The 129,230-nt window shown below is 41.9% G+C and overlaps 2 protein-coding genes across 6 annotated transcripts; one reads left to right on the top strand and one right to left on the bottom strand.

Annotated features, from left to right (window-relative positions):
• Positions 1–8,835: 8,835 nt before the first annotated feature.
• Positions 8,836–37,967, bottom strand: Sar1b (secretion associated Ras related GTPase 1B). 3 transcript variants are annotated; one of them, XM_087194954.1, is made up of 8 exons: positions 37,812–37,952; positions 34,403–34,481; positions 27,212–27,287; positions 25,078–25,197; positions 19,298–19,363; positions 17,780–17,883; positions 16,553–16,684; positions 8,836–13,451 (listed from the first exon to the last, which is right to left on the bottom strand). In XM_087194954.1, exons 3-8 carry the CDS (start codon positions 27,267–27,269, stop codon positions 13,335–13,337), a joined length of 597 nt encoding a protein of 198 aa, XP_087051080.1. In that variant the 5' UTR covers positions 27,270–27,287; positions 34,403–34,481; positions 37,812–37,952; the 3' UTR covers positions 8,836–13,334. The 3 variants fall into 3 exon arrangements, with proteins under 3 accessions (XP_087051080.1, XP_004836615.1, XP_004836614.1); XM_004836558.3 differs by lacking the exon at positions 34,403–34,481 and adding an exon at positions 37,387–37,489 and having other exon boundaries at positions 37,812–37,948; XM_004836557.3 differs by lacking the exon at positions 34,403–34,481 and having other exon boundaries at positions 37,812–37,967.
• A 10,959-nt stretch (positions 37,968–48,926) lies between these two features.
• Positions 48,927–120,018, top strand: Sec24a (SEC24 homolog A, COPII component). Of its 3 annotated transcripts, none has more exons than XM_004836554.4 (23): positions 48,927–49,324; positions 66,184–66,651; positions 74,432–74,602; positions 76,756–76,833; positions 77,522–77,685; positions 78,473–78,645; positions 80,020–80,122; positions 82,248–82,374; positions 87,937–88,046; positions 90,545–90,657; positions 91,326–91,444; positions 96,340–96,395; positions 97,456–97,662; positions 99,236–99,356; positions 100,078–100,236; positions 103,183–103,356; positions 106,327–106,437; positions 107,815–107,990; positions 112,436–112,573; positions 113,954–114,058; positions 114,391–114,483; positions 116,214–116,317; positions 117,108–120,018. In XM_004836554.4, the coding sequence occupies exons 1-23, from the start codon at positions 49,237–49,239 to the stop codon at positions 117,220–117,222; spliced, it is 3,273 nt and encodes a 1,090-aa protein (XP_004836611.2). In that variant the 5' UTR covers positions 48,927–49,236; the 3' UTR covers positions 117,223–120,018. The 3 variants fall into 3 exon arrangements, with proteins under 3 accessions (XP_004836611.2, XP_021096678.2, XP_021096676.2); XM_021241017.2 differs by lacking the exon at positions 48,927–49,324 and adding an exon at positions 49,660–49,791; XM_021241019.2 differs by lacking the exon at positions 76,756–76,833 and having other exon boundaries at positions 48,951–49,324.
• The last annotated feature ends 9,212 nt before the right edge of the window (positions 120,019–129,230 follow it).

Below are 129,230 nucleotides of genomic sequence, written 5' to 3'. Positions count from 1 at the left end.
GTCCCTGGGGATTTTTCCCTGGGTTTGTTTTTCATTCATTGTCACTCGGCACCTACTCCGTGTCAGGTGCTCTGGGAAGAGTGGGGACTGGAACGTCTGTCCCTGCTCTGAGTCTGCTCACAACCCAGTAAGGTCACAGCTCAAAGAAAGTGACACCATCCATCCCTTTACTCATTCACCCAGCTCGCGCCTCTCCGCCAGCGTGGTGCTGGTGGGCTGTGCTCACAGACCGCGGGGCAACAGATCTAAGGCCTCAACAGCTGGGGACCCAAGGGGACTGCAGGGAGGCCAGGGCTGTGTTCCTGGCAGAGGGCTTGGCACAGGCAAACACTGGCCAGGAGGTGTCATTCACAGAACAGGGCCCAAGGGAAGGCTATGTGGAAAAGGTTGTGGGTGTATTAGTCACTTTCCATTCACCGGGACAAAATACCTGACACAATTTAAGGAGAAGAGATTTTAGCTCAAGGTTTCTGAAGTTTGAGTCCATGGTAGGCTGGATCCAAGGGGACAAAAGGCCTGGTGGAGGAAAGGGGCTCAACCTATGGCAGCCGGGAAGGGGAGCCAGCAGAGAGAAGCATCCACCCTCCAGAGGCGCACCCTGGGGACCCACTCACGCTAACATGTTCAGCTGTGAAGAAATCACTAGACTCATCCACGGGTGAGCAGGCACCCTGGTGATCCACTTACCTGAAAGCCACACCGCTGACACATGAGCCTTTGGGGACATTTCACATCCAAACCGTAACACTAGGACTCCAAGAATCTAGCTAGGATGCTGTCGGCCCCACTCCAAGACCTACACCTCCAAGCCTGGCCCCGCTGATGAACCTGGGGAAGGAGGGCCCAGGCCACCTCTGGTGGAGGCAGCACTGCAATAGAGACAGTGTTAAGTCACATGTCACCACGTAACCACATTTTAGGAAAATAAGCCAATCAAATGACTTGTAATAATACAATTTATTTAACCCATTATATTTGAAGTATGATCATTTAAACATTGGATAATCAATACAAAATAACTTTTTGTGTCTGTGCTGGGGCTGGAGCCTCAGGCCTCACCCGCATGCTAAGCAAGCACCCTACCTCTGAGCTACATCTCCAGTCTGTAGCTTCCAATCTTCCACCTCATCTTCTCAAGTGCTGGGATCATAGGCGTGTGCCACCATGCCCAGTTTAAAATAACATTTTGCCGGATGTGGTGCCATACACCTGTGATCCCCAGCACTCAGGAGGCTGAGGCAGGTGGATCACCAAGAGTTGGAAGCCTGCCTGGGCTACATAGAGAGTTCAATGCCATCCTAAACTGCATATTGTGGCAAAAACAAACAAATGAAAAACAAAGTAACTTTTTATTTTATTTATTTAGTTAGTTATTTTTGGTACCGGGGATCAAACGCGGGACCTTGTGCTTTCGAGGCAGGAGGTGGAACCACTGAGCTAAATCCCTGGCCCCCAAAGTAACTATTCAGGATTGGGGATCGAACCTGGGGCACCCAGCTACAAGACCAACCCTTTCTTCTTTTTTATTTTGAGACAATGTCTCACTAAGTCCTTCAGTTGTCCAGACTGAACAACCCTTCTTCCTCAGCCTCCCAGAGTGCTGGGATTGCAGGTGTGTGCTACTAGGCTTGGCTTTAAGATAACTCCGAATGAGAAATTTTACATTCTTTCTTTTTTTAAAAAAAAAAATTCCAACACTTGTCTCTCTTTTTTTTTTTTTTTTTTGGTACCAGGGATTGAACTCGGGCTCTTGAGCTTGCGCAGCCGGCAGCGAAACCATTGAGCTAAATCCCTGGCCCTACATTTTTTCTTTATGGGCTGCCTGGGACTCACCCGAGCTCCCACAGAACCTGACCCAACAACCTCAAGGAGTCCTTGAGCCACTTCCACAGCAGAAGTCAGGAGGCCCGGCCCTGCCTTCCCACCCAAGTCCCTGGGGGACCCCTCCCCTCCTGCACCTCTAACTCCACAAGGCCCTGTGGCGGCTGCCTGCGCCGTCTCTGCCCCTGAGACCCCCCAGGACCGAGGCACCAGCCCCCCTCGGCGGCCAGGAGCGTTCCAGCGATGGCACAGGCGTCTGAGGAGGGTTGGTGGGGCGCGTCTGGGAGCAGGTGCCCCTCATCCCCTTTCCTTCAGGCAGGCATGGACTGAGCACCTGTGGCAGAGCCCTGCGGACACGGTGGGGACACAAACCTCTCCAGAGAGACCAGGCCAGCGTGGGAGGCGGACTTCACCCAGGCAACCCCAGATTGCAGAACCCGGGGAGGGGAGGAAGTTGCCGGGGGTGCTCCCCATTTCCCTTATTCAGGCTCCACTCCTGCAAGGCAGGGTGTGTGGCGCCACCTACTGCCTGCCAGCCCCGGCCCAGGTGGCGTCACCTCACTCTAAGGGCTGACGCTCCATCCCCAGTCGAGAGCCGCAGCCTCCTCTGTCCCTCTCCTTGCCCTCTCCCCGTCGGCCTTTGGGAGCAGGGAGGCAGGGAGGGGAGAACAAGCGGCGGAGGCCTGTGGGTGCCCGGCCCCGAGTGGCGAGGAGGCGCCGGAGAGCTGGCATTGACGGGCAGCGCCGGGTCCTTCCGGGCTGGCCTCCGCCCGGCTGGGGAGGGGCAAAGGGGGCCCCTTCGAGGAGATGAAGGTTTCAGGACGCAGGCACACAGGGCAGTGAAGCGCAGGAGGCTCCACTCCAGGATTGCCGGTGAAATCCAGTGTGCAGTGTTGGATGATACTTACACTTAAAGAACAATTCGGGGCTGGGAGTGTGGCTGGGTGGTAGAGCAGCTCTGGGTTCCATTCCCAGCACCACACACACAAAACAAAAACAAAAACAAAACTATGCATTGTTATCTTAGATTCTAATTTACGCGTCCTGTATTTTTGTCTGTTGAACCGTAGGGTCCTCTCCCGAATGACAACTGCACAGCCCCAAGTCCCTCTGCCTGAGACTCTCTTCTGGGCCAGACTCGCGGGGCCTTCGCAGTGGGAGGAGTTGGCCTCGGGGTTGCCCCAAAGCCTGGCCACAGGAGTCTGACAGGGGCTCCTGGGAAAGGGGGCAATGGTGGCGAAACGGGAACGCGACACGGAGGCTGGGAGGAAGGGGATGCGGCTGGCCAGGCCTTGGGACAGCCCACGCCTCTCCGGTAGATCTGGGACTTGTCTTCTTGGCCACAGCAGTCCTGGGTCTAGAAATCTGGATTCAGTGGACAACTCCCCTCACTCTCCCCTCCCCTCCGTCCTCAGCCAACATTGAGCTACCTGTGGCCGTCCGAGTCTAGAGAGTTCACTCCCAAATGGCCAGAAGGAAGGAAGTGACTTGAAATACAGTTGTGTGGGCCTTGGACTCAGAGCATTAGGGATCTGCACACTGGTCCCTTCCGGGCCTCACTTTCTTCATCCGGGAAATAAAGACGAGGTCCCTGCTGGGTCCGCCCTTTCTGAGTTCCTCGGGCCCCTCCTTGGCTGTGCTCGCCCTGTGCACCAGATGCCTCACAACCTGAGCGCCCCGGGTAGTTGAACCAGGAGTCTCCCCACACACCCCCTTAGCAAAGAAGGAATGTTCCCCTGCCCCAGATTGAACGTTGCGATCAACGTGAGACTGAGGAGCAGCCCAGGGTGTGCAGGGGAGGCCAAGGGACAAGACAGAGCAGAGCACACGCAGCAGAACACACCTCCACCTGCAGGTGCTCCGAACTGCTATTCTGAGCCCTAGGGACCGACTCTGGGGTCAGGTGCTGGATATACTGGGTGTGTGATGACCCCCCCTTTCCAGCCCTGATGTTTGCGCTGTTTTTTACTGCAGCAAAGTCCTAGGAGGCTGGGGAAGGGGTGCTGATTTGTGGGCCAGACCCCTGCCCTAACCCAAGTGTGAGGCCCTGGGGCCTGGGGTGGGGTGCTGTACTAGTCAGCTTTCTCGTTGCTGGGACAAAACACCTGCTACTCACAACTTCAAGCCATTCAGAAAATGCCTGCTGAGTGACTACCCAAGGGAAGGCAGATGGAAAGTGAGGCCAAACGTCCACGCCTGAATCCAGCACTGAGCACACACTTGGTTAAATGCCTGCCAAAACTATTCATTTCCCTTATATAAAGTGGTTTGTTTTGTTTTGTTTTGTTTTGTTTTTATTTTGAGATGGGGTCTCACTATGTAGTCCAGGCTGGCCTCAAACTCAGGGTGATCCTCCTGCCTCAGCCTCTCTCTCGAGTGCTGGGGTCACAGACATGCACCACCACACCCGGCTCTATTGTTTTTTTCCCTTATACTGTATAAGGTTTTGTGTGAGAAAGAAAATAAGAGTCTAGTGTGTAGGGGCCCAGCACAAGGAATGATGGGTAAAAAGGCTGCCCTGACATGGAGTCATCAAGAAGGCAAAGCATTGCTTCTCCAGCGCAAAGGGCAGGTAGAGGCCCCTGGGAGTCTGAGAGCAGCTCCCTGGCCACTTGATTCTCAGGGGACTCAAGGGGCCCCAAATAGAAGCTGGGGTGGAGAAAAACTGAGACAGTTCTCTAAATAGCTTCCTGTCTGGGCCATCTCTGCCAGCAGTCAGGACAGAAAGCAGCCCTGTGTGGTTTTCTTCGGGAGCTGCCCCAGCTGTGTGTGTAACTGGAGCCCTAGCCCCAGAGAGACTCCCACCCGCAGACGCTCTGCCCTGCGGCCCTGGATGAGGCTGGAGCTCCTCATCTTTGCCCTTCGCCCAGAGGGACCCTGGTTCTCAAAATTCAGGACCACAGACTGGGGGAGGTCATCTTGTGTTCCAGGGGCCACAGATGCGCTGAAACCCGTGGGCTTCTGTGGGATGCGCCTGTGTCTGGCTTCCCAGGGGGGAGCTGCACTAGAGTCCTTTGAGCCCAGGAGTTTAAGCCGTCCTGGATAAACCAGACCTGTCTCAAAAGCAGAAGCAGGATGTAGGGGAATCCCTGAAAGGGTGTCGATACTTGGTAATGTTCCCTCAGCGTTATGTGTTGGGAAACAGAGCTATGATTCCATTGAAAGTCACATTAAATTTCCCTTAGCTCAAGAAAACAATAAAAAGTCTCCATTTTACTGCCATCAAGTACTTTTTCCCTGCCCATTGATACCTAACTTGCAATTATCTTTCCCCCTTCTGTTTTTTTGAGACAGGGTACCATCACTCTTTGAGTACTTCCTTGTTTTCTCTCTCTCTCTTCCAGTGTATTCCCTCCCCCCCACCCCGCCCAGTGTATTGAGTCAGGGTTTGTAGCCCAGGCTGGCCACAAACTCACGGTGACCCTCCTGCCTCAGCCTCCAGAGTGCTAGAATTGCTGTCATGTACCACCACTTCCTTTTCTTCCTTTTTTTTTTTGTACTGGGATTGAACCCAGGACCTTGCAGTTTCGAGGCAAGAGGCAGCACCACTGTGCTAAATCCCCAGCCCGCTTTCTTCCCTTTTGATAGCCATGTAACATGCCACATGCAAAGTGTGGCTGGAGAAATCTGTTATCCATTAACACAACCCCGACAAAACTTGAATCGAGCAAGGAAACTTGCTTCTTTTTGCTTCAACTTTTTTTTTTTTTCTTTTTCTTTTGGTACCGGGGATCGAACTCAGGTTCTTGCGCTTGCATAGCAGGCGGCGAAACCACTGAGCTAAATCGCCAGCTCTTTTTGCAACTTGTTTTTGTTGGCATATTGTCATCACTGAAGCCATAGTGACTTCAGTGAACATCTTAAATCATTCTGTATAGTGACCTCAAACTAAAAACCTATGGTCCAGGTAAGGCTTGTTTACTAAATAAGAACCACAAAATGACTGCCCTTGTGTGTGATTGTAAATTAATTAAGAGGTTTAGTAAACATAGGCTCTGCCAGTTGTTTCCTGTTTGTCTGGTACCACTGGGCATTAAACCCGGCCTTCCAAAGGCTGGGGCTAGGGCAGTGCTCTACTTCTGAGCTGCAGCCCCAGCCTGGGACCTTTTTTTGGCGGGGGGCTACTGGGGCTCAAACTCTGGACCTTGCACTTGTGAGGCAGGTGGCAAACCACTGAGCTAAATCCCCAGCTAGGACCTTTTGTTTCTAATCTTCGCATCATTTTCAGTTTGCTGTTCCCACCTTCAACTAGGGGCCTGGTGGCACCACCCACGGCTCCACTTACATTGATTTCCTGGGAAACTGCCCTGTTCCCAAAAAGATGCTCCTCACACCTGGCTGCGAGCTGTGGCCCTGCACGGATTGTGTTCCTAGCACAGGTGCTAGGGTTTGGGACTAGATGTCCCCCCCCCAAAGCCCATGCGGTCAGCGCAGCTGAATCTGGAATGTGTGATGCTGGGATTGAGGATGTGATTACTAAACCGTTACATGTGAGTGAGTGGGTTGGCACCGCCCTAATCCCGGCAGTCTGGGTGGGATAAAAGAGGCTGAAAGACAGGGTGAAGGTCTTTTGTTGGCTTTGCTGACTTGTGAATGCTGTGTTGCTTCTCCTTTTCGAGGCCTGTTTACCATCCCTGCCTTGTAGCCAGCCAATTGTGGACTGAAACCTCTATGAACTGTAAGCCAAATAAACCCCTTCCCCTCTAACTTTGGGTGTCAGGTATTTTGTCTCAGCAAAGAGAAAAAAGTAACCAACACAGCAGGTGTCCAAGAGTCTAGCTGAAGATTATGTTGCTGAATTCAAGAAAACAAGCAAGACAGGGCCGGGGATTTAGCTCAGTGGTTTCGCCGCCTGCTACGCAAGCACAAGGACCTGAGTTCGATCCCTGGTACCAAAAAAAAGAAAACAAGACCTTTTTTTTTTTGATACCGGGGATCGAACTTGGGTCCTTGAGCTTGAGCAGCAAGTGGCGAAACCACTGAGCTAAATCCCTAGCCCTAGACTTTATTTTCTTAGCACCCATCCCTTTGGTTCATTCACTGTTCCCATCTACGTGTTGGTTTCAATTCAACCAGTAACTGAAGAGTCCAGGTCAACCTCTCCTTTGATGGGCTCGATTGTACTAGAGCGGTGAGCCACGTTAAAAGAGCTAGTATAAAGCAGAGAAGGTTACAGGGATGGCTGCAGACAGGTCTTACATTTAAGACTCAGTTCTCAAAACTAGCTTGAGGGGCTGGGAATACAGCTCAGTAGTAGAGCATGTGCCTAGCAAGCGCAAGGCCCTGGGTTCAAGTGCCCGATTTCACAGTGAAAACAGAACAACAAAAGTCACCTGATAATCCTTACCCAAATAATTATTTTCTGCTTCACAGCCAATGATAATTTGTTATTATCAGTATTGTATTATCATACCGATGCTTCTCCTACATGAAAAATCCCGACTCCAGCATTAGAAAAACCTGAGAATTTGGTTAAAAAAATTCAGGTTTTTACCCCATTTATTGAGTCATTGTCTCTGGTGGAAATTTTGTTTTGTTTTTGTTTTTGTTACTGGGGATTGAATTTAGGACCTTGTGCTTTCGGGGCAGGTGCACTGGCACTGAGCTAAATCCCTGGCCCTTATTTTTTTATTTTTTAAAAAATGCTTCCCAGAAGTACCTTGGAAGACAAAATGAAACTGGCTATTGGGAAGCTTTTAAAAATGTCTTCTAGATCTTGATATTGTAACTTTAAAAATGTATAATTGATATTGTGTAATAGGAAGAAAAGGTCTAAAGGAGTAAAGGGAAGTGGGAGGGGTACGGGAAAGGAAAGAAGGGAAAAGAAAAAAATATGAGAAAAGGAAAAAAATGGAAACAAAGTCTTTGCAAATAGGGAGGGGTGGAGGGGGTGAAGGGAGGGCTTGGGTAAGGGGGAAAAAATAAGAACCAAGGTACATCACGTTAAAGGTACAAGCTCCCAATGATGAATGTAACTGTATTTTATACCTAAAATGTAGCAATAAACTTAATGGGACAAAATTTTAAAAATAGAAAAAAAAATTTTTAAAAAGAAGGAAAAGCCAAGGATTTAGCTTAGTGGTTCTGCCACCTGCCTCGCAAGTGCAAGGTCCTGAGTTTGATGCCTGGTACCAAAAAAAAAAAGCCCCAAACAAAAAAGGAAAAAAAATGTTTAAGCTTCCCAGGATACTCTGTGTATACCGAAGTTAACGAACTTTTATGTAGATAAGACCAACTAGCTGCCTTATTTTTCATACTTCTGCGAAGTCGCCACTGTGTATGTAAGTCCTACTGCGTTTTGCCTGTAGGTTGTTGGTGAACTGGGGCTCCTGCACTAAGGGAGTTTTCCTGGCTTAGTGATGTCCTTTCTTTCCTGAGGTGCTAGAAGTGGAACCCATGCCCTCAAGCATGCTAGGTAAGCACTCTACAATCCAGCTACAACTCCAGCCCTCTTTAAAGTTTGAGACCCGATCTTGTTCGGTTGCCCAGGCTGGCCTCCAGCTGGTGATCTTCCTGCCTCAGCCTTTTGAGGAACTAGGATTACAGGATTGCACAGCTATTCTGCTGTAGTTTTCAAAGTCCAAGAAATTTCATAAGAACAAAATGAAAATTAGAGGCAGATAAGAAAAACAGCCGGGCATGATGGCTCACAACTGTAATCCCAGCACTCAGGAGGCTGAGGCAGGAGGATCACTGAGTTCAAGGCCAGTTTAGGCTACATAGTGAATTCAAGACCAGCCTGAGCTACATAGTGAGATCTATCTCAAAAACAAACACACAAACAAAAGAAAACGGAACTGGGCCTCAAGGCACCTGCCTAGCATGTTCGGGGTTGTGGGTTCCACCCCCAGCACTGCAAACCAAACCAAACCTCAGACACAACAACAAAATAGAACTAGACACTAAAGTTCTTCAAAGATCAGGTTAGCATTTTATTTTTCTATTCCTGACACTCAAATTCATAGGGAGTGGAAAGATAATAGAACATAATCAAAATAACATACACACAACTCAAAAAATTTAACCATTTATTATAGCTGTTCTTTGTAAAACACACAAAGGCAAACAGAAACATGTTCATATAAATTACGCTTAACAATCTGTATATACCCTAAAACAACTGTTAAAATTCACACTAAGGTCCTAGTGCAAATGGTGGTGTGGGAAAGTGCAAACACGGTTAGTGATGAATGACTATCACTGCCTTGCCACTTAGACACACTGTGCATTCAGCCGAGCCCCTGTCACTTCTGGAGCACTGAGAGCATCGTCCCCCGAGGGCTCACGAGGTCAGGAGAAGCAGCGAATCTTTACACCTGATAATGGACACACTCCACCAAAGCCTTATGTCAGAAACAAAAAATTGTCACCCTCTTTTACCCCAAGATATTTAAAACTAAAATTAAACTTAATTCCTCACTGAAAGTACATGCTGAAGAATCCACATACTCCAGTATAGCTCTCCCCAAAATAATTCTGCACAAAATCAATTTTCTGTTTCTGCCCTAAAGTCTATTAGGGGTGGGAGTACCTAAAACAGTTTGCTTTGGATAACCTTGCTCACTTTCATTACTTTCGATTCAATTTTAAAGTGTGGTCACAGTCCTGAACAACCATCAGCGACAGTGAGTGTGTTAGCCAGTTACTGTCCTGAACGAAGAAGGAGCAGAAGCCCTTGGTTCAGAACTGCACCTTCAGCACTGTGCATTCCCTTCACACTGGGAGCTTTGGAATGCAAGCGTGAGGTGGGAATGCTCGTGGGCAGGGATGTGGGATTTTAACCGAATCCCAGTCTTCTACACTGAGGTCCAGCCACTCACTCCAAGAGCTTGCTTTTTTCCTTTTTTGTTAAGAAGCACCAACTTAATTTCAAAAGAAAAATGAGCAGAAGCAGCAACATGCAGTTTTGATAATTTAGTCCTTGATTGAAATAGTTTTTCTGAACAAGAAGATTATAGCAAAATCTGTTTTTTAAAATCTTAACATAAGCGATCTTTTATTCCCTATTCATTTTGCATTAAGGAATTTATATTTGCTAATATCCATTTTTTCATGCTTTCTTAAAGATTTTGTGAATCACCACCCAAATTTTTACCTATGTCTAGAATGACCCAAACAATACATTTTTAGTAACAGGGATTTTAAAGAGAATATAAGCCAATCTTGGTGTATTCTGATCAACTTTTATTTGGCAAACATTCTTACAAACTTCAGTTGTGTAAGTGATTAACAAGACTGAAACACCACACTGAGTTTCAGAAAAAAATGTAAACGTTTCCCCTGAAATGATAACTAGAAGTACACTGTTTTCAATGATGGAAGATGTAAAAATGATTTTTCTTTTTCTTTTGCTGTGCTGAGGATCAAACCCAGGGCTTCACACATGCTAGGCAAGTGCTCTACCACTGAGCTATGCACAGCCTAATACTAGGATTTGAATGTGGTTGACGAAATCATTTTCTAGAAGGCAAGAAACACTGTTAGCATAGCCATCATTCTATTTCAATGATTTATATAAGTAGTTTATATGCTAGAAAGCACTACAGGGACATACAGCCAGTTGAAAACCATGGAAAAGAAACAATATCCTACTTTTATGTTGTAGACCATAATAAACTTGTATATGGAAGCAGACACAAAAAACTAAAATTTAGATCTCTGCAGTCAATACCTGAATTCACACATCTTCGACACTTACATGAAGACACTGGGTCAACTAAGGCAATGGTTAAGAAGACTATTGTTTTGTTTTGTTTTGAGACAGGGTTCCACTATGTAGCCCAGGCTGGCCTTGAACTGCCAGCAATCTACCTGCCTCAGGCTCCCGAGTGCTGGGATTACAGGTGTGCGCCACCACACCCAGCTGGTTAAGAATACTTTAATACACTTTAGGAAATGCCTTATCCAATTTAAAAGTGATCTCCATTCTAAAAATTGACTGAGATAAACTGGAACCTATCCACTTAACCAGTTATGATCCAAAAGTATAATTAATAGCAAAGACTGAGACAGGTGTGAAATGAGAATCTCTTTAAAATCAAAGTGGGGGGCCAGGGATTTAGCTCAGTGGTTCTGCTGCCTGCCTCGCAAGCGCAAGGTCCCGAGTTCCATCGCCGGTACCAAAAAAAAGAGAAAAAAAGTGGGCTCGAGACATGATATTTTTAGTTTTGGACTTCAGATTTTAAAACGTCTTTTGCACAGCTGATTTGCATGGAGTCCAGTCTTGACTTTACACGAGTGTCAATGATTACATTTTAGTCTTTCGGCACAAAGTGAAGCTGTCCCAGACATGGATGGGGCAAGCGGGTCAGTTCGAATTGGCCTCCGGGAGACGCGAGGCAACCCCCTGGGATCCTGGCAGGGTGGATGCAGGTGTCTCAGCATGGGAGACACAGCGGGTCCTGAAGTGAGGACTGCGAAAGCAGAGCAGCGAGGCGTGGCTAAGGGCTTTCGGCGAGGCTGAGCTCTGCGCCAGAACTCTTTGCAGAAGAGCTGGCAGGCTGGGCGTTTTCAACTTTTCCCTTTGCACTAATGATGTCTCCAGGCGTGGAAGAAGCAAGCTATTTTCATTTAGAAAGAATGTGAAAGTGAAACAGAACAGCCAAGTTGCTAAAACCAAAAGTTAGAAAAGACCTTTTCGGCTTGGCACACCAGCTCCTTCCGGTCACCTGCTCAGCCTGCATGTGCTTTGTGGGGTTCATCACCACCCAGGACCACAGCTCTGACTGCACAGTGGCTCCAGGGGTATTCGTCGTGACCTTAAAATGATTCTTGATGAAACTGAACAAGTTCTTGGCATGGTCCAACTCAGTGGAATTGGTTAAACTACTACAAACACTTGCTTTAAGCTAGGTGTGGTGGCACACACCTATAATCTCAGCTACTTGGGAAGCTGAGGCAGGAGGATCACAAGTTCAAGGCCAGCCTCGGCAACTTAGACACGGCTTCAAAAAAAAAAAAAAGAGGGGCCAAGGATTTAGCTCAGTGGTTCCGCCACCTGCCTCACAAGCGCAAGGTCCCGAGTTTGGTCCCTGGTACCAAAAAAAAAAAAAAAGGGCTGAGATGTCCAGTAATTCAGTGGTAGAGTGCTTGTCTAGGATGTGCAAGGCCCTGGGTTTGATCCCCTCTACTGAAAAGAAAAAAATAAATAGCGTGGTTTATAATCAGAAGAGAAATCTTAAACTTGAGAATCTTTAAAAATACAGTTGAGAGGGCCGGGGATTTAGCTCAGTGGTTTTGCTGCCCGCTGCGCAGGCGCAAGGACCCAAGTTCGATCCCCGGTACCAAAAAAAATGCAGTTGAGAGCTGGATGTGGTGGCACATGCCTATAATCCCAGAACTTGGGAGGCTGAGGCAGGAGGATGACTGAGTTCGAGGCCAGCCTGGGCTACATAGTGGGTTCAAGACCAGCCTGGACTATACAGCAAGACCCTGTCTCGAAAACAACAGCAACAAACCCCAACAATGAAAAGCTGACATTTTACTAGTAAGGGCAGCAGTCAGGCTTGCAGACACTATTGCCCAGCAGGCATTCTACCCTAAAACAAGTCTAGCTGAGAGCAATTGAGGAAAGAAAACATTAAAAACAAGGATTCATTCTCTTTCTACCAGGAAAAAATGTGCCAAAGAATGCAAAGGAGCTACAGGATGGGAGCAAGACGCCCACGGGACAAGCTGGTCTCCACAGTAAAACTGCACGCGTTCACCTGCCGCTTGCCCTGCCCAGGAGCCTCAGAGAGAGACGGGGCTGGTGCCGGTCACTACTTCCGAGCTGGCCGCCAGTAAGACTGGATCACCTCACCGTGAGACAGCTGAGGGAGCAGCATGGCTCACCACGCACTGGAAACCACGGCCGGCTCCTGGGAAATGCGCAAGCCTCCAGGGTCACACACAATCCTGCGTCTTCGGAAGGTATCTCCTTTCCTAACAGCCTTCTCAAGGGGCTAATATTAAATACTTACGTCTTCAGAGATGCTAGCTAGACAAGACACATTCAAAGGAAATATTTGCCCAATAAGGATGCCACACATTGGAGTTTGTTTTATTGCATGACGTTTGCATAAGAAAAGCATTATTGCAAACTGTAAGGCATCATGCAATCATAGATAAGCTAATTATTAACTGTACACTTAAGACAGGTGGACATATAATCTAAAATTTAAAAACTAGTTCCAAAAAAGTACATAAAAAATTGAACATGAGCAGCTTTGAAACATGGTTTATATTTGTAGTTTCACATTGTTAAAAAGTGCTTCAAATGTACTGCTGGAAAGTTGCTCTTTATAAATGGTGCTGGGGTGATGTCGGATTATAAACTGTAAAAACTATCTGTATGGAATTAGAAACTAACATTGCAATATTCAGTTTTCAATTCTCAAATTATGTTGATGTAATATTAATAGTCTAAAAAATATCTATTTTAAAACCAACAAAAGTCTATTGAATTCAAGTTATGCATGTTGAGCAATCAAATCTCTGAGCAGGCCTGCGAGCCAAGCTGGCGTGGGCTGGTGTTAATTGATGTACTGCGCCATCCAGCGGAAGCCTTCCCCATAGCCTTGTCTCTTGAGCACACTGCACATGAAGACTTCTAAGGGCCGGGCATTCAGCTCTTTCAGTGATACACTGCCCTGGAAGAGAAGAAGACATTATGTTGGACCTTTATGAAGCAAAAGGTTCTTGCAGCGGGCGTGGTGCGCATCCTTGTATCCCGGCAGGATTACAAACTAGGCAGGAGGCCGAGGCAGGAGGATCAGTGATTTTGTGGCCAGCCTGGACCACATAGTGAGTTCAAGGCCAACCTGAACTACATAGCAAGACCCTGACTCAAAAACCAAAAAGGAAAAAGAAAAATAAAAAAAGAAAAAGAAATGAAAGGCCCATTCCCAACAGATTATCAATTCTGAACAAAGGGTCATTATGATAAAGCTATGACTGCTTGGCATCAAAGTCCTCAAAACACACGGAGGCCTCCTTTTCTCACTCTACATTAGCATGGGATGGTCACTCAGTGGGAAAGAGTGAGCTTGGTAGGTACACAAAAATAGTATCTGATTTATTTTTTATTTCATTTATTTTTATTTATTTATTTATTTAGGTCCCAGGGATCGAACTCGGGACCTTGAGGTTGCAAGGCAGGTGGCAGCACCACTGAGTTAAAGCCCTGGCCCCAGTATCTGATTTATTGATATTAAGGACAGCTGGGGATGGTGGTGCAAGCCTGTGATCCCAGCACTCAGGAGGCCAAGGCGGGAGGATCACTGTGAGTTCAAGGCCAACCTGAACTACATAGCAGGACCCTATCTCAAAAAACCAAAAAAGGACAAACATTCTAAGTAGGTTTATGACCAAACAAAGCATTTCCTAAAGTAAATGTGGAGTTCACTTACTGAAAAGACATAGAAGTTGGGTATAGTGTTATATGCTGGAAATCCCCACACTCTAGGAGGCTGAGGCCGGAGGATACAAGTTTGAGCCCAATTTGGGCAATTTAGGGTTTTTTTTTTTTGAGACAGGGTCTCACTATGTAGTTTGGCCTGGCTTTGAACTCGCAATGTACCCCAGGATAGCCTCAGGCTTGCGCCAATCCCTCTGCTGCGGCCTCCAATTTAGGGATTTAGCAAGACATTGTCTCAAATAAAAGGGGGGGGGCACAATATTTCTCTGTCTTGAAAGAATAGATCTAAACCAACAACATTCTGTTTATAAACTATGGAGTTCTTCCATTGTTTATTTGGGATTTTCCAGTACTAATGTTCCCCCACTTCTTAAATCATAGTATAAATGAACACAAAAATAAGGCGACTTGGAGGCTGGGGATGTAGCTCAGGTGTAGAGCACATGGTTAGCATAGTGAGGTTCCAGGTTCAATTCCCAACCTCAAAAACAAAATCCTCATCTTAAAGCTTACTATAAAGTTTATGTTCAGAGAAAAAGTAACAATCCTATGCCCAAGTTTCTGTCTTTCTTATCTCTGGTGAACTCGGGGTCTCACACAATACTGATGTACTCACACACTCACCTGTATAATTTTGTGGCCTTTTTTTGAGACAGTCTCACTTGTGGCCCAGGCTGGCCTGGAACTGGTGATGGTCCTGCCTCAGCTCCTGAGTGTTAAGACTGCAGGTGTGCGCCACGCCTAGCATCTTTCATTTTGTGTTTTCAGTGGTCTGGGGATTGAATCCAAGACATCCTCTACCACTGAACTCCATTCCCAGCCACGGTAGCTAATTCTGAAAATTTATGACACTCAAAATTCTGAAACCTTCACTGGGCCCTGACATTCTTGTTATCCCTAGGAAAAGGTTTCATTCAGTAGTAGAAGGAAATGAACACATTTAAAAGACTCATCAAGCCAGGTATAGTGATGCATGCCTGTCATCCCAGAACTCCAGGAGGCTGAGACAGGAAGATCACAGTTGGAGCCCAGCTTAGGCAACTTGGCAACTTAGATCCTGTCTCAAAAGTAACAAATTAATTAATTAATTAATTAATTAATTAAAAGGGCTGGGGATGTGCTCAGGGCAAAGGTCCTGAGTTCAATCCTCAGTACTGCATACATAAATACATAACAAAAATGATTCAAATGTATAAATGTTAGGTTTCTTTAGCTTTGGTTTTTATTTATTTATTTATTTTTGGTGGTACTAAGGATCAAACTTAGGGCCTTTGTACTGAGCTACATCCCCAGCCCTTTTCCAATTTTATTTTATTTTTTTTGGTACCAGGGATTAAACTCAGGTCCTTGTGCTTGCAGGGCAGGCAGTGGAACCACTGAGCTAAATCCCTGGCCCCCTTTTCCAGTTTTTGAGACAGGGTCTCACTAAATCCTTCAGGCTAGGCTCAACTAGTGATCCCCTTGTCTCAGTCTCCAGAGTGCTGGGATCACAGGTGTGTGCCACTGGGCCTCTGAATGTCCTTATCTGCTAATTCCATCCTCTTTGTCACTTCTGAGCCTGTTTCTTTCTGTGTGTGTGTGCGTGTGTGTGGTACTGGAGATTGACCCTAGGGCCTTTGCATTAAGCTATATCCCTACATCTCTTTCTTAATTTTTCTTTTTGGTACTGGAGCTTTCACATTAAGCTACATCCCCAACCCGTTTTCATTTTTTTACTTTGTGACAGGGTCTTGCTAAAACCTATTGTTGAGCTTGTCTTCAGCCGCCCAGATACCTGGGATTACAAGTGTGCATCAACAAGCCTAATGATAAAAAGTTCTTTTTTCACTTAGTATAAAGACTAAATGATAGTTTTTTAGGAAAAAAGAGTTGTATAATTGGACAAGCTCAATTAACAGTAATTTAAGCCAGGGATGGTGGTACACACTTATAATCCCAGCATTTGGGAGGCACAGGCAGGATTGCTGCGAGCTCGAGGCCAGCATAGGCTACATAGTGAGTTCAAAGCCAGTTTGAACTATAGAGAGACTCTGTCTCCAAAAAAAAAAGTAATTTAAGAAGACCTTTATACTGCAGGATTAGTATTCACACTTGTCAGGTTTTTTGGCAATACTGGGAAGTGAACCCAGGGTCTCAGTGGTCTACTACTGAGCTACATCCCTAGCCTTTAAAAAATAATTTTTTAAAGAATTTTGAGACAGGTTCTTTGCTCAACTGCCCATGCTGGCCTTCAACTTGCAATCCTCCTGCCTCAGCCTCCCAATTAGCTGGGATTACAGGTGTCCACCATGCTCATTATTTTTCCTTTGTTCATCTGTCTGTCTCTCTTTTTACCTTTCCTGTTGTCTGACCATACAATCCAAACACCTCTCGTAACCTCTCTTCACTGATGGCTTCAGGTCTGTCAATCTTATTCCCAAGAATCAGGATAGGTACATTAGCAATGGTCTCATCTGTCATTAGTGACTGAAAACAAAAGAAGACAAAGTGATTCGAAACCATCCAAAGGGCTTATTTTGACAAGACAGTCAAGGAATTGTTCTCTAATATCATGCCAGGGGCCAGGGATTTAGCTCAAAGGAGCTGCCGCCTGCCTCGCAAGCACAAGATCCCAAGTTCGATCCCTAGTACCAAAAAAAACCCAAACAAAACTGAAATCTAATATCATGCCATGCAGACTTTCTTTGGCAAACTTTCCCCACATCTTAAAATGCGCACAGTGAAACCCTCAGTCCAACTGGTATCTTCTAGGCTCATTCTGGAAATGCTCTCTGCTCCCTGCCTAAATCAGTGCAGGACAGTGGCCAGAGCCAACACCTTGGAGGTGGGCAGACCTGGTTTCATTTCTGGCTCTGCTGCCTCTGAGGCACGGTTGTTAGCACGAGGGAAGTGCACAGAGAGCAGGGCGAGCAGCACCTATCTCATGGAGGCAATCCGAGAACGGGGTGACGTGACTGCACTAGACCAGGGCCCGGCACGAAGCGGGCATCAGGACCTCGCTGACCCTGTCCCCCAACCTATGTGGTGCTTCCCACGTGAACAAGGATCTGTTTGCCCGCTCTGGGTAGTTACAGTCAGGCCACCCTTCGAATCAAGGCCACCTACTCTGTGCCCAGGTCTAGTTGCAGCCTTGCTTGTTGCTCCTGAGCCCCTTTAGGAGGGAAGCGGAGCTCAAGAACATGTGGAAGTGGTGACAAAGGCGGCACGCCACATCATTTCCAGATTCGGGCCTAGGCCCAAAGAAATGGCATCTTAGGGTGACCAGGGCCTGGGCTCACCCCGGCCAGGACGGCTGCAGACAAGAGATGCATAGAAGGCCGCCCTGTGGAGAGTGAGCGGCCCCAAGTCCAGGAAGACATCTGTGTCAGAGCCTCCAACAGAAGGAGCGACCATCCTGAAGACTTGCTCGCTCCGCATCCAAGCAGTCATCGCTGCTTACAGCAACTGCCAGGAGGTGCATCAGGGACTGCAGAAGAGCTGCCCCGGACAGCCCCATCTCTTACCTATTTCCTCAGGTTTATCAGGTTATTTACTGTGCTTAGTTTTAATTATTTCACTTACATCAAGTTCTTCTTTTGACTCTAACAGCCTTTCGTGGTCTGCACAATCCACCAGAAATACAATGCCATTAATAGCAGGAAGGTAGTTCTTCCAAACTCTTCGAGCTAACAAAAACAATCAGGAATTAGAATTTATTTGCTGGTCAAGCCTAGCAGATGGTTTGCCTGAAGAGTCCCTCAGAAGATCAAGAGTAGCTATTCTGCTGGACGTGGAGGTGCACACCTGTGATCCTAGCACTTGGCAGGCTGAGGCAGGAGGATCACCATGAGCTCGATGCCAGCCTGAACTACATAGCAGGACCCTGTTTAAAAAAAAAGAAAAAAGAGCAGCTATCCTATCCTTTAATTAGCTGCTGTGATTTCACTATATATTCACTATTATATTATATATTATATATTACCCAGTGCAGCCAAAATCTTTCCAGAATGCCAAAGAAGAAATTTTAGGTTTTCCATATTGTGGGTGAGTCAAATACTTTAGCCTTCCCCAATTTTCCCAGGTGAGGAGAATTAAGCCTGGCATGGTGGCGCATGCCTATAATCCTAGCCAGCCTGAGCTACACAGAGACACTCTGTTTCAAAAAGATAGATAAAAAAATTCTGCCAGGCACATGTAATCCCAACACTATGGGAGGCTAAGGCAGGAGGATTGAAAGTTCATTGCCAGTCTGGACAACTTGGTGAGACTCTGTCTCAAAATAAAAATTTAAAAAGGGCTGGGTCAAGGATTTAGCTCAGTGGCACCACACCTGCCTCGCAAGCACAAGGTCCTGAGTTTGATCCCCGCTACTGGAAAAAAAATAAATAAAAAGAGCTGAGGATGTACCTTAGGACAAAGGCTCTATATTCAATCCCCAGTACTGAAAAAAAAATCTACATTGGACCAGGAGGCAGGTTTAGTTCCCTGCAAGACTGCGGCTAAATAAATCTAAAATACAAGTGGTGGAAATGTGCACACACACATACGTGGGCCAAATTCACGCTCTGATGTCTCCAGTGACAGGGCTGAAGTCAGAGACACCGGACAGCAGTGCTGGGTAAGGTTCTCAGCTGGGACCAGCTTCCCAGGGAGCCCAAAAGCACTGGGCCCCAAGGGTGGCAGGCAGGGACAGGAGGGGTGGTGTGGCCAGAGCAGAGAGTGGGAAGGGGTGTGTCAGGGAAAGACAGGACACAGCAGAGACCAGAGCTGGATGAGCCTGGCTCCTGCACTGTAGGGAGTGCAGTTACCCACAGAAGGTGTCTGATCTGTGTGTCCGTGACGGGATGTGAGTGTGACAGCAGGGCTGGGTGGTGTGGAGGGAGAGATCGGAAGCTACATACCACAAGCACCTCACACTTACACTGACCAGTGCTGTCACGGAAACCACCTCTGCTTGGAAAGCATTTACCTGGGAGTAAGAACCCCTAAACTTTCGGTCCAATGTGGCCTCCCTTAAATGGAATGGCATTTCATGCATTAGAATATAATGGCCATATTTTTATTAAGTTAAGAGATTATAAGAATAATATAGAATGTTACCTTGAACATGTCCACCCAGATCAAAAGTTGTAAAAGTCATACCGGCAATAGTCAGTTCTTCTGAAGCTATATAAAAATACAAAATATTTTTACAGCATAAAAATCAGAAATCCATTCACAGCATACATTATAATTTTAAAATTTTTATTTATTTATTTATTTATTTGAGACAGGGTCTTGCTATGTAGTTCATCCCGGCCTTGAACTCACAGAGATCTTCCTGCCTCAGTCTCCCGAGTGCTGGGATTAGAGATGTGTAGGACTATGCCCGGCAGAGGATACATTATAATTTAATATTTGACTTACATTAGTTGCAAATAAGAGCAAATCAAACAGGAACTAGTAAAAGAATACTTTGCTGTTATTAAATATACTCCACACTATGTGACATGAATAATATTCAATTCTTCTCGTTTTTTGGACAGTTTAGTTTGTGGTTGTTTTTTTTTGTTTTGTTGTTTTGGTACTGGGGATCGAACTCGGGACCTTGCACTTACAAGGCAGGAGTTGGAACCACTGAGCTAAATCCTTGGGCCTGTTTGTTTTTTGAGACAAGGTCTTACTGTGTGGTTCAGGATGGGCTTGAACTCATAATGCTCCTATTCCAGCCTCCCAAGAGCTGGGAATACAAGCATAAGCCACCACACCTAGCTCAATCTAATAATTTTTCATGTAATTCTTCTTAAATGATACAGATGAAATAATTTTCTCTTACGGCTACCATGAAAATCTTTTTTTTGTGCTGGGGATTGAACCCAGGGTTTTCTTATAATCTACAACTGAGCTGCACTCCTAACCTGGAGATAATCTTTAATGACAAACATATAATAAAAAATTGGTGCTGGGGATATGGCTCAGTGGCATCGCATCTGCCTGGCAAATGCAAGGCCCTGTGTTCGATCCCCAGTACCAAAAAAAAGTGGGGGGGGCATTATTTATTCTTTTTTTTTTTTTGCCTCTTCTTTCCCCTTCTGGGACTTGAATTATAAGTTTCTTACTGCTTGGTATTCTCCCACCCTAAGGTTCTATTTATTTTTCTTTCAGTAATTTTTCTCTCTGCCTTTTGTACACTCATACTTCACTGACTTGAGTTAACTGCTTTTTCCTTCTGCAGGTCTGATCTGCTATTAATCCTCCAATGAAATTTTCATTTCAGATATTAGAGCTATTTTTAGATGTCCCATTTGCTTCTGTTTGATATCTTTCCCTTCCTTCCTTGCTAAGTACATGTTTTCCTTTCAATCCTTGGGCATATAACAGCTGTCTTTTGGAGGTGGGGAGGGTGCTGGGGACTGAACCCAGGGCCTTTGCATTCTGCTGCACTCCCAGCACCTTTTCTGATTTTTTAATTTTAAGACTGGGTCTTGCTAAGTTGCTTTGTCGCCCTGGCTGGGCTCAAACTTGTCATCCTGCCTCAGCCTCCCAGAGTGCTGGTATTCCGAGATGTGTGCCGCCGCCCCAGGCTGGGCTCGCTTCTTCTCACTGATTGTCCTCCTGGTTACGGACCACATTTTCCTACTTCTTTCCATGTCCAGTATTTTGGATTTTGTTGTATTCCTTTGAACTTCTCTCTGGCAAACAGTTGCCTACAGATCAGTTTTTAAGTTTTGTTAGGGCAGACCCAGAGAGGCCTCTACCTTAGGGCCAGTTTGGTCTCACTACTAAGGTGTGGTCCTCTGGGTTCTCTGTTGAATGCTCTGTGTATCCAGTCAGGACTTTCCATCCTGGGTGGTGGGAACCTAAGTACTCCCAGCCCTGTTGAGTTCTAACAACAGCTTCTTGCCTGGCCTTGCGGAGTTTTACCCCGTGCATGCACAGATCAGGAGTCAGATATGCTCTTGGGTTCCCTCCTCTCTCTCCAGTATTCTCCCCAGCAAATCCCGTCTACCTGGACCTTCCCTGATTCTCCTCAACTTAGAGAGACTACTGGGCTACTGCCCTCCCCCGCATCCTGAAGTACAGTACTACGAGAAGTGCTTTCTTCCTTCTCTCAGGAATTAAAGTCCTATGCTAGTTACTGCCCAGTGCTGGAGAACAGCTGTAATATATACAACTCTGTCTACTTGTTAACAGCAAGAGGGCAGTTCCGGAGTCTATGACTATTCCTGCATGGCACAGAGTTCCCCGCAGTTACAGTGAAACTTTCACTAGTTTGAGTCAGGGTTATTACACTCAAATGTTGTGAGGAAACTCTGCATGTAGAACAGCAAGTCAATCAAATATTTAATACGATCTGTTCAAAGTCACTATCCATAAGGCAAAGCCAATGCCTGGGCATGGCTGGAAATCTACTTCTATGATTACAATCCCTAATACACTCTGTGCTTTACAGAAGGCCCGACCTCATTAATTAAAATACAGAACATTATCATTCCCGAAAGTCCCCTCCTGCCCCTCTTCTCATCACTTGACACACCTACCCCAGAAGGAACCACTGACTGGAATTCTATCACTGCAGGTTAGTGTTGCCTGATCTAGAATATCATATAAATGATATCATACAGCAGGTAAGTTTTGGTGACCAGCTTCTTTCATGCAGAATATGACTGAATGTAGCTTATTTCTCTTTCTTGCTGAGTACAATTCTACTGTTTATCTTTTTTTTTTTTTGGTACTGGGGATCGAACTCAGGTCCTTGCACTTGCGCAGCAGGCGGCGAAACCAGTGAGCTAAATCCCCAGCCCTGTTTATCCTTTTTGATAGACACTAGAGGTGTTTTCAGTTTTGGGCCATTATAAATAAAGCTGGTATAAACATATCATACAATGCTGGGGTTTTAGCTCAGTGGCGCCCCACCACTCAGGTGCAAGGTCCTGAGTTCGAACCCTGGTGCCAGAAGAAAAACAAAAAGGTACCTGTACTAGGCTTTTGCTAACTCTATCTTTTCATTTTCCTGGATAAATACCTAGGAACAGAATTGCCAGATCATAGGATATATGTACTGTACCTTTTTCACAAATGCTTTTAGTTGAAAAATACAAATTGAAATAAATGTGAGCAGCAGAAAAGCTGAGACAGCATCAGTTTTGTGCTACTATTGTATCCTTAGTCTCTAGAAAAATGTCTGACATAGGGGCTGAACAAATATTTGTTGGATGAATAAAAGCAACATCAAAAAGTAAAGAACAACAAAAAAAGACATATCTAATGTAAGACTACTCTGTAGTCTCTTCCAATCTGTCTTTGCAGTTTTATACACGCCCAATTCTGCCATAATCACTTTGTCTTTGACAGCATTGTTCTTGTATGAGAATCTTATTTGTCAACCTCTACTCTCTTCTCCTAATATCAAAAACAGACATCAATTTTATGAAATCCTTTATCAACCTAACAGTTTTATAGAGGAAATAAACACTTGGCTTTCTTTTTTTTTGTTCTGTTCTCCGTCCTCAGCCTTTGAACACTGCTGGGCATGGTGGTGCACACCTGGGGAGGCGGCTGAGGCAGGAGGATCACCGTGAGTTTGAGGCCAGCCTGGGCTACATAGAGAGTTCGAGGCCAGGCCTGAACTACATACAAGATCCTTTCCCAAAAAACAAAACAAACAAACAAAAAAAATTAAAGACTTTGAACATTAATTGCACTGAATACAGTATTACCTAAGTTTTGGTCTAGCTTTCAACTTTCTTTCTTTCTTTTCTTTTTTTTTTCTACTGAGGAGGATCAATCTCAGGACCCTTTGCTTGTAAGGCAGGCCCAGTGCTACTGAGGTGAATCCCCGGCCCTTTTCTTTTTTTTTGGTACCGGGATCAAACTTGGGTCCTTGCGCTTGTGCAGCAGGCATCGAAACCACTGAGCTAAATCCCCAGCCCTCGGCACTTTTCTTTTTTGAGGGAGGGACAGCACTGGGGATTAAACCCAAGCCTTAAATTTGAGATCCTCCTGTCTCAGCCTCTTGGAGAGCTGGGTTTACAGGCATAAACAGTGGCATTCATTATCAAAGTTGCACCGCACTGAGGATGCAGGTCAGTGGTAGAGTGCTTGCCTGGCGTGCACAAGGTCCCAGGTTCAATCCCCAGAATGGCAACCAATCAATATTTTACAATTACTCCTGGGTTAACTTACCTTTAAATTCTGTGCCTACCAGATTTATAATCTTTTCACCAGTAAAAGGTCACAGGTATTACAAAGTAGACGTCTGTTTCTAATAACTTTGTCACTTTAACATTGACTTTACTTTCTGCAACAGTACCCCATTATATAACCTGACACACACAATGGTATAATATTAAGTAATTTTCAGAATCATCATTGTTTTTCAGGTAGTCTTTCTAAAAGAAAGCACAGCAAATTATTTTTAAATTGTTTTAAAATGTTCTGTAAGTGTATCAATACATGCTCTGCTTTTTGGATTAATTCTATGTTATTTATTATCTATTAATTTTTGCAGTACTGGAGACTGAACCCAGGGCCTTCCCACTGAGCTACTTCTCTAGTCCTTTGTTCTTTTTCTGTCATTTGGAAACAGGGTCTCACTGAATTCCAGTCCTCCTGCCTTAGCTTCCAAAGTGTCTGGGGTTACAGGTGTGCGCCACTGCATCTGGCATGTTGTTTACTTATTTTATATATATATATATATATATTTTTTTTTTTTTTTTTTTTTTTTTTTTTTTTTTGAGACAGGCTTTGCTATGTATTTCAGGTTGGCCTTGAACTCTAGGGACCCTCCTGGGTGCTGGGATTACAGGCATGCACCACCACATGCAGCACTGTACCTATTTATACTGTGGTGCTACGGACTAGACCCAGGGTTATGCATGCTGGCAAGCACCGTACCTGAGCTTCATCCCCAGCCCCTCATGACATTTACACTACATGTTGTTGAGATAGTTAGGAGTACAGAAATAGTGGTTAATAAAGTGAGAGTTAGCAGCAATTTATAAAACCATAACCTGTCTACTGAATTAATAATTAAAAGACTATGGTTTTAAAAATCTGAAAGAAATTCAGGTTACGCAAACAAGGTAATCATGACTACCGACCCTGTCACAATTTCTAAGATAATAATTTTTTGATTCCTCTAGCTAGACAAAGGAATACTAACTGATAAAAAGGTTTGAACATTATTTTTAACATCTAAATATACTCCCGGAGAGCCAGGTCTTTTATTGTTTACTATTTTAGGAACAGGTCAAATAACCGCATCATAAACTATCCATCAAAAAAAAAAATCTAAAAAAAATTTTGGGGGGGCTACATTGAAGTCTTGGCTCAGAGTCTGCAGCCTCAGTACCTTCGTGGATTTTTCTTTAGAATCTATCTGATAATTTTTCACATAAACCCCCACAATTTCGTGGAAACTGCAAATGTCCTCCGAAATTGTTTTTTGGTGGAGGTCTGCAAGTAGCCAATCGGAGAGTGTTATTCAGTTCTTGCTGCTGATTGGCTGCTGCCCTGTAACCCATCTCCCGCAGATGCAGCAGCACTGCTGCATCATAACAGTTGCTGTACCCATGTAGCTGTCTCCAGGGCTCTTGGTTTTGTTCTTCCTAAAGCATTAAGACCCCTAAGATGCTGCCAAAATGCCCTGCACCTTCTAAGGCTTCATTAACACAGTATTTTATTAAATTACGTAACTGTGGGAGACATAGCATATTTAGGGTTTAAACTAGAAAAATAGGCATTTATGGGCATTTTTCTGACCATATCTGAAATTTGCAATTTTTCACAATTTGTGGCTGCTCTAGGGACATGAGCCCTGTGAATTTGGGGGGTCTTTGTAGTGCCTAACTCAGCATCATGGGGACCAGGTATTATGTTGTATGGGAGACTGTACTTACTGGGATGCAATGTGGGGACATGTTGTCCAAGTCTGTCATCTTTTAGCATGTGTAGCAATGTTGTTTTTCCTGCATTATCCAGTCCAAGAAATACCAATTTACCAGTTTTCTTATATAATCCTGCAGAGTAAGAGCTCTGATTAATCAAAGTGATATCTGACACAGATTATCCAAATAATTTTAAATTTAGCCCAAAGAAGTTTGAATTCCTAACTTATGTTCAAGTTTTCTTTCTTTCCCCAGTATGGAGATGGAGCCCCGGGCCTTTGCAGAACTGTAGTACAACCCTGTTGCAATTTTCACACAGCATCTCACTGAGTTGGCCAGGCTGGGCTCCAACTTGTGCTCCTCCTGCCTCAGACCCCCAGGAAGCTGGGAGTTTAGGCCTGCACCACCATGCCTGCCTTTATTTTCAGTTTTAAAAGAGCTATTTAAAATCTATTAGTGATTTGGGATTTCAAATACTTATAAAACTAAACCTGACCCCCACAATGGAGTATTTGTGTTGCCAAAACATGTCTACATTGCCAAAAGGTTGCTTCCTTGACAATTTAGGGATGAATAGTGTGGCTGATTAATTAACTGTGCTTCAGCCTCCCGATACAGATTTGCATGGGACATTGCTGTGGGCTCCGAGCCCTCAACAGAGCCCTTCAGGTCTCCAGTGTGCAGACAGACATTCTGTACTCTTCTACATCTGACTCTAGTAAGTACTGACTGATACACGTATCTATGTTCTCTATGAAGAAAACATTCATAAAATACTAGATGTCATGTATTTATGAAGCTACCTGAAGGAAAAATTACAATAATTTTTTCATGGGTGGAAATTAAGTATTTTATTTTTTTGGTACCAGGGATTGAACTCAGTCCTTGTGTTTCCGCAGCAGGCTGCGAAACCACTGAACTAAATCCCCGGTCAGAAATTAAGTATTTTAACAAAAGAAACCATAGCCATAGTCAAAAAGTTAAGTTGTTCATTGTTGAATTTCCCTAAACATAAGGTCAAACTGGTGATCACCGAATTCCATAAAACTAAACAACAACAACAAAAACAAGTATAGTTGGGGGGGGGTGGCACATGCCTGTAATCCCAGCACTGGGGAGGCTAAGACAGAAAAATTGTCATGAGTTACAGGCCAACCTGAGCTACGTAGTGAATTCAAGGCCACAATGAACTACACAGCAAGACCCTGTTTCAAAAACAAAACAAAACAGGGCCAGGGATGTAGCTCAGTGACACCGCGCCTGCCTCTCAAGTGCAAGGTCCTGAGTTTGATCCCTAGTACCAAAAAAAAAAAAAAAAAGTACAGATGAGTGTGGTGGTGCACACTTACAATCCCAGCACTCTGGGAGGCTGAGGCAGAAAGATTACAAATTTTAGCCTAGCCCGAGCAATTTAGTGACTTAGCAAGACTGTCTCAGGATAACAAATAAAATAAGGACTGGGGATGTAATTCAGAGAGGTCCTGGGTTCAATCACCAATACCATACTCACAAGGTACACCAGATACATAAACAAGTATCAACCCAGCACTGATAAATTGTTAAATAGGAAGAAAAGGGCGACACTGACCAACCAATAACAGACTGGCATTTAACTGCTACATTTGACACTGAATTTTTTTTTTTCAGTAACAAAAGGATTTTTTTAGCCAGACATAGTGGTGCACATCTGTGATCCCAGGACTCTGGGAAACTAAGGCAGGAGGATCGCAAGTTTGAGCCCAGCCTGGGCAGCTTAGTGATACCCTGTCTCCAAATAAAAAATAAAAATTCTAGGATGTAGCTCGGTGCAAAGGGCTTGCGTTCAATCCCATGGTGGTGGGGGTTGAATGCAGTCCCTCACACACCCTAAACACACCCTGTACTACGGAGCTACATGCCCAGGCTTGAACTTTATTTTTTGTTTTGTAATTCTGGGACCGGGTCTCACTAAGTGGCTCATTAGCCCAGGTTAGGCTTGAATGTGCCAACCCTGCCTCGGCCTCCCAGAGGATAGGTGTGGCCCCACACCCCGCTCACTTGCATGCTCAACTGCCGGCTTCTTTGTAAACAGGCAGTGCATGACCGAGTGCATGTACATAAACAGGGTAAAGCAGGGTGAGTACAGAAAGTGCAAGGCCAGCATTACCTAAAAATTGTAGCACACTGCTGAAACCACTGTAGATCCAACTGAATATGAAGGACATATTCAAATTTTACAGGGTCTGAAAAACACAATTTTGGGTTTAGTAGAGTTACCATTATGCACCAACAGATATTAAATACCAACAGTGTTAAACATCAACTCTCAATAAATAATCCTACAAAAACTTTACACAGAGTTAAACATTGTTATCCAAGTCCTTCTAACCAAATTATACTGCTGGATGAAAACAAAATTCCATTAATATATCAAGTATAGCTGGGCACTGTGGCCCAGGCCTGTAATCCCAGCTACTCAAGAGGCTGAGGCAGGAAGATCTCCAATGTGAGGCGAGCCTGGGCAACTCAGCGAGACCTTGTCTCAAAATGAAAAACAAAAAGGGCTGGGGATTTAGCTCAGTGGTTCCGCCGCCTGCCTCACAACCACAAGGTCCTGAGTTTGACCCCCGGTACGAAAAAAAAAAAAGAAAAGAAAAACAAAAAAGGTTTTGAGAAGTAGTGACATAATGTCCCAGACTCAAACCCCAATGCTACAAAAAAGAAAAAATCAAATAGAGACCATTCTTAGTCCATTAAAGTGGCACAATGAAAAAGAATTACAACAGTAAGACTAGAAAAAAATGTGATTAAAAAGGGCACAATTGGGAGTCTGGTGTGGTGGCCCTCACCTGTAATTCCAGCTACCCCGGAAGCTAAGGCAGGAGGATCACAAATTCCAGGACACCCTGGGCCACTGAGTCTGACCCTGGCTCTAAAATTTAAAAAAGAGGTGTGCTGGGGACAGTATAAGCTGGTACAATCTTTTTTCAAAACTAAATCGGTAATAATACATCTGTTAATACCACTTGACCAGAGAATTCTACTTTTATGTTATCTTTTTTTTTTTTGGTACCGGGCATTGAACTCGGGATCTTGCACTTATGAGGCAGGCGGCAGAACCACTGAGCTAAATCACCAGCCCAATTCTACTTTTATGAATTGCCCTAAATATAGAACAGCTTTATGGATAAAGATATGCATCACAAGTGTTATTTAAGAAAACTACTGAAAATAATCTAGTATGTTCAACAATAAATACATTATAGTATTATGGCCCATAGGATATTTATCAAATTCTTGCTGTGGGTGTGGAGGGAGAAAGGAAGAAAAAGGAAGATTATATTAATGGAAATAAAATTTTTTCAAAAAAGTTGGTACATGCCTAAAACCTCAGTGTTCGAAGAGGCTGAGACAAGAGGATTCCAAGTTTGAGCCCAAACCGGGCAATTTAGCAACTTAAAAAAATAAACTAAGAATAGGGCTGGGGACATAGCACAGTGTGAAGGCCTTGGGTTCAATCTCCAGTACTGCAAACAAAGAAGCAGCCTGATTAAGCCTGTTTTCTCTTTTCTTTCTTTTTTCCTGAGCAAGATCCTTCCTTCTTTCTTTCCTCTTTCCTTTCTTCCTCCCTCCCTCTCTCAATCCCTCCCTTTCTTTTCTTTAATAGCCGTTGGTACCAGGCTTGGTGGCACACGCCTGTGATCCCAGCCCTCAGGAGCCTGTGCAAGAAGGTCACGGCGAATCTGAGGCTAGTTTGGGTTACACAGTGAGTTCAAGGTCAGCCTGAACCACACATCAAGACCTTGTCTCAAAAAAGATGCAACTGGTGCCAGACAGGACATTTCTGCTTTCTTAGATAATATTTTTAAATTTTTCACATTTTGATCATATTATTGAATACAGTATTAAAAACTCATAAATCATAGTAGAAAATACAGTACAATTCAATTCAGCGTGAACTGTATTTAATCCATACGTTGATAAGCAGGAGTAAGACAGAAAAGAAAAGACCTCTGTAGAGAAGAAAGAGCATACATACAAAAGGGACTTTCAGGGCAGGACATGGCAGAGCGGTATAGCACTTTGCCACCACCTGTGAAGCTCTGGGTTCGATCCCCAGCACGAGAACTCTTTAAAAATACACACACTTTGAGGTCAACAGAGTTCATCTTCTAAACAGGAACAGGCCTGAAGCTTGGGCCAAGTCCAAACAGTTTACAGGGCCACGCTATCTGACATTCTCTGGACAAAGTCTGACACACACACTGCTTTCCTTCGTCGCCTCACTCCAGTGGGTCAGCAGGCCGGAGCTGGAGCTCACTCAACTCAATCTAGAGTGAGAGTCTGAGCAATCACATCGCCCTGAACAGGGGAGAAAGGGCAGGCCCAGCTCCAGCTGTGCAAGGGCTCACAGCACTGCCTGTGAGAGCCTCTGGGGCCTGGCAATGGCCTCTTGCCTCTCCTTTCCCCTTGCTTCAACTCACACAAACAAAATTTTGTTCTTACAGCAGTCAATTCCTGATTGATTAATCAGCAAATTATGAAGAGTTCTGGATGTCAGCATTACAAGAATGACAAGAGGAACAGCAACAAACACACACATACATGAATGTAACAGCATGGGAGTTCCTATTTTACTCAGGTTAAAAATTACACCTCCTAAACTGGGCATGGTGGCACACATCTATAATACCAGCACTCGAGAGGCTGAGGCAGGAGGATCTCAGCCAGTTCTGGCAAGTTGAGACCAGCCTGGCCTACACAGCAAGTTCAAGGCCAGCCTGAACTACATAGTGAGGCCCTGTCTCAAAAAACAAACCAAAATAAAAAACAACAAAAAAGTTACACCTCTTTGGGTTGGGGAATGCTCTGAGGTAGACTGCTTGCCAAGCACTGGATTGGACCCCCAACACTAAGAAAAAAGCAAGCCAGTTACACCTCCTCTACCATTATCATTCTAGGTCACCTGAAAGTGAAACCTCTATGGCTGGGACTGTAGCTTAATAGTATATGCATGGCCCTGGGATCAATCCCCAGCACCAAACCCCAAAACAGAGCAAAGCAAAAAACAAAAAACTGACAATCATAGTCAGAAAAATATATGTGCGTTGTGTGTGATTTAGCTTTCCTAGAGGATTTTTTTGTTTTTTTTGTTTTGGTTTTTTGAGACAGGGTCTTGCTTTTGAGACAGGTCAAGGCTAGCCTTGAATTCACTATGTATCCATCCCAGGCTGGCCTCTAACTTGCTATGATCCTCCTGCCTCAGCCTCCTGAGTGCTAGGATCACAGGCGTGTGCCACTATGCCTGGCATAGGTTTCTAGAGATTTTACGATGTGGTAAGTTTTCCAAAGAGAATCATAATAACCTTTGGTGCAGAGAATCAAGCAGTAGTGTATGTTGATTTATTTCATTCAAGTCAACACATTTTATGAATTTATATCATGTCCAAGGTCCTGAGCTAGATCCATAGAGACTACAAAGAATGATGATCAACATGGTTCTTTCCCTCAAAAAGGTTATAATTCTAGACTGATAAGTTAGCTCCATAATGTGATTTAGGGCCGGGGATTTAGCTCAGTGGTTTTGCCCCCTGCTGCGCAAGCACAAGGACCCGAGTTTGATCCCTGGTATCCCCCCCAAAACATAATGTGATTTAACTGAAAATCATTAAAACTAAATAGTATTCTATCTGGGATGGTATTTATCAATTTACCCTATGGGGTTTCAAGATTTACACAAACACAGAACTGCCCAGATTGTAAATCATAAATTCCATATTAATTTTTTTAAAATATATAATTCAGGGCTGGGGATTTAGCTCAGTGGTGCCACATCTGTCTTGAAAGTGCAAGGTCCTGAGTTCAATCCCTGGTACCCCCCAAAAAGTATATAATGCAACAAAAAAAGTACAGATGAACTTTTATAGTCTGTATTAGAAAACAGAAGCGAGGCCTGCATTGTATGGCTCCCCCTAGTCCTATTTCCAGTTTTGGAGGAGGCAATGAGGTATGGTTAAGGAAGGGGTCCTGGGATGATGTTTACTCAGCCTAAGTCTGAAGGCTGAGTAGGAGTTCGCTAAGAAGGGTGTGAAGGCCATGGTGTTGAGAGGTGTGGAACTGAAAGGGTACAGCAGTTAGGTATTGGGTAACAGTGACTGGGGTGAGGAGGGTACAACCGGGAGCTGAAAATCCGTGGGTGCTAATTAGTGAGGCAGGACCCCGAATGGCAAGACATAGCTTAACTGTGGGCATATGGACACAGGGCTGGCATGGAGGTGCACACCTTAGTCCCAGCTATTGGGGAGGAAGAGGTGGGAGGATCACCTGAGCTCATGAGTTTGAGACCAGCCTGGCAGACATATGGAGACCCCACCCCCAGATATAAGTACCAATATAAATATACTGAATCAATTTCATATAACAAAGCAACACAAAAACATCACAGACATTTATTGAACCCCTGTGAACATTATGGTCAAGAACAGGTATATTCAACCTAATAATGTGCCCCCCCCATCGTACACTTAACGTTATCGTGTGATTTTTGGCTCTATCCCAGTATTTAGGAGGTTGAGGTAGGATAGTAAGTTCAAGGCCAGCCTCAGCAACTTAGTAAGAACCTACCTCAGAGAAAAAAAGGTCTGAGGGTGAAACTCAATGCTTCCTGGTTTCAATCCCTAGTACCAAAATGGGGAGGGGGAAAGTAGAAGAAAAGAGGGCCAGGAAATCTGAGGAAGAAGCAGGAATGTGACTGCAAAAGTGCAGAAGCATGTACAGAAATTGTAAGAAGCAAAACTAGGGTAGAGAATGGAACAAGTGAAATGACTGCTCTACAGGCTGAGGTGTAACTAAACAACATAGCAGCTGCCCAACATAAATGAGGCTCTTCAATCAAAATTCAGCACTGCAAACAACAACAACAAACAAAAGTGCTAGAGAGATCTCGGTTGGGATTAAAAAGCAAACCTTCACAGTCATGCCAGTCAGCACCGACTTCACACTCTTGATTCCCCAGCACCATCAGGAATGCTGAGCTTGAGAGAGGCCTGAATGACTGGAGGTTTGACTTCCAGAAGAGCAATGGGAGGACATGGGGAACAGTGACTGGAGGGCAGCAGTGAGAGGGAGGAGTGCTATAACTGGAAGTCCAGGCCTGGGGGATAGAGTATAAAGGCAAGCAGTAGGTGCATGAAGCGGGGGTGTGCGTGTGTGTGTGTGTGTGTGTGAGACAGAAGACGTGGGAAAACAGGGAACGTCTGTAAGCCGAGACACAGGTGTAGATGCGGCAAAAGGTGAGAAAGGTGAGAGAGGTGAGATACGCCAGAATTGTGTGAGCAAAATGGAGAACACAGAGTTCAAGAATTCAAGAGAAGTTCAGGTCTGGGTGTGACAAGCTCCAAGGTCTGGCTCTGGCCTGGACAGATAAAAAGAAGCAGAGGTGAAGGATGAGAAGAGGCAGGCTAGCGGGTACGCTGTTCACAGGGACAGGCAGGCACTGGAGTCACTAAGAGGACAACAGGGCACTGCTGTAGCAAGTAGGCTGAGTACAGAGGCAAAGTCCTCACCGGAGATAACGGCTGATAGGAGCCACGAGGGAGGAATGCCGTGGGTTAGAACAGGGTAAGCCTTAAGGAACAAAGGTGTTTTTGCATGAGAATGGTACTAGTTCCCGCTCATAAAATGTCGTAAGAGAAATAATATGAGAGAAACTACTCCAGAAAATGAGAGATATTTGTATTTCTTTTTTTTTAGGTATTTGTATTCTATAAAGTTATTTTAAAGAAATTTAAAAAGCTAGGAATTGTTAGAAACAAAATTAACTATTTCTGTTATTTTTTTAAACAGAGAAAAAAAATACTGGAGTATAAAACTTACTTAGCTAGAAGCCAATACCTGAGCCCCGAGAACAGGTTATACAACATCACGGACACATTATTAAGACATGTGAAGAGCAAAGGTCAAGAACAAGGAAATAAATACACGTCAGCAGATTTATTTATTGCACGAACATCAAACAGGAAAAGGCCCTGGGCAGATTAAAAAGTGATCTACTCAAGTAACATGAAAACGGGTGCAAAGGATGTAATGGAATAGAACTTCTCAGATTACAAGTAACTTCTGAAAACCATGTCCTATTAAACTTACGTGCACCTGCAGAACTCTGGACGAATGTTGGCAAACAGTTAAAGTAGCTCTGTGGCTGTCAGCCTGGGGGAGGGGAAGGTGGGGAGCAAACGCTAAGGGACACTGGCTTCCTTTCTGAGGTGGTGGAAACTTTCAGGAATGAGACAGTGGTGATGGTTGCACAACACTGTGACTATATTAAAAACACTGAACACTTTAAAGGGGTTTGTATTATGCCAACTATAGCTCATAAAGCTACTATAAAAAAAATAAAAGAAGCTGGGAACAGTGCCCCATGCCTATAGTTTCAGCTAGTCCGGAAGTTTAGGCACAGGATCCCAGTTTTGGCCTGGGCAACTTAGTGAGACCCTGTCTCAGCATAAAAAGTATAAAGGGCTGGGGATGCGTCTCAGTGGTATAGCACTTGCTTAGCATGTGTGAGGCCCTGGGTGCAATCCCCAGTATGGCAAAATAAAATAAAATTAAAAAATCACATAAGACGACCAAATACAAACACCCCAAACAGTAGTTCTGGGAAGCTTGACATGGTATTGGATGCCTGTAATCCCAGCACTCTGGGAGGCTGAGGCAGGATGATCTTGTTTGAGCCCAGCTTGGGCAATTTACTTAGTTAAGACCTGTCTCAAAATAAAAAATGAAAAAAGCTTAGTGTAAAGGTCCTGGGTTTAATCTTCAGTACCACACATATACAAAATATAGTTCTAGGACAAAATAAGAGATGTAAGATTGTATTCTGAAGAGGCAAATATAACATAAAAGTATGATGTTAGGACCAGTTCATTAATAACTTTGGGATGCAAATCATGGTAGAGCCACAGTGAAATCCACAGCAAATCTATTTCTTTTTTTGTGGGTGTGTGCAATACTAGTGATGGAACCGAGGGGGATTCTACCGTGGAGCTGTATTCCCAGTTCTTTTTATTTTTCATTTTGAGGCAGGTCTCCCTAAATTTCCAAGGCTAGCCTTAACTTGTAATCCTTTCCTACCTCAGTCTCCTGAGTAGGTAGAATTACAGCCATGTGCCACTGTGCCCAGCTAAAATATTTGGATTTTAAATGCATCTTTTAGGGCCGGGGATTTAGTTCAGTGGTTCCAGCGCCTGCCTCGCAAGTGCAAGGTCCCAAGTTCAAACCCCAGTACCAAAAAAAATTGAAAAATAAAAAATAAAAAAATAAAATGCACCTTTTGGAACCCAGGGGTGGTGGCACATACCTATGATCCCAGCACTCAGAAGGCTGAGGCAGGAGGATCGCCAAGACTTCAAGGCCAGCCTGGACTACATAGGGAGACCCTGTTTCAAACAAAACCAAAACATCACAAAAAATACAACAAAACAAATAAATGCATCTTTTGGGCCAGGTGTGGTTATGAATGCCTTTAATCTCAGGACTCAGGAGCCTGAGGCCAGAGAATCTTGAGTTTGAGGACAGCCTTGGTTACAGAATGAAATAGAAATTTTACTACAAGAAATTAACTTCAGGACAGGCATGCTAACGCATGCCTGTAATCCTAGCACTTAGTGGGCTGAGGCAGGAAAGATCGCTTCAAGTTTGAGGAGAGCCTGGGTTACATAATAAGTTCAAGGACAGCCTGGACTACATGGTGAAATTCTATCTCAAAACAAACAAAGAAACAAACAAAACAAAAAAAGAAATTAACTTCAGTTTTCTACCCAATTGTGTCAGGTTTATGATTAAAACATAAAAATTCTGTAAGAAAAAAAATTCTGTAAGATCTGTATATTGTCTGTAGTTGGGCACAATGACACATGCTTGTAATCCTAACATTCTGTGAGGTAGGAGGACTGCAGGTTAAACCCAGCTTGGGCAATTTAGTGTCTCAGTAAGACCCTGTCTCAAAATAAAAAAGGGCTGGGGATTTAGATCGATTCTCTGGGTTCAATCCCCGGTATCATTTAGGTGAGGGGCAGCACTGTATATAGCTCAGTGGTAGAGTACTTCACTAGCTTATATGAGGCTCTGGGTTCAATTCCTAGTATGGCAAAAAAAAAAAAAAAAAAAAAGCACTATCTTTTTTGAGACAGGGTCTCGCTATGTAGCTCAGGCTGGCTTTGAACTCAGCACAATCCTGCTTCAGCCTCCTGAGTGCTGGGTTTACAGGAGTGTACAACTATGCCTGGCTTGCAACTAAACTATCTGTAAGCTAATTTAGGAATCCCTTTGTAAATTCAAATAGTACTAAAAATACGCAGAAAGCCAAACTGTTTGACCATGTTTTGTGTTAAATGTTCCAAGACAGTGCTGCTTTACAAATTTTCTCCCCTGAAATTGTTAGATTTTTTTTCAACAGCCTTTAAAGTTTTAAAACTATGGTGTAAGTATCTTATTGTGGGTGGAAGCACCTCAAATATTTTGGGACTGGGTGTATACCAATTATAATTTGTTTTTGTTTTTTTGGTACCAGGGATCAAACTCAGGACCTTGTGCTTGTGAGGCAGGTGGCTGAACCACTGAGCTAAATCCCCAGCCCTACCAATTATAATTTGTGAGCTAGACTTTTTGGTTCTCATAGTCCACCAAAATACACGCTCAAGTTTCCTTTAGAGAAAAGTGACAAGTGAAAAGTTAAAACCATGACAAAATAAACCAGGCATGGTGGTGCAGGCCTGTAATTCCAGCACTCAGGAGGCTCAGGCAGGATTGCGGAGACTTTAAGGCTAGTTGGGGCTATATAGTGAGTTCAAGGCCAGCCTGAATTATGGAGTGAGACCTTGTCTCAATGCCCCCACAACCATGACAAATATAAATACCCTGAACTACTTGGTTAGACCCTGTCTCAAAAACAAAGAAACACACAAATCCTAGTTTTAGTTCCCAGTAAAGGGTGAGGGGAGGGTAAGGAAAAAAACCACAACAACTATATTAAAAGGTTGGTTGTAGACTGAGTACAACTTGCCAATATTGAACTAGGAAAATTAAACACACTTGATGACAAATTGAATCCTCATAACACTAACTGAAGTTCTAAAAACTATAAAAAGAAGAAGCTTCTCAACACTTATCTAAACATTACTTGCTTAGTCATATTTTGTAGAGAAATCATTTAAATGAGTTTCATCATTTAAATGTGGAGAAGGGTGCGGAGAAAGGATGAACCATTACTAAAGAATTCTAGTTTGTGGGCTGGGGATTTAGCTCAGTGGTTCCGCCTCCTGCCTCCAAAGCTCAAGGTCCTAAGTTCGAATGATTCTAGTTTGTAAGCCTGGAATGATGTGGCAGTGATTTTCATTTCTGATCGACTGATCTTTTTTTTTTTTTTCCAACTGATCTTTTAGGACAAGTCTTGCTTGAATTTCTACTCCAGCACAACAGTGCAAGGCAGAGGAAGATTAAAATGAACCTTCCACTGCTTGTCTTCCGAAGTACTGTGCAGCGCTTCTTCAACATCCCTAAAATGTGGACAGTCCTTTTCTACAGACTCAGATAGTGCCAATGAACTATGTTAAATTTTTATTTATTTATTTTCTCAAGGGAGGGGTGGGCCTTGCTATGAGCCCAGGCCGCCCGGAACTTCTGAACCCCAGTGATCTCCACCTCAGCCTCTGTAGTAGGTGGGGACTACATGTGCACACTGCCTGAAATCTCTGCTTGCTTGCTTGGTTTTGGTGTTTTGATACAGGGTCTCCCTATGCAGTTCAGGCTGGCCTTAAACTCACTATGGAGCCCAGGCTGGCCTGGAACTTACTGTGATCCTCCTGCCTCAGCCTCCCCTGTGCTGGGATTACAGGTGTGTGCCACCACGCCTGGCTAACTGGGTTAAAACTTTTAAAGTTCAAAATATTTTGGGGACAAACAGATCTTCCGAGAGGTACGACGGTAGATACACAACACTGCTGTATCAGAAATTGTAAATATGACGGTACAGTACTGCTTTCCTTAGTGAACTGATGTGTGCACAGGTAATACCTCTCACACAGCTTATAATCAATAAATGTCCCTTTCCCTGTCATCTACTTCAGTGCAACTTATTCTCGACCCAGTACTTTAGCACTGAACACGGATTTCTTCCGAGTCAGACATTGGTAACATTGTGCTTGACGTAAGAACGTGCAGGCAAGAGCAGGTTGAATTTCTTCACCCCATTTTGTCCAATATACCAAATACTGTAAATCCCTGACTAATTTGGTTCTTTCCGGTAACGACGTCAGTGTTCGCTGTTTTAAAACAAATTTCTACCTTGTTGGAAAATCTTGAACACTTCGTAGGTTGTGACAGTTTCTCCAAAACTCTTCTCTCCCCCTCAGCTGGGGCTCGGGCTGTGGCAAAACGCTAAGCACGGCTAGGAAGAAAGCTTAGTTTGTCTCCGCGCTCGCTAACTGGGAGCCGAAAATAACCTGTCGCTCACAGCCCCGCCAGCTGTCAGCGGTCCCTCTGCCTCCCCGTTCCCGGTGAGGAAACCGAGGACCGGGAAAGGAAAGAGCTCGGCTGCAGCCCCCGCGGTCTTCCCGAAGCTCAGCGTCCCGCGCCGGGGCCGTCGGGGCGGACAGCACCCGTCCTCCCGCGGGAGGGGCCCGGGCTCGCGCCCGCCCTCACGAGCCTTCCCCGGGGCCCCAGGGCCCCAGGGCAGCCCGCCGCGCCTCCGAGGAGGGCCCGCCACTCACCCGCACGGGACGCAAGCGAATGCGATTCCGCGCTTGACGTCGCTCAGCACGCTCGCTCGGAGATCCAGCCGCAGGGCGATAGCTGCCGCGGCCTCAGCTCCCTCCAGCTCCTTCCGGGCGGCTGTGCCTCCCTGGCGACGGTCCGCGGGCCGCAGAGCCGCGCGCGCTCAGTTCCGCCTCCCCGCGGTCCGCCCCGCCTCCCCGCAGCAGCCCGGCCAGCAGCATTCGCGGGCCTAGAAGAGAAGGGAACTCCGGCCCCCACTTGAGGAAGTTGGGTTTGTTACCGCTTCTTAAAACTGCCCTCCTCCCTCCATGCCCCCTCCAAGCCTCTCCTCCGTGCTGGGGCGCGAACCTAGGGCTTCTGGCATGCCACACAAGCTCTTTACCACTGAGTTACACAGGCAGCGTGGTGGTGCATGTCTGTAAGCCCAGACCTCAGGAGGCTGAGGCAGGAGCATCACCAGCTTAGGCCAGCCTGGGCTGCATACGTGAGTCCAGAGCCAGCCTGCACTATGTCGTGAAACCCTGTCTCAGAAAGACAAGGGCTAGGCGCCGCGTCGGGATTTAGCCTAGCAGTGCCGCTGCCTGCCTCGCAAGCACGAGGTCCTGAGTTCAATCCCCAGTACCAAAAAAAGTTATTTTTTTGTCTTGGGGGTTTTGAGACTGGGTCTCTCTATACAGTTCAGGTTGACCTCGAACTCACCACGTAGCCCCACCTCAGCATCCCGGGTGGTGAGATTAGAGACGTGCACCATCAAGTCCCGGTGACTAATTTTTTTGGGGGGGTACTAGGGATCGAACTCAGGACCTTGCGCTTGCAAAGCAGGCGGCAGAACCACTGAGCTAAATCCCTGGCCTAATTTTTAATTTTTGAGACAAGATGTCGCTGAGTCACTATCTTGCTGGGCTCGTAGTGGGATCCTCCTGCCTCAGCCTCCCAGACTGCTGGGGTTACAGGTATGAGTCACTGTGCCGGGTTTAAACAAGACTGCCCTGACTCTAGTGTTTCTTGCCTGTGCACACTTGGGTGCCTTGAATGGAAGTGTGGGCGGAGCTCCCAAGGCTGCTCTCAGGTAGGATTCTACTCGACAGGGCCAGAGGGCGAGGTGTTTGGAGACTGAAGCGCACGTTGTTCAGTGCGTCCCCAGCCAGGATCTCCTCTTCCTGCTCCCGGACTCAGCCAGTGTCCCTGCGCTCTTCCTTTGTGGGGTCTCTCCTCAAGCCCTTCACGCTCCCCTAGCCAACTTCTGCGCACGTGTGAGGGCTCGGCTCAGGCAGCGCTCTGTCACAACGCTCTCCTCCTGGACGGGGTAAGCTCTCTGAGGCTGGTTTCCCCAGCATCTAAACCATTTCCCTTATCTCTGAGCTTGTCTTGCTTATGATTTTACCCTTACATATGTGTGATTATTTTTTTAAAGTCCCCTCAGAGAGCATTCCCTACACTTCCTGAAGTTATGAGCTATAAGGTACCCTTTAGGCCACTGAACCCATTTGCAGTGTTTGGCACATAGTAAGTGCTTAATAAATATGAACAAGAATTCGTTTGTAACATAAGGACTCAGATGTATTTTATCCTCGGGGCGTTGAAGGGTTTCCTCTGGGTCCATGGGCCTGAGTTGGGGAAGCTGGCTGTTCCAGTCTGGGTTTTCTTCTCCTTCTCCGCTCACCTAGTCTTTTTTTCCTCCCCCAATTATAAAACAATAGGAACAAAACATTTTAAAATAATTTCAGTTATTTGGCAACTTGTTACATCATAGCAAGAGACAAATTTGACCTGAAGAAAAATTTAGCTTTATGAAAAACTTAAATTGGAGTGTTTATTCATATGAGTTAAAACATGTTTTAAAAAAAGAACCTACCAGAGCTCAGGAGGCTGAGACAGGAGGATCACTGTGAATTCAGGGCCAGCCTGGGCTACATAGTGAGTTCAAGGCCAGCCTGAACCATATAGGGAGACCCTGTCTCAAACAAACAAACAAAAAACCCACAACAAACAAAAACAAATAAGAAAGGAACCTGGCAATAAACCAGTTTTTTTTTTTGATACTGGATTGAACTCAGGATCTTGCACGTGCCAGGCACAGCTCCACTCAGCTACATCTCTGGCCCTAATAAAAGTTTTTATTCTGAAACAATTGTGTATAGAAACATAGCCAGATATGGTGGTGCACACCTGTAATCCTAGCACCCAGGAGGCTGAGGCAGGAGGATCTCCAGGAGTTCAAGGGCAGCCTGTGCTACATAGTGAATCAAGACTAGCCTGAACTGCATAGCAAGACCCTGTCTACAAACAAACAAACAACCCCCCCCCCACACACAAACCAACATAAAATCCTGCAGGCGAGTAGACAGGGGTGACCTTACTTCCATGCACTTCTCTTCACTGAAAAAGATGGCGAGGAGAAGCCTTGGTGGGAGAGCAATGGACCCTGACAGTGGATCCTGCTGCAGAACAGCTTAGGGAACCCGAGTCTCTAATGTCTCTGGGCTTGGTGCTAAAGTCACAAATGTGAGTGCGCATAGTGTAAAAACCAGTTACATTCTACACTTGATCTTACCCAAAAGGCCGAGAAGACCAGTTACATTCTTAAACCACAGTCACGGTTATAAATAGAGAACAGTGGAGACCCCTCTCCCCCTTTTAAGCTAAACTTCTCAGATTGGGGCGAGAGTCTGTATTTCCTGCTGGGTCCTATTCAGATAGTTACAGAGCAGGCAGAGTCCTACAAAAGTCTCTACTAATGACTGCATAGCACTTAAACCACTTTTCTTATTAAAAAAAAAAAGCATGTATAATAAAGTTCACAGAGAAATCTTCCTTGTAAAATAAAGTTTTCGTTGATTTCATCATACATAGAGTAAAATACAACTGTTTTTAGGTATTTATATCCTACACACGGGTGACCTGACAGGAACCTGGTGGCTGATGGGCTGGAAGGGTTAGTGATGTGTCACACTTGGAAATCCCAAATTCTTTTCTTTTTCTTTCTTTCTTTTTTTCTTCTTTTTTGAGACAGGGTCTTGCTGTGTAGTTTAGGCTGCCCTCACACTCACTATGTAGCCCAAGATGGCCTCGAGTTCATGGCGATCCTCTTGCCTCAGCCTCCAGAATGCTAGGATTACAGGCCTGAGGTCACCATGCCCTGCAGGGGAAATCCCAATTTTGAATATGAAAATAGACAACCATTGTGCTTTGAGTTCAGATACAAAGTAAACTTATTTTCCTTTATCTGAAGTAAATATACGCAATATCTTCTCTGAACAATAGATTATAAAGCTGTTTGAAACAGAACAGGAAAAAGCCTGTGCCAAGGAACCTGCAGCACATGCATAGCCATTTCTTGGTTTAAAAAAAATGGCCTCGGGCCGAGGATTTAGCTCAGTGGTTTCGCTGCCTGCTGTGAAAGCGCAAGGACCTGAGTTCGATCCTCGGTACCAAAAAAAGCCTAGGGCCCACGAGGCTGTCCCTTCTCTCTCTCCTGTGCCCCTCACACCTAGTCTTCAATCCAGTTTGGGTTGATGAATACTTTTAGGTGACCTGAAGCAATGTATTGAGCTCCTTGAAACCGATGTACTTTCCCCTTCTCTTTCCTCTCCCTTTTCTTCCCTTCAGTCTTTCCAGAACTGGGGATCAAACCTAGGGACATTCTCAGCCCTTTCCATTTCTGATTTTTGAACAGGCTCCCAATAAGTTACCCAGGCTGGCCTCAAACTTGTGATCCTCCTGAGTAGCTGAGGATCACTTGTGCCACCATGGTGGGCCTTATTTTAAAAGCACAGTTCCCACTGGGTGTGATGGTACAGACATGTAATCCAGGCACTCCAGGAGGCTGAGGCAGGGGGATCTCAAGGGTGAGCCCAGCCTGGCCAATTTAGTGACTTAGCAAGACCCCGTCTCAAAATAAAAAATACTAAAAAGGGCTGAGGACATAGCTCAGTGTGAAGGCCCTGGATTCAGTACCCAGTAACACACACAAAAAAGTACAGTTTAGTGGCACTAAATATATTCATAATGTTGTTCAATCATCACTACCATGTATTTCCATAGATCATTTGTAAAACTGAAACTCTATACCAATTAAATAGTAATTTCCTATTTCCTGCTCCAAGCATCTTGTAACCGCCATTCTATTTTCCATCTCTATAATTTTGAGCATTTTTAAGTACCTCATGGAAGTGAAATCATACAGTATTTTCTTGTGACATTTCATTTACACATATCTTCAAGGTTCATCTATGTTGCAGCATATGACAGAATTTCCTTCCATTTATTTATTTATTTATTTGGAAAAGGGTCTTGCTATGTAGTTCAGGCTGGCCTTGAACTTGACCCAGTGGTCCTGCCTCTGCCTCCCAACACGATGCAATTATTGGTGTGTGCCGCCACACCCTGACAAATTTTCTTCCTTTTAAGGCCAAATACCCCAATCTTTTTTTTTTTTTTCAATATTCACCAAAGTCTACAAAGGTATTTTACTTGGTATCAGTCAAAGCACAATCTTTTTTTTTTTTGGTAATGTGCTTGCGCAGCAGGCGGCGAAACCACTGAGTTAAATCCCTGGTCCTAATCTTTTTGATGATTGTTATTGTTGCTAAAAAAGCGATACATTGTAACCATAAAAACTTGTGAAGAAACAGAAAAATATAACAGGAATAAAAATCACCCTCAGTCAAAGCTTAGATATTAATACCAACACTCAGGAGGCTGAGGCAGGAGGATTACAAATCTGAGGCCAGCTTGGGCCACACAATGAGTTTGAGGATGGCCTGGGCAGTATAGGGAGATGTTGTCTCTAAAAACCAAAACCAAAACAAGGCAAAAAAAAAAAAAAAAAGCCAAACATAGGCAAGAGATAGCAAGTTTGAGGCTCACCTGGGCTATGTAGGGCGACTCTGTCTCAAAGAAAACAAAACAGTTTTGTAAAACGCTTAACATTAAAAACTTTAATCTAAAGCCGGGGATTTAGCTCAGTGATTCCACCGCCTGCTTTGCAAGTGCAAGGACCTGAGTTCGATCCCCGGTACCAAAAAAAAAAAAAACAAAAACAACTTTAATCTAGCTACACACTAGTTCAAAGATTGGTTGCAACATTATTACATTATGAGCCACTTCACATTTTATTTCCTAAATAAATGGGCACTAATATCCAGAAGGAATTGTATATTATAAAGAGAGAATTATATACAAAAAGGAATGGATGTGGGAAAAACATCAGGTAAATATTATAGTATAATTGGATAGAACTGGCCTGAACCAACTGGAAACTCAGCTCCCAAATTATAGAGCCTTCTTTTTTTTCCTTTTCTTTTCTTTCTGTCTTTCTTTTTTTGGTACTAGGAATTGAACCTAAGGCCTTTGCACTGAGCTATATCCACAGCCCTTTTTTATTTTTTATTTTGAGACAGTTTTGCTAAGTTGCCCAGGTTGGCCTCTAACTTGAGATCCTTCTGCCTCAGCCTCCTAGAGTGTTTGTTTTGTTACTGGCACTGAAACATAGTAGTGCAGGAATATAGTCAGAACTGTGTCTTTTAACATTTCCTGTACCAACAGTCTGTGGATTGTATTGAAACAAGTCAAGTCTGAGACCTGAGATCAGTTCAGTAACGAGGCTGCCGAGCTCAGTAGGAAAAGAGAAATCGGAAGTCACATATGAGAAACTAAGAACTGGAGTCTGTAGGACTTCATGATTTATCGCAGGTGGTTAGCAGAGGTAAAAGAGACAGCGAAGTCCAAAGTTTTAACCCAGATTAATTTTTTTTTTTTTTGGTACCAGGGATCAAACTCAGGACCTTGCTCTTGCGAGACAGGCAGCGGAACCACTGAGCTGCATCCCCGGCCCTAACCCGGTTTAATTAGTATACTTCTCCCTCTGTACTATAGCCAACTTACTGTGTCATCTTGGGTGCCCAGTTAGAGCAACGACTCCATTCCTTTTTTCCCCTCTAATCAATTATCCTCAAAGCGGCTGGATTCATCTTAATGGATGCACCTTAAAACATAAATTATATTGAGTTACTGCCCTGTTTACGATTCTGGAATCGCTTCCCAAAGTACCCTACCAAGGCTCCTATGCCTCCTTGTTCCCCATTTTCTCTATCAGGGATGGAACCCAGGCCCTTTGCACTGAGTTACAGCCCCAGCCCTTTATTCTCTGTATGTAGGATTGGGGATGGAACTTGGAGACATTTAATATTTTTTTTGTTTTAATTTTGACACAGGGTCTTGTTAAATTGCCCAGGCTGGGTTCAAACTTGTGATCCTCCTGCTTCAGCTTCCCAGAGTGCCAGGATCTCAGGTGTGCACCATCCTACCTACCTGGCTCCATCTTCTCTCTTTGTATAGCCAACTGTCTCCTCATTTGGATCACAGCTTCACTGTCACCTCCTGTCCTGCCATCCTGTCCAAACCTCCTGCTTGCTAGTCTGTCTTAGCACTGATTCCTTAACAGCACCTACCAAATTAAACACTTAAGAAAATATACTTATGTGCTGTGTATCTACACTTAAATTTTCTGTTTCCTCAAACTGTAACCTTCACTAAAGAAAGCTTGTCTGCCGTATTCTCTTTTACCTGGTGCATGGCACAGTGGCTGGTATATGGAAGGCATTTAAGTATGTTTTAGAATGAATTGAAGAATGAGTGAATGAAAGATCTGGTAAGACTATTCATCAGAAAGTATCATGAGGAGCTGGACTGGTGGCTCATGCTTGTGATCCATGCATTCTGGGAGGCCGAGGCAGAAGGACTGCAAGTTTGAGCCTAGCCCGGGCAACTTAGTGAGACGCTGTCTCAAAATAAAAAATAAAAAGGCCTGGGATGTAGCTCAGTTTGGGGATCTTGGGTTCAATCCCCAGCACTGGAAAAAAAAAAAGTATCACAAGGAAAAGGTAGGTTTAAAGGGGAAGCTTGTGTCCCACATCTCTATAACATGGTGTCAAGATGTGTGTAGAGGGAGATACTTGGAGTTAGAAAAGGAAAAAAAGAGTTGGTATTTGATATTGTACAGTACTTTTAGCCCTGCCCAGGGAAGATGGGGCAACTACACTATTAGGGCTGTATCACTTGGTACACAAACTTGGACGATAGTTAAGAACCTAAAAGAACTTATAGAACCTCATCAGTTCAGGAACAAGTGCTAGTGATACGTTTTAGCTACAAGTGCAATAGGACCTTAGAGGGAATTAATGAGGGCCAAAAGTGAGAACACACACACACACCCCAAAAAAGGTCCAAACTCTAGAAGAGATGACACTGCAAATGTATTCTAGGGCTGGCCCTGTAGCTCAGTTGTAGAAGGCTTGCCTAGCATGCCTTGGGTTTGATCCCCAGCACTGAAAAAAGAAATAGAAAATGTGTCTGGAGTGAGTGGGGTGAGAAGGACTTTCAAAGGACATGAAGACAGAGAGGGTGTTAGGGAGGTGGTATGGCGCTTTGAAGGCTGTGGGTAGGACTTCGGGTTCTACTCACTGTAGTGGATTAACTGATGTTCAACTGGGAACACCCAGCTGAACTGAGTTGGTGTGGTTGGACATGGAAGACTCACCTGAGGATTGTCGCGGGGATTTAGCTCAGTGGTTCCGGTGCCTGCCTCAAAAGCACAAGGTTCCAAGTTCAATCCCCAGTACCAAAAAAAAAAAAAAAGAAAAGAAAACTGGAGGGGAAGATCGGGGGATGTTGATTTTCTAGAAGCTTGCTGCGGATGGTTTTCCTGATGTAAACGTGGCTGTTCTCTCATTGGAGGAGAGGCTCGAGGCCTCACTGTCTCTGGGAATGGCTGCTGTTCTCACGGGAGCTCTGATCTTCACTGTGAGCATCACTTCCGTGCTCCAATCCCTCAGCCTGGTGGCGCAAATCCTTCACCCCACTGGCGCAGGTTTTCTGGCTTCCACCACTGGCCTTTGGGCCTTCTGGGTGCAGATCCTCAATATGGACAAGCATGAGACATTACTGTGGGCTGGAAGTGTGGAGTACACTGCCTTGGGCTCTAGGCTTTCAGCTGGACTTGTGTGGGACATTGCTGTGAGATCCAGGCCCTTCGCTGGATTCTTTGGGTTTTTAGAGTGTGGTTAGATCTCTTGTACTCCTTTGCATTTGACTTTTTGGGTGGATATTATAAAAATAATCCTATAAATTATGTGTCCTGTTTTAACTCTTATTTCCCTTGCAAACCCTGACTACAACACCCAGCAAGAGATGAGAAAAGAGGGCCAGGGATTTAGCTCAGTGGCACAGCACCTGCCTGGCAAGTGCTAGGTCCTGAGTTCGATCCCTAGTACCAAAAAAAAAAAAAAAAAAAGAGAGAGAGATGAGAAAAGATATGCAGGGCTGGAGATTTAGCTCAGTGGTTCCAGCGCCTGCCTCGAAAGCACAAGCTCCTGCGTTTGATCCCTGGTACCAAAAAAAAAAAAAAAAAGAGAAAAGATATGCAGAGGACTTTTGGCTTGTTGGCATAGGAGGGGTAGCAGTTACAGGTTTTGGGGTATAGGAAAATAAAAATGTAATCAGTATTTGGGGAGCTCAATTCAACATGTAGGGAGGATTGGAGAGAAGAGTCCAGAAGAACTATTCCCTTAGTTCGAGTGCATGATGATGAGAACTGGCCAGCACGGGCAGTGAGGGCAGTAAGAACTACATAAATGCAGAGTTTTCACAGAAAGCAGTGGACTTCCTGGGTTGGTGTGGGATGACTGCATTTGTGACGTGGCTTCACGGCAGGCAGCTTCAGACACAAGCTGATGTCCGTTAGAGGCAAATGAGGCCAAAGGAACAGTTTCTAAAATGGAGCCACAAGAGTTTCAGTGACTGAAACTGCTGTTTGGACAAACTAGTTTGTAACCGAAACTGCTTCTTTGTTTGAAATAGAAACAGAACAAATAAAATAATAATAAATAGTAAGATAAAATAAAATAATGAAATAAAAATAATTCAAAGACCTAAGATAATTTCCCCATTCCTGAAAAGTAACCAAGTCGATCCTGCTTATCAGTTACACTGCAGCAGTCATGAGCAGGTGGGCACAGGGGTCCTGCTGTGAGCCCAAGTCCAATTTGCAAACCAGTACATTTTTTAGGAATGTCTGTCTCCGTTTGGAGCAAAAATCACCAAATGTACTGGGTTTTCTTTGTATGATGCTTGTTTCCTTACTGAAACAGTTCCTTGTCACCTGTTTTTGTTTATAGTTTCCTTTCTGTCTTGATGGTACTTGGAATGGAACTCAGGGCTGCTCTACCACTAATCCCTTTATTTTTGTATTTTGAGACAAGGTCTAGCTAACTAGCCCAGGCTGGCCTTTAACTTTCAATTCTTCTGCCTCAGTCACCCAACTAGATGGGATTACAGGTATGTGCCACCACGCCCAGCATCTCAGTATTTTTTTGAGACAGGGTCTCACTACATAGTTTAGGCTTGTCTTCGACTCACTATGTAGCCCAGGGTGGCCTCAAACATGAAGTGATCCTCCTGGCTCAGCCTTCCAGGTTCTGGGATCACAGACACACACCACTGCATCCAGTTACGCCAATACTTTAAAGCTAATTACTGTACAATGAAGATGTAAAAAAAAAATTGAAAGATTTATTCATAGTTTTAGGGGGAATAATAGCAACAGAGAAACTGGAGGGGTGGAACTTTTTTTTTTTTTTTTAAGAGTAGGAAAATTTATTGGGGAATAGAAATGAGGACAGGAATGGGGAATAACATGGGTTGCCCAAGGAACATTTTAAAGAGAAAGCATTGTTGACTTATTAGCAAATATTTATGATTATTTAACTGATTTAACCTAGGAGGTTATTTACTTTTTAAAATCTCTGAACACACAGATATTGCTTAATCAGAACAAAGTTCAAAGAAAGCTGGATTTAACCAAATCAAAACCATGTGCCAAGGCTAACAAAAGTTGCATATAAATAGTAAATTAAACTAATGGAAGGTCGAGACCAGGCCCCAGCATTTCTCTCTTTGAGGAATGACCCTGATTTTTTGTCTGACCTCATGAAGGTTTTTTCTGAGATCTTTTTTCCCTTTAAAACACTGAGAGGCTTGTTTGTGTATCTTTTTAAGTGTTCACAGTGGATATGTTTTTTGACCAAAAGTGTCGTCATCTGAAAGAAGACTTTATACCTGAATCTTGTAAATAAATTTAATTATTGAATTCCACTCACAGGAAATATGTTTTCAGTAAGGTTTTGACAAAAGTGATAACAAAACATTTAGTTGGATCCATACTGCTTTTCAGGTCTGACACAAGTGGTTCGATCTTTTCTATATGACATTTCACGGTAGGCATTGGCTGTTAAATGAATTAGCTAAGATGTACTTCAGCCTGCGTTTTTGAAACCTGCAGCATGACATTTTCATCAACAGTACAAATCTGTGAAGAAATGCTTTGTCATTGGCTCAGAGCAGGAAAAAACCCAGGTAGAGCGAAGATAGCTAAGATCATTAGCTGAGATCATTAACTGTGTGGTCCATTCAGTTTCTGTTTCTCTTTGGCCTCAAAAGTCAAAAACGTCTACTTGAAAACGAAACAAAGCAACAAAAAACCTACTTCCCCAGAAGGGAAATTTGACCTTAACTATAAGCTCTCAGACGAGGAAATAAAAGTGCCACTTGGATGCGCTGTTTAAGGTGCAGTAAATGAAGGTCAGCGTGACTATGCTATGAATTAGCCAGGTTCAAGATGAGAGACCCGAGTCCTCCGAAAAGCAAAGGCCTCCTCCTCGGCTCGATCACGAGTTTAACACAGGTACGCCACCTCTTTAAGAAAGTCCCTTCCAATCCGCCCCGGGACATGACACAAAATGTGAAAAGAACCGGTTCAACTACAGGTGGGACAGTCTGCACGGGGGACGCTGACGTCTGCCGCGCCAGGTGAGCCGCGCAGAATCCGGGGAGAGGAACCGTGACGGGCCCGCCCCGCGACAGCGGCTCCGGGATTTCCCCGGGGTGACACACGCCACTTCCGGCGTGGTAGGAGTCGGTGACGTGGCAGGTGGGTCCCGGCACGGTCCTCAGGGCCGGGACGCTGCCCGGTCAGGTGGCTTCCCGGCAGCCGGGCGGGGAGACCGGTGCCAGGCGGCGGCCTCGAGCCCGGAGGCGGAAGTGCCACGTGTCGCGATTGCGCCTGCGCGGCGGCGGCTGACAGGCACTTCCGGCCCGGGCCTCCCTCTCTCCGGCTCTGCTGCTGCCTCCTAGTCCGGCGCTCGCGGCCCCAGCGGCCCGAGACCCAGCCTCAGCTCCCAGGCCAGGCCGTGGCCGCTGGCGGGCTGAGGAGAGTGAGGCGCAATGCGTCGGGCTTGAGGCGCTGCGTCCTCAGTCCTGCCTCGGCCCCGTTCCTGCGCCTTCGGCGGTGGTCTTTCAGCTCTCTCCGCGCAGGGCGCTGCGCGGACCCCGCCGGCTGCTCCGGACCCGACGGCCGCGATCGTCATGTCGCAGCCCGGGACGCCGGGCGCGCCAGCCGGCCTCCAGGCCCACAACGGGGCCGCCTCGGCCTCGGGGGCTCCCTACAGCAACGGTGAGTGCGGGGGGCCCGGCGGGAGGGGCGCAGCCGGGCTACCGCCTCGGGGTGCCCGGGCGGGGAGGAGAGGTGACCTGGCGGGCGTAGCCGCGCACCCGGGCTTGGCTGGGGGTTTTGCAGACAGTTAGCGAGGGCCGGCTGTATGCAGCGCCTGGCGTAAACGAGGCTGAAACGCACAGACTCGTCCATCCCCAAACGCGGCGCCCGGAATCGGATCCCTCTGGGCTTTGCGGGCTCGCCGTGGCAGCAGTCGTATTCCGAGCTGGCTGGTGGGGCGAACGAACGGCCGCTTTTGGCAGACCCCTGGGGCTTCCTCCCAGAACCAGTTGGTTCTTTCAGCTGTAGGAGAACCAAATATTTGGGAGGAGGATCTGTTGGTTTCTAGAAGCCTTGACATCACTCGGAACGTGGTTGGACACAACTCTGAGGAGTGTGCATGTGGCAGCACCACAGTTTGTCATGTGGTGAGAATCTCTTAATATTTTATACCTCGTCTAGAATTCCTTCAATTGTCCTACACCGCGATTTACTAAGACTAGTAAATTGACCCCTGGAATCTAAGATTGCTGTGAATTTGAAGAAAATAGCCAGTGACTAAAATTGCTAAATGTTTTCAGAGACGACTACTGCTTTATTTTATTGATTTATTATTATTATTTTTTTGGTACCCGGGATCGAACTCGGGACCTTGCGCTTGTGAGGCGGGCGGTAGAACCACTGAGCTAAATCCCCAAGACTCCTGTTTTCTTTACAAAGATCCTCTGTAGGATTTTAAAAAATGCCTGTGGGGATGAGGCGGGCGGGGGATTTAGCTCAGTGGTTTCACCGCCTGCTGCGCAAGCTCAAGGACACGAGTTTGATCCCAGGTACCAAAACAAAAAACAAAAAATGCCTGTGGGTAGGCAGTTATGTAGGCAGAAGCAAGAATAAATAGGGGATAGGCACCGAAAGGGTGCTGACTCGAATCACTTCTGAGTTTATAGCAACAGGTTATGTAAGGTATATTTTATTCCGTGATATATTTAGTAATATTTACACTGAGGGTGAAATCATTTTAAGACATTCACTCAACAGCTGGAAGAATGTGGTCTACTGAGGTGGGGAGTGAAATCAGAGCACTATACACTGGAGGATTTTTTTGAGGGGGTGGGTGTACTAGGCTGCATTTCCATCGTTTTTTTCTTTTGAGACAGGGTCTTACTAAGTGACCCAGTTGCCCAGGCTTGAGTTTGTGATTCTCCTGCTTCAGCCTCCTAAAGTGTTGGGATTACAGGGATGCATCCCACAGGTGGTTTTATGTAAACAGCTTTGAAGATGTAATTTCACAGTCTTCTTTGTTTGGTTTTTTGAGATTGTTTTGTGGTGCCGCCCAGGCTGGCCTCTTATTCGAAGTGATGCCCTTACCTCAGCCTCCAGAGCCCTGGGATTATAGGAGTGCACACTACACCAGGTTTATAAGCCGTTTCTAAAGCTTTACTGCAGAAGTATTTTCAATAAATGGGTAACGTCCTTTGTTGGTTTGTTGTTGTTCATTCCAGTAATAATACAGAGAGGAGGGATGTGACAAATTGTAGGGAGAGGTGTTCCTTTAGAAGGCGGAAAAAAGGTTTAGTGCTGGAATCTAGTTTTGGTTCACTCTTTTAAGGCAGTAATTTCTACTTAAATGTTCTATTGAAAACTCTTAAACTGTAGATTTAATGTAGCTTGCATAAATTACATATTATAATAGATCTTCAGATTTTTTTTTTCTGGTACTGGGGATTGAACTGAGGACCTTGTGCTTGTGAGGCAGGCGAGGTGCAACTGAGCTACATTCCCGGCCCTTCAGATTTTTTTTTTTTTTTTTTGGTACCGGGGATCGAACTCGGGACCTTGCGCTTTTGAGACAGTCAAGATTTTTTAAGATTATAATCAAAAGACCGAATAGTGACCTTTTTCATTTTTTCTTTAGCTTGCTTTTATATTGTATGATGTCATTAGATTACAGACTTCTTTACACACCAAGACATTTCTGTCGATAGATTATTAAATTGCATTAAAACCTAAAGGTTGTCTAGTCAGGTTTTTCTGTCTTTGTACATTTGTATATGCAAAAAATTGATGGATTGCAAGACTACTTAAACTAACAGATCTTAATCTCATTATCATGTAATAAGGTTAAAAGTGAATAATGAGTTCCATTAGTCCTTAGTTGCTTTATTAACTATTTGAATTAACTTGTCAAGGGATTTAAAATTGCAGTTTTATTACTTAATTTGTTTGTAATATGTAATTTTTAATTTTTTGCACATAGAATTAAGGATGAAAAGGATATTGCTCTCCATCTTTTCCCTTTCATTCTGCTCTTATGTTGTAATTCTGTAAAATAATATCTGATGCTTGGTGTGTTGGTGTACACTTACAATATAGCACTTTGGAGGCTGAGGCAGGAGGATCTCTCCAGTTCAAAGCCATTCCAGTAGTGAGTTTTAGACTAGCCTGGATGACATGGTAAGACCCTGTCTCAAAAAGTAAAATAAAACAAAACCAAATAAAATAATATCTGACTTCCATTTAGAATTATAACCGCTATGGGTTTTTTTTTTTTGGTACTGGGGATTGAACTCTGGTCCTTGCGCTTGCGCAGCAGGTGTCTAAACCACTGAGCTAAATCCCCAGCCCCTGGTTGTTTTTTTTTTTTTTAGTGGTATGGAGATTGAACCCATACCTTTTACATTCTAGTGTGGAGACAAGAATATCAGCTCTTATATCTCATTGTCTCTCCAGCTCGTCACACAGCGTCTGGCACATTTTAGAGGAGTTAATGGTTTTATCGAATAAAACTTTTAGAAGTGGGTGTTTTGTAATTCAGTTCACTAAATACTGTATGTATTGATTTATTAAGGTAACAGTTCACTTTCAACTTCTTTCTTTTTTGTTTTCCTGTAGGTTTTTGCATAATATTAACAGCCAAAACAATAGAATATATGGGATTTTCTTTGAAGGGAATAATTTAAATGCTTGTCTTATGCTAATTTCTTTTTTTAGGAGTAGCAGACATATAGATAGATGTTTTAGTTTTGCTCTGATATAATCATGCTGATGGTTGTGTATGTAATATAGGAAGTCTTAAGTCCTGAAAGAAACATGCTCTGAATAAAAATGGTGTAACGTGGAGTATTGTGGCTAAACGCTGCTTGGTGTTCTCAGCTGGGACAGTGACACGGCCCTCACTGCTCTCTGCACACCTCCACTGGGGCGTTAACATTGCGTGTAGTAGTGACCACTGAGTGCCTGTGGCTATGGTGGCAGCTTTTTCATCGGGGATTTGAACCCTGGGCCTTGCATGTGCCAGACAAGTACTGTGCCGCTGACCTACATCCCCAGCCCTAAAATTGAGCCTCCTGTTCTTCTCATTTGTCTCTGCTGATGGATTGAGAGTTCCTGAAAGAAATCGAAACAGTAAGACCTAACATTTACTGTTCATTCACTGTATGACCAGGCATACTCTGCTGGTATCTCATTTAATCCTTAAAATAGCCTTGCAAAGTAAGAACTGTTATTGACAAGGAGACTGATGAGAGGTTAAGCAAATAAAATAGCTGGAGGTCTCACTGGTACTAAATTGTGGAACCCAGATTTAAATCCATGCAGTCTTAACCCCATTGTTATTTTATTTACTTTGTTGTTCCCTTGATCCTAGGACCTAGATCTTGAATCAGTACCCCAAAGATTAAAACCTTTTTGGTTTCTGTATGTAGATAGATACCTATAATTAAAGTAAATATTTGCTGGTGGTTGCCCCTCCCCCACCTTCAGGAATTGAACTCAGAACCTTGAACTTGCCAGGCAGGCACAGTGCCACTGAGCTACATCCCTGGCCCATGCTGACAGTTTTCAAAACTGCCACCTAGCTTTTTTTTGGGGGGGGGGTATCGGGGATCGAACTTGGGCCCTTGTGCTTGCAAGGCAGGCAGCAGAACCACTGAGCTAAATCCCTGGCCCTTGCTTTTTTTTGAGGCAGGGTCTCGCTATGTATTTCAGGCTGGTCTTGAATTCGCTATGTAACCCAGGCTGGCCTGGCAGCAATCCTGTCTCAGCCTCCTGAGTGCTGGGATTACAGGCATACACTGGCATGCCTGGCCCACGTAGCTTGTTTTCCTTGGGGTTTTAATTAATATGCAACCTAACTAACTTTTGGTAGTGTTTCCTCCATTTCTTTGCTGTTTCCACATCACTTTTAAAATTGCATATAACCTGGGCCAGGGATTTAGCTCAGTGGTGCTGCCACCTGCCTCGAAAGCGTAAGGTCCTGAGTTTGATCCTCGGTACCACACACACACAAAAAAGGTTGATTTATATTTTTTAAATCCCTTTCTTCCCTTCTCCTCCTTCCATCTCTTATTTCCCTTCCCACTTGAGAAAGATCTTCCTACTTCCTAATATCTTTTATTTTACTCTTTTTATTTTGATTGATTGGAGACAAGGTCTCACTATGTAATCCCAGCTGGCCTTGAACTCACTGTGTAGCCCAGGTTGGCCTTGAAGTCATGGTGATCCTCCTGCCTCAGCCTCCCGTGCTGGGATTACAGACCTGCACCACCATACCCAGCTTGTGTTTACCCTTGCATCTCTAAGCTTGGTTTAGTTGCTTGATTAACCAGCTCCTTGAATTAACTTTTTAAAAGTGGGGTCTTTTCTTTTCTCTGACCCTATCCTTAGGTGGCTCTAAGTGCATTCTCATAATAACCAAACTAACTACTACAATATAGAATGTTATTACCTATGCCAGTGACTTCTCAAAATTATATCTTTTTCATTTATTAGTTTTTTCTTTTAGTGTTTTGAGACAAGGTTTCGCTGTGCAGTTCAGGTTGGCGATCCTCCTGCCTTAACCTCCTGAGTGCTGGAATTGTAGGCATGTGCCACCATGTCCAGCTGTATTTGTTTTTTTTTAGAAGGTGGCTTTAGTTACTGGGTTTTTGGGTGCTGGAGACTCCTTCTGTAGGTGGTTTCTACTATCCTGAGCTAAGAATTTGTCAAGACAAACACAAATGGTAGCCGAGTTTTATTAAAGGTAGGAAGAGAAACAGGCTTGGCAGAGCAAATTTGGGTCAAGTAAAAGTAGGAAAAATACAACCCACATACAGTGTGAGGGTGAGCCACCATGCCAGAGAGAACACTGTGGCAAAAATTCAGTGTGGACTTTTTCCATAACGGGGATCGAACTCGGGACCTTGTGCTTTCCAGACAGGCACAGCGCCACTGAGCTACTGGATTGTCCTTTTTTGTATCATCCACTCCTCAGGCTGACATCAAGTTTAGGGCATCCTGTGGAAGATCTGCTTGAGTCCTCCTGAGAAGTCCATGTGCAGCACTTTGGGGACTGTTCTGTGCCTGTGTCCTGGGATTTTGCAATGAACAGGTCACACCCACTTCCCCAGCCAGTTTTGCCCGTCTGAGCCTTAGGGCTGCATCCATCTATCTTCCTCCCTCTCCTGCTTCCCCTCTCCCTGTCCCCTCCTCTTCCCTCTTCCCCTCCCTCTCCCTCTCTCTGTCTCTGTGTTGGTGATGGAACCCAGCTGAGCTACACCTCCGGCAGCACTGTGACTGTGTCTTCTTGTCACCTTCTCTGTTGACCTGTTCTGCTCCCTCGTTTGGTAGACTTTGATGATACTTGGGTTTCATATGTCTATACTTGGCTCAAAGTGCCTCTTTAGCATATTAGCCTGTGATAAATACATAAACACAAAACCGAAATTGGTCTGTGAAATCTTGTGGCATTACTAGGCCAAGAGGCAATCTGTTTTTATCCAGATGTTCCAAATATATTTTTTCTTTTGGTACCGGCGATCGAACTCAGGACCTTGCGCTTTGGCGGCGGGCGCCGGAACCACTGAGCTAAATCCCTGGCCCCCTAAATATGCTTTTAAATTATTTCTTTGCTTTCATTTATTCGGACATCATTGAATGCTGGCGGTTGCTATTTAGTCCATCATTTCGTACCTGGGTTACCGCTATCGACTAATCTCCCCACCAGTCTTTGGAGGCAAATGTGTGATGTCCCACAGGTAGCTTCCCAGCGCTCCCTGCCCTAGGCAGGCTCACGTCTGCACTTCTTTTTTGTTTTTTGGTACCAGGGATCGAACTCAGGTCCTTGCGCTTGCGCAGCAGGCGGTGAAACCACTGAGCTAAATCCCCGGCCCCTATGTGTGCACTTCCTATCTAACTTTTTTTTTTTTTTTGGTACCAGGGATTGAACTCGGGTCCTTGCGCTTGTGTAGCAGGCAGCGAAACCACTGAGCTAAATCCCTGCACCTGTCTGCACTTCTTGAGAGTAGTCTTGAACTCCTGCTTCATTTAGGACACTTGACCGAACACTGTGGTCAGGTCATAGGACTGTTTCCCAGAGTGCTCTGTGACCACAAGCGCTTGCACATATTGTTCCCTTACCAGGAACTCTGACCATCCATTTCCTGAGGCTAACCCATATCTGCTTTTTAGGATTTTTGTTTGTTTGCTCTGGATTGGATGCAGGGCTTCTCCCATGCTGCTTAAGAACAGGTGCTCTACCACAGAGCTACACTCCAGCCCTCTCAGGTTTTAATTTAAAACTTCCAAGTTTTGTTTCCTTGGTCTTGTCACTGTCCTGGACTTCATCTGTGCCATCTCTATTGTCATTGAATATTTGTCTTCCCATCTAGACTGAGCTGAGTATAGGAATGAAGTAGATTAATAACACCTTTGTGGCCTAAGAATGTTCTTACCTAGTTGGCCATTTGGAATGAAGTCAGTAACTAGCTTAAATATAAAGCTATTCTTTAACAGATGATAGACTAGAAGAAAAGAAATTAAATGTAATAATTTTCTTTATTAACAGAATTATCACTGTGTGCTGCAGTGTTAAGGACACATTTCTTAGGTGATAGTAGCATATATATATATATATACATATTTTTTTTTTTGGTACCGGGGATCGAACTCGGGTCCTTGTGCTTGCGCAGCAGGCGGCGAAACCACTGAGCTAAATCCCCAGCGATAGTAGCTGATATTTAAGGAGTGCTTAGTATATGAAAAAAACACTGTCATAAGTTTTCACATAAATCTGCTTCTCACATTGTATTAATTTTTTATTGCTGCTGTAACAAATTACCACAAATTTAGTGATTTAAACCAACACAAATTTGTTGTCCTTGACCCTAGAGGTCAGAAGCCTGATGTGGGTCTTACTGAGCTAAAGTCAGTGGGCTTCAGTGCTATACTTCTTTCTCTTAATCTGTTTTCTTGCCTTTTCCATCTTCTGGTGGATATCCATCCACACTTCTTCGTCTGGGCCCACTTCCTGCAAAACCTGCCTTGGCTTTTTGAGTCTGTCTGTCTTAGTTACTTTTCTCATTGCTGAGACAAAACACCTGACACCCAAAGTTAAAGGAGGAAAGATTTATTTAGCTCACAGTTTGTAGAGGTTTCAGTTCATAATCAGCTGGCTTCAAGTCAGGGTAGAATTGAAGAGGAGAAACTGCACGGTGGGCAGAAGGTAGCAAAGCAACAAGGCAGAGGACCACAGCTCTTTCTCTCCCTTATATCTTATCCAGGCTACTTAGAATGGGTGGTGCTCACACCCTTAATCCTGGTGTCCTTGATCCTAGCATTGCACCATGAATCCCACATGAGGCTTTGGCGGGACATGGAGACACAGCCATGACACTCACATGGCATCACTCTGACGTCTGATTTTCCTACCTCCCTCTTTAACTGTATTCTTCCCATTTCAAATTGGTTGATTAGCAGCTTAAAGGAGCCTTAATTCTCCTTTGTCAGAATGATATAAGAATGATACCAGACCTCCAAATGATACAGGGGAAATAATATAACTTCCAATCTGTTAGATGTCAGATATGCTGAGTTCATGTTCTCTGAAATCCAAGAGTGAATTCTAAGGAACAGCGGAGGTTAAAAGTAGGAAATATTTATTGAGAGGAGAGATTTTAGCTCTTGAGAGGCAGAAATGGGTTGCCGAGGACCCCGCTTTATAGGGGAAGTTTTATAAAGAACAATCACATGGGTACAATGCAGTTTAAAGCTATGATCAACCAGTAAAGTTATAAGCATAGTGATCCAGTGGGGAGCAAGTTCCCTCTCAAGTGTATGTGGAAAGAACAAAGAACTTCTCAGGAAGGTGATGGGTCCGGGGGTCTTGGTCACCTACCGAGGTGGCTGGTGTCTATCTAGACTTCATTAGACCACCTAGCTCTTGAGGAAGTATGTAGGCCCAGTCATTTTGTCTTTATCTTCGGGCCTGGCCTCTAACTGATGTGCCTCCGGTCACAGCTGTGACTGTCTTGAGGGCCCACCCCTATCTGACTGCCTGGAATATTTCTGCCTACCTTAACTGTCTATGGTAATATAGCCTAACATGATTGCAAGGATTAGGGCACAAACTTCTTGCTTTTGCTCCCCATACTCATCACATAATGTTGGTACTGCTCTACTACTATTCCATTTTGTAGGTAAAGAAACTGAGGTTAAGATTTTAATATTTTGGTACGAGAAATTGAACCCAGGGCCTCAAGCATGCTAATTGTCTTTGTTGTTGAGATAGGGTCTCATGGTGCTGCCCAGGTTGATCTTGAACTCCTAAACTCAAGTGCTCCTCATTCCTCAGCCTCCCAAGTGCTGGGATTATGGGTGCACACCACTGTGGCTAGTTCAAAAAATTTAATATTCTGGTCAAGGACAAACAATTACTGAATATTAATACCAGGATTTGATCTGTCTTTATTTATTTATTTGTTTGTTTGTTTGTTTATTTATTTTTTTGGTGCTGGGAACTCGGGACCTTGCACTTGCGAGGCAGGCATGGAACCACTGAGCTAAATCCCTGGCCCTGCCCTTATTTATTTGAACAGTGGTACCATTTATTTACACAGGAAATCTGGGTCACAGACAAATCAAGGAGAAAGACTGAGATTTTAGGGTTAGATTGTTTCTTAATCTGTTCTGTCTAACAGGAATCCATATCAGAAAGTAAACTAGGTGGTTCTGCATATGATTCTGGTTGGAGATAAAATTTGAGGTTGATAGTTAAGAATTACCACCTTAGCCTTGGATGTGGTGGTGACACATGCCTTTAATCCAGCATTTCCTGAGGCAGGAAGATCTCAAGTTTGGGCCTGGGCAGTTCTCAAAGTGAAAAAGGGATAGGGATGTAGCTCAGTGGGAAGGTTTTGGGTTTGATCCCAAGTACCACCACCAGAAATAAAAGTGTAACACTTTATTGATTTTTTTTTTTTCTTCGTACCGAGAATCAAACTTGGGTCCTTGTGCTTCAGAGGCAGGGAGTGGAACCACTGAGCTAAATCCTGGCCCTAACACTTTAGAACCAAATTAGAGTGTCCCCTGTGATGGGAAGGGAAAAGGAAGGATTCTGTGCTCATAAGCATTACTTTATGCATTGTTATTATTACTGTTGTTACTGTATTGGGAACTGAATTTAGAGCTTCCTGCAGCTAGGCAAGTGCCCTACCCCTGAACTGCATGCATCCTAGTTCCTCTCTCACTAAGCTGCCTAGGCTAGTCTCAGACTTGCTGCTCCTTTTCTGTAGCTGGGATTACAGGGATGTGGGAATTTACTCCGGATTAGTCACTATAATGCCATTTCATATAGAGTGATCTGATATTGTGAAAGTTGCTTTTATAGAATTTATAGCATTTCTTGTGATAGATTTTTTTTTTTTAGTTTTTTTTATGGTGAGTTCCAGAAATTGAATATATACTGTACTATGGAATAAGAATGTATGCAGCATGACTATCAGTTCAGTGAACTATGTTGTTGGTGTCTGTATGTTTTGGATTAGTTGCTCTGTGTCTGGAGTTTCTCGGGGTAACAATATTCAGAGCCTCTTGGAATCTGCAGATTATTGTTCAGTTTTACCTTCCTCCTTCTCTACCTCCTTTCCTTCCTCCCTTCTTCCTTTTTTTCCTTTTGATTGAACCCAGGGCCTTTGCACTGAGCTACGTCTCCAGCCTTTTTAAATTTTTATTTTGAGAGACAGTCTTGCTAAGTCACTAAGTTGCCTAGTTTGGGCTCAGACTTGGCATCCTCCTGCCTCAGCCTTCTAAAGTGCTGGGATTATAGGCCTGCACCCCCATGCCAGGCTTTTAATTTTACTTTTTGGTACCAGGGATCGAACTTGGGTCCTTCCACTTGCAGGGCAGGTGGCAGAACCACTGAGCTAAATTCCTGGCCCATTTACTTTATTTTTAAGAGGTAGGGTTTGCTGTCTTCAGGCAGATTTCAAACTCCTAGGCTCAAGCCATCTCAGAGTGGGAACTATATAGGTCCTTGTCTGGGAATATAAATTCTGTAGCTCATGTGTTAATGTTTAAAAAATTGTACACATATCAGCAAACACTCTTAGAAATTGTTAAGTGGTTAGCTTCCCAGAATGTATCCCTTCCTTCTGATCCATTGTTATGGGTTTTTTTTGAGGGGGGTACCGGACATCGAACTCGGGATCTTGCGCTTGGGAGGCAGGTGCCACTTGGGAGGCAGGTGCCGGAACCACTGAGCTAAATCCCTGGCCCTTGATCCATTGTTTTGGAGATTAACCAGAGTTAAGTGATTTATTTTTCTCCTTTTTTTTTTGGTACCGGATATCGAACTCAGGACCTTGCTCTTGCGAGGCAGGCATGGTGCCATTGAGCTAAATCCCCGGCCCAAGTTTTCTCCTTTCTTATCCCATGTCATTAAAAAATTAACATTATTCTTTGCAGTGCTATGGGTGAACCCAGGACCCAAGCATGCTAGGCACCTGGTTTGCCACTAAGCTGCACCTTCAACCCTTGTGGATATTTTAAATTATAGCCTTCTAGTAGGTGTAAAGTGGGATCTCATTATGGCCTTTAACATGCACTTTGACATCAGTGTTGTTTTCCAGAGTGTGTGATTTACATCCCTTTTTGTGTGTATATGTGGTGCTGGGTTTGCTGGGTGACTGCTCTGCCTTCTAGCTCCTTCATGTCTCTTTGTTCACTTGCTTACTTATTTTTGTGGTACTGTGTAATGAGGATTGAACCCACGGCCTTTACACTGAACTACATCCTCAACTGTTTTTATTTTTTCCTGAGATAAGGTCTTGCTAAGTCACTAAGTTGCTTGCGCTGTGCTTGAATTTGAGGTCCCCCTGCCCTAGCCTCTAAAGTGCTGGAATTGCAAATGTGCACCACAATGCCTGTCTCCCCATTATGTTCCTTCAGTTGCGTGATGTACCACAGTTTGAGTCTGAATAACATGCTATTCTTGGAAATTTTCCCTAAGTCACTAAGGTTTTTTGTTTTTTTTTTTGAGACAGGGTCTTGCTGTGTAGTTCAGGCTGGCATTGAACTCACTATGTAGCCCAGCCTGGCCTCAAATGAATGGTGATCCTCCTGCCTCAGCCTCCTTAGTGCTAGGATTATAGGTGCATGCCCCTGCAATTGGCTACTTCCTTGCTTTCTGACACAGTTATACCTTCCAGGCCCATCTTGTACTTTTTTTTTTTTTTTGTACCAGGGATCAAAACTCAGGACCTTGCGCTTTCGAGGCAGGCGGCTGAACCACTGAGCTAAAGCCCTGGCCCCCATCTTGTGCTTTTTGAGGTCTGGAATCATCCATGATTCTTTTTACATAGAAGATGTGGTGTTTAGAAGCCAACAGCTTGGTGCTAGATATGTTCAGTGCTATTAGAATGCCTCTGTTCTCAGCCTCAGAAGATAGCTGGGGAGTTTTACCTGTTATAACTCATTACTCTCCATTGTAATCTCCAGTGCAGGTCCCCCACCATGTGCTTCTCCTGCAAGACCTTGTTTCCATCCCTTGTCAGTATACCCATCTTTCCATTGGTGGGCTTGCCTCGCCCATGTGTCCCCCTTCCCTGGAGTACAGATGCTGAGCCCAACCAGTGTCATTAGGACTTAATCAGTCAGGAAGGGGGCCGTGTTGCTTTTTAGTTGGTTTAACTCTTGCTTACAAAATAGCTAACATTGTGCTGTCATGTGCTGGAATAATTTATTTCTCCTCATTTTAAGGGATTCCATGAGGTGATCGCTATAACAGGGGAACCAGTCTTTGTTAGTTGGTTCTCAATTTGTTCAAAATAAGAGGGCCACTGTGCTAGAATATTTACTCTTTTTGTTTTGTGGTAGTGGGGACTGAACCCAGAGCCTTCACACCGAGCTGCTTCCCAGCCCTTACTTTTTATTTTGGGACAGGGTCTCACTAAGTTGTTAAATTGCCCAGGCTGAGTTTGAGTTTGTGATCCTCCTGCCTCAGCCTCCTAGAGTGCTGGGATTATAGGCATGTATCATGACACCTAGCTGACATTTATTATTTGATCAGCTCAACAAATATTTATTGAGCGAAAACTGTATAATAGTTTGTGGATGGAACAAAGTTCAGTAGAGATTATTCACTGAGCTATTTTATACTGTATGGTATAATATTATAAGGGTGACTTGTAGAGGTAACTACGCTTGCCCGGAACTACAATCTGCTCCAGGTTGGTTAAGTACAGAATGTATAACCAACTCTAAGGAGTTAGAGATATTAATTAAAAAGACTCTGTGGCATATACAGTTAGGCAAATATTACTCATAGTAAAATAATAACATAGATAAGGACCAGAGTGGTCTAATGAGAGAATTGTGTTTAATAAACAAAGAAAGGTGAATGAATCTGTGGTCCAAGATATTGGATGGTTAGTTTCTTGTGTGAGTTTGATATATCCTATGTTTAACCTAATCTTATAGAAAAATTAACTTTATAGTAAAGTTTACTTAGAGAGCAAGCAAAAGCCAAATAGAATCAAAGAATAAGGATATTGTGGGAAGACTTGCCTTCTAGGAAAAACACGTATTATCTTGGCTCTCTTTCTTTTGTTTTATTTTGTTTTTGAAGTACTAGGGATTGCACCTGGGGTCTTGCAGATGCTAGGTAAGTGATCCACCACTGGACTGCAACCCCAGCCTTTTAATTTTAGTATTAAGCCAGGTCCTCACTGAGTTGCCCAGGCTGGCGTTAAATTTGCTATCTTGCTTCCTCTGCCTCCTGTGTAGCTGGGAGTGTAGTTTGTACCACCATGCCCAGTCAGGTCTGCCTCTGTTTCATTAAAATGAAATGAATAGAAGAAAGGAAGGAGGGAAGCTGGCCATGGTGGGAAACGCCCATAATCCCAGCAGTCGTGGGAAGCTGAGGCAGGAGGATTGTTGTGAGTTCAAGACCAGTCTGAACTACATAGCAAGACTGTCTCAAAAAAAAGAAAAAAAAGTTAGGAAGGAAATGAAATTCAAAGCAGCAGCCAGGGACCCAGAGGTTTTTGTAAAGTGTAGTAAGTACTGTGGAAATTTGACTAGGAGTTGATATGATTTGTGACTTGGAGGTAATAGAATGTGTAGGGAATAAATGGAAGTGAGTAGATTCAGGGATATCAGCTAAGTGGCTTTCAGACTTTGACTATAATCTAAATTAAATATTTTTAAATGTGACCCAGTGCATGTATTCACTTATGTCTATATTTACACAATTGAAATTACATAATAATATTTGCCCTTATTACATGTGCTTTACTGATAGTTTTCATTCTTAACTGTTATCTACAATTTCATTAATAAAAAAGGTAGTTTGGGGCCTGGAATTTAGCTCAGTGGTCCTGCGCCTGCCTGGCAAGCGCAAGGTCCTGAGTTCAATCCCCTTAACAACAACAACCACCACCACAACAACAAAAAAGTATTTTGTAACTCATTGATTTCATAACCCAGTAATGGAATGGTACTCACAGTTTGAAAAATATTTTGTTAATTTGATATGAGAAAGTGTTCTTCTTATACAGTGAAAACCTTTGTAAAAACTCATGACTTCCTGGTTTTTTTTTGTGCCGGGGATCGAACTCGGGACCTTGTGCTTGTGAAGCAGGTGCCGGAACCTTGTTTTGTTTTTTGAGAAATTATTTTTAGGTAAAAAAGCAACAACATACCTTATAGTGGGCATTTAAAGCTGGATATGGTGGCACATATCTGTAATCCCAGCACTCTAGGAGGTTGAGGCAGGAGGATCACATGTTCAAGCCCAGCCTGGACAACTTAGTGACTTAGTGAAATGCTATCTGAAAATTTAAAAAAAATTAAAATTAAGAAAGAAAACTCAGAGCCGGACATGGTAGCTCGAGCTTGTAATCCCAGCACTTGGGAGGCTGAGGCAGGAGGATCATCATGAGTTCAAAGGCAGCCTGGGCTACATAGTGAGACACTGTCTCAAAAAAACAAAACAAAAGCTCAGTGCAAAGGCCCTGACTTCAATTCCCAGTATGGGGGTGGGGAGCATTTATAGTACATTGAATAATTGATGCCTTTTCTTTTAACTAGTTAGAAATAGAAATTTAATTAAATATTCTATTTACAAAATACTTAGCAACAAATTTAACATTTAAGATATAAAACATGAGAAGAAGCGTGAAATATTTGAAGATGTGAAATAAATTTGGAATAAAAGGAAGATATTCTATGTTTTTGAATAGAATGACTTGTATCATAAAAATGTAAACCAATTCAGAGTTAGTATGTAAATCAAGTATAATTTCAACCATCTTTAAAAAATTTTTTTTGGCAGTGAGAGGGAACAGGATCTTACTTAATATGTTACCCAGGGTGGTCTTGAACTCTTGGGTTCAAATCGTCCTCCTGCCTCAGCCTCTTGAGTTGCTGGGAAAACAGGCTTATGCCTTGGCACCAAGCCCAACCAACATTTCAGTTTTTTTGTGTGTGGGTGTCTGCATGAAGACTCATTTTTGTGTATGTGTCTGAAACTTTTCATAATAAATTGAAAAGGTTTAGGGGGCTGGGGATGTAGCTACTGGCTCCACGCCTGCCTCACAAGTGCAAAATCCTGAGTTCAATCCCCAGTACTGCCCCCCCCAAAAAAGAAAAGGTTTATACAAAAGGTATTATACTTATTAATTTTACTGACAAATAGTCTATTGTGTGACTAATTTATAATTTGCTCAGTTCCCTATTCTTTTTTTTTTTTTGGTACCAGGGATCGAACTCAGGTCCTTGCGCTTGCAAGGCAGGCGGCAGAACCACTGAGCTAAATCCCCGGCCCTCAGTTCCCTATTGATGGATAATTGATTTCCCATTTTTCCTTATAAAAAGTAATACTGCAGTCAAAATATTTGGATTTAATCTCTTGTTTTGGAAGAAAGCTTATATTGTCTTGCAGAGCAATGGATATAAACTAGTCCTACTCCCAATTTATGTTTATATATGCGTTTGTGACCTCACATCAGGCTGATAACATTGGTTGCATGGATTGAGGGGGTTTGATTGGAAAATATTTTTCTTTTTATATCTTTTCAATGTAAAAGTCTAAAGAAATAGAAAATTTGTGTCAGTGCTTTGTGTGAATATAAATATATATTTCACATTCATCTTCTTTACCTACATTGTGTAATACATAGTGTATTACTTTGTAAAAGTGATTCTGGGGATTTTCTTACAGCAGCTTTTCTTTTTTTGAGGTCTTGCTCTGTAATTCAGACTGGCCTTGAACTCACTATGAAGCCCAGGGTGGCCTTGAACTCACAGCAATCCTCCTGCCTCGGCTTCTTGAGGATTACAGGCTTGTGCCACCATGCTTGGCTTACAGTAGCTTTTTTTTTTTTTTTTCCCCGTACCGGGGATCAAACTTGGGTCCTTGCACTTGCGCAGCAGGCAACGAAACCACTGAGCTAAATCCTCGGCCCTACAGTAGCTTTTTGAGCTATACATCACATACAGTTTATACATGTTATTTTAACAAATGAAAAATAAGGACAAATTGTACAATCTAGTGATTTTTTTTCTTTTCTTTTGTGTTGCTGAGGATCAAACTCAGGGCTTCATGTATGCTAGGTAAATGCTGTACCACTGAGCTGTAACCCCAGCCCCAGTTCAGTGAGTTTTAGTATATTTAGGGTTTTGTGATTGTCATTATCAATTTCAGAACATGTTCTGTCATCCCCAGTAGCCATTAGCAGTAACTTCCGTTTCTTCCTGTCCCGAAACTCTGCAACCCCGAATCTACCTTTGTGTCTTAATTTTCCTATTGTGGATCTTTTTTTTTTATTTTTGGTTCTGGGGATCGAATTCGGGACCTTGTGCTTTCGAGGCACTGAGCTAAATCCCCAGCCCGCGGATCTTTTTTTGTAAGTTAGACAATGTAGCTTTTTGTGTCTGGCTTTGATCAGCTAACATACAGTAATGTTTGCAAGATTCATCCATTTTGTGGTACATCATTGCTTTTCTTTCCTTTTTTTGTGCTTCTGGGGATTGAATCCAGGGGCTGTGCACTGAATTACATCCCAGCCCTTTTTATTTTATTTTTGAATTTTGGGACAGGTCTCATTAAATTGAATTTGCAATCCTGCCTCAGCCTCCCAGAATGCTGAGATTATAGGCATGTGCCACCATGGCTGGCTTGGTATATCTTTTTTGTTTTATTTTGCTTTTTGAGACAGGGTCTCGCTATGTAGCCCAGGCTGGCCTAGAACTTGTGGTGATCCTCCTACCTTAGCCTCCCAACTGCTGGGATTGCAGGCGTGCACCACCATACCTAGCTATTTTACTTAGTTTTAAATTGGGTTATTTGGCCTTTTATTGCTTAGTGTAAGAGTTTTACTTTATTTGCTTTTACCGTATGTTTGTTTAAATTTTGGTGGTTTTGTTTTGTGAGTGGGGATTGAATTTAGAGCATTCTGTATGCTAGGCAAGTACTCGAGCACTGAGCTGCATCTCCAGTGCCTGCTGTGTTTAAAGTATTGCTGTAGTCCTTTGCAAGACTGATTTTTTTCTTCTCTTATTGGAAGGTCCTGTCCCAAGTGCAATGATGTCTTCACATATAGCAGTGAACCAAGGATATAATTCCCAACTTCCAGGATCCTACCCTCATCTGCTGCCAGCAAAGACTTTGAATCCGGCCTCTGGACAGTCCAGCTACCATGCTTCTCAGGGATCTGGGCAGGCTTTTCACAGACCACCTGTGGCTTCTCACCCAGTGGGACCCTCACTCCACAGTGGTCCTGTACCCCAAATGCTGCCGCCTGCGTCTCAGAGCCCAGCTGCTGGCCCAAGGCTTCCTGGTGGCTTTCCTCCTGGCTCCAGTCCGCTGCCACCTGTGAACTGGCAGCACAGCCCTCCGTCCCTGGCCCCACAAGCGAGCCACTGTCCTCCTGCACCATCCCAGCCGACTGTACTTGGGAACACACACTTATCAGCACATCACCAGTATGTTCCTTCTGGAGACCCCTCACTTCAAAACAGCTGTGCAACATCAGGTAATGTTCTTCCTGGAGTGTTTAAAATGTAGAAATGCAACGCTTTTGCTTGTTGATGGGTTTAATACTTGAAGCCTTATAAAACTATAAAGAAAATTGTTGAAAAAAAATTTTTTTTTTTTTAGGCAAGGTCTCACTATGTAGTCCAGGTTGACCTTGAATTTGTGGTGATCCTCCTGCCTCAGCCTCCCCAGTGCTGGGATTACAGGCGTGCGCCACCACACCTGGCTGTAAATTATTGATTTTTAAAATAATTGTTAGTATGTATGTGTGTGTGTATGTATGTATGTATGTATGTATGTATGTATGTATTTGCAAAGCTTTATTAAAGGTAGGAAAAGACACGGGCTCTGCAGAGCAAGTTTGGGCCAAGGAAAAGTAGGAAAAGAAGTGCACCCTACAGTGTGAGGGCGGCCACCATGCAGGAGAGAGCACAGTGGCCTTGTTAGTCTTTACTCTTACATTTTTGTGTTAACTAAAAACCTGAAATGCACGACTTGTTTCTGGTTTTCTTTCTTTCCTTTGAAAGTTTCTTTTTTTTCCTTTGTTCCCTCTTTTGAGATGGGATCTTGCTATGTTGTCCAAGCTAATATTGAACTCCTGGGCTCAAAACCCAGCTCGCCTGTGTGTGAGTATGGGTAGAGTTGTCGCCGTGTGGCACACCACTCGGTGAGAGGATTAACTGTTCTCATTGGCATCCTCGTTGAAAATCAGAAGAACAGGCTGTTTTTCTTCAGTCACTGTGGTGCTTCAGGGATGCAGTGTGCATGCAGAACCCGCCCGACGGAGCAGTCATTACCCGCATTAACTCTGTCTGCCTTAGTGTCTAGGGCAGGTGGATAGGACGTCCGTGTCTCTGATCTTGGCAGGAGGCTGTGTAGGATCCTGGAAGGTGGCAAACAGAGGATCTGGAAGGAGGAGGGTGCCTGAGCACACCTGCGTAGTGCTTCGTGACTGGGCAGATTTGTAGGAATGTTTTCTAAGTAGTTTATAATTTTAGCCCTGATATTTAGGTCTCTCCTGTAACTCTCTCTTTTCGCCTTTGGTATTAGGGTTTGAACCCAGAGCCCTTTGCACACATTTAAGTATTTAATCAATTTTGAGTTAACCTTTGTGTATGGTGGTAGGTAATAGTCCAGCTCTACTCTTTTCTTTTTTTTTTTTTTTTTTGGTACCGGGGATGGAACGCAGGTCCTTGTGCTTGCAGGGCAGGTGGCAGAACCACTGAGCTAAATCCCTGGCCCCCAGCTCTACTCTTTTGCCATGTGAATATATGTACATTTGCCACAGCGCTATTGGTGAAAGGACTAAGCTTTCATTGGCATCCTTGTTGAAAATCAATTGATTGAGCCTGGTGTGGTGGCCTGCGCTTGTAATCCCAGCACTCAGGAGGCTGAGGCAGGAGGATCACTGTGAGTTTGAGGCCAGCCTGTACTATATAGTGAGACCCTGTCCCCAAAAGGGGGAATGAAAGCAGGCAAGGAAGCAAGCAAGCAAGGAAGATCAGGGATTTGTCTTTTTTTTTTTTTTTTTGGTACCAGGGATCGAACTCGGGACCTTGCACTTTTGAGGCAGGCGCCAGAACCACTGAGCTAAATCCCCGGCCAGAATTTTTCAAGGATTTGTCTTTTTTTTTTTTTTTTTGAGCAAGGAAGATCAGTTGATCATAAAAACAGTTTATTTCTGGACTCGGAATTTTATTTAATTGATCTATAGATCTATTTTTATACCAGTACCAAATATCTTTTTAAAAAATAAGTTTTATTAGAGTTACCTTTTTTCTTTTTTTTTTTTGGTACCAGGGATTGAACTCGGGACCTTGCGCTTGCAAAGTAGGCTCCGGAACCACTGAGCTAGATCCCCGGCCCTAGAGTTACCTTTTTTAGGGGGAGGGTACTAGGATCAAACCTAAGTCCTGACACATGCCAGGCAGACTTTCTAACACTGAGGTACATCTCTAGTCCCCCCAAACATTAATTACTGTACTATAGCTTTCTAGGAGATGTGAATTCAGGAAGCAGGACTTCTATTGATTTTGCTTTGAAGATAGTTTTGACTCTTCTAGCTTCCTTGCATTTCTGTAAGAATTTTAGAATCAGCTTTTCAAGTTTAAAAAAAAGATAGCTGGAGTTTCAATAGGTATTATGTTGAATCTGTTTATCAGTTTTGGAGAGAAAGATACATAGTCTTGTACTGGCTTTTGACATTTTTTTCTTTTAAAACTCAGTTATTGGTCCATTCTGGTTCAAAAGTAGGTTCATTTGACCATTTCGCTTTTCCTTTTTGGCTATTAAAATTAACACGGTCCTTTATACTTGTCTACATTAGTGATGTTACTTTTCGGGGTGTGGCGGTGTACACCTGTAATCCCAGCACTGGAGGTTGAGGCAGTGGAGGCCAGCCTGGGCTACATAGTGAGTTCAAGGCCAGCTTGAACTACAGCTAGATGCCGTTTCAACACCTCTGCCCCTCAATAAAAAGCAATGTTACTTTGGAACAACATTTAAAATTCTGTATTGGGATCTGCGGGTTCATCCTGTTCAGTAGACATTTTCAAGGAAACCAACTAATAACAACTTGCCTAGTGAAATCGTTAGTGCCATGTTAATATCAGTAGTTACCTTGTATGTGTGCGCACGCGCGCGCATGTGTGTGTGTGTGTGTGTGTGTGTGGTCGGGGAGCACTGGGGATTGAACACAGAGCCTTTGCAATGAACTACATCCCTAGCCCATTATTATTTTTTATTTTGAGACAGGGTCTTTCCAAATTGTTAAATTGCCTTGGCTGGGCGCAAACTTGGTGTCTTCCTGTCTCAGACTTTCAGAGTGCTGGGATTACAAGCGTGTTTTTTTTTTTTTTTGGTACCGGGGATCGAACTCGGGACCTTGAGCTTGGGAGGCAGGCGCCAGAACCACTGCGCTAAATCCCTGGCACTACAAGCCTGTTTTTATTCATTTATTTATCTGTAAATGGCATTTACCCCATCAGGCTTACTGCCCTATAATTGCGGAAATTATTTTTCTGAGCCACTGAACAGCCATCGGTCCTAGTAGATGAAATGTAAAGATGAAGCCTTCTTCTAGAAGTTTAGTTTATCTAAACCTTTTTTGGGGTGGAGGGAAGCAGTGGGGCTGTACTAGAGATTGAACCGAAACCTCGCACTTGCTAAACTTACTTTTTTTTTTTTGGTACTGGGGATCAAACTCAGGACCTTGCACTTGTCAGGCAGGGGGAGCGCTGTTGGTGGTCTCTCTAGAGGGAGACCTGGAACCCCGGAAACCACCGACTTTTAAAGAAAGAAAAGGAGACAGCCTGGGGGACAAACAGCAGTTGAATTCCTCTGGCACTATTCGACCATCACAAAGGAAAGAAGCAAGGCTTGTACACATGTAGGAAAGCAGCTTAGTTATTCTGGCTGTTGTCTCTCTGATTTTAACCTCTGGTGACAAATGACTTTAAGTGACTCATAAAAGCTACAGGTGAATTCACAAGTTCCCTGTTTCCATTCACCAATCCCATACACCAAAGAGCACACCGCAGCCCTCTTCTTATCAGATAGTATCACGAGAGCAGGACGATTTCAGCCAAAATCAAGCCCACCGGCCCACCATAAACATCACAGATGTGCATAGTGAGTCGTATCTCTCTTACCACCCGTAGAGTCACTGGGTCGTGGTCCTCTGATCCCAGAAAATGGTAAATAGGAAAACCTGTTTTTCTCCCATGAGACTTTTGCAAGGTCTCTTAAAGTTTTCTGGCATTCTTTTAACAAACAAACTTGTGGAAATTCCCAGAAATGACTTAATTTTCTCAGTTAACAAACTTCTTGTGATCTATTCTTACAACTAGATAGCTGAATTCTACCATTTCCCACAGAGCGCCACTGAGCTACATATCCAGCCCTGCTTATGTTCTACTGGAGTACACCCCAAGCCCTCAGGAGAAATCTTGTGATCTAATTGCTAGGCCCAAATCCTTTAGGTTACTTTTACTCCGATTCATTTGACACCATGTGTGACCATCAATCACTTGAAATTAATGCATGTTCATTTTATTAATAGTTATGGGTAATATTTCACTGCACATTTATTATTTTGTAGCATTTGACCAAAATATTATATATATTATCTGACTTAACCATCATAGCAGTCTCTTTTATAGATAAGAAATGCAAAGCATGAATAATTTGCCTAAAGCCATAACACAAGTTTGGGAAAATATAGTATGTAAAAACCACTTAAGCCAGCCTTCCAGCTGTTTGGGAGGCTGAGGCAGGAGGATTGCTTTAGCCCAAGCCCTTTAGAGGATGCCTGGGCAACACTGTCTGAGAAAAAAAGAAAGAAAGAAAGAAATTTAAGAGTAGATGGAGCTTCTCTTTTAAGTGCACCTGATCAGTAATCAGCAGTTCATTTGCTTTTCGTAGCAACCCTCAGGTAGAGTACTTTGACCGTACCATGAGTATAGTGAGTCATAAGTAAGTGGTGACATTTATGAACTTTTTCATACAAAGGAAGGGGAAAGAAAGATATATAAACTGTTAAAATGAACCTAAAATAAATGTATGCGTTCCTTTTCTTTTTTTCTAGAAAAAAAAAATCCACCCTTTTACTTTTTTCAACTCATAATTGATAGTACCTGATAGTTTGATATAAAAAACTGTATCTAAGTTGTACCAAGTTTCTAGCCCTCAAATTTTCTGAATTTTTTCCTAGTAGGTCACCTTGTAGCATCCTTAACATTAATTAGATTTGGGAATCTGAAGCTGCTTCTGAAATTCTGGCTATCAGTGTTATAAATAGCAATTCTTCAACTTGATGCTTGCCTAGCATGCCCAAGACCCAGGGCTCAATTCTAGCACTGCCAAAAAAAAAAAAAAAAAAATTCAATTTGAGAAAAATAAATGTCTGTTTTATGAATTGCAGCATATTCTGAATTCAAAGATGTTCTTGTAAAGCTTTGAGGAGTCTCTAAGCCCACTTGTATTTTGTTAAACATCAGGTGGTTACATCTTGGTGGCCAGCTGTGTCATGCAGTCTTGTTCATGCTGAGTTGGTGATGTACCTTGTCCGTTTGTTCCTTTGACTTCTGTGTATTGCAGCAGATAGGAAGGGTGCTTCTTTGATAAGGTTGTTTTAGGGTAGTAATCTTTGTCTTCAGTTTTGCCAACAAGGCACTGCTTAGTCTTGTTAGGAGCTTTATGGTCTGTTAATGACTGTGCCAGCTTCCCCCTGCTGTGATGAAATACTTGAGAGTAGCTGCCTAGAGGTGGAAGACTTCACTTTGGCTACAGTTGCAGTACAAGCTCCCTCGCATGTGGGTGCGTGGTGGAAGGGCCTGCCAGAGGAAAGCTGCTCACCTCATGGCAGGCAGGAAGCACAGACAGGGAAGAGGTGGAGAGGAACGGGATGGACCAGATAGACCTTTCAGTGGCACTTCCCGCAACTAGAGCCCACCTCCTAAAAGCCAGTCAGATAATGAACTCCTCAGTGGATTCATCCACTTGATGAACTCAGAGCTCTTGGATCCAGTCAGTTCCCCCAAAGTCCATCAGCTACAACCAAACGTTTAATAGAGCTTTTGGGGGGACATTTTGGATCCCAATCATAACACTGATAATGATTTTCAATTTGGCTCTGGAAAATTTAGTAGGATAAAGAAGCTTTTTTAAAGTTTCATATTTGGATACATTTATTCTTTTAGTTTTATAAAATGCAAAGTTGACTGTATAATATATTGTTAGTAAAACTTATTGCTGTTATCATGTATAAAAGTCTTGCTTTTTTTCCCCCCAGTATCAGGGATCAAATTCCAGAACTTGTGCTTGCATAGCAGGCCGCGAAACCACTGAGCTAAATCCCCGGCCCCATGCTTTTTTTGTTTTTAAGACAGGGTTTACTGTGTGTCTCAGGCTGGCATTGGCCTTATATTCACTGTGTAGCTCAGGCTGGCCTCATACCTGTGGTGATCCTCCACCTTCAGCCTCCCAAGTGCTGGGATCATAGGTGCGTGCCTCTAGGCCCATTCTAAAATCTTGCTTTTTAAAAAAATTTCTTGGAATGAAAAATTAAAAGTAGATGAGTTGATTGCATTTTTATCTACTTTATAGACTCTGCCCATCTTCGTTCGCAGTGAGAAGGTGGATGCAATGTGGATAATGTGAAGGAACAGGTGGTTATAGCTTTTGAAACTTCTCATACCACATAGAATTTCCTTGGGGAGTAACTGTGTACTAATTGTACACAGAAAAGGGGTAAAATTAGGGCAAGGAGATACTGTCTGATAAAAGAACAAATATTGTGTCATTCTTAGTTTAGTTTAATGAGTACTTCTAAACTTCTCACGTAGTGGTGTTTTATAATGTTATATATAAATTTTGGCTTTCTTTTTTTGAGATAGCATGTCTCAGTGGCCCAAGTTGGCCTCCACTTATGTCTTCCTGCCTCAGCCTCCCAAGTAGCTGGGCTTACACATCTGGCTTATTTCCTGAACATCAACCCTAGGGAATGTTCTTTTTTGTTGTTGTTGTTTGTACCAGGGATCAAACTCGGGTCCTTGCACTTGTCCAGCAGGCAGCTAAACCACTGAGCTAAATCCCTGGCCCGGGAATGTTCTTAATATAATATTTATGTTACTTTATAAGGCAAACTAGATTAAAAATGTAATATTTAATTAAAAAAAATAGAGCCAGGCATGGTGTAGATGCCTGTGGTCTATGCCTGTTGTCCCAGACTACTTGGGATGCTGAAGCAGGAGGATCCCTTGAGTTCAGAGCCAGCCTGGCAACTTAGTGACACTCTATGTTAAATATATGTGTTTTAAAATGTATAATAATGTGTTTATATATGTAATTGTGTGGGTGTGTGTGGTGCTGGGGATTAAACCCAAGGCCTCAGGCATGCTAGGCATTTGCTTCACCCTCTAGCTACACCCCTAGATGTATATATAAGAAAAATTTTAATTTTTTATTTTATTGGTACATTTTAGGTATACGATATGTATATATAAAATATTCAAGCCATTATAAAAGGTATACTAATTTTATTGTTAGGTGAACACTAAACATTGTACAGATTTGTAATCTCAATTTAACAGGTTATGTCCAATAAAAACTAAGCAAAATGAAGGAAAAATTGGAGAAATATTATGATGATCTGCTTTTTTTTTTTTTTTTTTTTTTTGGTACTGGGGATCAAACTCAGGACCTTGCACTTGCGAGGCAGGCGGCGGCACCACTGAACTAAATCCCTGGCCCAATACTCTGTATTTTTGAACTTTGTATTTTTAAAAAGCCAAAAAAGGTAAGTTGATGTTAATTGACCAAATAGTTAACAAAATATTACAAAATTAATAAGATCAAATTTATGTTAATTTCCACTAGACTGTTTCATGTGTTCTCTTACACGTCTATGATCAGGCAATGAAAAATCATATCAACTTAGAAGTGACTTGGTGCTAATTTACACCAAGGGGGATTGGGGATTTAGCTCAGTGGTTCCGATGCCTGCCTCGAAAGCCCAAGGTCCTGAGTTTGATCCCCGGTACCACAAAAAACAACAAAAAAATTAATTGAGGATGAACATGGTAGAGAGTTGGAAAAGTGTAAAGTCTGCATATAAAGACATACATTTAGGAAGTTAATATATTTTTAATAGCCTATAATTAATTATAAACTAATAGATTATAATTAAAATGTGAATTTAGAAGTTGCTCAGCTTTGGTAAGACAAGGCTTAATGTCTGGAATTCTTAAGTGACATGTGAAAAACCAATGTTTCCATAGGTTCTGCCCTTCCCTTACGGAATCCACCTCTGCCTGCCACTTTCCAACCAGGAGCTCCTCCTGGGCCTCCTCCAGCTGGAGGCCCACCACTGGTAAGGGCCCTTGCGCCCCAGAAAGCATCACTAAGAGCTGCACCCCAGCCTTCATTCAATGCAGCTGTCAACCAAGAAGGTAATCATATAACACAGTTCCTAAAGTTGGACTGAGGACGGAATGATGAATATTACCTAAATCCTGTGCATTTAGAGTTATATTTTTCCAGAAAATCTAGTTTCATTTAGGGAGGGGAGTCAGGAATTTAAAGTTTAAAAAAAATGTCTTAGGATTTTCATTGCCTTGTAGTGGGTTGTGGACTAGCATTTGGGAACTACTACTTTTAGCTCTGTTTTTTTTTTCTTTTTCTCTGGTGCTGGGGATTAAACCCAGGGCTTTGCGCATGCTAAGCATGCACTACCTCTTGACTATATTCTCATCCCCTCTTAGCCATTTCTGTTACTGTATAGAACTTTTAAAAAAATTGACCTTTTGGGTGTGAGTGCAAAAGAATTTCTGTTTTTCTGGACATGGTGTTAGTAATAAGAGTTTAAAATAGTTGTGTTTTGATCGCTGATGTTATTAAAAATATTAATGAATATTTACCAGAATAAATAAAAAGTCAAATATATAAGCATTTTGAAGTTTTATGTAAGTAAGAATTTTTACCTCATCTTGGGATGTTACTTTGAAATATGAGTATTAATTTAAATGCAATATTTTGTGAAGTAAGAAATTTGATCTTAGTAATGTAACCATTGCAGGAAGACATGCAAATAAATAGGAAAACAGAGAAGCTGGGTAAAAACTGGCCCACACCATAGGCTTGAATATGGTCAATATTATTATTTTTGTATTTTCTTCCAGCATTACTTTTTAAAGTATTGTAAGTAGGGAAAGTTCAGTATTAATGATGAGTAACAGTATATGATAAGGCATTGTCTCACTGGGTGCCACAGTATAATTTCAAAAATGAAACTATAATAATTTAAACTTTTAGCCAAGATGAATTCACACACTTGATGTTTCTTGTTTTATTTGTTTCTACTAAAGTTCTACTACAGTTTTCTGTATTAATTCTAAAATTGCTCTTGAGAACTGGAAAGAAGTTACTGAATTTATTGAAATTATTAATTAAACTTATGTGCTTGGTCTTAACGTGACTATTAAAGTTAGCACCGGAGCAGTGATGGTGAACCTTTTATATCTTTCAAAGATATTTCAAAGATACAAACAGCCTGGGCCAGGGATTTAGCTCAGTGCTTTCACCGCGTGCTGCGTAAGCGCAAGGACCTGAGTTCAATCCCCGGTAAAGAAAAAAAAAAAGAGAAAGATACAAACAGCCTGCTGTTTCACCTGTGCCGTAGGTTCAGCACCACTGTGCTGGAGATTGATGCTGTTTGCTGAATTAGTTTCCTTTGTTCATGAATTGGAGCTTATACATAGCAGAAGTACCTGGAAATAAATGTTTAGCCTCAAAAGCAGATGTTCCTGGCAGTATCTTTAGTCCTCTACAGTTAGGGAGGAGACAAATTAAGATTTTCTTTTTTTTCCCTTTCTGTACAGGGTGTTGACAGGGCCTTTACATTGAGTTACGTGAGGTCCCCCTCCCCCCACCGTGTCTTTTTTTGTTTTCCTTATATATTTTTTTGAGACAGGATCTCCCTAAGTTGCCCAGGCTGGGCTCAAACTTGAGATCTCCCTTCTTCAGCTTCTTACAGACTTGTGCCAACATGCCTGGCAAGAATTTATTGTCTTTATGGCTTAGTTAATACATTATGTATATGCATGTTCTTTAAGCAGTCATCCATTGAGGGAAACTTAGGAGGATTCCATGTTTTGGCTGTCATTTTTATTGATGTAGTAAACATACTGCTTTTGGTATTTCTATTTTTAGTTTTTAGAGGAACTTCCATATGCTTTTCCATAATTGCTGTACTAACTTACATTTCCACCAGTAGTGTGGAAGAGATCTCCTTTCTCCACTTCCTTGCCATTGTTATTTTTTTCTCTTTTTGATAATAGCCATTCACACTGGAGTGAGATGTTACCTCATTTTGATTTTGATTTGCATTTTCCTGATGATTAATGATATTGAGCATTTTTTCACATATTTGCATATCTTCTTTTGATAAATGTTCATATCAGTTGCCCATCAGTGTTTGACATTTTTGATAGGCTGTGGTTTATTTGTTTGGAAAGTTGTGTAAAATTTTAGAGATTAGTTCATATCTCAGAGAAATTGTGCTAGTCATTCTAATTTAAATCTTGTTAATGAACTTCCTTCTTAGGTATTACATCAAATACCAATAATGGATCTATGATGGTACATAGTAGTTATGATGCAATTGAAGGAGGTGGCTTCTTGGGTGAGATACTATAAAAGCTTTTTTCTTAAGTCTTCTTTTCATGGAAGTAATATGATTATAGAAATAATATGCGCTCATTTTAGAAAACTAAGAAAACACTTCACAATTATGTCATCTAGCCATACCTTCTGATAAATAATTTTGATTTCCATGCATTTAGTTATTTGTTATATTTTCCTCCTGTCAGTATTGGGATCGTGGACTTCATTATTATTCTGACTGTATAGACTATTTCTGTCAGATTTATTTAAATTTATTTAGCTAGTCCTGTAAGTTGAACCCTTTAAGATGTTTTCATTCAACTTGTTCTAAATTAAAATTTAGTCTGAATACAAAGTTTAGTACGTGATAGGGGCTGAGAAGGTAGCTCAGTGGTGGTGCACGTGCCTACCCTGTGCAAGGCCAGGTTCAACCTCCAGTACTGAAAATAGGTACTACCTGATATGAAAATGAGTTAACTAGACCACACTTACTTTCGCATGCTTTTGGTTATAGTCTCCATTAACTAGATTTTAATCATCGCAGTTTGTAACTGGTAGTTGTTTTTATTTTATAAAATTGGTAAATGGAACTATTACATTAATCCAGAAGATTTTGGAGTTATGACTCCCACAGTTTAATGGATCTGTGTGTTGATTTCAAGTATTCTGGAGTATAAAATAGAACTTAAAAGTTACCTTGTTTCTAGCAACACCACAGCTTGCTACTAAGAATCCCCAGATGAGCCAAGGTGTTGGATATGCATATCCCTCCTTACCTCCTGGTTATCAGAACACCACACCACCTAGCAGTGCAACTGGAATGCCGTCTTCTTCCTTGAATTACCCAAGTGGCCCCCAGGCCTTTCCTCAGGTAAAGTTTTCTTTTTTCAATGTATGAAGGAAATTTTAGGAAGGTATAATGGGCCAGGCATGGTGGCACATGTCTGTAATCCTAGCACTTGGAGGGCTGAGGCAGGAGGATTGCCATGAGTTTGAGGCTTCCCTGGATTACATAATGAGTTCAAGTCCAACCTGAACTTTATAGCAAGACCCTGTCTTAAAAATAAAAAAGAAGGTATATTGAACATTTTGATAGCCTGTTGTACTTAAACATTTCTTCAGAACTAAAAGATTGACCAGTATCTTAGTTACTTTTCTCATTGGTGAGACAAAATACTTGACACCCAAAGTTAAGAGAGGAAAGGTTTATTGTAGCTCACAGTTTGTAGAGGGTTCAGTTCATAGCTGGCTCCAAGGCAGAGTGGCATGGCAGAGGAGAAACAGTTTGTGGCAGGCAGAAGGCAGCAAGCAGTGAAGTAGTGACAGCAACTGTCTTTCTGTCCCTTTATTCTATCCACACTACATGCCCTTAGGGCAGGTAGCACTCACACCCAGGGTGGACCTTCCCATTATCCCCACCCAGAGCTATGCCAAACCAATCAGTGGACTAATTGAGTAATCACACATTCTTGATCTCAGCATGACATGCTGTAGATCCAGCCTTACCTGTGACCCCATGAGGCTTTGGGGGGACATCAAGACACAAGCCATAATAACCAGGAAATCTAGATTACACTTTTGTTATTAAGAGAGAAATGAACCAAGTTCCTACCCACTCAAAAAGGTTACTTATTTTAAAATTTTATTTGTATCCATAGACTTCCTTAGGTGCTAATCATTTAACTGCAAGCATGAGTGGATTAAGTCTGCATCCGGAGGGCCTGCGTGTTGTCAATCTTCTTCAAGAAAGAAAAATACTTCCCGCAACACCTTTGCAGCCTCCAGCTCCAAATTTACATGAAGACATCCAGAAACTCAACTGTAACCCAGAGTAAGGCTTCAGATGTTTCTTAAATGTGATGTTGTGCATATCCTGTTTTCTAGTCTTTTTATTTTGGTTTGGTTTTTGTTTCAGGTATTATGAATAAGCCATATAAATAGGCTAATTTATGAAAAATTTCTGAATACAGAAGATAGAACTCTGTTACTTGCCTACTTGAGATTTGATCTAAATTAACTTCTTTTTTTTTGGTTTTTGAGATAGGGTCTCCCTATGTAGTTCAAGCTGGCCTTGAACTCACTAGGGAGCCCAGGTTGGCCTCCACCTCCTGGTGATCCTCCTGGCTCAGCCTCCCAAATGCTGGGATTGCAGGAGTATGGCCCCACAAATGACGATTTGATCTAAATTAAGAAATAGGGTTGGAATTGATTGTTGCTCTTATTAGCTTTAATGAGATTATAATGTTCATTAGCATTACAGTAGCTACATTCCAAAGTACATCCTAAATATTTGCCATAAGTTTAAATGTGTGTAGTAAAGACTCTGATGAATTGAATTTTGTTATTTTTTTATAAAATTATATTTTGTTATTTTGAGATAGTACTTTTAAAACCTTCAGCAAAACTGAACTTTTGTATAATAAACTTTGGCTGGGCCCAGTGGCACACACCTGTAGCCCTAGATTTTCAGGAGGCTAAGGCAAGAGGATCACTTGAGGCCAGGAATTTGAGACCAGCCTGGACAACACTCATCTCAAACAAACTTGCATTTACAAGTTTGTGTCATCACCAGGTACTTCCAGTGTAATCTAGATTTATATAAATAAAAACAAGCCATTGTCTAGGGACTACACAAGCCAAGTAGAGATTGTATGTTAAATGTATAATACAGAGTAACCATCTACTCTGTGTCTGAGTAGAACTTGGATTTAAATAATTAAATTGGATAAAATTTGAGAGGGTATATGGAAATATTTAATCATAGTCTGACTTTTCTGTTTTCTTTTTATTTATTTATTTTTGGTACCAGGGATCGAACTCTAGACCTTGTGCTTGCAATGCAGGCCGCTGAACTACTGAGCTAAATCCCCGGCCCTTTTGTTTATTTTTGAGACAGGGTCTCATTAAGTAGTCCAGGCTGGCCTTGAACTCATTATATAGCTCAGGCTGGACTTGATTTATAATCCTCTTTCCTCACCCTGCCCAAACGCTGATATTATAGGCATGTGCTACCAGGTCCAGCCTGATTTAATATTGAGATATGTGTCTTTTAAACCCTTTGTATGTGTGTGTGTCTCTGATAGGGTTTTTTTTGGTACTGGGGATCGAAGTCAGGACCTTGTGCTTGTGACCTAAATCCCTGGCCCCTGTATGTGTGTGTCTCAATGATAACAGCAACTAACACATGCTTTTTACCTTGGTATAGGTTATTTCGATGCACGCTGACTAGCATTCCTCAGACTCAGGCCTTACTGAATAAAGCCAAACTTCCTCTGGGGCTGTTGCTTCATCCTTTCAAAGACCTAGTGGTATGTTTCTCTATTGAAAACAACTGTCTTATGTAAAGTTAGTGGTGAAAATTTTTTGGCAATTCAGGATTCATATTTAGAATTTCAGCGATTTTTAGGAATTTGATCATTGACAGGTTTCCTGTGCTATTTTGTTGTTGCACCCGTCCTGTGTCCCTTTTTCCTCTCTTACTCTATTTTAGATTGGTAATTAAAAATTTTTTAATTTAATTTTGAGACAGGTTCTCACTGCATTGTTCAAGCTGGCAGTGAAGTCGTGATCCTCCTGCCTCAGCCTCCTGATTGCTAGGATAACAGCTGTTCATCAACCACTCCCAGTAGTCATGGACAGATTTCTTTATAATCCAGCGAATAATTTTACTGCTAAACACTTCAAAACAAAATAAGTATGTTATTGAAAAATTCATGAGATGCTGAATAGAATAGAGGTACTGAAAAAAACAAATATGTGAACAATAGTGGTCGGGGATTTAGCTCAGTGGTTCTGCCGCCTGCCTTGCAAGCGCAAGGTCCTGAGTTCGATCCCCAGTACCCCCCCAAAACCCAAAAACAAAACATGAACAATATTATTTTACACTTGATCTTAGCCAAAAGGCCGAGAAGTGATGAACAATATTATTTTAATATGTTGTAAATTATTTGCCTAATAAAGTACTTTATCTTAATATCCTCATTCTGCCATTTTTGGCATGAAGTTATGTTATGGCAAGAAGTTGCCTCCCTCAATAAATAAAATAAAAAAGATATAGTTCCAAAAGGGAAAAAAACCTGATTTACCTCTGTCCTAAGGCTCTGGGACCTCGACACGTGTCCACATGCTCTTGAAGATTAGTGTTTGTTTCCCAAACCAAACCTCCATTTGGTGATAAGATTTTATTTTCTTCTGATTTTTTGTTTCATTCTTACAGTGCTGGTGGGATCACACCTACAGCCTCATGTACTAGACAGGTGCTCTATCACCAAGCTATATGGCCAGCTTTATTGATTTTTGTTACTTTTTTTGGTACCGGGGATTGAACTCGGGTCCTTGAGTGTGCGCAGCAGGCGTGAAACCACTGAGCTAAATCCCCGGCCCTTATTGATTTTTGAAATGACTCAACTTTAGAACTTTTGTTTTTTTTGTACTGGGGATCGAACTCAGGATTTTGCACTTGTGAGGCAGGCATAGCACCACTGAGCTAAATCCCTGGCCCAAGAACTTTTAATATGTAGGATAAACTTTAAATGTAATTTAACTTCATAACAAATCTTTTGATAGGTCTAAGTAGGTCTCATAACTTCACATCATAAGCTGTGTAATGACCTAGGCGTGGTGAGCCGGTGTAGTGTCATACGCCCATAATTCCAGCATAGCAGGCAGAGGCAGGAGGGTTTTCAGTTTGAGACCAGCCTGACTGCAAAGTCTCTTTCACAAACAAACAAACAATCAAACAAAGCTTTGTAATAATCTCATTGTTTTAGAATGTTGTTCCTGTTTCCTCTGTCATCTATCCCAGAAAATACACTGTCTTGGTTTTGTAGTGTGTTTAATGAGATGACAAATACTTGTTTGATTGACTGATGGATTGATTTTTCTTTTGATTTTGTGAGACAGAGTCTCACTATGTAGTTCATTCTGGCCTTGAATTCACTATGCAGACCAGTCTGGCCTCGAAATCACAGTGATGTTCCTGCCTCAGACTCCTTAATACTGGGCGTGCCTGTGCCACCCTGCCCGGGGAAATACTTGTTTTAAAAGGCAAATTTTAATGGGAATGATGCTAGAGAAAATAGGGTTTAAAATGAATACTTTTCAGTTACATAAATTTTCTGTGTGGCAAAATTTTTTTCTTTCTTTTTTTGCTACTGAGGATTGAGCCTAAGGCCTTTCCAAGTCACTAAATTATACAGGCTAGGTCTGCCTTTGCCTCCAGAGTACTGGGATTATAAGTGTGTACCACCACACTTGATTTTGTTTGGCAATTTTTGTTTTTTTGTGGTGCTGGTGATTGAAGCCAGGCCTCTTGCTTCTAGGCTGTATGGCAGTTTGAACACGTTTTATTTTCTCCAAAATTATAATGTTCCAGTGATTATGTGGAAGGGTTGGGTTAATATTTGCCTTTTCCAATGGTCATTGTTTTTACAGCAATTGCCTGTGGTTACATCCAGTACAATTGTGAGATGTCGCTCATGCAGGACGTACATCAACCCTTTTGTCAGCTTCCTTGATCAGAGGAGATGGAAATGTAACTTATGTTACCGAGTCAATGATGGTATGCTTTTTTGAAACATTTTACAATTTCTACTTGCATTGTAGGAAAATCAGATTATACAAACGTGAAGTAAAAGAAACAGAAAAGAGCCTGTAATCCCAGCTACTAGGGAGGCTGAGACCAGAAGAGCATGACAACACACAGAGACCCTATCTCAAAGAGGAAAGAAAAGAAAGAAAGAAAGAAAGAAGGAAGCAGTCCTGTTACCTATCTATGATCAACGCTTCCACTTAGAGAAAGCTGGCCACTGATACTATCACTGATATTTTTCTATGGCTTTATACTTGTAAATAAATAATACTTTTAAAGCAAAAAATGTGATAATATTTTGAGACCACTTTACATTTCTTATACTGAGTATATATAGTAAGTGGTATATTTCACGGTATTATTTCAGCCAGTTAACTTAAGACATATTTTTATTTAGAAATTATCCCATGCCTTTTCTCTAGGGTGAAAGAAAATAAGCCCACAGGATAGCTGCTTAGTTCACTCACTGCTCTGTGGGCAGTGCTGGAAGCATAGTTGAATGTCACTTTCTTAGTAATTGAGGAGGGGATCTTCCTCAGTTATTATTTCATAACTTCTTTTTTAATGGTAGCTAAAGGAAGAAAAAGAAACAGGCTCTGCAGAGTGAGTTTGGGGCAGATAAAAGTAGGAAAATATACCCGACAGCAGTGGTGTCGAACCTACAGTATGCGTCCTGCAGTGGGCTCTTGTATCATTGGAAGCGCTGAAAGGATTGCTGTCGCTGTCCTACAGAGTGAGTGCAGGCCACCATGCAAGAGAGAACACAGTGGCAGAAACTCTGTGGCAACTGTCTCCTCAAGCTGTTGTCAGGTCTAGGCCATCCTATGGAAAATGTGCTCCTGCTCTCATGAGAAGTCTGTGTGCAGGACTTTGGGAACTGTTCTGCGCATGTGTCCTAGGGTTTTGTAATTTACAGGTCATACTTATTTCCCCAGTCAGCAGTGCTATGCCCTCATTTCCTGTCTCATTTCCCCCAGAGAAACACATATTCCCATAATTCTTTTTGTTTGTTTGTTTTGGTATTGGGGGTTGAACCCAAGACCTTGTGTTTTCTAGGCAGGTGCTGTGCTGCTGAGCTACATCCCCATCCATGTTTGTTTGTTTGTTTGTTTTGAGATAGGGTCTCACTGTGTAATTCAGGCTGGCCTTGAATTCACTATGTAACCCAGAACTCTTGGTGATCTTCCTGTCTCAGCCTCCTATGTGCTGGGATTACAGGCATGCACTACCATGCTTAGCCATTCCCCATAATTCTTTATGAGGTGCTGAGGGAGTGGAGGTCTCTTGTCTTCTTTAGCTTCTTCCGGCTGGAAGGGGCTGAAGACCGACCTTCTGGGATTATCTGCTCTTTAACTACCTTGGGGTATTGTGGCTCACTGGTTGGATTGAAGAGAAAAACTGTTAGAAATCAATGAGAAAAGAATTAGTGACCGTTGAGCTGTCTGTTTCATAGGAGAAAGAAAGTAACTGTACTATTATTACGTTGAGGATGTAGAACCCAGATACGAAGAGCAGGTCAAATTTCTACGCTTCTTGTGGAGGACAAAGTATGGCAAAGAAGGAGATTAGATGAATTATCAAGAGCCTGAGGGCCATATTTTAACAAGATTAAGCACAGAATGGATCTAATTAAAAATGGGAGCCTCGACATAGGTGCCCATTTAAGCTGTGGTGCGTTAGGGTCATTAGTGACTCTATTTGTCTGCACCTGGAGCAGTAATGGAATCTTGCTTTTCTAAGAGGAGCTTTAGGTCTTCCAGAGGCTCTCAGGAATAGCTTTCTTCTTAGTCCCTTAATGTCTAACATTACCCAAGGTTCCTCACAGGAAATGGTGATGTCCGTGGACAGGGGCATTGTAAGTTCCCTTGGGCCTCTTCAGAGCAGGAAATGAGGGTTTTGACTGGCCCAGGTCCTCTCGGAGCAGGGAGAGCCAACCCTCCAGTGCCATGAGTCAGGCACACTCGCTGCCTCACACTATGAGCAGGGCCCAGGCAGTGGCTTGGTCTAGTTTTGTGCCCAGTCTTCAGATTTCTTCTTTTTTTATTTTATTTTTTTGGTACCGGGGATGGAACTTGGGTCATTGCACTTGTGAGGCAGGCAGTGGAACCACTGAGGTAAATCCCCGGCCCCTTTTGTTATTTTAGACAGAGTCTCGCTGTGTAGCACAGGCTGGTCTTGAACTCTTGTTCCTCCTGTCTCAGCCTCTTGAGTGGTGGGATTAGAGGCATGTGCCTCCACACCTGGCACACCAATGTCCAGACTTCTTACATTTAAAACGGGAACCTCTGTTGTCATTGGGTTTTTTTCTTAGATGATTTGGGTGAGTTTAAAGTATTGCCGATCGCAATAGCTATAATTTTAGCTTTTCTCTTTTGACCCTCCTCCAGATCGTAGTTGAACACAGAAGAGCCTATGTCTGACAATTGGATTATAGGTGCTTGCAGTCCCATTTGAAGTTTCTTCTTTAGAGAGATGGGAATGAGAGACTGGTGGGGATCCGAGGACAGGATCATTAAAGATATTTCTCTTCCTCAGGGGCTGTAAATACCATAATTTCTAGGCTTTTCCCGAGATAAAGGGTTTTAAAAGCCTGAACATAAAGGATTTCACTCCACCTTCTGTGTTTTAAGCAGAAACAGTTTAACTGGAAAAGTCTCATAATTTGCACTGCCATCCCATACCCATCTTGCCATTTTCTAGTTCATTCTGAACCCAAACCATGTTGCAGTAGTAGATGAACTATTCCTTTTTAAATTGGCAGGGTCAAATCTTTCCCACTGATCAAGAATATGGCTGAGTGGTGAATTCAGTGGAATCTGTGGGTGTGGTTCACGAGGTTTCCCATGGCTCGTCTTGGGGGCTACAGAGAGAGACAGCTAGGTCTCAGGTCCTTAAGTTGGCATCCCATGCAGAAGGAGGAGACCTGATGAGTCCACAAAGGATCCCCTGTGAGGCTCAAGTATTTACTGGACAGACATCTCTGTCTGACGCTAGGATGATGCTGATGTTTTTCGTACAAGCATAGAGGTGTTGAGGTACTTGACGGTTCTCTCTAGAACTGGGTCTTGGGTCCTTAAAATGATGTCTCATGCAGAAGGAGGAGACCTGATTTGAGCCCACAAAGCGTCCCTTGTGAGACTCAAGTATTTCCTAGACAGATTTTTTTTTGTCTAAAGCTAGGATAATGCTGGCATCTTTTATAGAAACATAGAAGAAAGCCCTACTGAGAGCTTTTGTCTCCATATGGGGCCCATTAACTCCTTAGGGAGAGTGGGTTGACCCATTTGATGGTTCTACCTAGTCCTTTGAAACTCCCAGAACATCAGGATGGATCTTCTTCCCCCCCTCACTGGAATTCCCTTAGCCTTGTTGAGCCACTTGATGGCTCTACTTAAGCAGGTTAGAACCACTCGAGGAACAACTTCTTTTGTGTTTACCCCAGCAGTAAAAACTTTGGTACTTTTTTTATAGCAGTAGAGACAGAAACCTCCTTTCTTCAAGAAGAAAAACTTTGGAAGTCCTAAGGAATGACTCATTGTCACATGAGTTAAGTTTTACTGGCTGTTCTTTTATTCTGCTCAGGCCATCAGGTGTATGTTACTCAATTACCTGCATTGTTAGAAGAAACGAAGGGATCTAGAAACAAATGTGGTGGCCGACTCAAACCCATGTCTAGCCTCATGACAAGACAAGATGACAGCCAGCCATGTGACAACACAAGATGATGACCTGGACTAAAATAGCACCCTGAGAAAGAAACGGCCATCCAGGAGAAAAGCACAGATGATACTGGGAGTAAACTGGGGTAGCCAGCTACTCAGGCATGCTACCAAGTTACCAACAGCTATTTTTCCCCAAAAGAGTGAGAAAGCTGAGGAAAGTATCACAGAGAACAGAAACATGGGGTCAAACAGGTGTCGACTAGGTTAATAACAGGTTCTCTGGCTGTTCTTCACTGACAGTTGGCAATAAGTAACTAAAAATGGGAAAGAGAAGAAAAAGTGAGATAAACTTCAAGCAGGCTGCGGGTCTGTTGCCGGTGGAAGAAAAACACAGGTCATGCATTCTCCTCCTTTATCCCATAAGCTATTCTTGGTGCTGTGAGTCCCCCAGATTCCCAGCCTAGGGGAGACAGACAGGGAAAAAAGAAGAAAAAGCCTTCATGGCATTTTAGAGAGAAACAAGAAAATGTGCCCAAAAGGCCGTACGTGATCTCCTGGCTGGCTAAGACAAGTGTTTTTGCGTGCTGGAGTCTCCTGGAGGTGGTTTCTAGTTTCTTTCTGTCTTGAGCAAAAAATTGGTTGAGATAATTGCAGACAGTAGCCAAGTTTTATTAAAGGTAGGAAAACAGCCTCTGCAGAGTGAGTTTGCACTGAGTAAAAGTAGGGAAAGAAGTATACCCTCCATGCCATCATGCAAGAGCAATAACTTAAGTTATTGTCCACCCATGAAGAGTAGAGATTAAAATGAGTATGCCACTATTCAGGTTGAAAGGGGGTGTTTGGAAGGAAATTTCATTAAGAGAAATAAAAAGAGTAAAAGAAGAAGAATTGAGAAATAGAGGAATATAAAGAGATTTTTATAGGAAAAAAGAATCAGGATAATATGTAGAGGTATAAATTCCATATGATAAATGTTATCATTATGTATATCTAAAATGTACCAATAAAATTAATTTCAAAAAGATTTTTAAAAACCACTGTTACTGTTTGTGTATGTTTTATAAGAGTTGAGGAAAATGAGTATAGATTACAAACATTCTTTTACTCTGCGGTAATTTATAAAATGTGTGTATAAAGTTAGTATACTTTAACAGCTTGGTGTTCGAGTATATAAAATGAAATTGTGATATACAGAATGAATCGTGATAAAGGTTGAAGCCTATTTCACAAACTGTAGCTCACCCTTTACAGAGGGATTTTAATTTCTTATGTAATTACTGGAAGGCCAGGTGTAGTGATAATTAATTTAGAAAATACTCTGAACACTAGTGTGTTATAGGCAGACTACCACTGATACAGGATGTACATTAACCTTTTGTCAGCTTTCTTGAGATGCAAGTATAACTTAAATGTCTCATTAATTAATGAAAGTCTTAATCCTGTATGGCTTTACATGTGAAATAACCTTACAGCTTTTCTAGGTCCATCTAGACTATACATTTCATGTGTCAAATGTTAATATCCTTGTATAATTATGGAATTTGAGGAAACATGGTATTTAATGAGAGTTTTTACAATGTTTTGAAGTTATTTTGGGAAAACAGCTTTAGCAAGAATTAAGACAAAAAAGATATCGGGAGATGGGAAAAGAAGAGTCACAGTGGTTGTAGTTGTAAAAGCAAGGCGTATTTAGTGCCTGTGAATACATGGGGAACTTGAATAGAACATTTAACAAAATGAATTTATCCTTTAATATTTAACTAACCATAAACCCCTCAATTAAGAAAATAGCCAACTGCAAGGTATATTAATATTAAATCCATCCTTTGGTATTGATTAGTTTAATCAATATAATATTTACTTTATACAGTTCCTGAAGAATTCATGTACAACCCTTTGACCAGAGTTTATGGAGAACCTCACAGAAGACCTGAAGTTCAAAATGCTACTATTGAGTTTATGGCTCCTTCAGAATACATGGTAAGCTTTCATATTTTTATACAGTATACTCATAATGGTGGATTTTAAGTAAAACAATGTCATATCCTTTTACAAAATATTATGGGCCTTTTTTTTGGTGGGGGGGTTAGTTTTTTTATGGTAGTAGGGATTGAACCCAGGACTTCTGTTCTGAGCTATATCCCCAGCATATATATTCTTTATTTTGAGACAGGGTCTTCTGAAGCTGCCAAGGCTGGCCTTGAACTTGGACTTTTCCTGTTCAACCTCTCAAATAGGTGGGATTACAGGTGTATGCCACTGCACCCAGCAGAATTTTATGTTTTATATTTAGAAAGCATAATATTTGTTCATTATAAAGTATTTAGTTTATATATAAGGATACATTTGAAAAGTGAGAGCATTTGTAAGATTCCACTTAGCTTTCTTGTGTGTCTGTTGAGAAATTTGCAGTTTAATAATTTTGTTGTTACAAATAATGGTGATGAAGATCCCCTTGCAAGTACTTTTATACGTATGTGAGAAAATTTTATATATGTCTTACATTTTAAAAATAATTATGTTTGATGTTTAGTACTTTACATTTTAGAGGGACCCCCCCCCCCCCTTTGCTTTTTTGAGACAGGATCTCGCTGTGTAATTCAGGCTGGCCTTGAGCTTGTGGCCATCCTCCTGCCTCAGCCTCCTGACTGCTGGGCCTTATAGTTTTGATCATCAAAATAATACTCTGAAGTAAGCCAGGGAAATGCTGTTAACCCTACTTTACAGGTGTAAAATCAAACTTAGGTTCAGCACCTTGCCATGTATCACTATGTAAAGGGAAGTACTTAATCTAAGCTTTTTGATTTGGTTATTCTTTTTTATTTTCCTTAAATTCTTTTATTGATACATTTTAGGTGTACAGTACATTTACGTTCATCATTGGGATCTTGTACCTTTACATGATGCATCTTGGTTCCTATTTTTCCCCTATTCCCTGCCCTCCCTTCCCTATTTACAAAGAGTTTATTTCTATTTTTTCCATTTCTCATCATTTTTCCTTTCCCTTCTTTCTTTTTCTCTACCCCTCCAACGTCCCGTACCCTTTTGCACCTTTTGTTCCTATTTCAGATTATCATTTATTCATTTTAATCATTTTAAGTCTTATTTACACTTTCAGTTTCTCACACCAGAGAAACTATTCGGTATTTACACATGTGTGTTCTATTTATTTCACATAAGAGTATGGTTTCAATGTGCATCCATTTAGCTATAAATGTCCGTAGTGATTTGGTTACTCTTTACCATGTCATGTTTTTTTTTGGAGACAAAGTCTTGCTTTATAGTTCAGGTTGTCCCTGAACTCACTGTGTAGCCCAGACTGGCCTCGAACTTGTGGTGATCCTCCTGCCTCAGCCTTCTGAGTACTGGGATTACAGGTGTGCACCACCATGCCAGGCGACCATGCCATTATTTACTCCAGGGATGGAAGGAGGCTATGAAGATAAGATATGAGGCCATCGTTTAGTTATTTCAGTATTTTAGTATCTTTTTTGGTCGCATAATCTCTTATCTGGGCATTTGGTTCCATTTACTGTGGAATCAGTCTCTTACCACAGAGTTGTAGTGGAGAAAACATTCTGTGGCACTTAAGTCGTTGGTAATAGCTTTCTGTAGTGTTACTCTTTTGAATTGACCTAAGTTCTTTTAGCACCCAGATTTTGCGAAAATGGCTTCCTTTAAAAGCCAGAAACTTGCCTATTACGAAGATTTTTTTTTTTTTTTTTTTTTTTTTTTGTACCGGGGATCGAACTTGGGACCTTGGGCTTGTGAGGCAGGCGCTGGAACCACTGAGCTAAATGCCTGGCCCCTATTACAAAGATTTTTGCTCCTTCATAGCTTACCTGCGTTTCATGAATTTGGTAAGTGGTATCTACACAGACACATAAAAGGTAGTATACTGTATGCCTAACTCTCATTGTGGTTATTTGATACATATACTGGCTTGAAAACAAAGCTTTAGATTTGGAAGTTTATAAAATATATGTAAGGTCTTTGAAATGGAAAAAAATATATATGTAAGGCCTCACATTTTTATAGAATTTAGCTGAAATATGTTGGTTAAATAACTGAGACTAATTTATCACTTTCATAGCTATAATTTTCCTGGTGTGAGACAGAAGGCTGACATAGAAAAGTCAGTGTAAGATAAATATGTAGGTTATCAAATAATTATGAAGTAACGTCTTTGTTAGCACTCCTTAAGTCAAGCAGCTGAACATTGCTGGAGCTGCTAGCAGACCTTTTTGTCCTATTTCCTCCCTGCCTGTCCTGGAGAACACCCTTCTGGAGTGTGGGAGTCATAGACTGAGTTTTCTTTCAAGTCCGCACCTGTACACAGTGTCATATCGCCTTATGTGTTGTTGCCACTCAGACTGTGAATAATGTTTATCTTACGGTTTTGCTGTAGGTGGCCACAGCAGATAAATTTGTTTAATCCTGTTAAATGTATTTAATGTGGTTCTTTTTTTCCCCTCCAGTTACGACCACCACAACCTCCAGTGTACCTCTTTGTATTTGATGTATCTCATAATGCAGTTGAAACTGGATACTTGAATTCAGTTTGCCAGAGTTTGTTAGACAATCTGGATTTGTAAGTGCCTTCATTGAATCTGAAACTAACAGTATTTGTAAATCGAGTCGTTTTCAAAATATACACCAAAAAAAGACCATGTAATTATGTTCCAAAAGTTTACGTAAGTCAGTTAATAATGTGAAAGAGATTTGTGGAAAACGTTTTAAACAACTGTACTATCTAAATTTATATTACATTTTAGAGTTAGTAATTAGTAATTTTTTGAAGCTTTTTTTTTCTTGTAGTGTTGGAGATGAAACCCAAGGCTTTGACATGCCAGGCAAGTGCTCTACTACTGAGCTACATCTCCAGCTCCTGAATCAGTTTTTATAAAATAACTTTAAATTGTCCACAAGTTGTGTACATACTTTGCAGCATTTGTTATATATTAACTTCCTAAGTTATTATATATAACATTATAGAGGAGTAATAGGTTTTAGATTGCGGTATTATTACTGCTTTTCATTGATTAGTTGGCTTATGTGTAGTGTTTTCTATTTGGGGAGGATACGTTTTTCCAGGTAAAAATTGGGAGCTTTGGACATTGTTTCTGTTGGTCTGTCTTCCTTAATATTAAACTAGATATCTCATGTGATATTGAGCAGATATTTTATTTAAAAATACATATGTATATTTATATATATGAAAACTTGATAAAATATTCTTCTATATTTGTTTGTTTTTAGGCTTCCTGGCAACACAAGAACAAAAATTGGCTTCATAACATTTGACAGTACAATTCATTTCTATAGTCTTCAAGAAGGTCTTTCTCAACCTCAGATGCTAATAATTTCAGATATTGATGGTATGTATTATACACTTAACTGCCTTAGGAATTTTTCATGTTAAAAGTATTTCTTGACTATATGGCAAATTATGAGTTTATGGTATAAGTCTACTATATAAATGAAAATCTTGAATATAAAATCATTAGATTGTTGAAGTTGTAAGAGTTCTTCAGTTCAATCTCTCACTTTATAAAAGAGAAAACAAGGTTATGGATAAGTGAATTCTGAACAAGGAAACAAAAAATGGTTAATGTTAGAAATCAGATTAAATTTAATTTTAGCACCTCCCCCATTCATTCATTAAAAAGTATTTGAGAGATGAGGATTTGGCTCAGTGTTTGAGCCCTTGCTTAGCATGTCTAAGACTTTAGGTTTGATTCCTAGTACCACAGAAAGAAAAACAACAAATATATATATATATATATTGGGGGGGTTGGGGGGTGGTTTGGAGACAGGGTCTCACTTTATAATTCAGGCTGGCCTTGAACTTACTATGTATCCCAGGCTGGCTTCATACAGCACTCCTTCTTCTGCCTCCCAAGTTCTGGGATTACAGACATGCACCACCATGCCCAGCAACAACAGATATATTTAAGGACAGAAATGAAGGCCAAAAAATTGTGTAGAAAGCTCAAAAATAAACCCTAACATATATAGTCAGTTAATTTTTTTGGTGGGGGGGAGAGAAATTCTTGCTGTATAATTTAGGCTGGCCTTGATTTCTCAGTGATCCTCCTGAGTGCTGGGTTAAATCAGTTAATTTTTTTGACAAGAATGCCAAGACTATTCAATGGAGGAAATGAATTTTTTCACCAAATGGTTGTAGGAAAACTGAACAAGCAAAAAAATGAAGTTTATGCCATGTCATAAAAAGAAAATTAGCCAAGAATGAGTTAAAGATCTAAACTTCAGGGCTAAAAGTATAAAACACAGGAGAAAAATCTTTATAACATTGGAATTGACAGTAAAGATAAGTGATTGGATTTTATTAATATTAAAAACCTTTGTATGTCAAAGAACACTATCCAGAGAGTGTAGAGAGCCTATAGATCTGAGAAAACATTTGCAAATAACATATCAAAAATGGGCAGAGAAAAAAAAAAAAAATGGGCGAGAAGATATACAGATGGCCAATAAGGACATGAAAAAGTGCCCAACATCACACTATTAGAGAAGAGTAAATCAAAACCGCAGTGAGGGCTGGGATTGCAGCTCACTGCTGGAGCACTCGCCTAGCATGCTCAAGGCCTGGGTTCATGCCCTAGCACTGGAAGACAAACAAACCTCCAAGAGTTAACTGCTTCATGTCGGTTAGGGGGGTGGCTAATATTTTATTATGTATGTATGTATGTATGTATTTTTCCAGTACCGGGAATCAAACTCAGGACCTTACGCTTGCAAGGCAGGTGCGGTGCCACTGAGCTAAATCCCTGGCCCTGCCTAATATTTTTTTAAAAATCATGGAAAATAACAAGTGTTGGCAAAGTATGAGACAGTACAACTCTTGTGTATTGATGGTAGGAATGGAGAATGGTATGGCTGCTATGGAAATTAGTTTGGCAATTTTTCAAAGTTAATGTCAAATTAGCATACAATTTAGCATCTGTACTTCTCATTACATACCCAAAATAATGGAAAGCAGGGATTGAGACAGATAATTATGTATTATTCATAGCAACATTAATTAAAGTAGCAAGAATTGGAAACACTCTGAAGCAACCATCAATAGCTGAACAAGGAAAATGTAGTGTAAAGGTAATAATGAAATATTATTTAGCTTTAAAAAGCAATGAAATTCTGATACCTGTCACAACATGGGTGAAATTTGAAGACATTTTGCTAAGCAAAATGAGGCAGATACAAAAGGACAAATACTGTCTGATTCTACTTATATGAGACATCTAAATTAAGAAAATTCATAGAGATAGAAAATACAGTAGAGATTACTAGGGGTTGAGAGAGAAGGGGACTGGGGAGTCACTATTTACTGCGTACAGAGGTTTTCTGTGGGATAATGAAAAAGTTCTGAAGATAGATGATAGCTGTACATCATTGTGACTATATTGAATGCCATTGAATTGTACACTTAAAAATAGTAAAGACGGGGGCTGGGGATTTAGCTCAGTGATGTCGTGCCTGCCTCACAAGCGCAAGGTCCTAGGTTTGATCGCTGGTACCAAAAAAAAAAAAAAAAGCTAAGAGGGTAGATTTTGTACATTGTGCATATTTTATCATAATAAGATTAAAAAGTGGGTGACCCAGCTGTGAGATTAAAAAATGTTAGAAGAAAACATAGGAGTGAATCTTGGATTTGGCAGCAGTTTCTTAAATGTAACATCAAATGCACAGGTAGCAAAAGAAAAAAATAGATAAATTGAGCTTCTTCAGAATCCCTGGACTACCCAGTGAGACTCTGTCTCCAAAAAAAAAAAAAAAAAATAGTTATGTGCTTTAATGAATACCACCATCAAGAAAATGAATACCATCAAGACAAGCCACAAATTGGGAGAAAAATATTTGCAAATCATACCTGATGAGGGATTTATACCTAGGTTACGTGAAGAACTATAACAATGAAAAAACAGAATAGCACAACATTAGGTTTGAACAACATTGTTCTACTCAATTCACAATATTCAATATTCTTGGGAGTGGGGATATAGCTCAATGGCTTACTTAGCTTCTGCAAGGCCCTGGGTTCAAATCTCTAGCACCTGCCACAAAAAATCTGTGAGCAATTTGATAAATGTGTTACATCATGAGTTATCAGACAAATGCAAGTGAAAAGCACATTGAAATGTCAGCTCATACCATGTAGGATGGCTAAAATTAAACAGGTAGATAATAACAAGTATTGGTGGAGATACGGAGAAATTGAGATCCTCACACACTACAAGAGTCAAAAACAGTGTGGCAGTTCCTCAGAAAGTTAAACAGAGTCACCATATGACCTAGCAGTTGGGAACTGTTAAACAAAGTGTAGTCCTATAGTAGAATATTATTCAGCAATAAAAAAGAAATACTGATGCATGGGTGAATCTTGAAAACATGCTAGTGAATGAAGCCAATCACAAAAGACCACGTACAGTGTGGGTCTCTTTATATGAAATATCCTGAAGATGTAATTCCATGGGGACAGAAAGTAGATTCATTGCCAGGAACTTGGTGTGGGGCTGGGCTGGGAGTAACTGTTAGTGGTTACAGAGTTTCTTTTTGAAATGATGATAAAGATCTGGAATTAGATAATGATCATGGTTGTATAACTACGAATGTGTAATAAAATCACTGAAATGTACTTTTTTTCCCCCAATGCCAAGGATCAAACCCAGGAGCTTGTACATGTTGGGCAATTGCTCTACCACTTAGCTACATCCCAACTCAGAACTGTACTCTTTTTTCTTTCATTCATTCATTCATTTACTTATTTTTTTTGAGGGGGGGTTACTGGGGATCAGACTCAACCTTGCACTTGTGAGGCAGGCAGCGGCACCACTGAGCTAAATTCTCGGCCCTATTTATGTTTTTTTTTTTTTTGGTACTGGGGATTGAACTCAGGTCCTTGCGCTTGCAGGGCAGGCGGTAGAACCACTGAGCTAAATCCCTGGCCAAAAGTTTTGTTTTTTGGTACTGGGGATCAAACTCGGGTCCTTGTGCTTTTGGGGCAGGCGGTGGAACCATTGAGCTAAATCCCCGGCCCCCTATGTTTGTTTTTTTGAGACAGAGTCTTGCTCTGAAGTTCAGGCTGGCTTTAAACTGACTTATATAGCCCAAGCTGGCCTCAAACTCAGAGCAGTCCCCTTGCCTGAGCCTCCTGAATGCTGAGATCACAGGTGTGTGCCACCATGCCTGGCTCCAGAACTGTACTCTGTATCAGGCTGAATTTTATGATATGTGAGCTGCATCTTAATAAAGCTGTCATAAAATCTTTTTAAAAAAGATTTATAAAGAATGGACAGTGGAATTTTTATGACAATTAAACATTTACTATTTCAAATTATTTATTGATTTTTTTTTACAAACTTCATAATAAGCCTTATTTTTGTGTAAGCAAAATCAACACAGAAGTCTAGAGTCTAATTTTCCTTATAATTCTTTACCACTTACGTGCTCTTCCCTGTTGCTTCCCATTGAAGGTGGGGAATTTAATCCCCAAACCAGTATAAATGTGAATTCTGCGTGAGCCCCACAGTGGCCAGGTTGCATACATTCTGGTGCTCTTCAGTTTGTAGCCCTGTGCAAAGCATTGGTGCAGACCTTTGGTTTTATTATTTTGTGGTGCTGGGATCCAAACTCAGGCCAGTGCACACGCTAGGAAAGTGTGTTGCCAATTGAACTACACACCCAGCCCCTGTGTGGCTTTCTTTTTGTGAAAACAGCAGGGTTGGTGAACTGGTACTTGTGTATAAAGATAGAGCATTCTTTTTTGTTTTTGTTTTGTTTTTGAGACAGAGTCTCACTATGTAGTTCAGCCTGGCCTTGAGCTCTCACTGGTCCTCCTGCCTCAGCCTCCCGAGTGCTGGATCATGGGCGTGTGCCACCTCACCTGGCAAGATGTATGGTTCTTGCATGTCATGTTAGTTGATTTTTTTTTTAATACCAAGAGTGCATCTTTGGCTGGCTCGCCAAATGAAGGTAAAGCAAGATGCTAAATGGTTGTTTTTAAGAGGCAGAATACTTGCACAGATGTTGCCAAGTTCTGCTCCCTAATTGGAAGGCTGTTGACGCTTCCTAAGGCTGCAAGCAAGGAGCAGAAAGCCGGAGTCCCGTTCTCTGGTGGCTCCCGAGATAGTGCATAGTGGAGATAGTGCATAGTGCTTGAGAGTGGAAGAGACAGCTTCCCCTCGAGGATGGGCGGTTAGGCGTAGCAGTGTCATGTATTTTGTTTAAAATATGTCTTTATTTGTTCTTTCAGATATTTTTATACCTATGCCAGAAAACTTACTGGTAAATTTAAATGAAAGTAAAGAGGTAAGGCGCATTTTCTACCTGACATATTTAATTGAAACACTGATGTCATCCTTTTGCAATAAACTCTAAGTAATGTTTTGCATTTTTCTTGGACGGTTCTAAGATATGTAGCATTTTGTACTTGCTCTTAGTTGCAGACAGTTCTCAAGTTGAAGTCATTTTTAAGTCTAATGCAGCACGTTGTAGTAGGGTAGAAGATAAGCTGTTCCAGAAGGGAGGAACAGCAGGAAGAACGCTGTCTCGCCAGCGTCTGGGAAGTCCAGAGGGTTGCTGAGCTAAAGCTTCTGGTCACCACACAGATGCCCAGTAGCTGGGCTGCTCTCAGTGCCCTTTGCTTTTCTGATTCACAGAGTGTCATTGGGGTCAGTTCAGAAGAAACTCTTATTACCTGCCTGGAAATTGCCATGCCGTAAGACAGTGAGAGGTGAACAGAATGTGTCTGAAGGGGGAATGTTGTCTACCCTGTACATGGATAAATGCCGTAGGGGGAACATTTTAACTAGCAAGTCTGTGGTCTCTGCTTTTGGCATTGGTCACTGTGCCATAGTGTGCAGTATTTCTTCCCCATTAATTCTCTTTATTTGTACAACCTAACCTGAATAGGTAGTTGGTTTTGATTTTGTTTTTCTTTTGTAGTGACACTACTAGTTGGCAAAGTTACTGGATATCTTAGATTTTGCAACAGGGAAGAGTTAAACTCACTTTGAAAGCTAACAGAATAAAGCATATAGAGGTGATGGAGAAAGCCATATTTCATGCCATTAAATATATTAAATTTCTATAGTATGATTGTTTTGGATAAATTTTGGACTTATAGTCTTGCTGGACTGCTGCATGTACAAGAACTATAAGGCTCCAATTTTGATGTCTTGCTTGCCAACTTATAATGTTGACTTAAAATGGCTTTCTTGTCATTTGGCCAACTTCATTGTTGACTGCAGTGTCTGTAGATTCTCTGATCATCATCATAACTCATCGTCTTGTCTGCTGTATTAGATACTGGCTATTGTGGAAAAATTCAATTGTAACACTCTTGGATTTTCTTTCTTTGTTTCAAAAGCTTGTCCAAAGTTTACTGAAAACTTTGCCGCAAATGTTTACCAAGTCTCTGGAGACCCAGAGTGCCTTGGGTCCTGCTCTTCAGGCTGCCTTTAAGCTGATGTCCCCAACTGGTGGTCGAATGTCTGTCTTTCAAACACAGCTCCCGACTCTTGGAGTGGGAGCCCTGAAGCCACGAGAGGAGCCCAACCAGAGGACATCTGCTAAGGTTAGAAAGCTGTTGAGTGTGTGATAAGATTTACGCTGGTGCTTTCTGTCCCTTTGGCCTCAGAGGTTGTTTGTATAAAATTTATTTTTCAGTTGTGGGGAAGAGGGAGTATAAGGAACTAGATAAAGGTTTTCACTTTTTTGTTTTGTTTTTTGCAGTGCTGGGATGGAAGCCAGGGACTTGTGCATACTTACTGGGCAAGTGCTCTACCACTGAGCTATATCCCTAGTGTCAATGTTTCACTGTTATGCAGACATCCCTATTTTACTACATTTTCCTCTACCTGATTCACTCTGTCTCTAGCAGGCCACTAGCAATCCAGATTGGCTTTGATAAGAAAGTCTAGAACCTAAGAGAATATACTGTGCTAAGGACAAAGTGGAACCTGATCAGCTAGGAAGTGTCATAATTTGTTATATTGACAACCACAGTTTCCTTTTTTTTTTGTTGGTACCGGGGATCGAACTTGGGACCTCGCGCTTGCCAGGCAGGCGGCAGAACCACTGAGCTAAATCCCCAGCCCACCACAGTTTACTTTTGAGTACTTTTGAGTACCTTGAAAACTTATGAGTTTGAGAGCTGTATTTCCCAAAAGTGAGTGAGAAGCCAATACGCTATGCTGGTTTTATCACTCCTGGAATTGGCTGAGTAAGTTCTATTGCTTATTAGATGTGTGAACTTGAATAGTTACTTAATTTCTTTGGTCCTTTGTTTCTGTATATGTAAAATAAAGAAAACAGTAGTACTTACCTCTTAGGGTAGTTGAAAGGACTAAACAGATATCACATACGAATTGCTTAGCATATTGAGCATATAATAGATTTTAGTTAGTTACTGTTGCCTATTACAATATTAGTATGATAGAAGTATTTCTTTGTAAAAGAACAACAACAACAAAGAAAAAATTCTCATATAAAATTCTTTTATTCTCTTTCCTTTTTTTCCCTGTAGACACTGGGGTTCAACCCAGGGCCTTTATACTGAGCTATATCCTCAGCTATTTTTAAACATGTTTTTGAGAAAAGATCTTCCTAAGTTGCCTGGGCTGGGCTAGAACTTTTGATTCTCCTGCCTTAGTCTCCCAGAGTGCTGGCTTTATGGGCATGTGGCTCTCTGTCTGTCTCCTGTCTCTCTCTCTGTCTCTCTCTGTCTGTGTCTCTCTCCCTCTCTCCCTCTCCTTCTCTCTCTCTCTCTCTCTCTCTCTCTCTCTCTCTCTCTCTCTCTCTCTCTCTCTGTGCTGGGTATTGAACACAGGGCTGCATTCATGAGTGTTCTACCACTGAGCTATATATCCCCACTCCTAAATGTTTCAGAAAATTCTTAAGCATTCTTTTTTTCTTTTTGGTACTGGGGATTGAACTTGGGACCTTGTGCTTCTGAGGCAGGCGGCGGTCAAGCAGTCTTAAGCAGTACAAGCTTCTTAATGAAAAATCAAATTGTATAACAAAGCAAAAGCTGTGTAGAATGTCCAGAGATAATTGTTATTAACACCTTGGTATATGTATATGTTTATTTATGTTTGTTGATGATGTAATAATTTTTTAACATTTCCCTTTGAATTTATCATTCATAGGAAATACACCTGACACCATCCACTGATTTCTATAAGAAATTAGCCTTGGACTGTTCTGGTCAGCAGGTAGCTGTTGACTTATTTCTTCTCAGTGGACAGTATTCTGATTTGGCTTCACTAGGTAAGTACTTCCTAATGACTTTTTTTTCCCCTAAATATCAAAATGATACTTACACAATGTTGTTATAAGTGAAAGACAAAGTAAAAGAAATTTTATTTCCTTGGGAGAGTGAATCAGTCAGTTTTTTTAATTTAACTTCTATTTTGAGCTGGGATCTTGCTGTCTTGCCTAGGCTGGTCTAAGTGGTCATTACAGTTCAACCTCCCAAATGGCTACAACTGTAGGCATGGGCTGCTGCTCCTGGCTGATAAGTCAGATTTTGTTTTGTTCTATTAGCAGTGCCGAGAATTGAACCCAGGACCTTGTAGGCAAGGACTTTACCAACTGAGCCATGCCCCAAGCCCTTAATCATACACTTTAGTCTGTTATAAACTTTATAGTCTTCTCTCATTTAGGAGAAGAGAAATAGAGAAATTTCTGTACTACTGTATAAAGGAATGGAGTATTCTTTTTTTTTTTTTTTTATTTTTGGTACTGGGGATCGAACTCGGGTCCTTGTACTTGCGCAGCAGGTGGTGAAACCCCTGAGCTATCCCCAGCCCTAGGAGTATTCTTTTTAACAGTATCTTGAAGAAGTTAGACAAAAACTTGAGTCAAATTCCTGCAGTTACTTTGGCATAATAAAAGGTGAAATTTTATGCAATTTGAAGAGAATTTGGAATCTGGTGTCGTGATAGTAGTTGATGGCACTATTTAAAAAGGAGTGTGTGTCCTCTTGCAGGGTGTATTTCTCGGTACTCAGCAGGCAGTGTCTACTACTATCCATCTTACCACCATCAGCACAACCCTGTCCAGGTGCAGAAATTGCAGAAGGAGCTGCAGAGGTACCTTACTCGGAAGATTGGCTTTGAGGCAGTCATGAGGATTCGGTGCACCAAAGGTGGGGAGCCCTTTACTTCTAATAAAGGAATAATACTGTTTTTCATTTCAATAAATGTACCGGTGTTCATCTAGTCTTATAAAATTTGCCTTTTTAAGATGCTTTGCTGACTCTTAGAGTACATAATAATAAAGAGGTAATTAAGGGACCAGGGATTTAGCTCAGTGGTTCTGCTGCCTGCCTCACAAGCACAAGGTCCCGAGTTCGATCCCAGATACTTTAAAAAAAAAAAAAAAAAAAAAGTAATTAAGAGATAAGAAACACTATTAAAAAACAGGGAATATTGTGAATATATTAAAAACTACTGAACTGAACACTTTTTTTTTTTTTGGTACCAGAGATTGGACTCAGGACCTTGTGCTTGCAAGGCAGGCACGGTGCCACTGAACTACATCCCTGGCCCTAAAATGTTGAATTTTAGGGCCTGTGAATTATCTTATTTTTTAAAAATAAAAAAGACCATATTTTCAACAAGAATAAAACTGTTACTAATGTGTTTTTTTTTGGCGTGGGGGCGGGGCTACCAGGGATCAAACTCAGGACCTTGGGCTTGTGAGGCAGGCGGCAGCATCACTGAGCTAAATCCCTGGCCCCATTAATGCAGTTTTAGTCTACTTATTGAACAGTAGATCTTTTTTTTCCCCTTGAGATGAGGTCTTACTGGGTATCCTAAACTGGTCTTTTTTTTTTCTGGGGATTGAACTTGGGCTTTCGAGGCAGGCAGCAGAACCACTGAGCTAAATCCCTGGCCCTCCAAACTGGTCTTGAACTCCCCTTAGCCTCTCAAATAGCTGAGTAGCTGGGACTACAGATACATACCACCACACCTGACTTTATTTTAATTGAACAATTATTTGGATTTTTAAAACACCATAGTAAAATACACATAACAAAATTTACCATTTTTAATCTACCTTTAAGCTGGGCATGGTGGCACATGTATGTAATCCCAGCACTCAAGTCTGAGGCAGGAGGATCACCAGGAGTTTGAGCAGTCTGAACTACAAAGTGAAGACCCTGTCTAAAAATTCTTTTTCTTAAAAAAATTAATTAATTAATTTTTTTGGTACCAGGGATCAAACTTGCGTCCTTTTGCTTGCATAGCAGGTGGCAAAACCACTGAGCTAAATTCCCAGCCTAAAAATTCTTTTTAAAAATTGCCATTTTAATCTACTTTTAAACAATTAAAAAAAATTTTTTTTTTGCAGTGCTAGGCATCAAACCCAGGACCTGACACATGGTAGGCAAACACTCTCCCTTGAGTTTATATCCTTAACCCCTTCACATTTTTTTTTTTCACATTTTTATTTGTATAGTTCAGTGGTATTGAATACATTTTCATTTTCATTGTTTTACAACCACTGACACTGTCTTTCTCCAGAGTCAGAGGCTGGGAGATCTTTTAATTTGTTTTCCTTCTTAGTTTTTCATTTCTCCACATTATCAGCTTGTGGATTTTTTCTTTTTTTTTTTTTTTGGTGGTACTGGGGATTGAACACTTTGGTCTTCACACATGCTGGGCAGATGCCCTCCCATTGAGCTATACTCCCAGGCCTCCACTTTTTAAATTTATATATGGCAATATTTTTACTCTATGAGAGGGTATGAGGCAATCTTTTTTTTTTTTTTTTGGTACCAGGGATCGAACTCGGGATCTTGCACTTGCAAGATCTAGCTCAGTGGCACCAAGCCTGTTTCACAAGTGTGTAAGGTCCTGAGTTCTATCCCCAGTACTGGGCAGTGCGGGGGAGGTAGTTTTATGAAATATGTAGGAGAGAAAAGATAAAAACCCACTAATCCATTGTATTTTGAAATTTATCGGTCAAGGGCTGGGGATTTAGCTCAGTGGTTCTGCTGCCTGCCTCGCAAGCACAAGGACCCGAGTTTGATCCTAGGTCCACCCCCCCCACCCAAAAAAGGCATGAAATTTATTGGTCAAGCTATGTGCCACATGAAATTTTCAATTATCCATCCTTATAATAATGCAACCTTGCTGAATTCATTTATTTATTCTAACAGTTTCTCAATGTTTATGTTTCTTGTTTTAAAAATATTAATTAATTAATTTGTTTATTTATTTATTTGGTGCTTGGGCCTGACACATGCCGGCAAGCACTCTACCACTCTGCCACTGAGCTACATCGCTAGCCCTTTTTATTTTTTATTTTGAATCAGGTTCTCACTGAGTTGCTCAGATTGTCTTCAAACTTTTTTTTTTTTTTTTTTTCCTTTGGTACCAGGGATCGAACTCAAGTCCTTGTGATTGTGAGGCAGGCGGCAGAACCACTGAGCTAAATCCCTGGCCCATGTCTTCAAACTTTTGATTCTCCTGACACAGTCTCCCAAGTAGCTTGGATTATAGGCATATGCTACTGAACCTGATTTTTATTTTATTTATTTATTTATTTTTTGCAGGGTTTTGCTCTATAGCTAGGCTGACCTTAAACTTGTGGCAGTCCTCATGCCTCAGCCTTTTGAGGCCTGAGATTACAAGTTTGCACCACCATGCCCAGCTTAAAAAATTTTTTTAAACTACATCTTACACAACTGTTTTTTTTTCTGGGACCAGGAATCGAACTCAGGACCTTGTGCTTGTGAGGCAGGTGCACTGCCACTGAGCTAAATCCCCACCCGACATAACTATTTTTGTATAGATAGACCTACATACTTCTTTTTCTTTCTGATTACTGTTTTAAAGTTGGCTTTTATTTCATGAGCAATATATGCACCTGTTGCTCTTCCACAAATAAATTATTACTCAAGCTAAATATATGTATGTTGTGGGTACACATGACAAACATTTTCACTCCATCATTATGTAATTACTCTAACCACTTTGCTGTGTATTAACTAAACTTTTTTACTCTCTTATAAGTGACTAGGACAAAATGTGAATACCCATATGGAAGTGCATAAAACCTACTCTGGTAATTTCTTGTCTCCTAGGTCTTTCCATTCATACTTTCCATGGGAATTTCTTTGTTCGGTCAACGGACTTGTTATCCCTGCCCAACGTCAACCCAGATGCTGGGTATGCAGTGCAGATGTCAGTGGGAGAGAGTCTTACTGACACTCAGCTGGTTTCTTTTCAGTCAGCACTCTTGTATACATCAAGCAAAGGTAAATTTTTGTTAGTTTTATTGTGTAAAAAATAGAAGTTAAGAGCTACCTTCTTGGGCCAGGGATTTAGCTCAGTGGTTCTGGCGTCTGCCTTGGAAGCGCAAGGTCCTGAGTTCAATCCCCAGTACCAAAAAAACAAAAAAAAGATCTACCTTCTTAAATTTTTTAAGTGTACAATACAGTATGCTAACTACAATGTTACATTAAACAGTATTCTGGTATTATATTTTGTGCCCATGATAAACTCTTTTCTTGGGAGGTAATTACTAACTTCTAATAAATGATAAAGTATTTCTAATTAGAAGAGCTTTGTTGTTGTTCTTGGTAGAGCTGAGACAACTGCCCTTGTTTTCCTAAACCATTTGTTGTATTCATTTGTTTCATAGATATGTCTGCTGTACGTCAGATGTCAGTTACTCCGGTAACAGCAGTTAAAAACATCCCTTTCTTTGTAGAGCTTGGTTCTGGTGGGCAAGTCAGATAGAAAAAGGATAAATCAGTGAAATAGTGGTATGTCATTTGGTGATGCTAGTTTAGGAGAAGAGTGAACCATATGCAGTGATAAAAGTGCTCAGGGTTACTCTTCTAAGAAGAATGGCCAGTGGCCCTGACCCTCACAGGGAGGACGCTTGGGTTGAGCTTTGAAGGAGCTCATGCTGGAAGATAGGTAATACCCTTTAAGGGTGTCATTTTTTCCTAATCATTTTATAATTTGTTTATTGTCCTAAGGGAAAATAAAGGCACATTAAGTTTATGTTTTTATTTTAAAGATCTACCACTCCTGCCCTCTAGGTCTGACTTACCGCCTTTAAAAGCTATTCTGGCCAGGCAGGTGCAGTGGTGCATGTCTCTATACCCACCTATTATGTAATAATCCCAGCTACTTGGGAGGCTGAGGCAGAAAGATTACAAGTTCACATCTAACCTGGGCAATTTAGTGAGACTCTGTCTCAAAATAGGAAGGCCGGGGTGTAGCCTAATGGTAGGGCACTTGCCTAGCACATGTGAGGCCCTAAATTCAGTTGCTAGTACTGAAAAAAAATTTTTTTGGCACCTATAATGTATGAGGCCCTTGGTTTGATCCTGGCACTGGAAAGAGGAAAAAAAGTTTTGGTTTGGTTTGGTTTTATTTTTGGTACCGGGGATTGAACTCTGGTCCTTGGGCTTGGGAGATAGGCGGTGGAACCACTGAGCTAAATCCCTGGCGAGAAAAAAAAGTTTTGGGTGTGTTTCTGTGCTGTGTCCGTTCACCTTTACAGCCTGCCCAAAATCAGTAAAAATATGCATTTTGATAAAAACCTTTAATATTAGGAAAGTTCTGGTTTTTGTGCATATTTTTGTGTGTGATGCCAAGATCAAATACAGGCCCTCTATCTGCTAAGTGTATACTCTGCCTCTGAACTGTATACCCAACTCAACGCACTATTTTTTAATGTAAAATTCCACAAGTTTGGAAAATTGTGTCATTTAACCATCTTTGTAGTCAAGACATCACGATCAGTTTCATCACACCCAACATTTGTACTTGTTTTTATAGGAAGTCTCTCCCATTCCCAGCCACTGGTAACCAGTGATTTCATTTTTTTTTTTTTCTTTTCGTGATACTGGAGATTGAACCCAAGGCCTTTGCACTGAGCTATATCCCCAGCTCTTTTTTATTTGTGTGACAGAGTCTCATTGAGTCACACTAAACTGCCCAGATTGGGCTCAGACTTGCAATCCTCCTGGCTCAGGATTTCAGGCATGTAACCACCACACCTAGCTACTGATCTGTTTGCTACCCTGTAATTTTTTGGGGGAGGTGGTTACCAGGGATCAAACTCAGGTCCTTGTGCTTGCAAGGCAGGCACAGTGCCTCTGAACTAAATCCCCAGCTTTTGACCCTGTAATTTTGCACTGTGGAATGTCATAGAAATGGAATCATAGAAAGGTTGATTATTCTTTATCTGAAATGTTTGGAACTAGAGGTGTTTTGGATTTTTTCCATTTTTAGAATATTTGCATATACATAATGAAATATCTTGAGGAAGGGATCCAAGTCTGAACACAAAATTTGTGTATGTTTTATATATACCTTCTAAAGGTTATTATTTTTTCTTAGATCTTTTTTTTCATGGTACTGGGGATTGAACCCAGGGCCTGGCCCATACTAGGATACATCCCTAACCTGCCTAAAGGTTATTTTATACAGTATGTTTAGTGTGCCTTCATTTTGATTGCTACTCATCACATGATGTAAACTGTAAAATTTTCCACCTGTGTCATCATCTCAGCAATCAGAAAAGTATAGGTTTTGGAACATTGCAGATTTTGGATTTTCAAATTATCGATATCCAAGCTGTGGTGTATAGCCTTCTGAATTTTAACAAAATGTATTTGGAGGGGCTGGGGATTTAGCTCAGTGATTTCTCTGCCTGCTCCGCAAGAGCAAGGACCCGAGTTCAATCCCCGGTACCAAAAAACCCCACAAAAACCAAAATATATTTGGAATTTGTCCTTATGTTCTGTCTATTTAAGAGAGGGATCACTGAGTTGTATGGTATGCTTGACTTTATAACCACTTGCCAAACTGTTTTTCAAAGTGTTTGTAACGTTTTGGATCCCATCAGCATCATCTAAGAGTTCTAAGCTAGGCACTGTGGCACACACTTGTAATCTCAGCACTCCGGGAGGCTGAGGCCGGAGGGTCATAAGGTCAAAGCCAGCCTGGGCAAGTTATTGACTTAGCAGACCTTGTCTCAAGATAGGGATAAAAGGAGCTCAGCATGAGGGTCCTGGTTTCAGCCTCAGAACTGGGGAACAGAGGTGCTAACTGCTCTCTATCTTTTGCTGTTGTGAGGCTGTTTTCTGTTTTTGTTTTGGTATGAGTTTTTAAAGTCTGTAGTGTTACCTTGTTTTATTTCAGTCTCAGCACCAAAAGGAAGTTTTTTGTATATTATTGTCCCTTACTATCATGTGTTTTTCCCAAAGGTGAAAGAAGAATTCGAGTTCATACTCTGTGTTTGCCAGTGGTCTCCACTCTGAACGAAGTCTTTCTTGGAGCTGATGTTCAAGCAATTTCAGGATTACTGGCCAATATGGGTAAGAGGTGTTACCACTTGAGGTATTCTACAAGTAATACCATTAGGAAAGTTCTCACAGTTTTGTTTTAAGTAATTAGCTTTACACTTTTTTCAGTGTTTGGTGCTTGTAACTATTTCAGTGGAAATCTCTGCAAATAATCTTATCTTTTTTTTGTCTAAATAGGTTTATTAGCTGCCTCCCGCCCCAGTTAAAAAGCTATGCTGAGATAGCATTATGTCACAGATTTTGCCCTTTCTGCTTGTACAGTTCCATGGCTGGCTGTCTAGTCATCACCACCATATAATTTTAATGCCTGTATTTTTTTTAATTGGTGGTGGGAGTGGGGATTGAACCCAGGGCCTTTGTACTGAGTTACATCCCCAGCCCTTTTTTATTTTTGAGACAGGGTCTCACTAAGATGCCCAGGGCTCAAACTGGTGATCTTGCTTCAGCCTGCCAGAGTGCTGGGATTACAGGCCTGCATCACTATACCTGACACAGATTTGATTTTTTAATGATTTCTGTAACATGGACAAAAGTGACGGTCATGTATTATAAAATCATTAGACCTAGCGTCATCAAGTTTGAGATGGAAGCCAGGGTACTGTCCACGTGTTTGCAGCCTCACCCAAGTCAAGGGCACCAAGAGAAAAACTTCACCCATCCTTTACCTATTCTTCCCTATATTTGCCTACTTAATTTTTGTTGTTGTTATTGCTTTTTCAAATTCAAGGAGTTTAACATCAGTTTGATTCTTGCTGCCTTTTTCCTTTAGGAAAGACGTTCAGAGTCTTATTTGCCTCAAATTCAAATCTGCCTTTAACAGGAATAGTTATCCCAGTGCCTGAAATTTTCTTTCATGGAGCCTAGTAAAGGATCTGTCCTCACTTCATTGTTACAAATTGTTAAAACCTGAACATTGTGACCTAAGAAATTTGAGGGCCACTACTTTTAGGTTTTTTTTAGTGCAAGTCATATTTTTTGATAACAGTACGAACCTTATCGTTGTTGTTGACAACAGTAACTATCAGGCAGTATTTGTAGATTTAAAGAAAAGTTTTTGCAATAGCTTTGCCCAATATGCACATATTTTTCACATTTTATCATCTTTAAAATCATCATATTTGTTTAATTGATGAAGTCTTAAATTTATTGTTGACCAGATAACAATATTCCTCTTTTTTCATTTATATGGAAATTTTGATCATAGCACTTAGTAAATAATTAAAGGAATTTTGATACCACATGCATTGAGTTTAGGTGTAGGTTGAGAGTCTTCAAAACAAGTATGTTGCTACTACTTGAGTTTTAAAAAAATCGTCTCTTCTGTCCTTACCAATGGAGCATCTAAACTTCTGTCTGTCTGCCTTTTGTCCCTGTCCTCCCTGCAATCAGCTGTTGATAGGTCCATAACCGCCAGTCTGAGTGATGCCCGGGATGCCCTGGTGAATGCCGTCATTGACTCTCTCTCAGCCTACCGTTCCTCAGTCCTCAGTAACCAGCAGCCAGGACTCATGGTTCCTTTCTCTCTGCGGCTTTTCCCACTTTTTGTGTTGGCTCTTCTTAAACAGGTAAGAAAAACAGAAAGAGAAACTAGCCTAGTGGAAGTATCATAATCAAAAGTTTTATTCTGTGAACTCCTAAACATTATGTATGTTATTTTATGCCAGTTAGATTTCTTTCCCTCCCTCCCTCCTTCCCCCCACCTACCATGCTCCCTCCCTTCTCCCCTCTTCCTTCCTTCCAACATCACTTTGGTGACCCAGGCTGGCCTTGAATTCACAATCCTCCCTTAGCCTCTGAGTAGCTGGCCAGTTATTTTTTGAGAACCTTACTTTTTATTTGAGCCTTGTAGGAATTAGAGCTGAAGAAAGTTACAAATAACTGATTTAAAACAAGTGTCTTGGGTAGAGGAGATGCTCACTAAGTATTTGGTGATGTTATCAGAAATTCAGAGGATAATTGGCCTTCCAGTTCTCTAAAAACAGAAATTGTACATTTTATTGCTGGATTAAGAAGGCATACATGTGCTGCATGTTCTCACTTACACCTGCAAGTGAAAACATGAGTATGTATAAGCAGAGGGCAGAATGGTCGTTACTAACTGAGTGTGGTGATCCATACTTGTCATCAACACTCTGAAGGCTGAGGAGGGGTGCGTGCGTGTGTGTGTGTGTGTGTGTGTGTGTGTGTGTGCGCGCGCGCGCGCACGTGCTGTGAGTTTGAGGCCAGACTGGGCTATATAGTGAGTTCAAGGCCAACCTGAACTACATAGCGAGACCTTGTCTCAAAAAACAAAACAAAAAAAGGATAGTGGTTACTAGAGGGTGGGGGTTATGTGGAGATGTTGGCCAAGGGATGCAATATTTCAGTTAGGACAAATAAATAAATGATAAGTATTTAAAGCAATAGACTGTTAATTAGCTCAATTCACTCTTGGCACATCGTGTACTATTTCATGTATTTTGTATCCCATAAAGATTACAATTATAATTAGTTTCTGATTTTAAAAATTAATTTTTTAAAAAGGAGGAGGCCTGTTTGTGAGTCCTTTTTTTTTTTTTCCTCTCTCTTTCCTGTTCCCTACAGTATTACTCTCCTTAATCTTCAAACTCTAGATATATTTTTCATACCTGTGCATCTGTTTCTAGGATCTGGGTTATACTTCTTCTTTTGTTTCTTTTTTCATTTTAAAGCAATTTTTTGGTCCTGAGGTCTGAGCCCAGGACCTTGTGCTTGCTAGGCAAGCACTCTACCACTGAGCTAAATCCCCAATTCCTGGATTGCACGTCCCTGTCTTTATCTCTGAACTCAAATGTTATACAGCTCTTTTGCATAGCATTGTTTATATGATTTTGTCATTTGCTATTTATTATTATATGTCTCCTCTGCCTACTGCTTGGCCCTACTCCTCTTCTTCCCAAGGGAGAAGGAAAACTCTGAGCTGGTGGAGTAGGCTTATTTATCCAGTACCAAGAATTTAATATCTGAGTGTATAAACCTCAAGGGACCTTTCCTTATAAAATTTAATTCAAAAGCCCATGTTAATGCTTCTTATTAAAAGCACCGATCAGGCACTGCTCTGGATCTTGATAATTTTTCTGTTTTTCTGAAGTCCCAAGATCTACTGGTCTGGAGTGTGTAGTCTGTTTCAGATGAGAAGGCAACCTGCTACTCCCTGACAGGAATGGCTTTTGAATCAACCATTCCAGTTTCTTTAATTCAAGTTATATATTTCCATAGCTGGATATATGTGTACAGAGGTTACATAAATATTTACATTTTAATATTTAAAAATCTGAGTGCTTCTCTCTCCTTCAAGTCTTTTCGCAAATCTGTCTTTGTTCCAAGGCCTCCCTTCCTTGATCTCTCCCATTCTCCTCCCTCCTATTGCACAAATGCCCTCACACCTCTTGTCTCTCTTCCCACCTGTATATTTTCTGTAGCATTTATCACTGACCACATATTGCTTGCTTGCTCATTTATTGGTACCGGGGATCGAACTCAGGATGTCGCGCTTTTGAGGCAGGCTCCAGAACCACTGAGCTAAATCCCTGGCTGCTTATTTATTATTTATCTCGCCTTTTATAGAATGTAAGCTCTGAGGCTGAGGATTTAGCTCAGTGGTTTTGCCGCCTGCTGCACAAGCGCAAGGACCCAAGTTTAATCCCCGGTACCAAAAAAACAAAACAAAACAAAAAAAAGAATGTAAGCTCTATGAGGACAAGGAGTTTCGTCTTTTTCATTCATTATTTTGTCTCAGCACTTAGAACAGTTTGAAGTGCCTGAGAGATACCCAGAGAATATTTTCAAATTAATAAATAGATTTGCTTCTTTCATTTCTAATTGTACTTGTCTCCTTCTTGGTGATTAGCCATTTATCAATTTCAGAAGGCTTATGGACTTTTCTTGTTCTCATTCAGTGAAACTTGTTAAAACACAGTAAGGCAGACTTTGTTCAGGTCTTGATTGGCTTAGGGGCCTCAGCAGTGGGGCTGTGCAGTAGGGTGAGATTGGACTGGGCTCTCGTACAGCACGAGCAAGTTCAGGCCCCAGCAGTGGGGAGAAAAGTTAAAGCAGAAAGAGAACTTCATCGTCATGGGAACTGAAACTGGCCTGTTTGGGAAATGTGTCTAATGTCTCTCTTGATTCCTCCAAAGGTTAGATAACAATTTAGTTTTGGTTCGGTGATGTGACACTTTAGTACGAGTGACTCCATTGTGATGTTTAGTCTGGTCAGTCTGTTGAGGTCTAGTGCAAGAACACAGTCCAAAACAACATCCTTCTGTGATTATTACCTAGTAACATATACCTGTGGTGGACAGGATTCCTTAGGATTGGCACTCATCCATACCCTAATCCCCAGAACCTATGGCTATGAAGAAATACTATTCCTGTGACTGTTATATCATATAGTGCAACTGATCTTGAAAAAGGGAGGTTATTTGGATCGACTCAGTCTCATCATAAATAATTAAATGCACAAAACATTCCATTCCGTGGTTACAGATTCTGTGCTGGACTAAACTTTAGATAGGCTCCTAAACCCTCTCCTAGAACTATCTGTGCAGTTCCTTATAAAAGTCAGTTTTAGCAAAAGTCTAGTTAAACCAGCTTAGCAAGAGGCTCCACCCTCAACATCCATCATCCTCAGTATCTGATCAGGTTCCTCTTTCACCACCACCCTCCAGGCAATGTGTGATAACCCAGCACGTCTTCAGTGAGAATCCTGGAGGCTGGGTTAGCCACAGTGCCTTTTACCTTTTCGTCTGTGCGGCCTCTTCCTCTCTTGTAGCAACAACCTGTTCCTTTCCAGTAAGGATCATCTCAGTGTGGCAGCGAGCTCATGTATGGGTTGTTCTCACCATGTGCTCTCTAGGTGCAGTGGCCAATCTTGAGTGCTCTGTTTGCCTGGCTATGTCCAATGACAAGAGAATCTAAATTAAGTTCAGCATTAATGCCTGCATTTTTAAGCAGGTGCAGTAAAATTCAGCATTCTTTTTTGGGCCACCAGCCCTGCTATGTTACCCAGGCACATCTACCAGCCCTACCACTGAAATACTGCAATGGCACACATTGTTCTTCCTCTTCTTTTTTTTTGGTACCTGGGATCGAACTTGGGACCTTGCATTTGCAAGGCAGGCAGTGGCACCCCTGAGCTAAATCCCTGGCCCTGTTCTTTTCCCCTGTTGTCTTTTCTTTTCATGTGTGTGTGTTTGGAGACAGAGTCTTGCTTTGTAGTTCAGGCTGGTCTTGAACTTACGGTGATCCTTCTGCCTCAGTCTCCTGAATGCTGGGATTACAGACGTGAACCATCATGTCCAACTTTTCCTCAATTTAAATACTTAAAACCTTACCCCAAAACTATTTTTTTTCCATGAAGCCAATATACAGGGTAAATCTTACTATTACTTATTAACGGTCTACTAAACAGCCATCCTCATTTGTGCTATTATTTTTTGTCATTGATTTGTAAGCTTTGGTACATTGTGTGATTGCTTTAACTATGGAAGAAGCAGTGCCAGTCACTATTAGTTATCACCCACCTTTATAGAACACTTAATGCATATCCTTTTGGTCCCCCGCAGTGTGCTTTATTTTGTCATCTGTAGTCTGATGTCTTCCTTCCCATAGTGTTTCTTAGTTGTTACTGTGCTGTTGCTGTATGGTAGATAGAGTTTAGACCTATTTTACTGTAGGAAACAAAACACCAGGGTGATCAAATAACTTTGCCATCATCAGTTAATTTCTTAAGAGTTTCAGGTGAGGCTACAGTCACAACTTATATACATGTATATAGCTTCTGCAAAGATATTTTTTAAAGTATAATTTATAGTAAATTCCTTAGTTCTTCTATTGATATTCTTTTAACAACTGACACAAAGTTCTGTATGTTTAAACATCTTTCTTGGGGGGTTGTGGGGTTTTTTTTTGTACCAGGAATCGAACTCGGGACCTTGCACTTGTGAGGCAGGAGGGGAAACCACTGAGCTAATGGGGTTTGTTTTTGTTACAGAAGTCATTCCAGACTGGAACAAATGCACGTCTAGATGAACGCATTTTTGCTATGTGTCAAGTGAAAAATCAGCCTTTGGTTTACCTTATGCTCACGACACATCCCAGTTTGTATAGAGTTGACAATCTTTCAGATGAGGTAAGATTGGCTCCTTTTTTAAAAAACACTTTTTTTGGTTGTATTTTGTAAGTTAACAAACAATAAGTGATTCCTTTTCTTTTTTAGTGGGTTTTTCCTCAGAGATTTATAAGCTTAACCATATTCAGTCCAGTGTAAAATTGAGGAAGGATTTGCTTGTTCAAAGCTTTATATTTTATTTCTTTGCTAGACTTATGTGAAAAAATTTGGTTTAGGGATGCTCCTGAAAGAATGCCTTTATCTGAGTTTCCTAACAAATCTCTAGAGAGCTCAGAAATGGGGAGAGCATCAGATTGACAGAGCAAACAATTATTTATTTATTTAAACAAATTGATTGGAAAGGAGCTTCCCAAGAGTAAATTATGTCTGAACAACTGAGGTCAGTGTTCAGTATAACAGTGTCTTTTTTTTTTTGGTACTGGGGATTGAACTCAGGACCTTGTGCTTGTGAGGCAGGCGGCAGAACCACTAAGTATCTTTGAGTTAAGAAAAACATATTTATCTAAGTTGCAATTTTTTTTTTGGTACCGGGGATTGAACTCGGGTCCTTGCGCTTGTGGGGCAGGCGGTGAAACCACTGAGCTAAATCCCTGGCCCCCTTTTTTTTGCTTTTAATAGCAAATTTATCAGCATTAAAATTATAAGCATGAAAATGTTAAATCATAATCTTTCTAAAATTGTCAAGATACACACACATGCACATATATATGAAATAATATTTTGGTAATCTTTTTAAAGTCATAGTCCAGTTAAAATCCACTTATGTGGGGCTGAGCATGGTGGTGCGAGCCTGTAATCCCAGCACTCAGGAGGCTGAGGCAGGAGGATCACTTCAAGTTCAAGGCTAGCCTGGGCTACCCAGTGATCTTAAGGCCAGCCTGAACTACATAGTGAGACCTTGTCACACACACACAATTTTTAAATAGAAAAAAATAGGGCTGGGGATTTAGCTCAGTGGTTTCGCTGCCTGCTGTGCAAGCTCAAGGACCCGAGTTCAATCCCCAGTACCAAAATAGAAAAAAGTATGTGTGTGTGTGTGTGTGTGTGTATTTAAGACCAGAAGTAGGTAGGGCTGGGAATTTAGCTCAGTGGTGCCTTGCCTGCCTCGAAAGCACAAGGTCCTGAGTTCAATCCCTGGTACTGGAAAAAAAAAAAGATCAGATGTTAATTTGTCTTCTTGAGAATCATGGTGGGTTTGTTCAGCTAAGTGGTAAATATTTCTTCGTCTTTTCTATGTTTAGTTATGAATAACTGCTTTGTTGAAGTAAGCAAGGCCTAAAGTCTTGGAGGTAGCAATCATTTAATTTTTGTTATTGTTGTTAAATTGTGACTCTGTGTTACCTATATCTATCAGCTTTAATCTTTTGCTTACCTCCTCAGGGAGCACTCAACATCAACGACAGAACCATACCTCAGCCTCCTGTCCTTCAGCTCTCAGTGGAGAATTTGAGCAGGGATGGTGCTTTCCTCATGGATGCCGGCTCTGTGAGTTGTTGGCATGTCCTGCCCTTCCTCACTGCGTAATTCTGCAGCTTTATAGCACTGGGCCTCACTTCCTTTAGTATCTGTCTTCTTGAACAGATGACAGACTCTTTAACCTATGTGTATGTGTGTCTGCCAATTGCTGCCTCTCTGGCCTCCTTGTCACGCCATCCATACATCTCGCCAGTGTTTAAGTGCTAATTGTTATTAGTTCAGTCACAGGCTGCACAGTCTCACAAAATATACCCATCCTTTTGATCTCTCAACATACTCACTGGCAAAGTGAGTCGGCAGACTGTTGACTGCCTGTCAAATAATTTTATTCTTATTCACAGGTACTGATGCTTTGGATTGGAAAAAACTGTGCACAAAATTTTCTCACCCAAGTTCTAGGAGTTCAAAACTATGCATCAATTCCACAGACCATGGTAAGCCTCTTTTACTCATTATAGAAGACTTAAAAGACATGCCAAAGAGGGCAAAAACATAACTGTCCCAATTTGAAATCAGAAATTAGCACTGCAGATTTTTCTAAAAGATAAAAATGTTCCCACAAGTTGTGTTTCTTTTCTCACTAAACATCCTCTTTTTATGTTTTTTAATTTGTAAGCGTGTATGGGGGGGGGGGGCTGTGTCTCCTTGCGTGGACCAGGCAAGCCTCAAGCTCTTGGGCTCAGCAATCGTCCTGTTGCAGCCTCTCGGGAAGCTGGGACTCAAAGCCTGTGCTACCATGCAAGCTTACAGTATCTTATATTTTATTTTATTTTTATTTATTTATTTTTTTGGTACCAGGGATCGAACTTGGGTCCTTGCACTTGCGCAGCAGGTGGCAAAACCACTGAGCTAAATCCCCGGCCAGTATCTTATATTATAATGGTGCTCTTTCTGTTAATGTGCGTGGTTGACTTGTTAGTCTGTTCAAACGTGCTTAAAGAGGCTGTTGTGCAACTGTAATCCCAGCTATGCTGGCGCTTGAGGCAGGAGGATTACAAGTTTGAAGTCTGCCTGAGCTAAAGTGAGACTTTCTGAAAATTTAAAAATTTAAAAATAAATAAAGGAAGACTAGAGGTGTGGGTCAATGGTAGAGTGTAGCCCTGGGTTCACATCTCCAGCACTGAAAAAATAAAAGGGGGTGGCGATGGAGATTAGTGGTGGATCACCTCTGAGTTCAGTCCCTAGTATCACACATACACACAAAGAAGACGATACTCATACTCATGTGGAGAAAATAGTGAATTTAGTTAATGACCCTCCCCACCCCTCAAAAAAAGCTTGCCTCAGGTGGCATTAGTGTTAGGGCTGTGTGTGCGTGTGTGCGTGTGTGTGTGTGTGTGTGTGTGTGTTTGGCAAGGAACTGCTTGCTCTTTGACCGAGCCTTAAACCATTGCTTTGGAGCAGGAACTAAGCCAGTTGCCACCCTGGTTCACCTAGGGAACGACATCAGTGTCTGTTGAATTAATGTTGGTTATTAAAATAATGATGGACCTTTGTCACTAGTTGTGTGATCTTGAACAAGTCACAAAACAGGCTCATTTATAAAATGGGGCTGCTCTTTTTTATGAAGGAATAACTGAAGTATTCCATGAGAAGTCACTTATAAGATAGTATTTGGGTAGTTTTGAATTTTAAATTCAAATTAGTAATAGTTTTATTTAGTGTCATTTTTCAGTCCCTACTGCTAGTTTGTATCCAACTCTGGAATATGTGTTTTATTTTATCACTTTTTTTTCCCCTGGTACTGGGGATTGAACACAGTACCTTGTGCTTGTGAGGCAGGTGCATTGGCACTCAGCTAAATTCCTGGCCCTTTATCACTTTTTCATATTGATGCCTTCTATGACTCCATTCATGGAAATCATCAGAAAATTCCATGTATTTACAAAGACAGGTCATGATTCTAGCTAGGACAAGCACTAGCCCTCAGGCTGTGAATGGATGAATAGGTATTTTAGGTAATTTTATGTATTGTGTGGGGCTGCTTTATGTAACACCAGTGGAGTGGAGTGGTCTCAGCAGAGACCTAGTGACCTCCGAGGCAAACCAATTTACTCTAGTCCAACAGAATCACCAGGCGATCCATGAACATGTTAAAATTCGAGAAGTGGTGTAGACTGTTCGATGCGTAACTAAATTATATATTCTTGGTTTTGTTTAACAGACAGAACTTCCAGATCTCGATACACCAGAATCTGCCAGGACGATAGCTTTCATCTCTTGGCTTAGAGAGCAGAGGCCGTTTTTCCCGATACTTTATATAATAAGGTAAGTTGAATTTTTCATTTGTAAAATAATGTGTTTGGTCTTGCAAGGACCTCTTTTGAATTGCAGATATATGTAACTTAAGCAGGCATTCACAAGAATATAAAAGGGAAGGGAGTGCCGTTTTGTGGTAGAGCTTTTCCTTAGTATGGGCAAGGCCCTGAGTTCCATCCCTAGCACTGCGACATTCTCATCCTCATCCTCAGCCCCATCTAGTAATTCTTCTCAGTAAGTAGTACTAAACTGAGTCAGGCGTGGTGGCACACACCTGTAATCCCAGCACTCTGGGAAGCAGAGGCTGGAGGAGCACAGATTTGATCCGAGTCTGGTTAACTTAGTGACTTTGTAAGACCCTCTTTCAAAATAAAAAATAAGGGCCGGGGATTTAGCTCAGTGGTTCCACTGCCTGCCTTTTGAGCACAAGATCCCGAGTTCCATCACTGGTACAAAAAAACCCAAACAAACAAAATAAAAAAGGGGGCAGGGAGATAGCGCAGTGCAAATGTCCTGCCCCCCCCCCGCACTAAATTGTGCTTTATAACCAATTGCTGGATTTACTAAATTTAATGAACTTTTTAGTAAAACACGCCACTGTTTCTTCTAATTCCACTAAAAATTTTCCCCCTTAAACATGGAGTTTACATTATGAACCAAATAATCTTAGAAAAAGCCTCTAGAAGTAGGTATTTGTAGGCTAAATATTGTGATAGTTATTAAACCCCATGACGAATCCACTATTTTACTATTACATTTTATCTAACATATATAAATATTTGTGTTTTTTATTTCTAAGGGATGAGAGTCCAATGAAAGCAAACTTCCTTCAGAACATGGTAGAAGACAGAACAGAATCTGCATTATCATATTATGAATTCCTCTTGCATATACAACAGCAAGTGAATAAATAAACGAAGAAACTTGACTTGGTTATTGCTAAGGAAATGACAATAATGCAGAATTCCTGGGAATGTGTGATACCTTCCTTTTCTCTTTAAGTTTGTGAACTAATGTGATGATTAAGATGTTTTCACTGTGATTTCATCAAACTCTAGCAAATAAAGGACCACAGCAGAGAATCAAACGTGCAACTCTGAAACACTATTTTTCAAATCAAAATATATCTACATATGATTGGATACTTTTTTTTTCCTTTGCTGCCAATTATGTTTGACTTGTTAAGGATGAAAATAAGACACAACATTGCAGAGGCAAAGTACATTTTGTAAAATAAAGACTTCTGTGTTCTACATGTATATTTCTCATTTTTTAATTTTTCTGAATTTTTGGCTGCTACATTTAAAACCTCATACGACTAAGTATTGCAGGGAAGTAACAAATCCATTGATAATCTTTTAAAATCATACAATTAAAAAAATAAAATCAATTTAAAGTTAAATAAAATGTAGAACTAGAATTTGTTCCTCATTTCTGGTGTTTGGATTTTTTGGTTTTGTTCCTTTTTTAAGGAAGGAAAAGGTTACTGGCTAAAACTAGAGTAAACTAACTCTAGGCTAGTTTGAGAAGAGTATGAAGTAATGCGCTGAGCTTTGCATTCTGTCAGTATTCTCTACAGTTGAAGAACAAAGGCACTAACTATCATTTGAAGGGGAAGCTATCATTAGGTGTTCTGATCTGCTGTGGAGGATTTGAACATGCTGTTTTCTTCTGCAGCGGAAAGAATTTGAGCTGCCTTCATAAATGTATCGGGACTGGCAATGATAATAGGGAGATGAGAAATTAGTTACCTTGATCCTGCAAGTGGGTTTTTGTTGGGTGCATTTCTGCTCTGTGATATATAATAAAAGTATTATTTTGGTGAAATGAGGATGAATGAAGTAAGTTAAAAATATCTCAAATACATCAGCAACATTTTTCTAAGGCATTTCATAAGTAAATTGGAAGCCATCTTCCAATAAGAAGTATTTATTCTGGGATATTCAACCTATGAAAGCATGAATGCTGCTGTTTGACTTGGTGGATATTAAGATTACACAATTCCAGTTTGTTGAAGTTATGAAGGAAACTTGATTGATGAACATGCTTACAAGACTGCTTTTTTGATTCAGCTAGAGAAATATAGTCAGGACTATGAAGCGAGTTTTGTTTACAAATAGGTAAATTATACATCTGTAATTTAAAGTGCTGTGATACAATATCTTTAAAAGTGGCGCAGATTTCACAGAATCGTCTTGTATGAACTTTTTAAGATATTTGTGTGTAATACTTGATGAAACTTTTCTTATAGGTTGGAAAATGTGTTTACAATCTTGGTCTTACACGATCACCAATGAAACAGTAACTTTCAGGTTTACGTCCACATGGGCTGACTTCAACTGAGTTGTTAGGGTTAGAGAAGAAGCTCCCTATAGAGTGTACAACTACTGTTTGCCAGCTGGATCAGAGTAATGGGTTTCATGAAAATATTATCTCCCATGAGCAGTGTTAAGATTTGCTTTCAGTGTGCAAGTGGTACATTGAGCTGGAAGTTTCCTCGAACGTGGCTTCATTTATTAGGAAGCAGTTTTCAAACTCTACCAAATTAAATTATATTTTCCTTTTTAAGAAACAGTCATTATGTACTGGTGTTTCTTTAACTAAAATTTTCTTCTAAATGTGACTTTAAATGTTGATGTTTGTAGGTCCTTTCTTAATAGTAGTAAGGACTTTTCCAGAGGGAAACATTTGTGCTTCTAGGGATAATCTTCCTTGTGCCTCACTATATCCCTAAGTGGGTATGACTTGTTATTACCATGTGCTTTGTTAGTATAGTTCACGAATTTACTTTTAAAAATTATTTTAGATACTGTATAACATGTGCAATCCAGAATAATTTTGTAACAGGTCATAAAATACATAACTTATGTATTTTGTTCTCCAAATAAAGAAATGAACCTTTTGGGAATATTGATAAAAAACAATTATTTTTTAAAATATTGAATGTTTTTTAGTTTGATTTTTTTTTTTTTTTGGTAGTAGGGCACTGCCTTATCATCCTGTATTACTTTTTGATGCAAAGCAACTAGTATTTACACTATGCCATATTTTTTTTATCGTAGTTGTAAATTATGAAAGATCCTTGAATTTTCTACAGATCTACAACTACTAAAGTAACAGACAAGGGCAATCTTGGTATATAAATCTGAGCATGGCAGTTCTACCATAAGAAGTACTCTATTTTTCTAATTTCTAGAATTTTTAAAATAACATTTCTGTAAGTCTGACATACTAATATTTAACCAAGCAGTACCATTTATTTTAGTTCGCATATATTTTCTCATTGTTTTTAATTTAATGTAATGTATTGAGTCTAATAGACTGTTTTGCAATAATTAGAGTAAAAGATGTATTTCTTATAATCAAAGATGCATAACAGCTCTTATCTAGGGGACCACCAAATGTGATTTCAAGATTTTGTTAACTAGTACAAATATAATCCTTATATAGAAATTTTAATTTTGTAAAGTAGTGTATAATATTGTACCATTAAATTCTTGTTCTCAGATTCCAGTGTGTATCAATCTTCAGTGTGCTGTGTTAAATCTTGCTCTCTGAAATGAGACAAGATTTGTCTTCCTTTTTACAGTTTGTAATTTTCACTGTTTATTCCTGTAAAAACAAAGTCATTTGTAACCCATGCAAACAATTGTTTGATCTGTGCTAACTTATCAAATTGGCTATTCAATAAAGTTAATTGAAAGAGCTTACATACAGTGACTGGTTCTTTAAAGTGATGGAAAGAACTTGCCAACCACTGAGTAGTGCTATCTTATGCATCTAAGTTAAGTCAATGAAAAACTATTGCTGAAGGTGCTCTACATCTCTTAGGTATATTTCTAGGAGATCATAACTGGTTTTGCCTTGCTAGGTAGGGCTCAAACCCAGGGCCTTGCCTGGTATAAAGTGAATTCTTAATGCCTGCTCCACAAGTAGAGCTGGGTTTGCATTGTAGATTGAAATTCATTTGAAGATAATCTGTTAGCTTTCTTTTTCTTTTTCTTTTTTTGTTTTTGAGAGGGTCTTGCTATGCAGTTCAGGCAGGCCTTGAACTCACTAGGTAGCCAAGGCTGTCCTCAAACTCGCGGTACTCACATACACCCCTGAGAAGTGATAGGAAGGATAATCAGTGAACTACAAAGACTCCAAAATGGGTAAGTATGGAATCTGAACTCTTGACACTTCAAATTTCATGACTAAATGAGGGTCAGGTATCAACACATCTGTCTAAAGAACTGAAACTTTTGGCTTCCGTGGGCTCTGAAATGAGACAGTCTTATTTATCCTGGAGTTGTAGTTAGCCAACTTTGTGTATTAAAGGGGAGAACAGGGCTGTGGCTGAGTGGTAGAGACTTTGCCTAGCAGGTACAAAGCCTTGGCCTTGATCCTCAGCACCAAAAAACAACAAAACAAGATTTAGAAAAGAGGAAGTATGTTGTTACTTGTACATTTGTTTTTTTAAAAACATTACTCTTTTTGGGGCAGGAATTTAGCTCAGTGGTGCTGTGCCTACCTGGCAAGTATGAAGTCCTGACTTCGATCCCTGGTACAAAAAAACCAAAAAACTTTATTCTTTTTTAATGTATATGTTTATCATACATAATGGTCACATTCACCATGGGGTATTTGTACCTGCACATATATCTTTTTTTTTTCAGTACTGGGAATCGAACTCAGGACCTTGTGCTTGCCAGACAGGTGCGGTGCCAGTGAGCTACATTCCCAGCCCTGTACGTAATATGCCTTAATTTTTTCCCATTCCCCTCCCCTCCAACCTTCTTTAATTCCCCATTTATACAACCTTTGTCTCCATTTTTTCCTTCCATTCTTTTTGTTTTACTTGTATATGTATGACAATATACATTTCTCCAATTATATAACCACAATCAGATGTTCATTTACAGCCCAAAGAGGTCTTCAAAATGACTTTATTTTTTTTTATTTTTTGGTACTGGGGATCGAACTCGTGTCCTTGTGCTTGTGCAGCAGGTGGTGAAACCACTGAGCTAAATCCCCGGCCCTAAAATGACTTTATTAATGCCAGTTTGAAAGTTTGTAGCCTAGGGCTCGACAGAAAACATGAATATTTTAGATAACTGGTGAGATTCCAAGTTAGTTGAATGAGTTTTGGGGATCTATTTACAACTAAAAAAAATTTTTTTTTTGAGACAGGATCTTGCTGTGCTGCACAGGCTGGCTGTGCCACCATGCCTGGTTTGAAGATTTAACACTTCTCTTTGTCAGATAAGAGGGTACTGGGCACCAAATCCAGGCCTGAAAATTAAATTGACAGAACAGATTCACAGGAGAAGGTAGGTATACACATTTTCCTCTTAAGTTTTACAAAGTGGCAAAACCCAAATGCTTTTATACTAGGTCAATCAGAGAGGGACATGTGAGAAAGTAAGGTCTACGAGGAGGCTAAAGGGAGGCAAGAATTATTTTTAGCGAGTTCTGTTGGTGCAGAATTCTCTGAGTCCCAACTTCCTGTCCTCTGTAAGAATTTTTTCTCCTTGTATAGGGAGGGCAGCTCTCCTGTTGGAATTTTATCTCTTGTTTTTAAGAACAAGGAGGAAGGCTGGATGTGGCAATGCATGCCCATATTCCCAGCACTCCGGAGGCCTCAGCAGGAGAACTGAAAAGGTGGAGGCCTGCCTGGGTTCCATTATGAGTGCAAGGCCAGCCTGCCTGGACTACACAGTGAGACCTTGTCTCAAGAACTGTTCCAAACTCCTTCAGTTTTTAAGCACAGCCACATGTTGTGAGGTGTTATGCACATATCTGGCTTAGAGGAAGTGAAAAATTTGCCCTAACTAAACCCCAGAAAGCAAAAAACAGTGGGGCTAGGGATGTAGCTCAGTGGTAATGTGTTTGTCTAACATGTGCTGGGCTCTGACTTCCCATCCTTCCATCCCCAGTACCAAGAAAGAAAGAAAAAAAGGCCCTGAAACACTCAATGTGACTCTGAATAATTAATTATACTAATTGTAAATAATTATTATGTAATGATTGTAATTAATTATTGGGAACTTTGAGGAGTGGTAGTTTACCCTGTTATAAAACATTGATTATATCAAGTCATATTAGAAAGAACAACTACTTAGAAAGGGAAAGGAAAAACTGATAGTGAAAAAAGAGTACCTTCTTCAGGGACAAAACATGGAAAACGTGAAATCCTGTCTGTGTTCCCTAAATTCCTTCTTTGGGTATCTTTAACATTTCCGTACAACAAGTCACTTTAGAAGAGTGCTTCGAACAGTGGGTACTGAGGAGTTAGAGCCTGAAGCCTCACAAGTTGGTGGTAGGGTGGTACACTCTGGGAGGTTGAGGCATGAGGATCACAAGTTTGAGCCCACTCTAGGCAATTTGGCCACTTAGCAAGACCCTGTCTCAAAATTTAAAAATAGGCCTGGAGATAAAGCTCAGAGTGCATGTGCTAGAGGCTGCTTGAAGGCTGAAGGAGGCATGAATTTATATTATTTTATTTTTAGGTGCTGAGGATTTAACCCAAGGCCTCGTGCATGTATGTGTTCTACCACTCAGCTGCACCCCTAGATGACCAGAAAAACTGCCATTGTCGGGCAGTAACAAATCCTCATGAATATCACTGTGGAGTAATGTTCAAAAGTTGCATCATCCAAACACCCAAGTGATTTTTCTCCCAGCCCACAAAATCCACATGCTGAACTTTAGTATTTTACATTGCTTATAAAATACTGCAGAACAGAATATTCAGTGCCATCTAAAATTAGTTTTTTTCCCTTTGGCTCACCGTCTGGCTGTCCAGTGTGTTATGCTGAGGCCTGATCTTGTAAGGAGAGTACCATTTGATAGGTCTCCTCATGTTGAAATTGTTACACTACCTATTGCTTTTCAACTCTGAATACTGAAAGATGTTTAACAGTTGTTCATGAGAAAATTATTAAGTCAAATTTCTCACTCATTTTGGGATTGATTTCCTAAAGTTTATTATTATTTTTTTTCCTACTGGTGATTGAAGCCCATGTTCTTCTCAATGGGTGACATTTTCAGCCCTTTTTTGTTTCTGAGATAGGGTCTTGCTAAACCACTAAGTTTCCCAGGCTGGCCTCAAAAATTCAAACCTCCTGCCTCAGCCTCCTAAAGTGCTGGGATTACAGGTTGTAGCATCACCCAGCTCTCACTCTACATTTTTAACTGGGCCCCAAGATGACTCAGATCCTCGTTAAAGGTCAAGAAAGGGCCTCTGTAAACTCTGTATGAAGACAAGAACCCCAGTGTCCACTCCAGCAGCTGCATTTCCCTCGGCTCTCATAAAGGACTTTTGTGAGGATAAAATGCAGTCTGGCTGGGCTGGTAGCTCAGTGGTAGAGAGTTTGCCTTGCATGTGTGAGGCCCTGGGTTTGATGTTCAGTGGGAAAAAAAAACAAAAAAAAATTTAAAAATACACTCAACCCATTGTATCTATGGATTCCACATCCTCATATTCAACCAGCCATAGATTTAAAATATACGAGAGAAAAAAAACCTTGCATCTGTACTGAACACACACAGACTGCCCTGTTGTTGTTCCCTAAACAGTACAGTGTAACAGCTGTGTGACATTCACATTGTGCTAATTAAAACCAAAACCGGCAGGACCCTTTTAAGTGATCCTGACCACTCCAATGGTGGCAAAAGTAAAGAGTCGTTCCTTTCGGGTCCACTTCTGTCTGCAAAAGGCTCCCCTTTTCCAGTGGACAGAAACTGAACCCATGTCCACGAAGATCATCCAGCTGCCTCCTGTGACTTGAAGAGATCAAAGCCTCAGCCAGACAGCCCCATGAATCTCTCTCTTCATAACTTTTCCTGTTTCTCGACCATCCTAATAGAAAAATTCCCCCATTATTCGCCCTCTTCCTCCCTAGACACTATAATCCAAGACCTATGTCTACAGGGAACCCTCTCAGACTCGTCTCCAGAACAAATCAGCACCTTTACTTCCTGTGTTCTCCTGCTGCGAGCCTTTCTTTCTCAATACTACTCATCCTCTTAATCCCTAACTCCGCAACACAGACCCTTCCTGGTTAGATTCTTCTCATCTCAAACAAAGAATTGAATGAAGTGAGCAAAAAATGATTATAAAGTTTATTTGAAAAAGTAAAAGCAAAGAACGAGGAACAAACTGGCTCTGCAGAGCAAGCTTGGGCCAAAAAGAAGAGAAAACTAAGATAAAAGTACACCCTGGAAAGTGCAAGGACCCGAGTTTGATCTCCGGTACCAAAAAAAAAAAGTACACCCTAGAGGACACAGGGTGGGCTCCTGTGCAGAAAGCCACAAATAGCCTCCATCCTCCAAGTTTAACTAACCTAAAAACCTAACCGAAATTGGTGATTGCTGGGTACTGAACTGCTTTTCTTGGGGACACCTGTCCACTTATTGTCAGAATTATCACTCACCCTTACTAGGATGCACCTTTCGTAATGTGGGAAGAGAATAGAAACCACAATCCATTGTCCCCTCCTATTTTATCCCAACACTGGTTTTCAACTGTCAGGGAAAATTCCCATATTGTCCCCACTCCTCAAAGCCCATTCTAGGGACTTCACACACATCAGAAAAGAGAGATGCCTAATGAAATGGCCAGAGTTGCCCAGAGGCCTGTGAATCCGTCTTCTACCCAGTGACAGACTTGAGGATCAAAGCTCAGGTGGGATTGCGGCCCCTGCTGCAGGGAGTCAAGACACCCTGAACTGGATGAGGGTTTGAGTAGCTTAGTGGTGGGTTGGTGCACACAGAGGCAGATCTGGCTGGAAGCCAGGAAAATGGAACCAGGACTGCACCCAAGGTGGGAGAATATTCTGGAAGTGGAGGAGTGACCAGAGGAAGGGAGCTTATGGTGTCTTGTAACATCTTGTCTTGAAGCTGGGCTCTGGTCCCCTTGCCCATGGTTGGTCAAATTCAAATCCTGTGTTTGCTGCAGTTTGTATGTATACTGTAAGCTTTGCTCCCAAGGTTAGTCTTGAAGGATGAAGGAAACAGTTTTAACAGATGAAGAAACTGTTCTGTGCATGGTTGATAGAAAGCCTAACTTTCTGTTGTTTTCTAACTATACCCATCATCTGCCCTGGCACTTCCAGACTTTTCCAAGTCTTTTTGGGCTTCTTCCCATCAGATAGCAAGGTTCTTGTTTATGGGGGATATGGACATCCGTGGGAGGCCTCAGCCATCACATAGGACCCCAGAAACAGTCTCCCATGTGAGCTCCAGTCTTCCCAACTGGGTTATGGGCACAGGCTTCTTTTCTCATTGGATCGAAATCTGTGTTCTTCTTCCATGTAAGTTTGCTTTTATTATAGGTCAAAGAAAGACCTGATATTCTTGCCAGGGATCCCTTTAGGCCAAAGCAAAACAGAATAGAGAAAAAACAGTAAGCAGCACCTGAACCATTCTTTGTGATTGTTCTGTAATTGATCATAACCCTCTTATATATCTATATTACTCTGAATACTCCTCTGATCAAAACAGAAAGCCTAATCTTCAATGAGATAATGTTCCAGAAAGTATTAGTTCTTTTAGTTGTACAGACTTAGTACTGTATTAATACAAGTGCAATGTTGGTACTTCCTGTGAGTGAGTTCCGCCACAGACATGGCAGGTATTTAATCAGTTTCATTTAATGAATGAAGAGCAATACATTTTCTGTATATCCTTACTTATTCGTTAATAAGTCCATTAACTTTTCTTCCTATAATCTGTTACCTAAAGGGCTTCATCTACACTCTTCTGTAATGTGCTCCCCCCTGGATGGAACCTAGCAGACTGTCCCAGGTGGATTTAAGAGGTCAACACAAACCCTATACTTTTTAGAACTTCATAGGACTGAATCAGACTTGAGCCAGTGCCTTCCCACCTCTCTTCCCATCTAAGCATGTCCACTGCACACTGGACCAGTCACCAATAATTGGGCTTTCATCAGTACTTCGGCCTTCTGCAGCTTGTGTGTCATGGCTAGCCCAGGGAAGGGAATGAGGAACTCACTCCAGGAGGAATCAGTGTGGGAGGGCTGGCATGGACAGCTTCAGGGACACTGTGGCTCAGAGCACTGACCTCACAGCTGAGGAGAGGGCACTGGAATTCAACCTGGGAGGCAAGTGGTCCCCACCCTGCCTCTTGCAGGACCCTGCCCATACTATAGCTCTGGCTTATTCCCCTCAAAAGGAGACAAGAGACATTGATGAAGTAGACCAGGCCCTGCTGGCTTCTGGGGTAGTCCAATTGGCAGGTTCAACCAGCAAGAGGCAGCCAGACTTGGAAAGGAAACCAGAACCTTTGAGGAGCATCTTTGAAATCTTCTGATTTAGGCCGACCATAAAAGATGCATTCTACATAAGAGCCATATGTGTGTGTGTGTGTGTGTGTGTGCGCGCGCACGCGCATGTGTGTATGTACACACACGAGCACACATCCCTGAATGAGAGGTTATGTCACATGATTCAGTTTAGCTCTACTTCATTTTATTGTATTCTGTTCAATTGCATTTTGTTGTATTCTATTTCAGTTGGTTAAGTTTTATATAAAAAAAATCCTGGTTGAAACCTACCAAATAGATTTCAAGTTTTAATTAGTGCAGAATGAAAAACACTTCTTAGTGGATTTCCTATGGATAGTTCTATGTAGATCATGCATCATCCAACTATTCTGAGACCCCATGAAAGGGACCAGAGAGACGTGGGATCCAGCCTGGACTCGTGAATCTGAATCTTGTGTCTTTTCATTTTCTATTTTTTAATTTTTAGTTTAATTCCTGGGTTGATGCTTGTAAATTGCTTATGGCAAGTAGCTTTGTTAGTATTTGGAACCCTTAGGAAATGGCTACTTCTCAGAAGTGTCTTCCAGGTGTAGCTGGCTTTTGGGTTTTGAGTCTGTTGCAAGATCCTACCTCTTTAATTTATTGGAGATGAGATGTTTCTGCCTACTTGGCCTAGCCCTGGTTCTTAGGCACTGGCCTGTCATATTTTTTATGACTCTTGGGCAATCTCTGTCTTGATATACCAGGAAGAACAACTGATTAGAACAGTTATGTTGCCTTGGCTAAAGTAGTACAATCAGCAGCAACAATGGCATCAAACACAGCCTAGAAAATGACAAATTGTGGTAACTATTAATTTTTCACCTTTAACTATATGAACTAGATTTGTGGCTGTATAACAAAATCTAAAACGAACCAGAAAATTGTGTGCAGTAAATAAGCCCTCAGTATAGTGATCTTACCCTTTGGGGAGAAAATTTAAAAGGAGTTGGGGGGTGGGGATAGAGAAATATAAGAAGAGGAAGAGATTAGAAGCAAGGCTGGAGGACAAAGGAACATCACACAAACTTTGGGAAAATGGTGATGAAGACAGGAAGGAAAGAGGGAAGAAAAAAAAACAAGAACAGAACAAAACAGCAACAAAAAACTAGAGACTATGTTCTCACTCATATAAAAATAAGAACAAACAAGAAAAAACGAAACAAAAATAAGAAAAGAGAAATAAAAAAAGCAGAAAACAAAAAAAATGTCCACTTCAAGGCGTGTCTCTGCTGTCACTGGTAGGCAGCATGGGCATTGTACAGATCCGAGTTAATCCCAGCAAGCCAGCCGCTGTAGCTTTACGACAGGGTAGTGAGCAACCCCAGCAAGCCTGCACCTTTAGTTCCTCTGAAGTTCAGCCTGGTTTCTGGCTGTGAGGCTGGAACTGGACCTGTGGAGCCTGCAGCGTTCCACCTGCTGGCTGGACCTGGGCTCCCTGACCTCCTGCGGGTTTGAACTCAGACACTGACACTGGAAGCCACGACAGAGCCGGCGCGAAGCTGTCCTGAGTTCTGAGTTCAGCAGTTCCTCGTTCGGCCCCTCTCCAAGATGGCTGCTGGCCAGTTGCGCTCTCCTGAGGGACATCAAGCCCCAGCAACTCACCGACCACTGGCCTGTTTCTCTGCTGAGGTCTCTGGGGTCGCCCTTCCCACGCAGTGAGTCTGGGCGCAGGGAGACAGCGTTGCCTGTGACCTCCTTCTTTGTTGGAGATTCTCTCTTCGCTGTCTCCGTGGGCTTCAATTCTCTCTTCACATCCTTTCTGGGTCGCAGGGACTCCCGCCCTTCTTTTCCTCATGTTGCTTTATTCCGGGCCTGGACACCAAACTTGGGAGACCCTCTCCCTGCTGCTCACCAAGCCACCATTTTCCCGGAAGTTCACTGTGAAACATGAAGGACTTCTGGGAACATAGATCCTAATGTGGGCCCAAACCCTGGTTTTGTTCATAATTTCACTATCAGGAATTCTGAGGGAAAATCAATGTGCTGATTTATTCCAGGAAATTAGGACCGTAATCCTAATAAACATCAGTATGACCAATGAGGACAGTACTAGATTTGGCATCCTCTGGGAAGATGGTGTTTGGAAATGCCCCACTTCACTAAGCAATGTAAAAAGAAATCAGTTGAGCCCTGCAATAGAGCCACTTTCTCCAAAGCAGATAAAGCACTTGAATTCATTGTTCATAAAAGGTCACTTGGAAACTTCATGTTCAAAAGCCAACATGAGGTCTGCTAGGTGGTCCAGATAAGAAACAGTCTTAGTCACTTCCCTTGTCACTGGAACAAAATACCCAACCCTAAAATTTAATGAGGAGAGATTTATTCTGGCTCATGTTTTAGAAATTTCAGTGCTTGCACGGTCTGCAGCATGGTGGACAGGGCTGGACAGGGAAAAGCTCCTCAGCTGTCACTGACCGGAAGCAGAGCCTGAAGGGTGAAGCCAGGGAGGAGATCGACCCTTCCGGGTCATGGCCCCAGTGGCCCACCCCTTCCAACCAGACCCCACCTGCGGACACCAGGCCAGCTGTGACGTCCCCATGATCCAGTCACCCTCCACAGGCAAGGCCTCTGAGCACAGGAGGCTTTGGCTGGACAACCAGGTAGAAACCA

The sequence above is a fragment of the Heterocephalus glaber genome, unplaced genomic scaffold, assembly GCF_053883595.1.
Source record: "Heterocephalus glaber isolate CG9 unplaced genomic scaffold, H.glaber_assembly_v1.0 deba00001606, whole genome shotgun sequence".
Classification (NCBI taxonomy): Eukaryota; Metazoa; Chordata; class Mammalia; order Rodentia; family Bathyergidae; genus Heterocephalus; species Heterocephalus glaber.
Note: the sequence above shows the minus strand (reverse complement) of the source record. Positions and strands in the feature narration are given on the sequence as shown.

What these genes read in the sequence shown, in the direction of transcription:
- Sar1b (XM_004836557.3), bottom strand. Translation starts at nt 27,269, where the DNA reads ATGTCCTTCATATTCAGTTGGATCTACAGTGGTTTCAGCAGTGTGCTA. An exon ending in CAGTGTGCTACAATTTTTAG is followed by an intron (nt 25,198 to 27,211) that starts GTAATGCTGGCC and finishes CTTACTCTGCAG; the next exon opens with GATTATATAAGAAAACTGGT. An exon ending in TCTGGGTGGACATGTTCAAG is followed by an intron (nt 17,884 to 19,297) that starts GTAACATTCTAT and finishes TGTTTTTGTTAG; the next exon opens with CTCGAAGAGTTTGGAAGAAC.
- Sec24a (XM_004836554.4), top strand. Translation starts at nt 49,237, where the DNA reads ATGTCGCAGCCCGGGACGCCGGGCGCGCCAGCCGGCCTCCAGGCCCAC. An exon ending in CTTGTATACATCAAGCAAAG is followed by an intron (nt 103,357 to 106,326) that starts GTAAATTTTTGT and finishes TTTTTCCCAAAG; the next exon opens with GTGAAAGAAGAATTCGAGTT. An exon ending in AGGATTACTGGCCAATATGG is followed by an intron (nt 106,438 to 107,814) that starts GTAAGAGGTGTT and finishes CCCTGCAATCAG; the next exon opens with CTGTTGATAGGTCCATAACC.